Raw genomic sequence first — 121,896 nt, 5'->3', positions numbered from 1 at the left:
CTCAGAAGACAGTGCTGCTGGTATGCCTCGGGGGGCCAGGGTGAGTGCCACGCTCCCCCCAGGCTTCTGCGACTCCTGGCTATCATCCTCCTCCTCCTCCTCCTCCTGCTCCGTGCCCTGGTCAGGGCCCTTTGCCCCTGGGTCAATGACCACCTGGGAGGCATGGACCATCTGGCCCCCCAAGATGCAGTCGAGGGCCTCAAAGTAGGGGAAGGGGTCTGGGTCTGCTCCTGGTTGGGAGCTGCCCCCTGTGGGCCTGGCATAGGCCTGCCTCATCTCCTTTATCTTCATGCGCACCTGCTCCTGGGTGCGCATGTGGCCTTTGGTGGCCAAGCTGTCAGTCATCCATTTGTAGATGACTGCATTCCTGCATCTAGTGTGGAGATCATGGATGTTGGAGGATTCCCCCCAAACCTCAATGAGGTCCTTGATCTCTGCACTGGACCAGGAAGGCCAGCACACCTTTTCTGGCCCCTGACAGGCTCCTGGGAGCTGCCAGAATGCTCCTAGGGAGCGGTGAAGGGCTGGCTGGCACTGGCTGGCTCGCTCATGCTGGCAACTGGGTCAGGGGCAGCGCCTGCAGGCTCTGGACTGGCAGACCTGGAGCTGGCACAGGCCCTGTGGCCAAACAGACTCTACCCTTTTAAGGGCTCTGGGGCTGGAGGGGGGAGCAGAAGGGTTTTCCTGGTTTGGCCCAGAGTGACCACCTGGGAACCCTGGGAAGGGCTGGAGGCCCCCTATTTTGAAATAAGCATCTTCACAGCACTTATTTTGATTTAGCTATTTCGATTTTGGCGTTATTCCTCACAGAATGAGGTTTACCAAATTCAAAATAAGCACTCCACTATTTCAAATTTATTTTGAAATAGTGGTTTGCCTGTGTAGATGCTATTAAAGTTAATTCGAAATAACGGCTGTTATTTGATGTGTAGACATACCCACAGGAACTTTGTGAATTTTTTTCCCATGAATCAGAAATAAACATTAACTAGGCAGAAAAATGCATACTACTCTGCATATAGGAAATTGAACCTTCCAGAGTATACATAAGTAAAGCTCCCTACATAACCACAACAAATATGGTCAGCCCTGTTTTACCTTTTTACATCTCCTTTTTTTTGGCTCTGCCTGTTATAGCTCTCTCTTCTGGCTCTTTGTCATGTACTTGTCTCAAATTGGCCCATTTAGTTCAGCAGAGTCAACGGCTTTAATTAAAATAACTCACTCCATTGTTTTTACTACAATTTGTAGTGAATATAATGGTCAATATCTATTGGTAACTGATTTCCAAATTGTCAGCTCTGAGGTCACATTCCCTGGTGCATTGTGGCTGCATTTCACTGCACTTCTGGCATGATCTGGCTTTAAAGTTAGTGTATCAGCCCCACCAAAATCCATCATTGAAGCCATTGGTATCGTAGAATTAGCAGCATCCCCAATGCCACTCCCCATCCTACCAGCTCTCAAAGCAGGATAAAAGGTGTGAATGATAGAAATGGGGTGTGGTGGAGACATCGCTATGTTGCTATACTCCCTTGCTGAAGTTTTGGCCCATTGACAGCTACTCTACATTTACATTTTCCTCCTGTGGATTTGTTCCCCCCAGAGTCACAGGAGGATTAGTATAGAGCAAAGATGAATATTATTCCACCTTTGTGCACATGCTCCAATTTGTACTTGGTACAGGACAGCTGTAGAATAGATTCTGACCTCTGGTGTTCAAATTAAATCAACTGATCTCTTACATGTGATATATCTGAAGTCAGTGGATATTTTAAGAATGGAAAACCAGAATGCAAAGAATGGAAAACCAGCACACCTCAATGAGTTCTCTGAACAGCAAAGTTGTGTATTTTGCTGGAATCATATCATCCCCCAAAGGCTTTTGGGGAACCAAATTGAAGTCTGATTCTCCCCTGCTGGACACATCATACATCCATTTTCACCTACAAAAAGTGGGTATGAAATGCCACAATTTTGATGTGATAGCATTTTACATCTACTTTGCACATATGTAAGCAGCTACACAAAATGCAAGGCAGGGCTGAAACAGAGCACTGTACAGAGCACATCTCACCAATCTCCATGGATTTTTCTTTTCTTGATCAGAGTCATAAATACAGAATCAAATTTAGTTTTCAAATAAAGAGAAATATTGTAAAAATTTTATGATGCATTCACTTAAAAACTGCCTTTTCCATTGACCAAAATAAAATACTAACTAACCAATCTCTCTGTTTCTTAGGTACTTTTCATAGAAATTCTGAATCTGATCACTATCTAGACAAAAACAACGCTATGTGTACATATTGTGTACAAAAGTACAAATCTACTTTTGTTTTAAATTTTATTAATTGTTATGTAGAGTAAGTTAACACTCACAAAGCTACAATCATTTAGCAGTGAAGATTTTATTTTAAATCAAATAGCTATCAAGAGATATTAAAAATAGAAAACATCTTTAAAACTCATCATCATGTAACATCATAAATAAATCTTCTACTGAAGAAAAAAGCCTCAGGAAAGCCTCAGATGATAAAACTTCTGGAAGTTATGAGAAAAGTACTCATTCAATTCATCTGGTAGTGACTTTTTAGATATAATCCCTGCTAGTTTCCAAAGTGAGATGGGGATAACTGCAAGCAGATTTTGAACAGCCAACAGGTGACTGAAGTTACTGTTACACCCCTCAGTTAAGTTCAACAAGATCGTTTATAAAACTGGACCCAGCTGTTCTCTTATTTTCTTTGGCTCATAAGTAGCTATTACAGCACAGCAGTTGGAGTGTTTTCCCCTGGTAGAGAAGTATAAAGGGATATGAAAGCTACCTTATGGTTCTGAAAGGTATCAGTTTAATGGGGTTTTTTTTTTGGAAGCTACAGTTCAGAGCATGTTATCTTGATGTAATGCCTTAAGGGGTAAGGCTTCTACTGCTTCCCTGGGAGAAGAGTTCTGTATCTTGAGCGATCTTATAGTCAGGGAGCTTACCCTTACTCTTCCTTGTGTATTCTCATTTTAACAATTCTTTTCCTAACCTACAGGTCAGTCAAGCCACTGAGTTCCCATAGGCTTTAATATTTTGTGTTAATTTGTGCATTAATAATGTTGGCGACTTTCAGATCAAAGAGTTCATAGTTGACTTTGTAGTAACTGTAGTTTGTCACTTGCATACACCAGTTCGTTTCTCTGGCTACATAATACCCAGTGGCCAGCCCACTGTTTCTCTGTACTCAGATGCAGTTTCTAGATGTATGCTGACTGGCTAGAAGCCCAAGAGTTTCCTTATACTACTGGTTTATCCATGCTACTACTATGTCTTTGCTTCCTGGTTGGTTGTATGGTGTGTCTCAAATCAATGTAACCTATACTTTCAGAGCCTGTTGGTTAAGAGTCTTACTTCCCAAATGTTTCTGTATTTAATATCTTTGGACTGCTTGGATTCCTAACTACCGTATTTATTTCTTAGGCATGCTAGATGCATTTACCTCCTTTGTCTCACCTTGCAGTCCCATTTGCCCAGTCTCTTACTAGCATTCTTTTATATAGTATTTTTCATACCAAAAGATCCCTTAGCAAATTACAAACTAGTATTTAACCATTACTAAAATGCAGCTGCATCTGGAATAGAACACATTTAAGAAGCAGTTTGTAATAAAACCATTACATAGTGTTCAGTGATCCCATTTCTCATTGCAGTAGTAATTTTGCACTTATTTTTAAGAATGTTTGCTATTCTTTGATCCTGGATAGTCCTTCTACTTCATGTAGAAGAGTGCATAAGGTGACTGACTTCAGCCCAAATGCTGCTAGAGAATATACAGAGTTTGGTTATGTGCTAGGAACCGTCCTCTGTATTGTGTGGTGGCAATTCTCAAGTGTCTTTTGTGTCTGCTTCGTTACTCAAAATGCAAAGGGTAAAACGAGTGTGGAATGTTTACATATGAGGAGAGACGGACTTAATGCAATCATGCTTATAAGGCATTTTGCTATCCATTCTCCCTGTCAGCTTATTCTCTGCTACTGGGCTATAGTAACTAGGCATAGATACATTCTTTTGATAATGTATGATCAGGCTGCCTTGCATTATGTACTATTTACCATGTGCGTGTTTCAAGCCAGCTGTTCGTGGTATTAAACTTTTTTATATAGTCCTTGTACTACTCAAAGGGTCTCCATCTCAGCATGTTCTGTTGAAGTATGTCCTTCCCCTATTGCTGGTTCATTTCACACACTTCCTGATGGTTCATAAGTCCCTTCTAACTGTCTTCTAGTGTGGATGAGGATAGAAAGATCACATTCAGATACTGATTTAAAAGGGCATAACTTGCTGAGAATGTAGCTGTTGAGACTTGGAAACTTTGAGACTTTGCATCAAGGGTGCTTGAAAAGCCAAATATTATAACCCTTGCACTGGTTAGAAATTAACATTTAGCACCCAAGTCAACTTGTGTTATGTCCTTCAGTTAAAATAAGCACATGTAAACAAGTTTAAAGAATACCTACAAAATGTTAATTATGTAGTTATAGGATTATTTTTTATATTAAGAGTTCAGCAGAACTTGCTTTCATTTGCTTAAAATGTTCATCTAAAAACATCTCGCTTTCATCACTTCAGCATCTGAGTGACTATAAGTACACTTACTTTAAAGTGGGGTTTTTTAGTCCTCTTATCTCTTGATTACAGCGAGAGAGTTCAGCAATACTGCTCCTTATGTAATTTTAATCAGTTATGGCTACGCTATAAGTGATTTTTTTTTGAAAGCTGTGTAATAGGTGACAGGCAAGTGTGTGGCTGACAGTTAATCTTTATTTCTGAACATGAGCCAAACCTGAATTTAGTTCTCAAAGCAAAAACACAATCTTAGAATACTAGGACTAGAAGGGACCTTGAGAGGTCACTGAATCCAGTCTCCTGGCCTCATGTCCTTCCCAGTACTCTCTAGACCATCCCTGATAGGCATTTATCTAACCTAATCATAAATATCACCAGAGATGGGGATTCCATAACCTCCCTAGGCAATTTATTCCAGTGTTTAACCACCCTGACAGTTAGGAACTTCTTCCTAATGTCCAGCCTAAACCTCCTTTGCTGCAGTCTTAGCCCATTGTGTCTTGCTCTATCCTCAGAGGCCAGGAAGAACAAGTTTTCTCCTTCCTTGTGACACCCTTTTAGATACATGATAGTGGTTTTCAGGTCCCCTCTCAATCTTCTTTTTCCAAATCAAACACACCCAAGTCTTTCAGTCTTCCTTCATAGGTCATGTTCTCTAGACCTTTAATCATTCTTGTTGCTCTTCTCTGGACCTTCTCCAAATCTTTCTTGAAATGTGGTGCCCAGAACTGGACACTACTCCTCCAAATGAGGCCTAATCAGCGCAGAGTAGAGCAGAAAAAATGACTTCTTATATCTTGCTCACAATACACCCGTTAATGCATCCTAGAATCGTGTGTGTGTGTGTGTGTGTGTGTGTGTGTCAAAAAAGTGTCATGCTGACTCATTTAGCTTGTGATCCACTATAACCCCTGATCCCTTTTTGCCCTACTCCTTCCTAGACAGTCACTACCCATTCTGTATGTGTGAAATGGATTGTTCCTTCCTAAGTGGAGCACTTTGCATTTGTCCTTATTCTACTTAGGACCATTTCTCCAATTTGTCCAGATGATTTTGGATTATGACCCTGTCCTCCAAAACAGTTGCAACCCCTCCCAGCTTGGTATCCTCCGCAAATTCAATAAGCGTACTCTCTGACTATATTTAAATGGTTGATGAAGATATTGAACAGAACCAGTCCCAAAACAGACCTCCGTGGAACCACACTCATTAATGGTTCACAACCCTAGTGGAAAAGTATAACGACTCTCCAAGAATGGTTATCCAGGCAGTTATGCACCTACCTTATCAAAGCCCCATCTAAGTTTTATATTTGCCTAGTTTATTGATAAGAATATCATGCAATAACTTATCAAATGACTTACTAAAGTCTAGATATACCATGTCCACTGCTTCTCCCTTATCCACAAGACTCATTAACCTATCAGATTGGTTTGACATGACTTGTTCTTTACAAATCCATGCTGGCTGTTCCCTATCACCTTATCTTCCAAATGTTTGCAGATTTCCTTAATTACTTGCTCCATTTTTCCTGTCACAAAAGTTATACTTATGGTCTGTTCAGAGAAAATAGCTGTGGTAATATTGCTTGCTGTTAAAGTAAATGGGTAGCCTGTAAGAAGTAACAAGTCACCTTATAGACTAACAGATTTATTGGAGCATAAGCTTTTGTGGGCAAAGACCCACTTGATCAGATGCATGTATCTGACGAAGTGAGTCTTTACCCATGAAAGCTTATGCTCCAATAAATTTGTTGGTCTGAATCTGCATAAACAAGAGATCCTGTGGTAGCTTATAGACTAACACGGCTACCTCTGATACTTGTAAGAAAGCAGTAAGTCTTTCTGAACTTGACAGTACCAAGAATTCACTCTATTTCATAGCATAACATCTAAAGGTAAATCTGAAGGTGGTATTTTAGTAATAATCAGTAATTTTTGATTAATAATGAATGACTGCTTGCAAGGTAACTTTTCACCTCCACTGAGATTAAGTACTTACAAATCCTTTACTATGGGTCCTTGAAATCTATAGGGGTGTGATTAAATAAGACAAGACAGTTTTAAAAGGTATTGTTTGCATTCTTTAACCTGTCACTCTCTTGTAATGTGTAATATTTCACCTGTAACTTGTTATATGATGAAACTTTCAAAGTGCTTGCCTACAAGGTACACCACACTGCACAAGTGTTAATTCCACAGTTTACTAAAGTGGTGCCCATGCTGATGTTGCTGGCATGAATTTTAAATTTGCATTAACATACCCTTTATCAAATAGGCATGGTTCCTTTGTTCAGGGAGGGATAGAGGTGAAGTACAGTCTTGTACATAGGGACTATGCATTTAGTAATTCACTGGGGAATTAAAGTATGCACAGTACAATGACAGGTAGTAGGGACAAGAATAGAATCAAAACTTTCATGACTGCATGGATCCCCCTGCAGGAATAGGTTGCTGCAGTCCCTGAATTGCATTACAGCAGCTGTTGAATATTTTGTTTGATCATCATTCAGTGTGTGGTCCCAGACTGTCTAGTGCATACCAACAAAATCCTGTACTGAATACAGGATTACTAATTTCCTCCTGGGTTTTTCTCTGGTGCTCACTGTAGCATCTGAGGATCTCCCAAACATTAATTAACTTATATTGAAAACCTCTCTGGGAGACAGGGAACAACACTATCATCACTTTACAGATGAGGAAATGAGGTGCACAAAATTGAGGACAACAGAAGTAATTTCAAGAGCCTCAATGGTTAGGTGCCCAACTAGAGGCAAATAAGGCCTGTTCTCTCTTCTCACCCCCCCCCCCCCCCCCCCCAACAAAAAAAGTGCTGAGCTCACAAATCCATCTGCTTCAATTGTAGTTGAGTACTTCTTAAAGGTAGGCCCTAGGGGGTCTCAGTTAATACCTCTGCTTTTTAGGCTTCACTTTAATGAAGGCACACTGAAATTTATTTACAGCTATTAAACAAGCACAGTGAGAGCAGGGAGTGGTGTCAATTTAAAGTGGTTTGTTTTTTTGTTCATTATTCCATCTGTCTCCTCACATCTAGCTTCTACTTATGTTTTCATATTTTTCTTATGACTCAACAGTGGCAATTTATGCTGCCACCTAATCTTATTCTAGACAAACATTAACCCCAACTAACTGACAACATGGAGCTCAGCTAAAAATTCTAGAAGACTTCTGAATATGTTCACTGTGTGGGATCTGTGGCAACCTGCTCTTGGGTAGTAAGGTTCACATAGGTCAAAGTTCCTAACAATTAGCTAATGATTTTGAAATTGATAGCCTCAGACAAGCTGTTCACGGTTACAAGAATGAGACCACAATTACAGCCTACCTGTAGCAAGTTCATATATAGAATCTTTGGTTAACTATAGCAGAAAAATTAGCTAAAGCACTGAAAATAATTCATCAGGAAATTGAAGTCCAGTGTCCTATTTTTATTCCATAATCTATCTTCTCATCAGCTGTTTTCTTCAAGTCTTTGCATCCGCTACTGTCTGAAACTCATTACTCCTTGCCTCAATTTGTTTGTCAAGTTGTTATATAGTTTTAATTAAAACTACCTGTGATGTGTTTGGCTGATCATGTCATCATTATTTTTATCCTTTAATAAAGTGTCTAGAGTCTTCTCCATTTAATTACTATAGAATTCTTGAGCAAAGTCACTTTGAAACTTCTATTTTTATTTGGAAAACTCCATTACAGTGTTTCCTGTTTTAAACCTGGTAACAATGCCTAGCTCATATGACAGTCTAAATTTTAAGGGCTTTTACAAACAGGCTACGTCTACACTGGCATGAATTTCCGGAAATGCTTAAAACGGAATACATTCCGTTTTCAGCTTTTCCGGAAAAGAGCGTCTACACTGGCCACAGATGCTTTTCCGGAAAAGCCCTTTTTCCGGAAAAGCATCTGTGGCCAATGTAGACGCGCTTTTCCGGAAAAGAGCCCCGATCGTCATTTTCGCGATCGGGGCTTTTTTCCGGAAAAGACTACTGGGCTGTCTACACTGGCCCTTTTCCGGAACAGTGTTCCGGAATAAGGACTTATGCCCGAGCGGGAGCAGAATAGTTTTTCCGGAATAGCAGCTGATTTTGTACAGTAGAGCATCGTTGCTATTCCGGAAATTCAAGGGCCAGTGTAGACAGCTCGCAGCTTATTCCGGAAAAGCGGCTGATTTTCCGGAATAAGTGGCCCAGTGTAGACACAGCCACAGAGTATTCATCCCCAACCCCTGGGAGAGTGAGGTAGGATTATTGTGTTGTCTGCCTTGTCACAAATGACAATCCTTCATTAGCAGAGAAGGAATTAAAAGTACTGCCACTCTCTAATGCTGTAGGTCCACAGAGAAGGATTACTTTTGTCTGAGGTTTTTGTTCTTTTGTGTGGGGCTTTTTTTTGGGGGGGGGGGGAGGAAGACAGACAAGTGAGGTATGAGTGACCAGAGTAAGTAAAAATGAAAGAGGTTCAGAGTGGGTAACAATCGTTTGCTAGAGGCATGGAGAGTCTGCTATGCCAGAAGAGACTGAAAGATAGAGACTGTTGTATTTACAGCAGAGAAATTAAACAACTCATGTTTATTCATTGTCATAATTAAACTCATCCAATGATATTTGATGGTAGCAAACTAGAAAAATACAGTAATTTTAACATTGTATAATTAACCTGTAAACTCATTGCCACAGTGGCCCCAGGCATGAAAAGATTTAAAAAAAGAATAAGTCAGTAATAATAACATTAAAGGGGGTGCTGTTATGTTTTTTATATATATATATATATATATAAATAAAACATAACACAAACACTATTAAACACCTTATGCTCCAGGGAATAAAGCCAACCATTAACTCACAGGAGCTTGCATCTTTCTGTGAAGCAGCTGGTCAGTGACAAGATGCCTGGATGCATGGACTTCTTTTCTAATCTGCTGTGGCAATGCTTATGTTCCTAACTGGCCCATAGAGATGCCATACAACATCTGGATTTCAAGACTGGGTAAGTCCAGTGTAAAGCAGTTTGATTAATGGACTTTTTGATTCATTAGCAATTCTGGAGGGGGAGGTGAGAATTCTTGACCCAAATAATGATTTGATTTAGATTTTAAGCATTTTAATTGATTTAAAGAAATTTGAAAAACTTAAATATTTCAAACCAAAAAAATCTTTTTTTCTGCTTAAAAACATCAATGACTTTCAGAATTTTTAACATTTAGCAAAACCTATGAATTGAAGAAATTTCAATTTTGCCAACCTACACTTTTCAGTTTCAGATGTGTTTAAAAAAAAAAAAAATTAGTAACTTATTGCTATCAAATTACTCCAGAGTGATTGATTGTGCTGTGAGAGCAGAACTTGGACCATTACACACGGATTATACTATCCCTGTATATTTTTCTCTCTGCAAATGTAGACCCTGGTTCAGGAATTAACTAAAGCATGGGCTTCAATTTAATCTGAAGACTACAGTTAAGCACATGCATGATTTTAAAATTTTGCTTGAGTGGGGATAATACACGTGTTAAAGTTCGGCACATTTAACTGCTGTTCTGAATATGTATGGTCTCTAGAAATCTTAAATTCAGTATTATAATTGATATTACTGGTGTTGCATGCAATTGTTTTAACAAACAATGATTTCAGTTCCTTCAAATTGTCTGAATTACTCCCACAATACATGTCTTCACATGCTAATCACATAATGATGAGCAGTCTTGGACTCAATATCATTGACTGGAAAATGAGAGCTTTGCAAGAGGAATTGCTTCTACACTGTTTTTTAAAAAAATGTTCTGGTTCAAATATTCTGGAATGTATCCTCAGCTTAATATTAGAGATGACTGTTTACTTCATCACACTCTACTGATTCACATCTGATCACAGCTTGAAACTTCATTTTAAGTGTATGTTCTTTATTAGACTTTTATCAATTCACAATAAATATTGGAAATCATAATTAATATAGTGCTGTAAATCAAATAACTAATCATTGTGATCTCAAACTGATCAATTTAAGACTATACTCTTCTAGGAAGGGAATTTTGGTACTAACATGGAATTATAGTTCCCTATTACAGGCTTTCTCAGTGGTGGGCAGCCTGCAAACCACATGTGGCCATGGGGGTTCTGTGTGGCTCATGAGACATTTTGTTTACCATGGCCCATGTGCCAGATATTAATACAGTTTTTTCACCCACCTAAAATTACAAGCACAAAGTAAGGACATGTGAAGCATGGTGCATGCTTATTGCACACAACATTGTCAGAGCCATGCACATATAATTAATCAGTACACTCTGAAAATTCTAGGTATAAGTGCATTTAGCAAAAATATTCTATTCCTGGAGATGGTCTTGATTACAACAATCTTGTAGCTCGCTTAGATGGAGGGCCATTCATATGTCCCACTCATTAGCCCAGGTTGTCCATTTCTGGTCCTTCTCAATATGAAATGAGTGCTTATTAGTGGCTTTTTTTTTCCAAATCAGACTGCTTATTTTGGTGCCTAGGTACAGAATAAGGACTCAAGGCTTTCAAGAATGGGTACCTAAACCTAGTCAATGTTTGTTCTGGTCCTCGAGGCTTCCTGGTCTTTGAGGCTTCCTCACTGTCATTTAATGAATAATAGTTTAACAGGGAAAAACTTAAAACAAATAATTAGATTAGTAGCACCTTACCATGTAGAGCTTTTGTGGGTTCAACCCACTTCAGATGACTGGAGTCCAGTCAAAAACAGGGCTTTTTGAAAAACTGACATTTTAGATGGGATTGATCAAAAATAAATCCTCTTTCCTATATAGCTCTTTCGAAAAAGGGTCTTGTTTTCAATCAATCCTCATCCATTTCAAAATGCCCTTTTCAAAGAAAAATGTCTGCCATTATGAAAATGAAGCATGGGAAATTTAAATCCTGGCTTAATTTGCAATAACAAAGGATCTACCTTACATCCATTTTTTGAGAAGAGGGATGTAGGTTAGAGACAGCCATACTGAGCAGCCAGATGCCTTTAATCAGGACAGTAGAGGGAGGGAGTGGTCTAGGAATGGCATTGTTAGCAAACGTAATCTACCTATAGATCAGCACAAATTACTTGGGGAAAATTGTGAAGCCTTATTGTCAACAGGCAGCTGACTGTAGTGGATAGATTTAAAGCAATAAAGGGAGAATCTGAAAATTAAATGTGATTCTCTTGCTGTCTGGAACATGTCAAATTAGGGACAGACATGACTTCCTCTTATGCAAGGCACACTCTTATTTTGGAGTTGGAGGCATAGATAAGGGTGGGGATGAGAAGCCTTAGTCTTTAATGATGACTGGGGTAGTTCTTGGGGTTTTTTCCCCCTCATCTACTGCTTATGAGTAAACAAAACCACAACAGTACTTGCAGTTAATATCCACAAAAAATTCACTCAGTGACAGAGGTTTTTAAGAAATCACATTTGCTGTCTTTGATAAAACTGTACTTGTTCAGTGGTTCTCCATCTGTCACCTAAAAATGCTCTGATGCAAACTAACCAGTCAGTGATTCTTAGTCATGCCACTTGATTCTCCTTTCATACATTGAATATTGGTTATTTTCAAGGGTTCTTTCTGAATATATTGACTTACATTTGTTCTTTTCTCCCTAAAACCACTACATGTAATTCATATGCCTTAGCAATTTGAAGACTCTTTTCAGGACTCTTCTTGTATATGCTTTAATTTGTTAGTCTCTCTCCATTTGATTGAAACATTATCTGCATTTGTTTTTTCTTAAACCAAAAAAACCCATGGCACTAACTCTCCAACACTGCTATCTGTCTTCAATTCTATTCTGATGTGCATCTTGTAGTGGTTTTTATTAAATTGCCTATAATGTTCTTTACTTCTAAAGATATTATTTTTTCAACTAGTTTTCTTCTAACAATTAACCACAGGAAAACAAATCGACCTATTCACCTTTGTACTAATATTCTTTGTTTGGTTCCAATGTCCATATCTGAATTACACATTTGAATTACAGATTTGACAGTCTGTGTAAATGTTTAGCCTTTTAATAACTTGCAATCTGGTATGTACAGATGAGGCTGTAGGGGAAAGTCACACCATCTGCACGGTTGAAGGGAAGCTCATGGTAAAACTGAAAAGACCTAATCTCATAAGAATAGCCATATTGGTTCAGCCCAAAGGTCCATCTAGCCCAGTATCCTGTTGGCCGACAGTGGCCAATACCAGATGCCCTGAGGGAGGGATCACAACAGATAATCCTCACATGATCCCTCCCTGTCACCTACCTCCATGTCTTCAGTGCAATGAGACTGGGCTCCAAAGATCTCATTCATTGCATCTTGTCAGTCCTTGAGTTTTCAGGAATTACGTATACACAGTAGATATTACATGTGTGTTAACGTTATAGCAAAACATCTGAGATTGTGTGGTGAGGAACAAAGTGATCGGGCTCTAAGACACATGCATAATGGAGCAGAATTAATGTTGCATTGGCAACTAACATTTTCTGATTTTAGTGCTTAAATATGTGCTAAATAGGTTAAACTTCTGTTTCTTGTTGGGCTATGAATTTGCAGAAGTTAAAAGGATTTCAGAATTATCTGGGAAGCTCAAGAAGAGGTCTGTCCAATAAGAGTGCAAAAACAGTCAAAATCAAACAGTCCTTCAAAATGAATGAAATTGTGCTTGTCTAATATCCCTGTTAAATCTTGAACTTGAATATACACATTTGGCAACCTTGAGAGGCAGGCTGACGATATAGGTCCAAAGAAAAGTGGCCAAGAAAGGTTAGCAATGGAATTGGCCTCAAACATGACATTTGCAAGCCCTATCACTACTCAACCTAGGAAGAAATGTAGAGGACACTAGAAGTGAGCCATGGAATGCGCCATGGACTCTAACAGATCAAAGGAGCTGACAATCAGAGATACTGAGATCATTTGTCACCAACTCTTGTATGGGCCAGAGAACTGGCCATCTAGTCTGCATTATACAACAACTTGGGATATAGGCAGTGGTGGTTGGTGCGCCATCATACATATTGCTCTAACATCTGGCTGACTCTTTCATTTTGGCCATTTGACTGAAGATGGTAGGCAAACACAGATGTGGATGGACCCCAGTAGGTATAGGACTTTGTCAGAAGCAGGAAGGGAAGTGGGACCCTTGATCTGAGGTGATATGATCAGGATGCTATGGACATGGACTACATGGTTTATCCAGAGCAGAGTGATGGGGAATGAACACATGCAGGGAACAAATCTGTCACTTTGGAAAAGCAATCAACTGTCAGGATGGTCCTGGAACCACTTCAGTCACCATAGAACCACTCGTAACTCACCAAAGTCTCAGGAAATGGCAGCTTAGGACTTGAAATGGGATGTCCAGATCTTTCAGGAGTCTGCTGAGACTTTGGCTTGGAATCTTGGTGTGTGCACGCACCTGGCAGGAAATGACACAGATCTATTGTGGAGTGCATGTGGGAGCCACAAAGTACCAGCACTTTACAGGTTGGTTTTTTTATTGCCCACAGTACCCTGATAGTGGAGTCATGACACAGTTGAAGATATTCCAGTAGGGCAAGGTAAAGTTGAATTGGAAGGCCTAGCCCAGCTGTTATGGATTTAGGGCCTTGATCCTGCAGAGGTACTCCCGGATCAGGTGATCTATAAAAACATGGATTGGGTTCTGGGTCCCTTTTGAATACTTTCAAGAAGTGTTGATGTTAACAAGATCTCTGTCCAGTATTTACTAGTTTCACACAGCAGGTACAAGTTTCCTCAAATAGTAGGTGATGAGGTACAATATTTGCTTGTCTGTCCCTCTGGGAGAGAATGATCAGGATTGGTATGTTGGAAGCATCTGCTTCCACAATGAAAATTTGTCATGTCTGGAAAGACCAGTGAAGTGGCAAAGGCAAGCTTGATCTACTTGGATAAATGCTGGGCCATGGGCAACCAGTCAAACTGGGCATTCCTCCAGAGCAGGGAAGTGAAGGGCTCAGCTTGTGTTGGAATTTTGAGATGGAACCTTTAAGTTTGCATGCCTTGAACAGTTCAATTTTTTTTATTCCTTCTGGGCATAGGACAAAACCCAGGAACTCAATTGAGGCCTGATTAAAGGCTTGCTTCAAGTTTACTGTAGAACCCATGTGTTCATATATAGTCTCTTTAGGACTGTGTGGACATGCATGTCAAGGTAGTCTAGATCAGAGGTGGCCAAAAGGGCCTCCATGGTCCAAATGCAGCCCACCAACTGAGTTGATCTGGCCTGCAGAGGCCCTGCCCCATCCCCAGGCCAATCAGGGTTTGGAGGTGGGAGCAGTGCGCTAAGTCTCCGCCCACCCTGCTCCCACTCGCTAAAGAGTGCATGGCGCTTAGAAGCGTTGCATGCTCCTGGCAGGGCAGGAGGAGATCCTGGATACCCTTTGCTGCCAAATAATGCCATCCTGTTTTAAAATGTATACTTACATAATGTAGTAGTATCAATAAAAATTACCTCTGGTTGCATAGTTTGGATTAGCAAATGAAAATACTTATTAATGAGGAACACAAGCAAATATATCTACATCATTTTGTGTGTTTTTGTGCGCGTGCGTACGCACACACACACAGAGATCAGCTACAGGTTTCTTGAATAATAGCATGGAGGGGGGAAATTAAACCAATCAGTTAATATAACAAAACTGGGGGGGGTATAGAATGCAAATGCATTCTGAATGTGTGCAGTAATCACACAGGGGGCAGAGGGGGAAGAGGAGAGGGAGAAGAACTCTAAGCTTTTCACACTAACCCACTGTTTAAGACACCTGCAAAAAGATTATTGTAATGGAATATCACATTAACACTGATTATGATCATCCCCATAATCAAATTTGCCTGCTATTAGAAGGCTATTCAAGCACAATTGGAAAAGCATTCAAACATTAAAGCATGTCTCTTCACTGAAAGTTAGATCATACTCACTTAGAATATGGAGTAATTTGCTCATGTACTGGCACATGTAGAAAATTAAGGAATGTCCCCATTTAAAAATTAATGCTAGAGCTGGCTTAGCTAGATTTTCAGCTATAACATGCTAGGCAATTGGCTACTATGCTTGTGGGGTCAGGGGTAAAATAGCAAACTGACAAAATGGTTTTTACCTATGAAAGCTTATGCCCAAATAAGTGGGTTAGTCTTTAAGGGGACACTGGGCTTCCCATTTTTTCCATCCAGTTTGCTATTTTACCCCTGACCCCACAAGCATAGTAGCCAATTGCCTAGCATGTTATAGCTTAAAATCTAGCTAAGCGAGTTCTAGCATTAAAGTGACACAGGACTCCTTGTTTTTTGCAGATAGTCTAGTTTCAGAAGGACAGCCATATTAGTCTGAGACCTTACCACAGCAGGGCTTGATCCTATAAACATGGCAGACTTGAATCGTCTGCTGGGAGATGTGTATCTGGAAGATTTGTGAGTCAAGCACTATAAGTGTCTCACTTCAGCAAGAGCAAGATCAGGCTGTGAGTGGGAAGAGATTTGGGACATCTTCCAGGTAACTGTAGATGAACAACCTGAGTCTTCTCTACTCCAGGACATTTTAAACCTTAAGTTTAACTGAGTAATTCACAAGATGCTGAAGGCTACTACTTGTCCATGTTGACTTCAAAGTAGTGGGCAGCATCATGCTAGCTTACTCAATCATTGAAAATCATCTTTTAAAGAGAGCAACATTCCCAATTGTAACCAAGTCTATAGTTCCATGAGCTTCATGTACAAATAATACTACGGGATCCATATTGTGGAACATGTAGTGTTCCAGAGATAAAAGAATTACATATAAAACATATATAGTCTTTATTAGCTGAAATTAGGCGAACATCCCGTATCTCATGGATAACTACAAGATTTAAAATAACTAATTTTTGAAAGGTAAGTAATTTATTATTACTGGAAAGTGGTTTACTATAAAATCTTATATCACAGTTGCTAAATAGTTTGGCTATGTCTAGACTACACACTTCTTTCAAAGTGTTTGATCCACTTAGTGCAATCTAGTTGGGTGTTTTTTGTGGGTTTTTTGTTTTGTTTTTTGAATCTTTCAAATTTTTTTTTCTTTTGAAAGTGTCCAGACTGCCTGGACTCTTTAAAAGGAAAATGGCACCTGGAGCCACTTCTGGTAGGGCATGGGGGCAGCATTTACTTCCAGGTGCTGCTGCATGCTCTTTGCAGAGATGCGTGCTTAAAGGGACCCCCTGGACAGCGGTTTCTCTGTTACTGCTTCTGGCTTGCCTACCTTTTAGAGGGCCAGCAAAGCTTGCCCTGCTTCCTTGGATACCACAGCCATGTGTGTAGGCTTTTTTGGGGGTTTTTTTTCTGCTGTTTGTTTGTTTTGCTATGGAGCCGGAGTTGCCCCTGGGCAGGCGATGGTCCCACACAGCCATGCTGCAAATTCTGCTGCATCTACATGAGACCATAATGATGCTCCTGGCCCATTTGGACTCAGACTGGAGATATGAAACCTTCGCACAGGCTTCAGGACCAATGCCCTTGCCTCTAAATTTCTTCTTGGAGAGGTGGTGGTTTTTGGAGGCTTGATACTGCTCATGGAGCAGTGGGACATCCAGCAGAGGCTCCACAACTTCCATATATGGAACGCCACATTCCAGGAGCTGTGTGTCTGGCTTACTCCTGCTCTCCGACAGGACACCCACCTGTGGCCCACCATCTTCCTGCAGAAGCAGATCGCGATTGCCCTGTGAAAGCTGGCAATACCTGACAGTTACCTCTTGGTTTGGCATGGGTAGGTCTACTGTTGGGGGCCATCTTGATAGAGATGAGTCACTTTAGGGGGACTGTCCCTGCTGAGCAGGGGGGACAAAGGGGGACTGTCAGATATGGGGGATGGAGTGGGAGGAAGGTCCTTGACTCACCCAGTGCTGTTGTGGGGGAGGGGGCATCCTGATGACAGGAATTCTGGGGTGGGGGGGGTTCTCCTCCCAAGGTATCAGGCACCCTGTCTAACTCGCTGTTTTTTAATCTATTTGTCTCTTTCTTCAGGTGGTGAGGGCCATCAGTTTGGAGCTGCAGCACAAGCTCATCCATCTGGGAGACCTGGACACCATTGTGGCTAGCTTTGCTGGGCATGACTTCCCTAACTGTGGAGGATCCCTCTGAGACATGCATCCGAAGCCACACACTGCCTCATTGAACAGCCCAATTCATCAACCACAAGGGCTATTTTTCAATGGTGGCCCAGGCCCTGGCTGACTGCCGGGGACCTTTTATGGACATTTGTCAGGTGGTTAGGGAGAGCACATGATGTCCACATCTTCAGGAACAGTTACCTCTACCACAGGCTTCAGGCAGGATCCTTTTTCCACAGCGGGACCTTGTGCTTGGGGATGTGCAGATGCCAATGTGCATCGGGGCCAAGATGGCCTATCCCCTGATGCTGTGGCTCATGAAGCCCTACACCACCCACCTGGATGTGAGCAAGGAGCTATTTAATATGCATCTTAGCCAGGCTCACATGCCCCAGAGGTTCTTCAAGTAACACAATGTGTGAGCTGGACTGTAGCCTGAGCATCACAGGGGCCCCAAAGTGCCAATGGGACCAGATGCTCTCCTGCACTGCCAACCTGCCCATGTGTGTTCTGGGAATGGCTCCTGGCACCATGTGTCTCTCACATGCACAGACAGCATGCAGCTGGCTGTGCAGGCTGAGCATACACATATTGCTTGTGCATCAGCCACTGTGCACCAGCCTCCCCTGTCCTACGTGTGATGCAGCCTCACAGCACTCGCCTGACGTTTCCTTCCCCATGTCTGAGGATGCCTGGGAGGTCTCTGGAGTCTGGGGGACTGGCTCCAGGATAGGGTGACTGTCTCATACTTCTCCAACTCCATATATCACTCTCATCTCTACCTGATGGTGCGTCTTCTGTGGCTGCTCCATGACGTGTTGGGGTAACCCAGACTCCACAAGATACAATGAAGTCTGGGCTTCCCCACTGCCCAGAATGTGGTCCAGGTCCACATAATATGGACAGTACTGTGGCACTGTCCCAGAGCAGGAGCTCTGGTCTCAAGCCTTGGCATACCCCTGACGCAGTTCTTTTACTTCAGCCTGCACCTGGTTCATAGTACTTAGGTGGTGCCCTCTCCTGGCCAATCCCTGGGCCATGCGCCCATAAACATCCACATTCCTGAGACGTGAGTGGAGGGCCTGCAGGGATTCCTCCTCAGACCAGAGCTCAAGGAGACTCTTGATCTCTGGCCCTGATCATGCCAGTGCCCACTGTTTGGTACCCCTGGGTAGGTCTCTTCAGTCTCCCTAGAAGGGCCAGGGGAGTCTTGGGGCTGAGATGTGGCTGTGACTGGAAGAGCCACGTGGTCTTGCTGGTTTCCTGACATAAATGGCTGTCCAGGTGCCTGTACCTGCAAAACATGGATGCGGACAGGAACAATAGAGATGCTAGGCATGTAGATGGAGCATGTACCAGGGCTCTTTCCTGGAGGCCATCTTTCTTTTGAAAAAACGGGCTCCCCCATGTCTCCCCACACCTCTTTTCAAAATCCTTCGAAAAAGGGGGTGTTCCTCGTAAAATGACGTTTACCTCTGTCAACAAAACCACTACATTCTTTCAATTTCATTTTTGAAAGAGCAAGACGGCAGTCTAAACACAGGTACAATTTTTTTGAGAAAAGGCTACTTTTTTCGGAAAAACCCTGTAGTCTAAACACAGCCAAAATGAGGAAAGAGCAAACTAGTCTGTTGTAAACTCAGTGAAATCAGGAGGAGGAATAGGTAGAACAGAATCCCATATTACCCCCATTCACTATGCATGTCGGTGTTTCATCAAATTCAGTCTAGGATAACACTTAAAGACCTGAGGATATGAGTGTGAAACTCCTTGCCTGAATTTTTCAGAGACCCTCAAGTTATTTTACATCTGGGATGTGAGCGCTGCACTAAACTTTCCTTTCCTGTCCCTTGCCTTAATTTTTGCCTCTATGAAACCTTGGCCTTGACGAAAGACTCCTCCTGTATCTAGGAGGACAGTGAGACTCAATTTGTTTTTTGTGTATGGGACCACTTGAAAATTGCTAAGGGTTTCCAAATGTTGTTAGTCCTGTTAGCTAAATATTGTAAAGTGCTTTGGATAAAAGCACTATATAAAAAGAATGTTTTGTTTAAAATTATTTGTGGGCTTTTATTTGTATATCAATAGTGGTTTTTTTTAAAACCTTTCTAACATGATGGATATGACTGAGGAAAGTTCAAGGAAATCAGGTGTAATGTCTGTCAGTGTTAGCCTTATATTCAGCATTCATTCCGCTTTTGTATTTGGATGTGAGGGTTGTAGGTAACAAATTCTCTCTCATAGGTAGGTAATAGAAAATGGCATAAAAAAATGCATTGCTTTGTCTGCAGGTTCTGGTTGTTCTACAGTTGTTTAACTCCAAAACTCCATTAAGAAATGTCTTTTAAATTCTGTTTATTGAAAGCTGCAGCAAGCACAAGTGTCTTATTGGACAAACCAGAGGGTCGTTTACTGAATTCAGTTCTGAAAAGATTACATTTCCAGTTGTGGTGGTGAGTGTCTACTGGAAAGATACTTAAGAGCAACAAAATGTGTGGTGTTTGTTTTTTTTCCATGACAAATCAGTTCTTTTTCAGAGAAAACCTTCCAATATTGGAACCTTAGCTAGAACTATCCATAGGACACCTGGATGGTACTTGCAGACTTCTGGTGGTCCACTGACCACAGTTTGAGAATCTCTGATCTAGGAGAAAAGCAGGACAATAAGGAATCAATACAGAAGCGAAAATTAATTTGGAAACTGTTGCCCTCAATGTGTGATTCTCAGTCTGGACTGGCTGGAATGCAGAAATCCCATATAATTTAAAAAAAAAACATTCAGATGGGGGGGGGGGGGGGGGAATTTTTTAACATTTTTTTTAGACCATTTTTGGTTTGGGGCCAGGCATAGCAAATATCCCAGTGGGTAGGCTATGCAAAACCCTACTTCTGGTCCCTACTTCAGAGCAGAGGATTTTTCTCATACTACTACTCTGCTTGAGGAATATTTGAACCTGCACTGTCACACCCCAGGCCAGTATTCTAACCACTTGGTCATGCGCACATAGGTTTTCTTCCAAAGTGGAATGAAAACATCTCAAATTTCAAAGTTTTGCAAAATAGAATCAGTGTCCTGTAGTCAGTTCTTAGTTAAACAAAAACCAACACACTTAAAATGCCTTCACCTTAGTTTGAACACACATTTAGTTATTTGTTGAGTTGTAAAAAATAAAACTTGTTAGCTTATATTCCCAGACTAGTTGCTCAGCAACTAGTAAAATAGGTAGGGACTGAACCTGGGGCATGGGGCATCATGTACCTCTTCTGCCATCTTCTCCCTAGGGCTAGGGATGACTGCATACCCCATCCTGTAGCTTCTCCCAGGGATGACTCAGGGTGTGTGTGGGGTAATGTGGGGGATTATGGGGGGGGTCCCTGTTCTCTACCTTGTCCCCAGAAGCAGAGATGGAGCAGGGAGGCTGGGAGTTGGGGAGGGGGTTGCACAGACTGATTCCATTAGTCTCAGGCTAGGGTGAGAGGTGCCACTGAGGCAGTCCCTGATGGAGCACTCTGGTCTTCATTCAGGGGGAGCACTCTAGTCTTCATTCAGAGAATGGGAGTGGGGAGCCATGTGGGCTTGGTCCAGGGACTGGGGGCTATGAGGGCAGAGTGGTGCTCCCTGGGCCTGGCCTGGGGAAGTGGGGGTGTGGGGGAGGTGGTCAAATAGGCTGGCTAAAGGGTGAGTGTACTGGGAAACCCAGCAGTGCAGGGAAGGGGTGGGCTTTTGTTCCACCAGGGATTGGTGGGACTGCTGACCAGCAGGGCTTTTCTCGCCTCCCACTCTGCTGCTGTAGCCAAGGGAAGGGGGGCAACTTACCAGGTCCAGTGGCTGTGTATATGGCTAACCCTGTCTCTAGAGGGACAGGCTTATACGCTTCTAAAATATGTAGATAAAAGCAGAACTTCAAATGTCTATTGATTACAAGTAACAAATGAGAATTAAAAGCAGAGTTGTCTGCATTAAAATGCTTAGATTAGCGTTTCATAAGCAATGTAAAGGGACAGACAGTGTTCTTTTCAGAGGTATTAATACCTCTCATGCAAATGTAAGTCCATGGGAACTCCTGCAGCTATGTTTCCATGGCCAAATATTCAGAAAGGGATGACTGCATAGTATCCTCAAATGCATGCCCGAAACTGCATGTGGAAAAACTGTGCTGCTCCTAAGTCATGTCAGTTCACAACTGGGAATTGGTAGCTTAGTGACTGTGTCTATATGGGGGTGGGCAAAAGCCACCCAGTGGGCCACCAAGGGCTTTGATCCAGCCTGTGTTGCTGTTCCAGGCCCTGCCCACTAGTGCTTTGCCTGGAGCAAGAGCCCAGAAAGTCCTTTCAACAGCCCCAGGGAAGGAGCAAGCCCTTTAAATAGAAGCAGAGAAAGGGCTTCTTGTCCCTGGCTCCCAGGAAATGCGCTGCCAGTGAGGCCAGGAGCAATGAGCTCTTCAGGAGTAGGAATTGAAAGAGTTCACAGACCCAGTCTCCAGATGATCTGATTTCTCCCCTGTGGATCCTGGGCTTGGCCCTTTCGACTCCTGATATTTACAGGCTCTGCCCCTTCCAGCCAAGGCCCTGTACCTTCTGGGGTGGCCCACAGCCATTTAAAATATTTTTGAACTTGCTCCCACTCAAATGATTGCCCACCTGCTGGTCTATATGGTTAGTTATTGATTCATTGGTTGCCTGAATAGCTATGAGCATGTATAATTAAACTGCAACTTTGATTAAAATAACTGAGGCAAATTCAGTCCTTTACTCCAAGAGCATGGAGGCTATTTTGGCAGTCGAACCCCAATATGGTAAACAAGGAATTTACCTGGTGTTGCTCAGGTCCTTTACTCATTTAAGTTTGTGCATTTTCCCCTTGCTCCCTGACAGTGATAGAGGGGCACAGCCAGCAGTGTCTCTGTACAAACCTGGAGAGGGGAGCTATGGTGTGTCCCCCCCCCCCCCGTACCCTTTCTAAAGGGCACCTAGAGAGTGGGAGGCTCAGGGCTGCCGAGCTCCCATCTGGCCCCTTTCACCTGCCTGTTGATTCTGTCTTGTATGGTTTTATGAGAAGCAATCCTATTTTCCTGGAACAGACAAACTATTACATTGCTTTAAGTTAAGAAAAGAGAAAGCTATATACCAAATTTGGTAGTCCTAGCTCTTATTGTTTAGGAGGAATTCTGGAACAGACTGACAAACTCTCTTAAACATATTGGCTGCATCTAGACTGGCATGATTTTGTGGAAATACTTTTAACAGAAATTTTTTCCGTTAAGTATTTCTGCAAAAGAGCATCTAGAGTGGCACGGATGCTTTTGCACAAAAAGTGCTTTTGTGCAACAGCCTCCGTGCCCAGTATAGATGCGCTTTTGCGCAAGAAAGCTCTGATGGCCGTTTTAGCCATCCGGCTTTCTTGTGCAAAAAATTAAGGTGCCTGTCTATGCTGGCCCTCTTGCACAAGTATTCTTGCACAAGAGGGCTTATCCCTGAGCGGGAGCATCAAAGTAGTTGTGCAAGAAGCACTGAATTCTTACATTAGAACGTTAGTGCTCTTGCACAAATTCAAGTGGCCAGTGTAGACAGCTGGCAAGTTTATGCGCAAAAGCAACTGCTTTTGCGCAAAATCTTGCCAGTCTAGACGCACCCATTGTATATGTAAAAAGGAAATGCGTCCCCTTGTGTTGTAAACTTCACTTTCTCCATGAGATGCTGAAAGGGCTTTCCAGATATTTCCATGACTTATTTTGAAATGGGTCCTTTTATTTTTTTTTCTTCTTCCTTTCAGGGAAGGAACTTTATATCATCATGGCACCCTGATCTCATTTTAGGAGTCTGGACACTACTTTAAGACATTAAATAATAAAAAGCAATGCAAATTGTGTGGCTCTTAAGTCTGTAAAAAGTTCATTACGTTGTTTTGATTAGTGAATGGTTGAGAAGATGACAAATTTAATTGCTCTGTTCAAAATTGTTTAACTTCTGAAGAATTTTTTTTTTTTTTTGCTCTGTAGCTTGTTCAGAAGCATACAGATCACTTAATAACAATTGGATAGAACACAAAGTTCCCTTGGTATGTTTTTGCACTATTATAGGATCAATTTTGTTATGCAAATACTCACGATTACAAAATTGAGATTAACTTTCCATGAATATTCTGAAATAGCCTTAGTTTCTTTGAGCATTCTTGCTAGCTAAACTCATTTGCTATAATGCAATATTCATGAAAAGCAAACACATCAAAGGCAAGTCATTAAAATTCAATGAATATTTAGTTGACGTGTGTATATTATACTGGAAGTATCCCGCTCCAGTAGCTATGTCTTCATTTTGAGAATAACAGAAAACACAAATGGCACCAAACAAAATATTTCTGAGATCTGTTTTTAAACATGAAGGGTAAATATGTTTTGCTCTGTTTAAAAGAAGGTAGGTAGTTCACCTCATAGATGAAATCCCATCTATTGGGTATATAGTTATCCCAGAATAAGGGGGAGAAGCAAAAGGCGATCCCAAGTGATAATGTGCTTAAGAGCCTGGCTTGCCATAATCTGCCTTTGGAGCTATCAGGTTGAGTGTTAGCTATGTCTTTTCTACAAACTAACTATAATTTGATGGGAAATCATAGTCTGTATTTGATCAAAAGGATTAAAAATGGTCTAATCTGTTTCTTATGCTATGCCATTCTTCTCATTGTAGTATCAGAGGATTGAGTATGGTGTTAAGTAAAGTGACTAATATCGGTCTAATGTGGCTTTTTGTCCTCTTCCATATTCTCCCTGTGGCAGTTTCTGTGCAGTGTCTTGTGGTGTTAGGGCTTTTTGAGTGAGTGTGAGACTTTCTTGCATTTGGATCTGAAGGTGGTGAGATTTGTGACGGTCCTTAGTCCCTATAGTGGGGGAGCACATTACTACCTCTTGCAGCTCCAGCCTGCATTTTGGACTGAAGATCCGGGCATAGTTTGGAGTAGTCTTAACTACATGATAAGCACTAGTCCTTGGTTGGTCCTACTAAAAGGGAGTTGCAAAGATAAACCACCTCTGCACCCCAAGCAAGATCATACCACAAGTAAAACTCAGCAAGACACAAAGATCTGGGCTAATACCTATGTACACACCCCATGGAAACGTCATCTATTGAGCAGGGTTGCCAACCATCAGTAAACTTACAGACAATCTGTAAAGAAATTAGCCGAAATTAGACATGTCCATAAAAAAAATTAGGTGTCCGTAGATGTAGTAAAAGTGCAATAAAATTTCAAAAAACAGCAATTATTCTATAGCAATTAAATTTCTTCTGTGCTGCTTCAGCCATTTTACTGCAGAGCAGCAGAAATTGGACGTTTTAGTTGTCAGTGTTCGGATGTACATCACAAAATGGAAAACTTCCAGGACTAACTAAATGAAAGTGAGTTAAATAGCATATTGTTCTTGTGATGTGTGAATGACAACGATTATTCAAGAAAGATGTGGAGAAATTGGAGAGGGTCTAAAGAAGAGCAACAAGAATGATTAATGGTCTAGAGAACATGACCTATGAAGGAAGGCTGAAAGAATTGGGTTTGTTTAGTTTAGAAAAGAGAAGATTGAGAGGGGACATGATACCTGAAAACTGCTATCTAAAAGGGTGTCATAAGGAGGGGGGGAGAAAACTTGTTCACTTTTGCCTCTGAGGATAGAACAAGAAGCAATGGGCTTAAACTGCAGCAAGGGAGGTTTAGGTTGGATGTTAGGAAAAAGTTCCTAACTGTCAGGGTATTCAGACACTGGAATAAATTGCCCAGGGAGGTTGTCGAATCTCCATATCTGGCGATATTTAAGAGTAGGTTAGATAAATGACTATCAGGGATGGTCTAGATCATATTTGGTCCTGCCATGAGGGCCGGAGACTGGACTCGATGACCTCTCGAGGTGCCTTCCAGTCCTAGTAGTCTATGATTCTATGATTACTTTTCACTTTTGGCCACTTTTTTTCATCTTAATATAGTATAAAAATTGTCAGTGTGAATTTGTCTGTACATTTTTCCCATTTTGTCCGTAAATGGAATTTCTGTGGGTTGGCAACTCTGCTGTTGAGTGAACTACCACCACCTTCTACACATTTACTGGAACAAATCAAAGCATATTTGTTTCATATTTATTTCTGAATCAGGCTTTCATTTTGTTCAATCCTGTGTGTTTTCTGTTCACTCCACACTGACCAACCCTAGAGAATTTGTACCCTTGTGGCAGAAATTTCCATTGTGCATGAGGAGTCTGATCACTGACTTCATCTGGGAACTTTTAGTGATACTTGTGATACTATTGGGAATGCTAGGCATAGGCCACTGAGCTATTCGTGATACAGAGCAAGACAGAGCTCTGTATTCGTGATATAGAGCATGATATTAGAGCTCTCCTCTCTAATCTATGAGGTCATTTAAAACATATGGAATAGGTATTTATAGGTGTTTATAGCTATGAATTAACATGTGTTATTCACAATATCTGCTCTTTTTATCAGGAATGAGACTAAAATAATCTGCAGAACTGTAGCTTGAAATGACAGATTGCAAATTTCATCACGACTGCACTCAATCAACTCATTTTGCACTCGGGGTACAAAGTGACATGCACTTCTTGCTGATTCATTTAATTGTCTCTTTAAATCTAGGTCAGTTTCTAGTTAACAAACTCAAAATTTCCATCCTCTTTTCTACCTTCTTTCCCTTTTTGAGTTTTTTAAAAGCAATATCAAATTCAAATATGGTTAATAAGTTTCTGTTTCTCTTCAGTTTTTGGCAACATACCTTCAATGATAATGGGGGGGGGGGAGGGCGAGGCTTTCTTCTACAAGCCCATGTGAATTGACATAATACTTTTAGTCCTTCCAGCAGTGTTATAGCTCAGTGAGCCTCTAATGACTGAAACATTATTTGCTTGTGAAACATTTCCCACTATTAATGTGTATGTACTATTCTTGCCAGCTCCCAAATCAAGCTACATTTTTTACAGCAATAACCAACTTTTCAATCATTATTTCTTTATCACACATTTTGTCAGCTTGCAACAAGAATCTGGCTTCCAGTTTTCAGTAACTTGAATAGAATTTGGTTCTACTGTATGAAGTGCCTTTAAAGGGCTTGATTTTTTTTTTAAACTTTGCCATCTATAACTTTTGGGTTGGTGGGAGTTAACCACTTTTTTTGGTCCCCGTCCTCCTTCCTCAGAAGTCACAATAGGCTCTTTCCTTGTTCAGGAATATGTATGAGGAAGGAACAGGCGCACACTACAGCATTTGTATACATGAGGTGTGCTCAACAATATTAATTTGTTTTGAGGAAGGGAATGGTTTCTTTCCTGAATATCAATTATATTTTATTTCCCTTTTGAAAAACTCCACAAAACATCTAAACTAATGTAAATGAACTGGATATCAATTTTACACCAATGCATTTTCAGACAAGATATTTACCTTATCTATAGTTCTCAATTTTTTGCCATAAATTTCTTTCATTTAAATATTACTTTTTAGATGCCCGTTGAAATCCATGGGTCTACTATGTGCTATAAATTATGCATGTTGGTAAGGACCTTGCTGAATAAGGGTCTTACTCTAAAATAGACACTCCAAGGAGCCAATTTGAACTTGTAGGGAATTGATATATAATAGTTTGTTTCACTCTCTACCTTGTGACTCTCTAATTGGTCTCAATTAGAGCACGCCATAAAATAGAATTTCAAATGTGTATGGGGAAGAGGGAATTTTATCCTCCATTAGGATAAAAGCTGAAAAGTGAAAGGTATTTTTTGCGAGGAAAAATTCTGAAAAAATCCCTTTTGGGAGAACCAAAATGAAGCTGTTTAGCTTGCCTTTTACTGCCCAGCTACCTAGGGAGTGAGTAGCCTGAGGGGAGATCTATCTGTAATGTTGCTACATGGTAAAACAGGGAGCTGAAAAAACCTGGGTTGACCCCAGACAGGCTGGCAAGCCTCTTTCATGCCTAACTTCTGTCAAGAGTTTTGCTAGAATTGATATTTTCCCATCAATATTGAGGGTGAAAACTGTTTTCTAATAGCACACAGCATAACAGTTGTGTGTGTTCTTATACTCAATAAAAATATTGTTTTAATACTACAATAAGTTCTAATCATTTCCCTGGTATTACAAAAAGTTCAAAAATCAAAACTGAGCTATAAAAGATATGTGGAATATTGTGTGATATCTTTACAAATAGCCCATCAAAAATCCTTTCTCTGGGATACTTATGGGTATGGGTGTTCATATAAAATAATTTCAATAATGTACTCAGAATTCTCCATATTATAAGTAATCTCCACATAATAAACTTGGAGTATATTGAATCTTCTTGTGACTTCAGGAAAAGAAAAGTAAGGAAACTTGGTGATAAGACTGGCCTTATGCCTAATACCCAGATGATAGGGAAACAAATGTACAAAATAATACAGGAGTTCATAGTCTGCCTGGCAGGTGTAGTAGTATGATGGTTGAGCCTGCTCTTAACAAACAGAGCTGGAGTTGGAGCTGCCATATATACCACCATGCCTATAGCCAGTTGGACAAATGAGTGGAGACTGCAAACAGAAGGGAAAAAATTCTCTTTGAGAAATGACAATGGGGAGTTGCGTGGCATTTCTGAAGTTGTGGAATACTTTGTTTCTAGTTGATGTGCTGTGTCCTTCCATCTAGATGAAAAAGTGGATGCACCTGGGATGGTGGCAGGGTAGGGTTGAGTTAAATCTGAACTATTTCAGAATCCATTGGAGTCATCTTTGCCTATGGAATTTTTCAAATATCTCTCTTCCACATCTGCTGTTAAATTGGAATAGGAAGAAATGATTCTTTGCTAGATCCCATGTCTATAACAAAGTTACAAATCCCTGAATGTCCCTAAACTTGAGTATTCTTGATCGATTGCTTCTCTCTATTATTCTGTAGTGACTCAGCCTCTAGAGAGGTGCTTAAAGCAGAGAATCTTTAGTATGAAAGAGGACAGTAGAACTGCAAGGAGAAAATTGGTTGATCTATCATTGATCTATTATGTATCTTACCAAATAATATTCTTTATAAATGAAAAGTGAATTTATTTATTTGATAATTGAAATACACACATTTTAGAGCCCATTGTCGTCTTACAGGCATGGGATGGGATATGAAACATTTCCTGTTTGAACTTTTTGAATTACTTTTTACTGATTCGTCTCCTTGATCTGAGTACTGTCAATTTCCAGAAAAAGAGTATAAAGTAGGGTTATTTATAGACAGTAAAAGTGGCACTTGTGTCTTAGTGATCATATAATTTTAATTTGTGCACAGGAGAAAAAGGCTTCTTTATTATAACCACCACAGAACCATGGACACTGATTCTAATCTCATTCAGGCAGTTTTAGAACATCTTGCTGTTGACCTGTGAACTGACCTAATTTGGATGGGCATGCCAGTAAATCTAGAACAGCGTGATGTGCATTTTACAGGTTACCTGCTCAAAACAAAACCCACACTTTTAAGATGACAATTCCATGAAAAGACACTAGAAAGAATTTCAACATAGGTGGATGGATAGCGCCTTCTATTTTGGAACTTTCTTCTGATTAATGTGTAGACAAAAACAGTGAGGTTCTTGTGCTGAGGTGCATGATAAGAGGAGCTTAAGACACTTCCCCACTTCATGTGGCCTATGCAAGGGTCTGGCATGGTTATCATTCCTATATTCTCACAAAAGCAGGGAGCCTTTTCATAGGTACATGGAACCCCAACAGTGATGAACATGGAACCCTCCTTTCAACATTCATACTCTGGCCATCAGATGGCTTGCACAGGATCTGTACACAAAACAATTTGGGAAGGTGGTGGGCTTTCTTGAGCTACTTACAGGCTGGTGCTTTTCTCTACTGCCCTTACTCAGCCCAATGCCTTACTCCATTACACAACTTGATTCTCAGTTGTAAAACAGTGCTATGTTTCACAGCTTTCAAATCCAGAAGGGACATATGTGATTTCTGACTTCAAAATGCTAAGGCCATGTTAGGCTCAACTAATGAGGAATGTAGTATGTTAATTATTGTAATTCTGACTTAATATATTTTAATTGTGAAATATTGAGGCTTTTGACATCAGGGTCAAATGATCTGTCTTCAGACAGAACTGCACTAATACCAAGAATTGTTTAGATTTGTTTTACATCTTTTTGGTAAGTCTAGTGTGCATAGTTATGTTCCAAGTATTGTATTTCCTTTCCTACTTTTTTTTAATGTTTGAGACAAACATGCATTCTGGGGATTGTCACCTTTAATTTGGGATGTCTGTTATCTTGTATGTAAAACATACTTGGAAAAAAAATAGGTTTAGGCATATCTGCCTTCAATTTCTCTAGTACATTTTAAATGAGAGATAACTACAATTAGAATAGTTATATTTAAAAATACTTTGTATTTACACAACTTTCATGATTCTCAATTGCTTTTTAAAAGACTTAGTTCTCTTGTTTTTTATGCTCTCAAATAAGGCAATAAAATTGTCAAAGTATCTTTTCACTTTAAATTCCTTATTCCTTTTCATTGTCCTATATCTGTTATTTTCTTAAAGTATTTAGTGTTTCAGCAATCTTCTATCCCATCTTTCTCAGTTGCTCTAATATATTAGCATACCTCTGTCTTCCTCCTCATACAAAAATACCAGTAAATGATAGTGTTCTTATTCTCAATATGACCTTTCTTCTAAGCATCACAACTCACTCCTATGCTTGCAAAATTCAAATTTTTTTCTGGCTTAGTGGTATGAACTTTAGCTTTGTCTGCAGGCTGTTTTTCTTCATCATAAGCCTGATGGGCACATTCGTGTCCCCAGTGAAGAGCAAGGCTGCCAGGTCAACAGCAATATGCTGTAAACTCATGAAGCTGAAGAAGCTTACCCCTTCCATCTTGAATGGTTCATTAAAATGATGGTAAAATCTAAGAGCTCTGTGAACTAATGAAATACTGATGAACAAAGTTTTATGTGGTTTGATATTAAACCCCTCCCCCCACATACACTTTGCACACTAGTAGAAAAGCAACATTTATATTTATTATATTCTGATTTACATTTTATAACGTATATCACTAGCCTATTTCTCACCATTTGTTCTTGCACGGCAGCAATTCAGAGGGGCAAAGCTGTGGAGACTATGTTGGATTTAATACCTTAGCAGCTGGGAAGAATATCATCTGCGCTGAAGTTCTACTTATATAGGCTCTGAATCTAAAGTCCCTTGATGTCGCAGGAGTCTTTCTATTAACTCAAATACTTTACTTCTGAACCATCTTATCACAGATGAAAGTTTGCCATTTACTTTCTTTGATTTAGATAGGCTTTTCACATACCTGTTCACTGGAGAATTAATACTCAGCTAGAATGCAGGAAAGACTTTTCTTTTCTCCTCTCTCCTCCCTTGTTTCTCTTTCTCTACCAAAAGTGTGGTAGAGCTGAGAAATAGACATGCTCTAGGCCCTGAAAATCTTCCAATCTCTAAGTTAAGATGCAACAAGACAAAATGGGAGGAGAGGCCTGCAAGCGGAGGGGTCACCCAAAGGAACGGGGGATGGACATGAAGGAGCCACTCCTCCTTTTAACAATTACACTTTTGGCCAGGGCACAGAGAGTGATGCATTTCCCAAGTGCAACCACAAGTCACCTATGGATACTGTTATGTTACTTTAGGTGTATGTGCTTATCTTGAATATTATATGCCCATGTATAATTATTTTATAGAGAGAGAGAGAGAGAGAGAGAGGCAGGGAAAGTTCAAAGGTAAAAATGGCAGGTAGGTGCTCAACTCAATTAGAAAAATTCCAAGATAGATACCTAGCTGCCACTTGTGCTTTTGGAAGAAAAAAATTCTCTCCTTCAGGTAACTTAGTACAGAATGGATGGCCACAATTGGGTAATAAAATGGCAAATTAAATTTAATGTTGATAAATGTAAAGTAATAAACATTGGGAAAAAATAAACTAATAGCTACAACTACTCGAGATCTTAGAGTCATTGTTGATCTCTGAAAACATCCACTCAATGTGCAGCAGCAGTCAAAAAAGCAAACAACATTAGGAATAATTTAAAAAAGGATAGAAAATAAGATGAAGAATATCTTCTTGCCCTTATATAAATCCAAGATATGCCCACATCTTGAATACTGTGTACAGATGTGGTCGTCTCATCTCAAAGATATACTGGCATTAGAAAAGGTTCAAAGAAGGGCAGCTAAAATGATTAGGGTTTTTGAATGGGTCCTATATGAAGAAAGATTAAAAGGACTTAGATTTTTTCATCTTAGAAAAGAGGAGAATAAGGGGGTATATGATAGTATTCTATAAAATCATGACTGTTGTTGAAAAAGCGAATGAGGAAAAATTTACTTGTTCCCATAATATAAGAACTAGGGGATCACCAAATGAAATTAATAGGTGGCAGGTTTTAAACAAACAAAGCAAGTTTTTCTTCCTGCGGTGCACAATCAATCTGTGGAACTCCTTGCCAGAGGATGTTGTGAAGACTAGGACATTAACAGAACTCAAAAAAGAGGTAGAAAAAATCATGGTGGATAGGTCCATCAATGGGTATTAACCAGGATGGGTAGGAATGGTTTCCTTAGACTTTGTTTTTTGGGAAACAGATGACGAGAGGGATCACATGATAATTACCTGTTGTGGACATTCTTGTAGGGCATCTGGCATTGGCCACTGTTGGCAGACAGGATACTGGGCTGGATGGACTTTTGATCTGACCCCATAAGGCCGTTTTTATGTAATTCTGATTTTCCTTTAAATTTATAAGTGGTGGCTGTTCAGGTCCTCTGATGGGTAGAATTTTAGGGAGTATGAACATATGTGAGTTAGGAGGAAGGATCAGATATTAAATGGTTCACATGTAATCTCCTTGGGGATGACAGTGATGTCTCTTCTTGCCAACCTTAGTAAACTCTCAAAAGTCAGCAGAGCCTCAAAGACTCTTGGAAATGTTACTCTGATTTAAAAATGATGGGAATGGGAAAGAGTTACATGAGTTCTCAGCACAAGATATGGCCACTGAAATGTTGCACTCTGACATTACTCAAGATAACATGATGATGGGGAAATATAAAATCCCTCTGTGTCCTTTAACCTATGGTTTAAATGGGGATTTCAGGGCTAGCCATGGGTTAGGGAAGCCCTAGCAGTGCATCTACTAGTTAAGATGAGCACAATAGGCCCTAATTGCTCCTGGAGCATAGTTCCATGGGCCTGAAAGCGGACTGATTTTTTTTTTAACAACTATTTCCTTCCTTCCCACCCAGGGGAAAAAATGAAACAAAACAGGACATGAGCAAGACTACACTGAATTATGTTTTTCCCTTTTATTCTATCCTTCATTTGTACATCTTTCTGTTAAATGATTAAACATTTGCATGGTCTTCTAAAAAACATTTCAGTGTCTGTTATTTAGGAGAAACACTAATATGCTTCCAATTTTTTTGTTTTTCCTATTGTAAAACTCATGTAGAATAATGACAATAGTGATCAGAATATTACCTTTATTTTTTGCCATGGAAGGAATAAACCTTTGTATATCATACAGCCTCTTCAGCCACAGAGTTATAAGCTTATCTTGTATCTGAAATGAGTCATTCCACTCCTTATGGTTTGTGTGCCCTTGTGTATGAGAGAGCAATAAGAATGTGCATGGTTTCTCAAAGTATGCCCTAATCCGTTTTATAAGACTGTAGGTCCCTTGGAATGGAAATATACAGAGGTGTCATACAATGACAATGTCTTGGTGGTATTTTCTTCTAATCCAGACCTTGAAAAACCATACATATAAGATCTGTTTCCCATGTTAGCATTCTGAAAGGCACTACTGTTTCCATGGCATCATGTTATCTCTCAATTTTCTTGCAAGATCTGTAAGAGAAAAACATTAAATACCAGCAGAAAATTGATGTCCTATGCATGCCATGAGATAATCCAAGCTTTCATTGTCCCAGGCCAGAGAGATTTTACACGTAATATTGTTCTTTAATACTGGAAGATCAGAGTACTTCCCAAATTAATCATCACTGAAGCGTAGGATCCTCGTGGATTAAAGATAGCATTTTTGGGGATCCCTAAGAGATAACTGCCCAAAAGTGGTAGGAAGGTAAACTTTAGTCGGGGCCAATGAAGCCAAGTTCTACAGAGCTTTAGGACCAAATTTTCAGAGGTGTACAAGCTGACTCTTTCCACAGGTCAGTAGAGTTTATAGATTTTTTTTTTTCTAGACTTCTGCTGATATGCATAACAGAATTTTCACCCACAATGTGTTTGTACTTACTTTGCACTCACATTGCACACACAAGTGGGTTTTGCAGGTATACATTCCAGGATTTAAGTCTGAAAGTGTAACCTTTTTATGAGTGAGTGACAGAATATATAAAGAAAGGGATCATATTCTAAAAATGCCCATTTCACTGACGTGTTGAAAACCACGTAATTTCATATTGTCTCTGTAGTAAATTTTATGGAACTCATCTGAATTTTGTGTCTTGTAAACCCCTATGTATCAAAAGTAATATTTTGATTTCTCACTTCTTTTTTTTTTTTTTTTTTTTTTTTTTTTTTGGCAATTCAGGTTAGGAAGGAGGATGTTTTGAGGGACACTGATCAGAAGGAGCAAACTATAAGCAAGGAAAACTAACCAAGTGGATATGACTAGCCTGAGACAAAGGATATCTGTGGTCAGTTCCTACTTCAGCCACCTATTTCCTGTGTGGCTTTGGGCAAGTCACTTAATTCACCCTATGACTCTGTAATCAGTAAAAGGAGAATAACAAATGAGGGTTGACTCCTTTGCTGCCTGAAAACATACCACACTCAGTGCTAAGAATGTATAGGGTATAAAAGCAAGAGCTGTTCTTCCTCACTTTCTCAGGAAGAATGGCTCTTGCACAAGAGGGGGTTTTTGCACAAAAAAGCACTGTGTAGATGGCTCTTTTTTGCACAAAAACCTCTTGTGCAAAAATGGCTCCTAACTAATTATTCTAATGAAGCACGGCAACATGATAATCTGTGCTTCATTTGCATAGGCTTTTGCCCAAGAAGGAAGCAGTGTAGACCTAGCTAGGCTTCAGAGCATTCTCAGCACAATTATATTTTGTTAGATCATTGCCACAAGCCTTCTAGCCCAAGTCTGAGTTTTACTGCCATGGGCCGTGTAAATAGACACTTGGTTATGTGTGCACAGCATCAGGGAGTGAACGTCCCAGGTTGGGTAAGTAGATATGAGCTAGTTCTGCTCAAGCTGACTCCCTAAAAATAGTAGTCTAGTGAGCATTGGAAATGCCTCAGGCTAGCAACCCACCTAAATAGCAAGGAGGGTCGGGTAAATTTGCACTCAAGTGGCTAGACCAAGATACTCCTAGTTCCACTGCTATTTTTAGTGCACCTGCTTAAGCAGAGCTAGTGCTGCCTGTCTACCCATGCTGGGATGCATGCTTTCAGCGGAAGTGCACCAGTGGAGACTGTGCCTTCATTTCCTTTCTGCAAAACAGGGATAGCAGGGCTTCCGTACCTTTCAGAAGTGTTGTGTGGGTAAGTAAATACATAACATTGAGGCATTCAGATACTAAATGACTTTCATTAAAATAAGCATATAAAAATGTCCCAGGGCAAACTACATATCAGCTGTACTTAGGTTTGGTGAGTTCTTGACATAGATGCAAGGAGTGGGTTAGAGGCAATGATGACAGTGAGTGAATATAATTTCTAAGCATCATGCTTGCTTGTCGGTCTGTGTATTCTATACATATCCCATACTATTCATAACTTGTGAACATATAGGCATGAAAACCTGCTCTAGGGAATTTACAATTGGATTTTAGATGGGGGTCTTAGAATGTGCAAGGTTAATGCGTGGTGGAATCACAAGAGTTGGAGAGCTGTGGCCAAATAGTTCAAGGATTGGTTGCAGATATGCTTTTCAGTTAAAATCCATATATCTAATCCAGAGGAAAGCAGCAGCAAGCCCTAGGCTAAAAATGTCACAATACCCTGTTCTTGCAGTGAAACAGAATAAGTTACATTTGATCTGAGGTCAGGAATGCCAAGTAATTGGAGGAATAACATAATATGTGGGTACCCTTTAACCAAACTCTTACATTCTAGGCAATCCTCAGAGAATTCTAGTGTTGTGTGGGAAGGGACTGTTTACAGTTCTGATTAGTGCTTAATGATTAAATATCCTGCAGTGGAAAATCTGTGTGGTTCCTCAGTACAAGAGACAGTCATGGCAGAAATCACGGTCTTCAAAAACCTAGTATAGAAGGGTGATAGGCAACAGGAATCTGAGAAACAGCCTTTCAAAAGATCAAACTGACTCTGTGCGACTAGGGATCAGTTGAAGACTGACTCCAACATAAAACGAATAATTAGAAAAATAAATGCACACTCCATTATTCCATATTTTATTTTCTTCTCCTTTGTTTTTAATATCTGCTCTTTCTACTAGAGAGTTTGATACGTTCCCCTAAAGGAATCAGAGCATCATGTCTGCTTAATTGCAAAAAAAAAAAAAAAAAATCTCCCCATCCAAAACATCACTTTATTTGTAGTATTAACATCATAATTGGTTTTTTTGGTCTGCTGGCAGAATGGACTCCATTTTTTCCATTCAGATTGATGTGCAATTATTATGCCTGGTGAAGACTGATACAACATTGGCATTCAACACCTTAGCTTTCTTGAGCTACTCCATTATTAAATCTCCTCTGCTAAGTAGAGGACCTACCTTTTTTGCTTGCTCCTAGTCTATTTACAGAACTTCTTCTTACTGCTTGTTATGAATCCTGCTAGCAGTAAGGCACAAAATGAGTTAATCTTTCTAATTGTGTCCCCTCCGTGCTTATACTATTCTTTGATAGTTCTCTTCTATAGCAGTTTGTCCATATTTCCACTTTTCATCATTTTCCTTTTTGATTTCAGGTAATTAAATAGCTGCTGCTATCACCCAACCCTACTCGTGGTCATCAAGCTTCTAACTTACAGAGCAGATAATTGCATTGGAAGGAGTTACCAAAACAAATGAAGAGCATTGTATACCTTATTTACTCTGCACATGTTGCACACCTTTCTGTTTCCTGCCAGTAAGGTCTAATTCTGAATAAAAGCAAGAAGCCTTTCTACACCCATCCACCCTTTCATTCCCACATACAGACTCTAGAGATGGGAACAAAGTCAAGTAGTTCAGCACCCTGAGTTTAGGCTGTTTAAGATGTGACCACTGGCAGCATAGTAGGTCCATATGGGACTTGCCAGCAGAAATTTAAGTGCTGGGGGAATATTTGAGGCTACAGGATTAGGAGGCAGCTATTCAGAGGGCTTTGAGGATCTCTGTGGTACCTAAACATTGGATTGAGATGCCTAAAGTGGCAGTTAGACAGTGTAAGGCTACTACTGACAGCAGAGCTAGCTGCTTCAAAGAAGTACAAAGAGGTGATTGGGTCCACATCCAATTGACAAAAACTATTTTGGTTCTGGGGGGGAAAGCTTGCCAAAAACCAATTGGAACATAAAAATATGTCCACTCAAAAGGAACATAGCTACCTATTCTGTGTGGTAGAGCTTAGCCACAATTCTTCTGACATTACCTCAGGAAGCTCCAGGCTCAGCTTGTTAGCTTCTGTGAATCCTACCTTAAATTTAAATTTCCCACATAGATGGCACAGTTGCAAAATACCTAGAAGTTGGCAGCTGCCGTGCTTAAGCATGGCAAGGATTACATCCCTTTCTGGATTTAGCAGTTTGTCCTGCAATATAGGAATTTGGTTTTATCATTTAAATTATACAGTTCAAATGTTGACCAATACTAATTAAAAAATGTGCATGTGTAACTCAAGAATTAAAGCTCTGGAGGAAAATTCCTCCCCCCTTCAAAGATTAAATTGAATGTACAACATGAAATTTCATTGCATTTGCTTTCCTAGTTTAGCTCTGTGCACCGTCCATCACACACTTACATGTATATAAACTATCAAAAGTGAATAGTTCCATTGTCTGCATAAAGGTGCACTTATTTAAAAATATTTGAATTCCTGTGCAAACACATTTTAAACCTAGTTTATATTTATTTAAACTGTATAGATTCTTTGCTGAAACCTTACTGGGACCCAAAATTGTGGAAGCTTCTGGGTAAGTAATAAAGTCCTAGAATACTAAGACTGGAAAGGACCTTGAGAGGTCATAGAGTCAAGTTCCCTGCCCTCATGGCAGGACCCAGTACTGTCTAGACCATCTCTGATAGACATTTATCTAACCTACTCTTAAATATCTCCAGAGATGGAGATTCCACAACCTCCCTAGGTAATTTATTCCAGTGTTTAACCACCCTGACAGTTGGGAACTTTTTCCTAATGTCTAGCCTAAACCTCCCTTGCTGCAGTTTAAGCCCATTGCTGCTTGTTCTATCCTCAGAGGCCAGGAAGAACAATTTTTCTCCTGCCTCCTTGTGACCCCCTTTTAGATACCTGAAAACTGCTATCATGTCCCCTCAATCCGCAAACTTAATAAGCGTACTCTCTACACTGATATTTAAATCTTTGATAAAGATATTGAACAGAACCGGTCCCAAAACAGACCCCTTCGGAATCCCACTTGTTATATCTTTCCAGCAGGATTGTGAACTGTTAATAACTACTCTGAGAATGGTTATACAGCCATTTATGAACCCCTCTTATAGTAGCCCCATCTAAGTTATATTTGCCTAGTTTATTGCATGAATATCATGCAAGACCTTATCAAATGCCTTACTAAAGTTTAGCTATACCACATCCACCACTTCTCCCTTATCCACAAGACTCGTTATCCTATCAAAGAAAGCTATCAGATTGGTTTGACATGATTTGTTCTTTACAAATCCATGCTGGCTGTTCCCTATCACCTATTATCTTCCAAGTGTTTGCAGATGATTTTTTTAATTACTTGCTCCATTATCTTTCCTGGCACAGAAGTTAAACTGACTGGTCTGTAGTTTCCTGGGTTGTTTTTATTTCCCTTTTTATAGATAGGCACTATATTTGCCCTTTTCCAGATGAATAACAATATATCAGTGTGTGTTAGTAGTTTTTTTAATAGTTCCTTACCATATCAGGTTTGAGGATTTCATTATTGCTACAGTAAACTTCAGATAATCTGGCACCTTTAGGACCCAGAGGGTGCCGGATTATCAGATATGCCGAACTATCAGAAGGGGGGGCTATGAGGGGCCTGGAGTGGGGTGGGGGATGCTACCCCAGACCCTCTCATAGCCCTCCCTTCTGATAGTCCGGCTCTGTCCCAGGAGTCCCCGATTCAGCTGCTGCTGGTCAGTTTCAGCAGCGGCTGAATTGGGACACCTGCAGCAGAGCAGCTGGGGTGCTGCTGGGTTGGTCCGGTAGCGCTGACCCTTGGCGCCGCGAGACCAACCCGTCAGCACCCCAGCTGCTCTTGGGGATGCCTTGGGCAGAGCAGCTGTGGTGCTGACCGGTTGGTCCCGCAGCGCCGCTCCTCGGCGCTACTGGACCAACCCAGCAGCGCCCTAGCTGCTCTGCCCCAGGTGTCCCCAAGTTAGTCGCTGCTGATACTGATCAGCGGCTGACTCCAGGAAGCTGGGGCAGAGCTGCTCTGCCCCAGGCTTCCTGGAGTCAGCCCTGGTCAGTTTCAGCAGCGGCTGAATCAGGATGCCTGGGACAGAGCAGCTGGGGTGCTGCTGGGTTGGTCTGGTAGCGCCAAACCTCGGGGCTGTGGGGACCACCCAGCAGCACCCCAGCTGCTCTGCCCCAGGTGTACCCAAGTCAGCTGCTGCTGAAACTGACCAGCGGCTGATTCCAGGAAGCTGGGGCAGAACAGCTCTGTCTTGGGCTTCCTGGAGTCAGCCGCTAGTCAATTTCAGCAGCGGCTGAATCCGGGACAGCTGGGGTGCTGCTGGGTTGGTCCCACAGCCCCGAGGGGCAGCGCTACGGGACCTACCCGGCAGCACTCTAGCTGTTCTGCCCCCTGCTTCCCAGATTCAGCGCTGGTCAGTTTTAGCAGCAGCTGAATCGGGGAAGCTGGGGGCAGAGCAGCTCCAATAGTCCGGCTGCCCTGTCAGCCGACGGTCAGGGCAGTATGTGTGTGTGTATGTTTCCGAGAAAAGGTTTAACGTCCGTGCCTTTACTGCTAGGACCGGGGTCCCATTGCAGAGGGTGGCCAGCAGGCCAACAGACGCCCCGTTATATAGGAAGAGCTTATTACATCTTAGATTTCAGCTGCTAGAATTCCATAATTCCTTCGCAGCGGGCAGCCTTGAGGAAAGACTGAAAGATGCCCCAGTGGGTCCTGTCACCTGGGAGTGACACAGATCCAAACGCCCAAGCTCTTCCTATAACTGTCCCTTTAGACCGGCTGAAGTTCTTTTAAATTGTGCTTGGTTCTGTTACAGCAACTGAAGGAGTCAGGTTAAAACTTAAACAGTTACAGGTTTATTTGAGGAAGCTTATAAATCATATGGTTGCAATGGCTATTGCTCTATTTCTTAACTATTAGCAAAATATAGGTCTTAAAAATGGTTACAAAGAAGATAAAGATAGAAAAATAGAAATAATGGTACCAAGTAACAGCTTACTCTTTCTATGTGTACACTTAAGACAGAGGACCACATCCAGGTACCATTTTTACCCCCTTCTGTGCCTCTCGACTCCAGCATGTCAGGCCAGGGCCGGTCCCTCAATTCCTAGGAAAGATGAAAATACGAGGTGGGCGTCCCCATAGAACCTCGGGAGGTCAAACACCTAACCCGACCAGCAGGTAGAGGGTAGAATGACACTCAAAGTGAGTGTGTGCTGGGCCCATCTTTTATAATCATGAGGTCACGTATTTCTCTTTCTTATCTGTCATGCCAATTGATGCTGGTCTGTCTGCTGTGAGACCAGTTCTTACAAGGAAGTTGTGAACTTAATTTACACTTGTAAGAGAGATTTGAAGTGATTAAATTTTGAAGTACTGGGACATTGTTTTCTCAGTGGGAAATTCCTCTTCCTGGGACTGTGTGTTCGAATCAACATAGGTGCCAGCCGCAGCCTCGAGGCCAGCTTATTGACTTAGCTGCTCTCTATCCACATATCTGTGTTTCAGCTTCTCAGGATCAGATGAGCCAGCATAGACTATGCTGATATTATTGCTCCTTCTCTGCCCTGTGCTTCAGAGAGGCAAATAAGATGGATGATATGGAGGCAGGCTGTCTGGCCACATGCCCGGAGCACTTCCGGGTTCCTGATGGTGCCAGACCATCAGGAGTGCCGGACCGTCAGATGCCGGACCATCGGAGTTTTACTGTATTTATTATCTGTTCTTTTGTGCATGTGTGTGGGTGGGAGGGGGGTGATAAGCAGTTTATATTAATGTTTACTCGTTTATTGAAAGCATCTTTCAAAAAGTACTCTTACATATGAAATGTATACAGATACCAGTGTATTTTGACTACAAAAGCTCTTACTATTCAAAACTCAGATTATCTGACATTGAGAGATTCCAAAAAAATTTAAACTTATATTTTTTTCCCAAATTTTCAGATATATCCTCTGTATCACATGAATAATCAGGGTTTATTTCAACAGCCACTGGAGATGGATAAAACTGCAAAATTTGCATTCTATTCTGGGCCTAAATTTTAATCTTGTGATTCTCAGGTCCAGTCTGGACCCAGGTACAGTGTCCCAATATGACTAAGGAATCTGGGAATCATAGCATGGATACATTTGCTTAATGTAGATTTATGGGAGGAGATTTAGGGAGAGTTTAAACATAGATTTAAGGTAATATCTCAACATCAGGGTTAAATATAACAATCAAGGAGTATAAAGATGGATAAATATGAATTCTATGTTGTCTACTTGTGATACCTTTTTCTAGTCCTAGGTATCAAAATGCTCTGTTGTGATGTTGGGCAGGTCACATTGCCTTTGTGTCTGTTTTCCCTCCAACCCTTTGTGGCCTTTCAAGTGAGACTGATAAAGCCTATATGCCCTCTATTTCACTAGGGGGCTTGCATATACCCTCACATGATGGAGTTTTGGGACATAGGCAATGTGGATTTCCATCTTCCCTTCCTGATTCAAAGGTGGGAATTGAATCCATATATCCTACCACTCAGGTGAAGGCTTTTGTCCCCAGTGTGTAGAGTAATTCTTGCTTTCTCTCTTTGGTCCAATGAATATTTATGTATTTATACAAAGTGGAACCACTTCCATAGTAAAGATGGAGAACAACCTACTCCAGTACAGGCAATTTATAACTTTTACCACAGAAAATTTAAATTTTTGCGTAGGCTGTGTTTTCTGTTGGAAAATCAGAAAATTACCAACCAGCTCTACTTCTCTTTATAGAAGCTAACAATTATCTTCCACCCAGAGGGAAGTAAAAGATTTCCTTTTAGAAAATAAAACAAAATGAAGAGACTCACAGGCAACTCCTCATTATAAAACCTAGTTTTTTAAAATGTACTATAACTAATAAATGTCTGCCATCAAATGACAGGATGCTGGTTCATGCAGCCTTCCTAGATATGAAAATTGTCAACTTCTCGTTTACTACCTATACCTGCAGTACACATTACTCTGAAATGCTTAGGGAAGGACTTGTGTGTTCCCTTATGCACCCTACAAAGTTAAAAATTTGTACTTCCAATCAAAACAAATACAACTGTTTTTCAGCAAGGAGCTGTCCAGACACCATTCTTATACATACATTAATTCCGTCCCTTGTAGCAGTGACATGTTTCCTATTCCATATATCTCTTCATCCTATCCCAGCAGCATTGATCACAATCTTTATAGCAAAATTTAAACACCAAATATAAAATACAAAGCCAGTTGGTTGCTCCCATGCATCATCCTGTTTCTATATTGTACATGACTATATCTTTGTTTCAATTAAACACTGTGGCATTTTGAAGGTTTATTTTTATACATCTAAGCAATTTATTTTCATTTTAAGTTCACTAGAGTTTTATTTGTCTGATTACTATATGCATTCTTGCAGACAAATGGAATAACTGGTGATGATTTTCACTGTGCATTGTATGTGCCAGAAAAGTTACAGAACCTGCTCTTTAATCAGAAAGAAACATTGACATGCATAGTGTATGGAAGGGTAACATTACTAGAATGTCAGAGATGCAGTTCCACAGGCAGTTTAAGCATGACTAGTGCTGGAAGCTAATCACACAGATGTCACTACTATAATAGTTCATGGAAAATATATATTTGAGTCTTGTACTTTATAAACCTATATAACCTCAGTTTGTGGACATGGACATCTCTGATTGCTTTAGGGACTGAAAAAGGGAAATGTACCATAGTATTACTAAGAGATTCATGAACAATATTTGTTTGGCTACCTGCACTGAAAAGCTAAGAGGCCAAGGGAATTTCAATGTAGCACAATGTGTCAATTTTCCTTCAGCCAGTGAGCTAAAATCTTAGTGTCACTGGGGATAGCATGGACAGCAGCTCAGGCTAGTTGCCCTAGTATGTGCCCTGAGATCTGGGATAGGTTTCCAGTGTTTGGTTCAAGCCACCACTCATGCTACCTCTAACTAGACTACTATATTTAGCACTCTGGCTTGAGCAAAGTTAACAAGGGTAAAGCTACATAAGCTGGGACTCACATCTCTCACCCCAAATGTAGTCTTACCCAAGAATATAGTATAGTCAGTAAGCCACTGTTGTATAATTACTGACTGTAGGGAATGATTTTTTGGACACACTGGGTGCAGGTGAAAACAAGCCGAGGACTTATTGAACACACAGCGCTTGTGGAGTGCAAACTCTAGGTGTTTAGCCTAGAGAGCACTAACTTAATCAAAACATACCTTAGATTATATAGGTAGCCAATGGACGGAAGAGAAGTGATTTGATAGGTTTAGCAGTGGAAGTGAGATATGCACATAAGCCAATGAACTAGAGAGTTACACAGTATTTTTGACCATTGACAATTAAACATATTATCACTAATACAGGTAGTTAGTTTTAACAAGCTAAATGAGCTAACATAAACAGGATGGAAGTCCCAAAAATGGACATATTTATGTTGTTTTGTGTTGCTGAAATTGTGATGCTTACTGTGAGATGACTTCATCCTTGTGTTGGCACAGTTCTTGGGATTCAAGTTCATTAATTTGAAATCACAGGAGACAGTGAGAGGACCATGCAGCCTGGCTGATACCAGCCAGGCCTTATAAGAGTGAGGCCCCTTTGGAATGTAGTTGCCAGGATGCCAAGGGTCAAGTTAACTGCTGTCTGTGTGCTTTCCAGGCTTGGCTTAACAATTTTGGATTTGAGTTGTTATTTTTCAGCAAGATACCATGGACTGCCTCAGTTTATCCTACAGTGACTCATACAAAACTCCACATATCCTGAGTGAGGGTGTAATTTGCATAATTAATTTAAAATTGCTTTTGGTGTGTAAAACTTTGCTTTTGGCTACTGCTCTTAGATTTTAAGAGGTGGAGTTCTATGTCAAATATAGATGCCTCAGTTTCTTATCCTGTCCCATGCTTACCTCACGTTCTCCTTCCTACCTTATTGGTTGCCTTTTACTCATAAGGAAGATGAAACTATCTGTACATGTACATAAGTAATATTTTTTAAAAATTAGTGTTTAATTTTAAAAAAAAATTTGCCGCCTTTACTTACAGAAATGAGTGGGGGAGGGGATGGAGTTCAGTAACGCTTGCACAGATGCACTGTTCCACTGTTAACTAGACTTGGATCTGTAAAATTCTCACCTAGACATGGTGAATGAAGGAAGAAGAATATTGATGAGGGAAGGGAGGCGAAACAGAAAGCTTTTAAAACACGTGTATTTTAAATAGTTACCCTTCTTAAGCATCATGTGTTTCAGAGGAGACAGGCAATTCTCTACATCCTCTAATTCCTCCAAGGTAAACGAGAGGTATATTGGCAAACAAATATAGGGAAGTTTGTTTTGCTTCTGGTTGTGCACTAGTTGTTTTTCATGTCAATGGAGCAGTTGACCTGTAGACCTCTGATCCTCTAATCAGATCCTTGCTCCTTTAGCCATATCAATAGACTCAATGAAGCCATGTGAGTATAAATCAAATTACAAGATGGGGACCATTATAAGTACTACAGTTGACCAATGTAGACCATTGTTTTAAAAAGCACCCTTCACTTTTTATACCAACACAGCAAAATTCAACTCAAAGATTGGAGTGCATGGAGGACTTGTTAGGCTGAAGTAAGTTTATACTTTTTTCTGATATTCTTTGTCCATCTAATTTTGAAGTCCAATGTTATTTACACTGCAACTTTCAGGCAACTGGTACATGTTTTGCATAGGTCCTATCTCAGTGAAATAAAAACTAACTGCAAAAAATAGAGTTAATCTATTTAAATTGTTCTTTCCTAATCACATGAATACACATTTAAAAAAAATAAGCACAGCAGATACTGTTCTGATAAAAATAACTTTGATTTCAGCAAAGATTTGCTATGCTACAGAAGAACAGTAAATACTGCTACAACAATTGGCAGAATTCTCCCACTGTCTCTCTTTTGAAGGCACCAGTAATTCATTGTGTCACAAAAGCTCAAGGGTTGGAATGTTTGACTTGCTATTCTTTGCTTCCTCAATAATACTGAAACTGTAAATTATAGAACATATCAAAGGGCAGGGCATTTAATGTATTTGTTTAAATTTAGATTTTTATCCAGCATCATAAAAATAATTCAAAGTGACCAGCAGCAACATGGGTTTTTAGATTAGCTTGGAAAGAACTAGTTTAGTTAATGCAGCTTGCATGTCAGAATTCTGGACAATGTTATTTTGCCTGAAAATATTTCCTCATGTTTCCCTGACTATCTCTGAAATGAGACAGGATCTCTTCTTCTGGAAAAGCTCTACATGTTGCTCTAGGACAAATGCTAACACTGAAAAGCTTGCCACTGATCCTTGTCTCTTTACTGCAGGTTTAGTCATAAGAAAATAGGGAAGAAAGAAGCAGTATTAGTGGAATTCTATGTTTAATGATGTAATTGCAGGATTTTATAAATCTCTATGGTTAGTGTCAAAATTCGGATTGGCTATTGCTCTGTAAAACCAATTTTATTTATTTTAAATTTAAATTTAATGTTTTGAATTTTAATTTTGCAATCCTCCTGTATGGAAGACATTAATCTGTGTTGTCAGGGAAGGCTCGCCAAGAAATTAGAAGCAATAGCATTTAAACTTCAAGCTCAGAAAGCTTAAATAATGTTTGTAGTAGTTATGCACATGCAAAAATAAAATTCTCAGCAGTTCATAATGAAAAGGAGGCAGAAAATTATTCTCTAACTTCTGATGATAGCACAAGAAGCAATGGGCTTAAATTGCAACAAGGGAGGTTTAGCTTGTACATTAGGAAAAACTTTCTATAATTACGATGGTTAAGCACTAGAATTAATTACCTATGGAAGTTGTAGAATCTCCTTCTTTGGAGATTTTGTAAGAGCAAGTTAGACCAACATCTGTCAGGGATGGTCTAGATGATGCTTGTTCCTTCCATGAATGCAGGGGACTGGACTTGATGACTTCTTGAGTTCCTTCCACTTCTATGATTGTTATAATAAATCTTTTGTCTTCCAGACAAACCTAAGCCATTCTGTCTCTTCAGAATATGAACAGAATTGGGAAAATCCCCTACAAAACGTTCCATTCTAGGTCATTCTTTTGCACAGAAGATACTTCTGGGGTTTTCGCATTCCTTTCTGCAAACAATTTTCAAAACCATGAATCGTAGAATAAAATAACTGAGAAGGACCTTAAGAGTTCATCAAGTTCAGTCCCCTGCCCTTGCAGCAGGACCAAGCACCATCTAGATAATCCCAGATAGCAGGTTAGAAAAATTTCTATTTAAATATCTCTAATATTGGCTATTTCACAACTTCCCTAGGCAATTTATTCCATTGTTTAATCAGCTTCACAGTAGGAATGTTTGCTAGTGTCCAACCTAAACCTCTCTCGCTGCAATTGCTTTTTGTCCTATCATCAAAGGTCAAGAACAACAATTTTTCTCCCTCCTCTTTGTATTGGGTACTTAAAAACTGCTATCATGTCTTCTCTCTTCTCTTTTCCAAACTAAGACACTCAATTCTTTGAGTCTTCCCTCATAGACTGTTTTTTAGACCTTTAATAATTTCTGTTGCTCTGATCTGGACCTTCTCCAATTTCTCCATGTTTTTCTGAAATCTCGTGCACAGGACTAGACTCCACACTCCAACTGCGACTTCATCAGCACAGAGTAGAGTGGAATAATGACCTCTTGTGTCTTTCTTACAATACTCCTGTTCATGAAATTTCACGAAAATATTTTTAGAAGCATAAAAATCACCAAAATCAATTAACAATATTTTTAGCATTATATGTAGTTGGTGACATTTCTCTCATCTCTTTGCTCAGCCCTGAATTGTAGCATCCTGGAACAAATCTCAATGATAAAGTGTCCTGCTGTAAGTAATTGTCATGGTTGTAGGTCTTTCCTTTAAAACGTTACATTTCCTTGAGAGAGATTGAGAGTCAAAGGAAAAAACAACTTTTGTATGTGAAGGAGAATTTCCTTTTAACTAACTGAAATAGTTGGAAAGTCACTGAAGTTCAAATTTCAGATATTGGATCTTGCAGTAAATCGAGGAGCCAGTGAGACTAGGTGTATTAGAAGTATAACAGCTATCAGTAACTGAAACTATATAGATATTAAGAAGCTGTAAGATAATATACTTCAATGCTTACATGTTGCAAAGACTTTTGAAGATTTTTCCCTAGAGCTCTCAAATCTGGCAGCACTTGAGAAATCTGAGGGCATTGAAAAGGCATTTTCATTTAGCAGAAACTTTTTTGTTCTTGGCACCTACTTACTATGATGAAATGCCCAAGATAGAATAATTGATTGTCATTAGTTTGAGTCTGATAGGTAAGGTGATTGTAGGTTATACATGAAAGCTGTAATGAGAGAGAATGTAGGATTGTTACTTGAGATTGCCAGAAGTAACTGGCTCAAATCTATTTTTAAATAGTTGAAGTGAAACAAAAGCTGTTTTTATTATTATAAATATAAAAATACTGTGCAGCAACAAATGAAAACAGCATTTCCTGCACTTTGCATAGAACTTCCAAGAACAGTCCCAAATTTTAAGACCAATACAATGCAGCAAAAATTGTCTATAGAAAGTCATAAACATTTGGAGTAGGTGGTTGTATTGTGTTAAAATAAATGTTCCTCACATCCAGGCAACTCCATTTACTTGTTAAAGGGGCCATTGGATTATATTTTACAAGGCAGTAATCCTAAATGGAAGAATTGAAATCCAGTTGAGACAATTTTCCTGAATCTGCCATTAATCTTAAATTCCCATATAACTTGATCAAATGAATCCTATCTCTTTAAAGGCAGAGAGTGGGCTGGCTCCAGATTGTCCATGCTTATATTATCAGGTGGTCCCAAACGGGGATGGAGTGAAGGAAAACTTTCTTTAGAAATAAGATGTGAAGGGTATACAGGAAAACAAAGATTAAACTATTTCTTCAATGTAGTGATTCGAGTGGGAAAGTGGCCTGTTAAAAATGACAGGCATTCACCTCTGCAGACATCTGGAATATGTTGCTCTGGGGGGCTTGAGGGCCAATATGAGGGTTCAGATATATTAGAATATTGTGAGAAGTATCCCAGCATGGGGAATCAGGTGTGGGAGGGTTGATGGGGAAAGATGACACCTATCTTCGGACTGGAAGCTGTATCTGACAGATCAGTAGTTACCTTAAAAAAGATGTAAAAGGAGATCTGTCTCTTACTTTGAAGGTTGCAATATGTATTACATAGCTACTTATTTTTTTTAAAATCTGACAATTTGCCTATATTCTTAATGTGTCCTGTTTCAATACCACTCTGATTTTAGGTTTTGTTTGCTGATTATAAGTAGGTTATGAAAAACCCTTCCCAGGTTTCTTAATCCAAAGGAATAGGCTAAGGCAGGGGTTCTCAAACTTCATTGCACCAAGATCCTCTTCTGACAACAAAAATCAGTGCATGATCCCAGGAAGGGGGACTGAAGCCTGAGTCTGTCCAGGGAAAGCTTGAGCTTCAGCCCCATCCAGGGAGCCTGTAACCTGAGCCCCACTGTCCGGGGCTGTGTGGCTTGGGGTTTGGCTCCAAGCTTCAGGAAGTCTAAGGTAGCCCTATTAAAATGGGGTCATAACCCATTTTGGAATCTTCAGTTTGAGAACCACTCGTCTATGGCACTGTTTCTCAAAGTGGTCCACAGATCCACTCTGAGAAAGCAGCTACTGGGCCACTTCAGTTAGTTTATTTACTGACTCCACAGCCATGGAGCCTCATGCAGGATTGAATTGAGCCATGGTGGGCTAGGTACATGCTGTTGGGTGCATGCACAACATCCATTTCCTTCCATGAAAGTGTCACAGATATTAATCTAAGGCTCTAGCTGCTTTCTTTTGTATTCCCTTATTGGGGAATCTTTGAATCAGCTCCATTTGGGGAAATCCCTGATAGGAAACCATGAATGCAACATTGTGGCTGGAAGATGCAGGTCTTGCTGAAGGGCCAGAGCTGCTGGAAGATGCAGGTCTTGCTGAAGGGCCAGAGCTGCTGCAAAGGCACAAGACTTTCATGTGGATGACTATGGTCTCCTGCATATCTCTCAAGGCCCTGAAAATCCCTGAGGATCTATTGGGTTTGGAGACAGGTTAGACAGGGGACTCTATTGGAAGGGGAAGCACCTCTTCCCTCCTGTGATAGGACAGGGTAGAGATCTTCTCAGTGGAATCCCCCAGAGATTTCCTCGATACATATCCTCCTTTGGACATTTATTGAGCAGTGGGAATGATCTGGGTCCCTGTGATACATAAGAAACATCTAATGTAACATTGATATGTTGTTTCACTTAGTAGCTATATCTGGTAGCCAGCTGGTAATCGACATGCATAGGTGAAAGACCTTTAGGGGATTCACTGTGAAGAGTAACATGTGGGGGGCCTCTTTACTGGCCTGGATTTATATTTTGTTTTGTTTGGATTGGGACAGCAACATGAGCTGCCATTCACCTGGAACAATCCCTCAGGCTTTTCAGATATGACATCCACATTTTCACCTTCTCTTGCAACATGCTTTGGCACCAGCACTAACCTGTCGTCCTCATCTGTAACAACATTATCTTCTTGATTTCCGGGCCATTTGATAGTACCTGCTATGCCAGACTCTTAAACGCTTTAACAGTCACAACACTCCGTGAGAAGGCACTATTTCTTTCTTACTGGTGTGAAAATGATGGCATGAGTGTGATTTTATGTAAGCTCTTACAGGAAAATCATTGCCAGAGCTCAGATTAGAGCTCTGGAGTTTATCACCACCACTCAATACTCTACACCACGTTGCATTAATGCTCTTTTGGTCAGTTTGGACCTAATTACAGGTTTGAGGTTAGCCTTGCCAAGTCACAAATCTTAATGGTACCACACCAGTTACAATTTGCTTTCATTATTGTTATGCGCAGATACTCTTAGACTATGGATTATAGTTAGTGGACAAAACCCAAAGGAGAATACAGTCAAAGGCTGTGATCCTGTAGACACTTACTCCAAAGCATAGACACAATGAAGTGAATGGATAAATCGTGGTAATAAGGCCTAGAGTCACAAAAGGACACAGGTTTCTGTAGGCCACCTGACTAGCCAGATCTACATCCCATTTCTGTAATGCTTTGACAAGATTGGTTGATAAATAAGTATAATTAAAGCAATACAGCCCCTGTGTGGTGTGTGATTATCTTGATAATAATGCCAGAATAAGCTGTTGTGGCACAAACACATTTTATCAATAAAAGGTCCACAGAAGAGGGTTTTACTTCTTTAAGGTATCACCTGTTTCTAAGGTGATATAGTTAAAATGGTACAAAAGTTACTTAGAAATGTTCACAATCCTTGTGAGGTTGTCAGAGGAAGATCAGATGTATACAATTATGTAATCAAGTAAACAGTTTTAATTGTTTTAATAATTGCTATATTGATGTACAAAACTATCATAGATTTTTGGTATGTGCCTCTCTATGGGGCCCACTGAGTTAGGGACCAACCCAGCAGCACCCCAGCTGTCCCGGATTCAGCCGCTGCTGAAATTGACTAGCGGCTGACTCCAGGAAGCCCGAGACAGAGCTGCTCTGCCCCAGCTTCCTGGAATCAGCCGCTGGTCAGTTTCAGCAGCACCTGACTTGGAGACACCTGGGACAGAGCAGCTGGGGTGCTGCTGGGTTGGTCCCCGCAGCCCCGAGATTTGGCGCTACCAGACCAACCCAGCAGCACCCCAGCTGCTCTGTCCCAGGCGTCCTGATTCAGCCGCTGCTGAAACTGACCAGGGCTGACTTCAGGAAGCCCGGGGCAGAGCAGCTCTGCCTCTGGCTTTCTGGAGTCAGCTGCTGGTCAGTTTCAGCAGCGGCTGACTTGGAGACACCTGGGGCAGAGCAGCTAGGGTGCTGCTGGGTTGGTCCAGTAGCGCCGAGGAGCGGTGCTGCGGGACCAACCCGTCAGCACCACAGTTGCTCTGCCCCAGGCGTCCCCAAGAGCAGCTGGGGTGCTGATGGGTTGGTCTCACAGCGCCAAGGGTCAGCGCTACCGGACCAACCCAGCAGCGCCCCAGCTGCTCTGCTGCAGGCGTCCCGATTCAGCTGCTGCTGAAACTGACCAGCAGCGGCTGAATCGGGGACTCCTGGGGCAGAGCCGGACTATCAGAAGGGAGGGCTATGAGGGGGTCTGGGGTAGCATCCCCCCACCCCACCCCAGACCCATCATAGCCCCCACTTCTGATAGTCTGGCATATCTGATAATCCGGCACCCCCTGGGGCCTAAAGGTGCCGGATTATCGGAAGTTTACTGTACATGGAAAACAACAACAACAGAAACTTAATTAGCTGGCATATAAGAATCAAAATCCCATGTATCAAGAGTTGTCATGATCTAGACTATATAATAGGACAACAGCCTGGGAGGGAGTTGACTTGGGTTCCTTCTGTATAAGGTTTTGCCACGGACCAGCTGTGTGACTTTAGGCAAGTTACTTTGCTTCTCTGTTCCTTCCCTCTGTGTTTGTCAATTTTGATATTATGCTCTTCCTTATCTGCTTCTTTTAACTATCTAATCTTAAGGTGTTTATAGATTACTAATTCTGCCTATTTGGTTTTCCCTTTTCATATTTTCATACCCTCTGCTCCTTGTTTCTGGCCCCCTTCTCTTTCTTTCCTTCACTCCCTTCCCTCCTCTCCCCTATTTATTTTGGGTGTGGACATCCTATACTCAAAACTCTGGTCATCTGAAGAAGTGGGCTGTGGCCACAGAAGCTCATGATACCATCTATATGTTTTGTTAATCTATAAAGTGCTACTTTGTCGTTTAAGTTTAATCTGTACAGACCATAATAGAGGCCATGACTAAGATTCAGGCTTCAAGTACAAAGATAATAAGTCTGCACCAACGCTGTCAATTTGACCAACCCTGATTTTTGAAGTAACTTTTGATCAAGATCTGGCTCTAGACTTTGCTGGTCTGGCCAATTCTAATTGTGAGTGCAAAAGTCTCAATTCCCTCGAGCATAACTCATGAGACACACTAAATAAATTTCCAAAGTTATTTTCAGCAATCTGAAAGAAAATAGGCCCTGAATCTATATATTAAATGTAGCCAAGTAAGGCAAGATACAGGACTATGTAGCACTTTAAAGAGTAACAAGATGGTTTATTAGATGATGAGCTTTCGTAGGCCAGACCCACTTCCTCAGATCAAATAGTGGAAGAAAATTGTCACAACCAAAGGATACAATTAAAAAAAATGAACACATATGAAAAGGACAAATCACATTTCAGAACAGAGGGAGGATGCGGGGGAGGGGGGAGGAAGGAAGGTATATGTCTGTGAGTTAATGGTATTAGAGGTGATAATTGGGGAAGCTATCTTTGTAATGGGTAAGGTAGTTGGTCTTTGTTCAGCCCCCCGCGGAGAGTATCAAATTTTAGCATGAATGGCAGTTCAGAGGATTCCCTTTCAAGTGCAGATTTGAAAGTCTTCTGAAGTAGGATGCATGTGATTAGGTCATTGATACAGTGTCCTGGACACCACAGTACAAATCAACAATGGAAAATTAGACACCACCCTCTACAGAAAACCCACTGACTCATACAGTTACCTACATGCTTCCAGCTCCCATCCAGCACACACCATACGATCCGTCAGCTATAGCCAAGCCCTTCGATACAACTGCATCTGCTCTAATCCCACTGACAGAGACCAGAAACTTCAGGATCGCTACCAAGCATTTATAAACCTCAACTACCCACCCGGAGAAATAAAAAAGCAAATTGAAAGAGCCAAACGAATACCTAGAAACCATCTACTACAAGACAGACCCAAGAAAACCAACAATGGAACACCACTTGTCATCACCTACAGCTCCCAACTTAAACCTGTCCAACACATTATCAATAAATTACAGCCTATACTGGAACAGGACACTAAACTTCAAGAAGCTCTGGGAGACAGACCCATAGTCTATAGACAACCACCTAACCTCAAGATGATTCTTACCAACAACCACAGGACATACCACACTAATACCAACCCTGGTACTTTCCCTTGCAACAAACCCCGTTGCTAGCTTTGTCCACATATTCACTCTGCTGACACCATTATTGGGCCTAAACAAGTGAGTTATAAGATCAAGAATACATATTCCTGTGCATCCAGAAATATAATCTATGCTATCATGTGCCGAAAGTGTCCATCTGCTATGTACATTGGACAAACGTCTCAGACAGTTCGCCAAAGAATCAATGCCCACAAAACAGACAGACAGGATCATAAAGAAAAAACAGTTTCTTGCCATTTCAACCAGAAAGGACACTGTCTCAATGACCTAATCACATGCATCCTACTTCAGAAGACTTTCAAATCTGCACTTGAAAGGGAATCCTCTGAACTGGCGTTCATGCTAAAATTCAACACTCTCCGTGGGGGGGGGGGGCTGAACAAAGACCCCAACTACCTTACCCATTACAAAGATAGCTTCCCCAATTATCACCTCTAATACCATTAACTCTCAGACATCTACCCTTCCCCAACTCTAATATCATTAACTCTCAGACATTTACCTTCCTTCCCCCCCCCCCCCCCGCATCCCCCTTCTGTTCTGAAATGTGATTTGTCCTTTTCATGTGTGTTCATTTTTTTTAAATTATATCCTTTGGTGTATATGGTTGTGACTATTTTCTTCCACTGTTTGATCTGAGGAAGTGGGTCTGGTCCACGAAAGCTCATCATCTAATAAACTATCTTGTTACTCTTTAAAGTGCTACATAGTCCTGTATTTTGTTTCCGCTACACCAGACTAACACGGCTACATTTCTATCAAGTAAGGCAAGGCATTCAGAAGGAATATACAATATTTCATCTTCAAATGTAAAGTACTGATTGCACAGCTGAACCAGTAATGATCCATGCTCTTGCATAGAATGATGCTGCTTTTGTGCAGACACAAGCTGTGGATGTGGGATATGGTCTTGGCCTTACTTACGATTCTTTTTTCATCTTCACTTCTCTCCAGTAGATATTTAAATAAGGTGATTCTTCAAGGGTTTTTGTGAATAGTCATAGATTTTCTATTTTTGCTGCTAAGTAGAATTGGGTAAAATGGACCCGAACAGATTCTAACTCCAGAATTAAAATCTGTCTCAAGTCAGCTGATTAACTGATCCCTAATGCTCTTTGGGACCTTTACACCAAGGACGTAACCTCATGTGGTCCATTCCTCTTCTTTTAATGTCAGTTAGAGTTAAATATGTTCAGCATTTCACAAGATTGGGCTTCTGCTCAGGCTTACGTGGTGGGGGTAGTGAGGGGGACCTTTTGGGATGAAGTCTTGGTCCTCTTGAAGTCAGCAGTGAAATGCCAATTGATTTCAGTGGGGTCACAATTTTATCCTCTGACACTGGAGACAAAAGTTCTGAATATAAGTAGCCACCCCATTTGCTAAATACCATTGGGGTTAGGGGTAGGGAGATTGTTAACACCAAATAGCTATTTCAGACAGCTACAAGGAAGTCCCAAAGGTCTTTCAGCCTGAAACATATTCATGACGTAAGTCTGGAAATATATAATTTAATAATATAAAGTGGGGGGAGGGTGTAAATAATTCAGTGAAAATCCAAATGATTGGTCAAGTTCTATTTATCACTCCTCAGTCATAAGTTTTTTCCATTCGACAGAATGTTGACCAAGCATAATGAGGCTATTCCATTATGTCCAGTAGCCCAGTGCACTGCAGCGGAGCTGTTCAGTGAGGTCAGGAGCTTAGCACGCCACAGCCGGGTGCTAGGTGTGGCCAGGAGCCTAATGCACAAGGAGCTGGGCTTCCTGGCTTAGCAGGGAAGGGAATGGGGTAGTGGGGTGGCCAGATGGTTGGCAGCTGATCAGGGCTGGTAGCAGGGGAGTCAGATATGACTGACTAGCAAAATCCCTCCTCAGGTCCTGAGAGTGCTAGACCCAGGAGGTCCAACCTGTACAAAGAAAAAACATTCTCCAATCCTATATTTTTCAGAAATTCACTGACAATAACCCTGTGTTTTTTATTTAGTTTTTACTTGTGTCCCATGTGTTCCACAGCAGGAACATTTCTCCATGTAAATAAAGCTGGCGGAGTTGTCAATATAATGAGACATGCAATCAATGCTACCATAGTGTGATTGAGTGAACTGCTGTGCTGTACTGGTGCATAAAGGTTAGGTGAAGCAGATATACTTATTCTCCAGGACAGATGCAAAATAAAACTGAAATTAATTTAATTTAAATGTATTCATTCAAATAAACTGCACCAGTTTAATTTTTTTTGTTACATGAAATAGTGGAAGATATTCAGTTTTATTTTAAAAACCTAAAAGGAGAGTTTAACTAAGGCAGTCTCTTATTCACAAATACTGAAGTTTTTTGCACACGATTTTTAAAGAAGAAACAATGCTTTTCAAATAGATACTGATTCCAGAAAAAGATTGATTAATTTTGCAATTAATACCAGGTATCAGTGAGGACCACCACCAGAAATGACCATATATTCCTTCATCTGTGCTATAGTTTGAACTGTTTAGTTTTTGTATTCAGATATTGCAAGATGATGTTGAAAATAAACTATTTTGTTTTCATAACTTAAAACATTTATTGTAATATCTGTCTCACACTGGTCAACCTTATGTGGCCAGAAATTAGAATCAATGTTTGCATAAATGTGAATATAAAATATTAAATCGCTTATGCAATCACTCTGACTTGGGGTGTATGGGAATCACATTGTGATGGACAGTATTTTCCAGTTCAAAGGGTCAAGAGAAGGAAATGAGCATGAGAGATTCTGGTAGTAAATGGAGCTGGTTTAATGTGCCTCTCTTCCTGGCAAGGTAGGTGGTGCTCAGGAAAGGTTCTTGGTTATCCAGAGGATACTGGCTTCTGCATGAGGAAAAGTGCTGTTCCACATTCCCCTTTCAACTTATCTTTCATGCTATAAATCAGAAGGCAAAAGAGAAGATTTCTTTGATAAAAGAAATAGGATCATATGGGTGGGAAAGACAGAGTAGGTTGGGGGGAATTTTAAGGGATTGTGAGTTTGCAAAAAAGTAGATGAGAAGGTGAAGATGGACAGTGTGTTAGAACTGAAAAGTATCATTAAGTTGTGGTGTTTTTGTGTTTTTTAAATCAGTCATGCATCCCAGAAGGACCACCTTGTATGTGATAACTATAAAATCAATTCTGGGTTTAGATGATTAATCCTTTGATAACAATATTATAACTTCATTGGAATGCATTTTAAATTATTACAAAGGCAATTACAGAATTACCGCATCTGAAAATGTGCTAGTCACTTCAGTAAATATATAGGAAGGCAGTACCTGCCTAACCAGTTTAAAGTCTACTTTAAGTCTTGCTTTGTAAATTGGATACAACAAACAGGAGATGGCATTAATTTATCACCCAGAAGAACAATGAATTATACTGGTTAAAACAGATCTTTTTTTTCTCTGTTCAGCATGTATTTCATTTCTATTACAAATAAGAGAAAAGTAACTATGCAGTCAGTTTCTTAAATTTGTGTATCCTGTTGCATTTCAAAGCTCTGGAATAATTTTTCACATCTAACATTATTTACAATCACTTTGCAAAGTAGATGAATTAGAATAACTAAAAGTTTATATATTTTTTTTTACCTGAAATGTGTTGGATACAATCCAGAGTTAGAACCAACCAAGTCTACTCTGCATCCGTGAAAGTAATTCACCAAGCATGCACAGCGCTAAGACACAGTAGCAGAAATGGAGCATGTTTACAATCGGTCTCTTTAGTGCTGCAATTTCCTAAATCTCCATAGTACATGATGGAAAACAGCACAAGAAAAATAAGCACAATGGTGTGTGGTTCTCCCCCTGCCTCCCAATGCTCTGAAATAGCTTGTAAAAAGTAAGGCTTGAAAGTCTGAAATTACATTAAACTGGCTTCAGCCTGAAACCAAGATCTTCAGAAATAGATTTCCACGATGAAAAACTTGAAAAATAAAGATAACCAAAGAAACAAAGTTTAAAAAAAATCCCAGTTTACTTAAATTAAACTCTATATAACAATCAGTAACATAATCTGACACTGTCTAACTGGGATTTAGTTAGATTGAACCTCTCTCAGCTGACTTTACTCTTCTTCCATTGCAGCTATCTCTGCCTTATCACATGCTTCTATTGGGAATGTTGCAAGCACGTAGTCAAATATCACCAGCAAAGCCTGTCAATATAATAAACTATACTCTGTAGGTTAAATAATTTATTTTTACCTCTCATTATATTCTCAGGATATTTTTCCTTTTCATATATAGGGTCAACTCTTGAGGATCTCCCTCAACCATTAGCCAAGGCAAATTCTTATTTACTTCAGAGATCATTTGGAATGAGTTAGGCCCACCAATGGGGATAGGGGCAAAGAGGGCAATTGCCTCAGGGCTTGGTATTTCAAAGGGGTCTGGAGCTCCTGGTCACTGCCACTGCTGCTATAGTGACAGCTGGCGCTTTGGGTCCCTTGGAAATGCTGCTGGAACGTTGCACTGTGAGGGGCATTCCATGCTGCTTTGAAGGCTGGAAGGGGGGGCCCAGTACTACTCTAAGGGCTGACTACCCAAGGCCCCTGCCCCTTCTGGCGAATGCAGATCCCCCACATTTTGCCCCAGACATGCGGTGGCTCTTGGCCCCACTGGAATGAGTTAAGGACCTGGCTCATGAAAAGTCATAGCAGATGAGAGATTCTTTTTGTACTGTGCTAGGGACATCATACTTTTAAATGTGAGAGGCAAGTTGGGTGAGAGAGTATCTTTTATTTGAGTAACCTTTTTTGGAAAGAGAATGAAAATTGGTCCAGGAAAAAAATCACTTTGTGTCTCATACTCTGGGGTCAACTTGGCTACAGTGATATTGTACTCTTTTATAAATGCCCCATTTTTAACCTGTATTGGAATTTAGATAGTGGATGGGTCCTGAGTTGAAGGATTAAAATGTTTTACTTCTCAAGTATATTGGTTTGAACTCTCATCATGTCAGTATTAACTGAAATCATTGTCATTTGAATGTCACTTTGTTACTAACATGTTTCATGTGGGCAGTCTCAGCCTATATTTTTGAGTACCCACTTAACAACATTGGTGCTAACAATGTTAACAGTCTCACCGAGCAAGCCAATATTTGAATTGGCATGGAGACTTAATGACCCTTTCCTGTCTGGAAGTGTTCTCTGAAAGCCTAAACCATAGTGGGAAGATGAGGAAATCTTGCAGCTGCATAAATCACCCACTGGGGAAAAAGCTTTGGCTGATGTTGGATTATACAATAGTAGGAATTCATAGTATGAGAGGTTGTAATTTGGAAATACCACTGTTGGTCGGATTATAAATTGCTTTTGGCAGGAATAAATGATACCTGAAAAACATGTTCCGAATAGTCTGCTTTCTTAAGTTATGATTCCTAGGAGTGTGGTGATGTGGAACGACTTTTCTAGAGCAAAACTAAACAATTTTTACACATCTTTGTCCTACTGCCTATCATTCCTCAATTTCAGTTAATCTGGCATAATCACAAAATCAATAAAAAGTACAGCATTTTATTCTACTGACCAAAAAGCTTGAAGCAACAAATGTCTGTCAGGACAAAAGGAACAACAGCTGATCAATTTGTTCTTAATTTATCTCTTCAGGGGAAAACGCAGCAGCAAAGAAAGAAAAATGACTGGCCCAGAAAAAGCACATTGGAGAGTTATAGGTAAGTTCTTTATGCAAACCCCTGACTCCTTTTTTTCAAGGCAGCTTCATTTTACCTTCATTGCTTAGTTGACTATTACTATCCGTTGAAAGCTTTTGTTCAACTTTCCAGCTATCTCAGAAACTAAAAAATAAAGTAAGAATGCTTGCAGCAGAAATACTAATTAAAATTATATAAATGATGGAGCCATGGCTTTCTGTAGCATACAGGAGTCCCAACTATTGCACTGGATTTTACATTTTAGAATTCAGATCTGAAAAGTCTCCAATGATTCATGGTTGGGCATGGCTTGGAAGGGACTACCACTGCGGCCTTTGCAGCAATTTGATTGTAACTCTCTTCTTCCCTACCAAGAAGTGTTTTTTATTTTAAAACTAGCATGTTGACTCGTGTTGCTCAGGTCCTGAGGGAAGAGCTCAGGGCAGGAGGGTGAGGGTGCAGGAGTCAGGGATGGGCAGTGTAGAAATGTGGGGGTGGTGCAGGTCTCAGACCAGGAGTCTCGGTGTATGACGGGGCTCAGAGTAGGACTGGGGCCGTGGGGAGCTCCACATGACGTGGCAGCTCCACATGATGGCTGGTTATGGTGGAGGCAGCTTCCTGAGGTTGGCTGAGGGGGCAGGGGCTGTGCTGTGTGGGCAGCGGCTTCCCTAGTCAGCCATTCTCTTACCGGTGTGCCTGTCTCCCATGTGATCATTCTACAGTATAACTCTGCATGTTAACAGACTCATCCCTGCTCATTTTATGGGCAACTAGGGGACTGTGCCCTCTCCTCGCTATTCTCAACAACCCCCCTTCTCTCTGGTTGCTTTCTCTTTCGTGTCCAGAGAGCCTGATGATGTCATTCTATTGCATGGTAGGGAAAACCATTTTTTATATTTAGAGATAGACCATTGTATTCCAGGCACATACCATTGTCCTGGCAAAACCGAACCCTTGCCTTTCATTAAGTTATAAGAGGAAGCTGCATACCAAATTTGGTGATCCCAGAGCTTACCATTTAGGAGGAATTCTTGTACAAACAGACTTATAAATGCATGGACAGAAAGATAGACCTGCAAAATCTGTCTAATATACTGTATATAGTAGAAAAGGGAAAAATTGAGATTATTTTAAAGATCTTGGGTATTAATGGAAAAATGCCACTAGAAAAAGAGTTGGTTTTGTTTTGTTTTGTTTTTTGTTAATCACCCTTGTGACTTGGTCTACAGATTGGTACTCATTGCAAAGCTCTGTCACACACTAAAGTTGCCTTTTCTTTGTTTTCTCCCAGTGTTTTAAGATGTTAACACCTTTTTAATATTTTTAAGGAGCAGTGTATGTAAAGCAAAAGGCATTAAAATTTTAAATTTTGGAACCTTTAAATATTTGTTTTTCCATATATTGATTACTGGTTTGATCTGACTTAGCAAAACTATTAACCCTTATGTTTCATTTAGTATTAATATCTTGCTAAAAATAGGTTTATGGGGGAAAATAGAGTTCTATCAATCTACTGTCATTAATGTTAAGCCAATTTTCATGGTTTCCCCTGATCATCACTGGCAGTCAGCGCACACAGCGGCAGAAGCTGTGTTAAAGAGGTGAAGGAGAAATATTAAGCTTTTTTTTGTCAAGACCATGAAATTCATTAGAAAAATGACACTTTAGGGATTTTCCATTAAAATAATGATTTTTGGTAACCTTCTGAATTTTCACAAATCTGACTTTATATACAATATATGCAGTGTAATAGAATGAGTGTGACCAAGATTTTAAATGACTTAAGTGTTAGTAGTTAATCAAAATGGATGGTTTGCTCTTGATCTTGCTTTATAAAGGAGCAGTAGATTAAAATGCACTGAAATCACTTCACCATGTTCCCCAAGAATGGATTTTCTAAAAAGAAGATATAGACATCTCAGAGTTCAAAAATTATGAATCACAGCCCAAAATACTTCATGAAATTGACCCAAATACGTTTATTAGAAATCATCGTTTTGGTTTGGCTTCATGAATGTTGTATGGGTAGGTGGAGGGAGAGAGACAAGCTTTATTCCCAATCACCTAATGTTTCAGTGTTCACATGATTATACATCATAGTTCAACTGACAGCTTCTGTCAAAACTTCAGTATAAATATCAAGCACAGAAGTGGTCATGCATAGTTTTTCATATGGTACCTGTAATACAGCACCAATTCTCACTTCTACAAGAATTTCAGGAACTTTTTTTATTTAATCTCTAGCATGAAATAACTCTGCCAAACATTTTTTTGTTTTGATCATATAGTCTGCATGTCACACTCGCTTGTTTGAATTCATCAGTCTTCTTCATGGTATTGCCTTTTGAAACTGAGTCAGAACAAACTTGATTAGAGAAGGGTGAATAACTGACAAACAATATGATGAATTTGTCATTCCTGGACATGTGATGTGATCACACAAATTGATTTCCATGACATTCTACATTACTTAAATTTACTGAACATATTTCAAATATAATTTATTCAGTGGCTTTCACTACTTGGATTTCAAAGTAGTGCTAGTTTTGATTCTGCAATATCACATATTATAGTACTGTTTTGCTTTCACCACAGAATAGTGCAAACTTTATATTCAGTTGCCACAAATACTCATGTATACAACTTTAACATTTGTGCTAGTAAATCTCAGTTGCTTAAAAGTTTGTGGAAAGTGAGCAGGACTCAGACAAATCTATTATTTACATATGCATTTATAGCTATTTGTTCCGAGTATTTGCTTGCTTCTGTTTGCTAATGGCCATGTTTGGTAAATCATGATTACCTCAGGGGAGACAACTGCCCCAAATATGTTGAGATCGAGAAACCACCGATCATTGTCATCCTTCTACCCTACTCTTTTATTATTCTTTGACCCATAACCTGATTTGGAAAGTTCGGAGGTGAAAAGGAAAATGTTAGGGGAACAAATTGTACAGAAAAGGGGAGAGAGACTTCTTTTGTTGAACAATTTTCTTTTTCTTGGGTGAAACCTCAAAGTTTATTGTTGAGTGTTTTAAAGCTTAAGCTTTGTGGTAACTGTTACACCTTTAAGATTTGGAGCATTGTGTGACTGTTCAGAGAGACTAGAACATTAGCGGTAGATGCAGCTGGAGTCACCTTTGAGAATATAATGGTGTTAAAAGTGGTTTTGTAATTAGGTACCCACTTAGCTAGCTAACCCAGTTAACTTTTTGGTTTTAATTTCTTCTTGTTGGACAAATTAGCCACTATAGTTAACTTAAAAAAACATATTTGGGCACATGAATTTTGAGATACAACCATTAAAGGGAAGAAAAATAACAATATGTATCTCTCTGTGCTCTCTGAATTCTTGGGTTAAGTTGGGTTAAGTTATCTACTTTTTGGCTACATTGTAAGCTCATATTTCTTTCTGAACGCCTTCAGTAGGTGTTGAGTTCAATTATACCAGGGCTTGGCATCGGCATATACTAATTACCCTTAACAATACTGGGGAAAATCACTGTCATTTAATATATACTTTTCAGAGCCAGCACAAAATTAAAATGTGTATAACAATAACAAAAGGTGGAACAATCACTTCAGAACAGTCAGTTCTGCCTATACATTTTGGAAGCATGAACTCTGGATGCATTCAAGGATTTACAGACCAAAATTCACCCACTTCTTAAATATTTCTGCTTTCATCTTCCTTTCTGCAGCTCTGTTCAGACTACTGATTAGGAGCAAACAAAATGAAAATTGAGCTACTTCTGACAATGACAGGCTGATTAGAATGTTATGGTTTCTGAATTTTTTTATCACCTTATTTTTCATGCATCCAGACACCAACTTTTTTCTTTGACATAAAATATGATGTATAAAGCTTTTTATTATTCCAATGTCATAGCAAGTCCAAAACCCATTCTGTGGGAAAACAGACTTTAAAAAAACTTCTAGACTTCTCAGTTGCTCTTTCCTTGAAAAGGAGTATGACCAAATTCAGCTACTTATGTTAGGACTCAACAAAGGTAGTGTGGCAGGTTGTTGCCCTGCCCTGGCCCTTTAAGGGGGCCAAGATGCTGGAGGGAGGAGAGCCCAGCTGTGGGCAATTAGGAGAGGCTATAAGAACAGCTCCTGGGAGGAGAGTCAGAGACTTGCCTGCTGCTCTGGAGAAAAGAGCAGTTAAGACCTGATGGCTAGGGAAGAAGGAGGCTCCATGGAGGGGGCAGTACTGGGGAGGCTGGGGCAGGAGGAACCCAGGCTACATGGCCTGAGGCCTAGTGCTGCATAGGAGGCAGTCATGAAGGGCTGGGATGACCAATGGAGGCAGCCGTAAAGGGCTAGGTGGCATAGGAGGTGGCCACAGCTAGCAAGGAGGCTGCTGCAGTAGTTGGGGGGAGGGAATTCCCGAAGCAGGGAATCCTCACCCCATAAGTCCAGGAGGCAACTGGGCAGGCAGAGGTGCACCTGTGGCTAGGGAGTAGGGGCCTAGAGATCCTGCGGCATGCCTGGAGGGGGTGTTAAGGGGCTGGCAGGGTGCCTGAGGCCAGGATGGTGCAAGGGGAGTTAGGAGTTCCCATGGAGAAGAACTGGGGGTTCCCGAGTGTCTGGAGGATCCTGGAAGAGAAGCGGACTACAACAACATGGACTATCCCCCGGAAGGGGAGTGCGGAGCAACCAAGGAGTTGTCGCTGCTGGAGGGCAGTGCCCTGAACACACCACCACCCCCAAACGGGGCATCTGAGCAGCCAGCTACTTCTCCCATCCGGCCACCCTGGAGGCAAGAGCTGGGCAAAAAGAAAAAAAAGTGAGTGAACCCGCTACAGTAGAAATAAGTAGATGAAAGGAGGTAAACTTGACACAGTGAAATAGCAGGAGTGAAGTGTTTCCACAGCACATCAGTGGGAAAGGGAATGGTATCAAGGACAGGAAAGTGCTGCTTTAGGCTTGTGCCATAGCTCTGGGGTAGTGGGAGGCATGTGAACTGGAAGAAAAGAGAATATGTGCATATATACAGAACAGAAGTTTGAGAGAACATGCAAGAGACAGTTTGAAAATGGAGGAAGTAGGCTTGAATTCAGGAACTCTCAGCTGACAGGCTCAAAACAAACATGTCACAAATGACCTAGGGGAAAAATGTGGCAGGTGTTTGGTTTGTCTTCCTCTTGACTTTGAAACCGCTTTTTAAAGGCATCCTGCTCTGGTGGAGTCATCCTCAGTCTTATAGCCCTATTGTCAAAAGATTTTGTTTTCATACAATACGATTCAGATCTTGTTTTTCTGCTGAAGACGAATCCCTCCATGTTCAAGAAGGTCAGAAAAAAATTATAGCTAATCTTTTTGTAACCATTGCAAAGTACGTAAATTATGTCCTACCATGATCTGAAAATAAATAAAAAGTATTTGGATGTTGAATCATTGGATGAGTGAGCTACCAATTTCTGATGTTACATGGTATAGGGCCAGAGATTCTCTGGATTTATGTTGATGTAAATTAGATCAGAATTTAACCTGACAGTTAATTTATCCAAAATTAAAGAAGATTTTTAGGGAGAGATTCACTCACATTTTGCAGGGAAGGTGTTTTATGTACTTGATATCTGTTTTAGATTTGGCATTTCCTTAGTGAGCAACTGCTCCCACATATGAGCAAAATAAGTCATTAAACATGCAGCAAGTAAATGGCCCAATATTTGAACTTGCCTGTCAATCATTTATTGTATTACAATTGCAAGAATATAATTGTGCAATAAAAAGGACTATGGGGTAATTGACATGGGTAGTGAAGAAAGTTACTTGACTTCCTTTCCATCACTAGAGAAGTATTCCCTCACAATTGAAGTTCATGTGTTCAAGTTTCATTGCATTAAATATTTTTGCTTGTAGAGTTCTATAGTCTTGTAGTCTTCCTAGCTGGCTGTCCAAAATTTGTCAGTTGGATACAACAATTACTTTGCAAATATATACATGGCTGCTTGTGTGTTACAAGGAGAAATCCACAAGTATGCATGCACTCTATTTTTTTTATGGTCCTTGTTGTAGTGGAAAATATACAACTCCACTTTTAGAAAAGGAACAGATTTAAAGGAGACTTTGGACCCATTGCAATAGAAATAGTTTTAATAAACTGTTCCTCTACATTGTAATTAAATCTTTTAAAATTAATTGTGAGGAGAGCAACAGCTTTAATGCACCCGCTATTTTGAAGTCTATTTCAAAATATTGGGCATGTTATTCTAGGATCCTTGCAACACTCATTCCATGAGATCTAAGGGACTTATTGAATAACACTTTATTTCAAAATTTAGCACCATGTAGACAAAATTAGAAATAAGCTATTTTGAGGTAAAGGTGCCATGGAGATGTGCCTCTAGAAACTAATTTCATTTACTCATTGTGTTAACTGGATGATATCCTGATCCTCATTGATCATGAGCCCCCATCAACAATACTGAGCGGCTATTGTGGGCGACATTGTCATATTTAGTGTTCAGATTTGAGACAAATAATTTTATTTGTTACTGGCTTAAACTGAGAGAATAATAGAATCCTTTTTGAGAACATGTGGGGTTAGCACACTTTGTGATTTCATAACCTACACACATATTGGAATGACTTATTCAAGAAGGCTCACTGTAAATTCCAGTACTCAAAATTCATAGAATCATAGAGCTGGAAGAGACCTCAGGAGGTCATCAAGTCCAGCCCCCTGCTCAAGGCAGGACCAATCCCAACTAAAGCAACCCAGCCAGGGCTTTGTCAAGCCGAGACTTAAAAACCTCTAGGGATGGAGATTCCACCACCTCCCTAGGTAACTCATTCCAGTGCTTCACCACCCTCCTAGTGAAACAGTTTTTTTCCTAATATTCAATCTAGACCTCCCCCACTGTAACTTGAGACCATTGCTCCTTATTCTGCCTTCCATCACTACTGTGAACAGCATTTCTCCATTCTCTTTGGAATCTCTCTTGAGGAAGTTGAAGGCTGCTATCAAATCCCCCTCATTCTTCTTTTCTGCAGACTAAACAAACTCAAATCCCTCAGTCTCTCTGTATAAGTCATGTGCTCCAGCCCCCTAATCATTTTGATTGCCCTCCGCTGGACCCTCTCCAATCCATCTATATGTTTTCTATAGTGGGGGCCCCAGAACGGGACACAATACTCCAGATGTGTGTAGCCAGACACAAACCCCATCTTGTTTTTCCACGAGCCCCATCTTGTTTTTCCCCCCCCAGAGAGCAAGAGAAAGGCAGTCAGCCTTTGATGCCCTGGGAACACAGGTTTGCTGCCTGTCCCTGACTCTACCATAAACAGAAACCAGACAGTAAATGGGCTAGCTGACGACCCGGGGCCTCCCGTCGCCCTGATGGCTAGTACCAGTAATTGACACGCCTGCACTGTCCCAGGAGAGGAATCTTCGCCCATCACATACCAGAGGTGCCCATTGTCTGCATTTTCCCAGGTGTAAATTATGCTTTGCACCCTTCGTGAGAAACTTGGCATTCAAAGCCATTTTTCCTAATTGGCCACTTGAAACCAGGAAGAAGCCTACATGACCCAAGGGGTATAAAAAGAGGTTCAGCCGCCCACCCCATTTGAGCTCCAATCATCTATACCTGCTGGCAGGTATTGATTGTCTCCCGAGGTCTGTGGGACGCCCAACCTCGCCCTACTTCTTCCCGAGGGATTGAGAGAAAGACGCTGGCCACGCCAAGTCTGGAACGCAGGGGTGAGAATATATACCTGCTATGTGTCTATTTTGCATGCATTTAATAAGAGCTCAGAGAACCAAAAAGGTTTCATGGTACCTGTAAGTGACTTCTTAGTGTAATTTCTGTCCTGTCCTTTGTAGTGGCTGTGTTATCTGTAACACAGCAGTAGCATTTAACAACTAAGTTTACCCTGTAACAATAAAATAGTAACTGTTTAAGCTTTAACCTGACTCCTTCAGTTGCTGTAACAGAACCAAGCACAATTTAAAAGAACTTCAGCCGGTCATAAGGGACTCACTGCCCTGACCGTCGGCTGACAATGTGACCTCACCAGAACCAAATAAAGGGGAATAATCACTTCTCTGGATCTGCTGGCAATACTCCTCCTAATGTACCCTAATATGCCATTAGCCTTCTTGGCTACAAGGGCACACTGTTGACTTGTATCCAGATTCTCATCCACTGTAATCCCCAAATCCTTTTCTGCCAAACTGCTGCTTAGCCAGTCGGTCCTCAGCCTGTAACAATGCTTGGGATACTTCCGTCCCAAGTGCAGGACTCTACACTTGTCCTTGTTGAACCTCATCAGATTTCTTTTGGCCCAATCCTCTAATCTGTCCAGGTCACTCCAGACCTTATCCCTGCCATCCAGTGTATCTACCTCTCCCCCTAGCTTAGTGTCATCTGCAAACTTGCTGAGAGTGCAATCCATCCCCTCATCCAGGTCCTTAATAAAGATGTTGAACAAAACCAGTCCTAGAACAGATCCTTGGGGCACTCGGCTAGAAACCGACGGCCAACCTGATATTGAGCCGTTGATCACTACCCATTGGGCCCGACAGTCTAGCCAGCTTTCTATCCATCTCACAGTTCATTTATCCAATCCATATTCCCTTAACTTGCTGGCAATAGTATTATGGGAGACGGTATCAAAAGCTTTGCTAAAGTCAAAGTATAACACATGCATGGAGTTTCCCCTATCCACAGAGCCAGTTACCTCCTCACAGAATCTAATCAGATTCATCAGGCATGACTTGCCATGTGTGAATCCATGTTGACTATTCCTGATCACTTCCCCTCTTCCAAGTGCTTCAAAATGGATTCCTTGAGGATCTCCTCCATGATTTTTCCAGGGACTGAGGTAAAGCTGACTGGTCTGTAGTTCCCTGGATTGTCCTTCTTCACTTTTTAAAGATGGGCACTACATTTGCCTTTTTCCCAGTCATCCAGGATCTCTCCTGATCACCACGATTTTTCAAAGATAATGGCCAGAGGCTCCACAATGACATTTGCCAGTTCCCTCAGTACCCTCAGATGCATTAAATCAGGGCCCATGGATCTGTGTATGTTTAGCTTTTCTAAATAGTTCCTAACTTGTTCTTTTTCCCACCAAGGGCTGTACATCTCCTTCCCATACTGTGTTGCGTAGTGTATTTTTTCTGGGAACTGACCTTGTCTGTGAAGACAGGCAAAGAAAGCATTGAGTACTTCAGCTTTTCCCCCATCGTCTGTCACTAGGTTACCTCTCTCATCCAGTAAGGACCCCACACCCTCTCTGATCACCCTCTTATTGCTAACATGCCTGTAGAAACCTCTCTTGTTACCCTTCACATTCCTTGCTAGCTGCAATTCTAATTGCACTTTTGCCTTCCTGATAACTCCCCTGCATTCTCGAGCAATACATTTGTACTCCTCCCTAGTCGTCTGTTTTATAGGCAATTGCATATATATTATCTGGAAGACAGGATTTAAGCTGACATATGAGATGAGAGCTGGAAGTGGAAAGTTTTATAGAAGGTAATATGGAATATACTTGTATAAATACTAGGTATAGATAAAATATCTTGCCGCTTAGATTCCCTTGGGACTTTTAAGTTAGTGCATTTTAATAAATCTTCTGGGAAGGATACAGAATTCAGAATATTTGTGTCTTCAAACAAACTGAGAGGTTTAAATATGGTTTCCTCCTTTTCAGCTGGGTATTAAAAGGAACATTGAGCAATTTTCTGTAGAAGCATGAATGAGTAAAAATATTATAATCAAATATAGTTGTTTTTAAGTAGAAATACTGACAATTATGAGCTGAACACAAACTTTTACAAAACTATGTGATACAGTATGCTCATGAGCTACCTACTAATAGAAAGAACCCAACTTTGATGTTAATTTGAAGGTTAGAGAAGTTAAAGCAGCTAAATAGGAATGGAAATATGAGGTTTGCTCTGCAACACATATTCAAGTTGCATAGAACTGAATGATGGAATTAATCCCACTGAAATCATTTTTTCAAGATATATTAAACACACCTTTACTGTAATGACTGAGCACGATTGTCAACAGATGCCATTCCTGATGAAGTAGCATTATTGTTATCTTATACAAAAAAATCCTTATAGGACAGCTAGTGTGGTGTTTAGTGTGGTACAAAACTGGTCCATGAATGAGTATGTAAAAGAGATGGTGTGATCTTAATATGGAAATGGTGATCATGATGATACGTGTTCAATATCTGGACATGTTCAGCATGAATGAGGAATGGAATTTTCAAAGCTCAGAGTGCAATTGGTTTAAGTGCACTTCTTTAAAAAAATAAATGTCTACTAAGTACATATTTGGTTCAAAGTCCAGGAGTTGGGAGTGCTGATGCTAAGCATGTGTGGCCATTAACAATGAGTGCTAAACCGAGATTTTTTTTTCAAAAGGACTCATTGATACTGTGTATTCCTTAAGATGTAGTGTTCTGTGTTGCACTCTAATTATTTAGAGATATTGTTTAAATTTGCTGTCAGTGAGGTTAATAAAAATACAATCTTCAACAAATCTTTCAGGTTGTAAATAAAGAAATGTCCTAACAAATTATGCAACAGAACAGGAGGTGTCTGAGAATATGCACATGCAGCAAGCAAATTAAACCAATTCAGTCTATTTTGGTGTCAGTTTTTCTAATGAGATTAGATGTGAGCTTTGCAGCTATTCATGTAATTTGTCAGTTCAGGAAGAAAGGAGCCTATTTTCATAATTTTTTCAGAGCTAAGCCTGTTGTGTTTTACTTTTTTTCATTTATGGAAGATCACAGATTTCACTTGCTTCATCACTGATATGGACAACTGACAAGGAATCACTAAGAAGTAAAATACTGGGGATCAGCACAAATATAAGATTATTCGGGAATTCATTTATTAAGTGTGATAAGGGAAGACTACTACAACATCAGATCATTGTGTATCTTGTATATGTAAGATGTTACAGAAAAAATACTTGTGAATAATTGAAAATATTTTGGGACACTTTCTTGTACCTCACTACCTTTTAAAACTCAAGTACCTTACTTACCAGAAATCCCAAGGGTGGCCTAGAAAAAACAACAATAGCCCCATGTTTCCAGTGTGTGTAGGGAGGGAGGGTTGATCCGACCAGCGGAGAATGAAACCCTTTGACCACTAATTGCCCATCCTGGTTTACTGTATAAAAAACAAAAAAGTGGGCATGGGAATGGTATTGCTCTATCTAAGATTATGTGTTAATTTCTAATTACCACCTTTAGGGTTGACAGGTTTTTTGTCCCTGAATCAGGCTCCGTATTCACTTAGCATGTGCCTAGAATACATTCCTCTTTCAAAAGAGGCTGCACCCTCTTTCTGTGGTTGGGAACTCAGATGTGCACAGTTGCAAGTTGCAAGTTTTTCCGCAAAAGCAGTTGCAACACTCACAGTATAGTGATCAGCAGAAGTGAAGGTTAGCAGATTTCTGTGGTTGAGACACAGGTCTCACCAGACACATAGTTTATTTAGAACTTTCCTGAAAAGGGGAACTTATGTCTGGGATCTTTCACCCACATAGGATAGTAGGGAAATTACCCTCAGATTCAGCACATGTATCATTAAATAAAAAGTCCCATAATAATTGGTCCTGAGCTGAGTAATCAGGACATAGGATGTGATAGATGGCCACAAATGCCCATGGTAACAAATTGACAGATATGATAAGAAGTTGAGCAGTGATACATTGACCTATAGGAAAAAGACATTAGAAACATCCCCTACTGAATATGCATCAAACATGTCAGTGCCATATATTATAAAAGTGGTGCCCTACGGGCAATAGGGAAAAGAAGATATAGTCCTTGGAATGGCCAGAATGATGGCCCCATGGTGATGATGGAGAAGATGAAGGTAATGAGAAAGATGATGTGCTAACACCTAACATTGACCTAGAAAGAATGCAGTAAGTATAGGTATGGAAATATGAATGTACATTCCCTATCTTATGTAACTGGGATGTTTGTGACAGTGCTGGCTGTATTAATAAACACCAATTGCACCCCCTCCTCTCTCCACTGTGGAATATCAGAGTTAATTCGGATTCCATTAGGAGTCTAGTTGCAAGCTGCTGAGCTGATTTCACCATGGGCTGATGGTGCACTAGCACTGAGGCTCCTCTACTATATGCTGAAGAGCTGAAATCTGTGTGTGCTGAGGGGAGCCTGGTGCTATATTGCTGAAGAGCTGAAATCTATCATGAGCTGAAATCACTATTGCTGTGGGGAGCCTGACACTATACTGCTGAGCTACTAGCAGAACAGTTTGCGGGGGCAACTGCCAAGTGCAGACGGCCAGCAGAGCGGTTTACGGGAACGACCAGAAAGCATAGGCGGCCAGCAGAGCGGTTTGCAGGGATGACCAGCGGGTGGAGCCAGCCAGCAGAGCAGCTGACAGGGATGACTTGCAGGCAGCCGGTAGGAGCGGCAGCAGGCAGCCAGTGGAGCAGGTGCAGGAGCAACCAGTTGGTGGCCAGGGGCATGGACTGAGACGGCTGGTGGAGCAGGGCAGTTCCTGGGATGGCTGAGGCGGCTCACGGGACAGCAGGTGGATTGTGGCAGAGTGATTCGCGTTGGTGGTGGCAGCAGAACCCTATGGAGAGGTGGAGCCATCGACAGATCATGTAAGGTGTATCAACCCCCACCCCACTCCAGGTTGGGATGGTAAAACCCTGCTGGGTGAACTTTTGAACCCTGGGGCTGCACTGACCCAGGGCAGAGACTTTTGAGGACTTTGGGTGATTCGTGGCTGGGGGGTGGGCCTTTGCTCATGTTTGGTCTATGAATCCGAGTTGTGGTGTTTTCCCAATTTACTGCTGAGGTCGGTTACCTCATGTTATGAAAGATTTGCTGCTATACCGAGGCTCTGTGCTTGCGAGAGGGGAAGAATTGCCTCTTCGAGGCGCCCAGCGGTGTGTATAAGATTTCCCAGGTCACTGGGTGGGGGCTCGAGCTGGTGTTGTATTACCTGTTGGAAGGAGACCCCTAGATACTGAACCCGGCCCTTGCTGCTATTTACTCGGCCTGGCAGAAGGGTTGCATAAATTATCAAGAACAAAAAAGGTAAACCCTAATATTTTCCCCTTTTAGTAGATCACCTTCAAGTTCTGACTGATAGCATACATGATTTGATGCAGAACTCTGTTTCCCTCCTCCCTCTCCCCCACACTTATATACCAGGGAACATCACTGCTGCCAGAAAGTGAAGGGGATGCTTTTGCATATTTTATTATGATGAACTTAGCAAAGTGTTAGAAATCATATTCATATGTTTTAAAAGCTTAAAATTATCCTACAAAAGACAGAGGGGCAAAATTGATATTTGTTATGGTCTATAACTCAGTTCTGAGAGCGCACTTATATGGAAAAAATTATGCAGAATACAGTGAAAATCTGTATGTACATGGGATACTTTTTCAAGTTTCACTTTCTGTAGCAGCTTTGATTCTATTATGTAAGTATTTCTATAGATAACCTTTAAAGCATATAGACAAATATTTTGCAGCCAAGAGAGTGTCTGACTATAACTGAATCAGGTCAGAACTGTCCACTCTTCCCACAAATGTAATCAAAACATTGGCATGCTTCTTCTTCTTCCCCCACAATCAGCAATGAAGAGATCCACTCCGGATTAACACTCTCACCTCATCCTGCCTTTTTGGCCCTAACTGATTCCCATCCTGCATTGCCTCAGTCACTTCCAATACTTGCACAAGCAAACTTATATTTATCCTACATCACTTTTTTTGTCCCTAACACAGTTAAATATAGTGTAATAAAGATATTTTAAAAGCTCTTGGTTCTTTCACTTTCACTTAATTTATTCAAAAGCTAACTACCACTTTTAGCTTCACCATGTAATTAAATGCCAATATAAATAGGTCTAAAAGATCACGTTCAGTAAAATAAAAATGCTGATAACCAGACTCTTACTGTGGTAAACTTCAGCTTTTGTCTAGAATGTCTCTTGTTGTCTTGTTTAATTGTCAATAACATACAAATATTTCATGGATTTCATTCTCAAGTGCAATTTCATGTGCAGCAAAGTAAATGTACATTTCAAATTCTTCTGTGTTCAAAGATGAAGTAGTCTCATGTTAATTAAATTGTATTTTGAAGACTGCTAATGTAAACACTGTCAGGAAAAACAAAATTTGTTTTGGTTTCATCTTCTGCAAATTATGCTTCCAGAAGAGCTAAAATTCATCACTGTAAACTAGATTTTGTTGTTGTCGTCGTCGTCGTCGTCGTCGTCGTCATGGATGTTCCAATAAACCTCTTCTATCCAAACCAGACTTGGCAGCTTTGAAAAGATCTGGCTATAATGGTCACCCAAAACTCAAGAGTCAAAACTAAAAAAAAAAAAAAAAAAAAAGCAGCATGACTGGTTCCACTTGGACTATGTAGTTAACCCTTCCCTGAAACCAATGAATTGTTTTGTGACTGTATTTTAGACTGTATTTGAGTACTGATTTCCCCCTCCCCCCCCCTCCAAATACCCTGTGCATTGAAATAAATGGTCTCCATTTAAACATTTGCTGGAGATTGGAGTACAAAGCATGTTTATAATATTGACTCAAATATCAACTTAAATCAGAGCTATTCAGTTGTCAATGATGCTCAAAATCTATAACATTTCAGAAAAATGTGGTGTCTACTAAATCCTTTTGTTTTTGAGAACATATTTGATGTAACTGCATTACTGAAAGGAGAAAGGACACAAATGCCTAATAATAGTCCAAAACTAAAGCTGTGTGAATGGATTACAGGTATTACTCTTGAACTACAGGTGGTAAAAGACATGAGCAGTCAGGGATGATCAGTGTTCTCTCTAAGGTGCTCACCTGTGCAGCTGTGCACAAAAAATTCTAAACCTGCCCACCTCCTTCAGACCCATGCAGCAGCACTCACCTTCCTGCTGGACCTGAAAGATGAGTGGCATGCTCTACTATGGCCGGGGTCACATGTTGGGTGGGTTGCTGCACTGGGAGTGAGAGCTGCAGCAGCACGGTGGGTGGACTGGTGGCTGTTGCCGGGATACTTAGGCCCCAATTCTGCCTGCACAGACTTTTGTGCTCACACAATGATACTGATGTCCCTTTGCATGTTGGGACCTTCCTTGATCATAGTTAGGATGAAAAATTTTCACCTTTTTCGTACTCATTTGGAATTACCCACTGCCAGAGACAGGCTGCCAGACCATTCATTCACTTCTGCCTCTAAAGAGGAAAATATCTGCGTTTTGCTGAGTTTTATTTAAACAAAATGAAGGCAGAATAAAGAAAATGTAGGGTTTTTTTCTGAAACTGAGGGGAGAAATGAGTGTTTAGAATTCACAATATTTTTAAAAAAAACTGAGGTTGTAACGTGCCTGCATACCTAGATAGGTAACTTAAATATTACATTTTGCCATGCCAACTATTTAAACATTATGATCTCCCTGATATTCTCTTACCAGCATTCTACTATATATAAAAAGTATATAGGAGTTTCTCATGACCATTCCAGGCTGGGACCTATTTTGGCAACAGGATCCACCAGTGCAGATCCTCATTTCTAGCAGCTGAGGTGGAAGTGTGAATACCAAAACAGGGAAAGTTGCCTTTTTAGTAAGAACCATTCTGAATCCCTATCCCATCCTAATTTGATTTGTGTTGCATTTGCAAATGAATTGCGGCTCTGCAGTTTCTCTTTGTAGTCTGGATTTAAAGGTGTGTGGGGTTCTCGTTTTTGTGTTTTTGTGGTTTTTTTTGTTTTTTGTTTTTTTTTAGAAGGATGGCTACTTTTAAATGTGAGAGTCCAGGGAGGTCAAAGTGTTCTATTGCTTTATGTATGTTACCTTTCTTGATGTACGATTTGTGGCCATTTATCCTTTGGTGCAGAGACTATCCTATTTGGTCAATATACATGGCCTCGGAGCATTGCTGACACATGAGGGCATATATTACATTGGTAGATGTGCAGGTCAGTGAGCCCCTGATGGTGTGGCTTATGTGGTTAGATCCTGTGATGGTGTCTCTTGTATAAATATGTGAACAGAGTTGGAAAAGGGGTTTGTAGGGATTGGTTCCTGGGTTAGTGTTTCTGTGGTGTGCTGTGTGGCTGCTGATGAGTATTTGTTTCCGGTTAGGAGGGTTGGCTGTAGATGACGATTAGCCTGTCTGTCAAGGCCTTTGAGAGTGAGGAATCCTTTTTCTAAGATAGGTTGTAGATTTTCAATGATGCGCTGGAGGGGTTTTAGCTGGAGGCAGTGGGTGATAACCAGAAGTGTTCTGTTGTTTAGGCCTGAACAGCTTTACTATATTCTAGAAAGCCAGTCAGGTCTTGACTGCCAATTTTTCCTAGCCTGTACTGAAAACTTAAAATTAATTCACAAATCTGAGCTAAAATTATGGGATAGATTCTATTGTACTAACATTTTGTGATCTGTTTGTATGCTATTTCAGTCTTAAAAAAGCTTAGTCTTGTGAGAACAGATGCTTTTGTAATTTTTGTAGCCATATGCGAAACAGAACATAAACAAACAAAACAAATGTCCTTTTCAGTTCTGGATATGGTTTGGGAGTCATAGCAAAGGGGAAATTCTGTGCCAAGGGACTGGAATCATTTTCTTCATCCCCCTCCCCATAATCTTAAAAAGAGTTCAGCTGAAAGATGGTTCCAGTTTTGGCATGTCATTGCAGCTCAATGTTCATGTTTTCTGCAGCATAGAAGAAGGCATAGTACCATAACAATTAGTCCAGAAATGGTGAATACATCGGTTTCAACGTTCCTATCGGGAAATGCCCCTGCTAGTATTTCAAGTCTTGTATATAGATCTGATCTAGGATATTCATTGCCATCTGTTAGTGGCATTTTGCCCATTCAATAAGATAGAATTTTAGTTTTTAGTATAACAAAGATGCCAGTCAAACATGTATTAAGAAAAAACATCTGGAGAATACAGAAAGTGACAAGACAGGTTTCCTGCATGAACTTCCGCAGGGTAAAAAAATTACTGAAGCTATCTCACATCAGTTGACACCTACAGACATTATACTATTAGCTAAATCCTTTACCTTGTGTTGTTCCTTGCTGCTTCAGTTCTGGGAACACTGCCCAAAAAGGAAAAAAAAAGTAGGTGTAGTTAGTTAACCCTACACAAGGATAGGCACAAGTAGAAAAGATATTTGAAAATTATTTTTATAGTATTCTGGTGTAAAGTAACCTGGCTTGAACACAGTCAGCTGAGGGATTAAAACAAAATTCACAAAGGGTATGTCTACACTACCCCACTAATTCGAACTAGCAGGGTAGAGTAGACATACCCTCATACACTTTCAACTGGAATAAACCACCCTGAACATAAACTCACAGCCCAGGGATTCCCATTTAAGGGCTTATAGGGAGTAAAGAGATAACACCCAATCTTGAGAGCACTCTGAAAGGGAAAACAATAAGGGAAAGTTTTTCGTTACTCTGGGTCCCTTTTTATATTCTCCACTTTTTACAGGCATAAACAACGTTGTGTTGACAATCCTATGTGTTCTTGTTACAATATAGATACTGTAAGGTTAAGAAGGAAATGACTGAGAATTCATCTTTCTACCAATAAATCTCAGTGGAGTGGGGGAGAACTTACTTTTAAGAATCACAAAAATGCAGATCCCATTCATGAATGCACAGCCCTTTATATACTCTGTCATCAAAACAGTGAAATACATGTTGTGTGTTCAAGTTTTTTGTGAAATCCTTATGCTTTCTTTCAAACCTACATGATGAAAGAAATGTTTCAAGGAAAAAACCCATGACTTTGGGCTTTTCAAGCGAATAAAAATAATCTATATAGTGCCTTCTAAATGTGTTCTCGGTATGTTTACAAGCATTGACTGATCAAGTCATACAATACTTATTTTAAATACAATTCAGGAGGACAAACTGAGAGATTAAATGACTTGACCATGATAAACAAGAATACATTAACTATATGACTCAAATACACTTTTTTTGCCTCCATAATCTGTGCTTCTTTTCACTGTTCCGCCGCTTCGTTTTCCTATGCCAGGTAGCCTCGTCTACATGCCTCTGTCGCCAGAGGCATGTAGTCTAGACATACTCTTAGAAAACAGAATTGTACAACAGTGTAGGGAGTTCATTTGATATTGTAGAGTATATGAACATTAATTAAGGCAGAATGAATGATCACTTAAGTTGGACAAGCCTACATTAATGCAGAACATTATTTTGGAAGATACACTAAAAATAAAAAAAGAAATAAACTGTCAGCTATAAAACATTGTCTTCTGTAGAGCTTCATTATGAAAGTTTATTTTTTTTCCTGTAGGATTTAGATGAGTGACATAAAAAGAAAAATTGTCCTAAACATTTGAATAACTTTTTATATATACATTAATCTTTGCAAATATACTGTTAATTACTTTTGTTCATCATTTCCTACCCACATTAGAATTAATAAATTGTTATGCAAATACACTGCAGGAGAAAATGCAGCTGCAATTTTTTTTATTGGTTGTTTATCTCACTTATGGAAATCTACAATAAGAATGACCTAAGTCACTAATATGGGAATGTTAAATACTTGTACATTCCTTCCCATAGTGCTGGAATGATTTTTGCACAATACAAGGATTGTGGTAGCAGACAAGAAACTTCATATTACCATTCTTAATCCTAATGAGGTTACTGAGTACTTGCTATGATCCAGGACTCCTTGGTGCAAAGCAGCTGAGAGCATAAGGTCTATATAGAAGTTTATAGAGATTCATAGAATCTGGTATCTACATAATAGTAGCTGTCTTCTGAGAACCAGTAGCTTAGTGGTCATCATAATGATTGTAGGATGGATGGGTATTAAGGAATTACTAGGGGGCTGTGCCCTCTGCTTGGTACACTCCTCTACACCCCCCCACCCCTCTTTCTGGCTCCTTTTGCTTTGCTGAGAGAGCCTGTTGACATCATCAGCATCTTTTTGTCGCCCAGCAGGAACATTCTGTCATTTGTCAGGAAAAACTTTTTTTAGTATAGCTGACTCTCTACTGAAAACTCTGTTCTTAAGGTATCTGAGTTGACAGGTGACCCAAAGGTGATAAATGGGTTCTATTCAGGTAGTGGGAAGTAGCCACTACCTCTCTGACTGGCTATATAAATATGTCTAAGTGCTGTGTGTTTAAGCAAAGTCTTAAGGGAAGCTGGTTACCTGAGGTGTATTGCTCCTTTGAGAGCAATGGATCTGTGACTGGGGCTGGTAACGCAAGGGGATGTTTGGAAGGCTTGAGGAGTGTTCCTATCATGAACAAGTATAGCTCTGGAGGGGAGCACTTGTGTTTCCTGTGGCCAGTGGAGTGAGGGAGCTAATACAGGCAAAGCTTCATTACACTGGGTAGCAGTATGGCAGCAAGGTATCTTTCAATCTTGTGTACCCCTGTGAAACATAATATTTACCCCCATTTAATTTTATATATTAAGACCAGGAGATGTTATGATCTACTCTGACCTCCTGTATTCTGACCTCCTGTATAACAAGTCCCTGGAGCTAGAGCTAGTAAAAAAAAATTCAGAAAAATATAATAATTTAATAGTTTTATTGACCACTTTTGATGAAATAGTCTATCTATATTCTGGTAGTTGGTTTTCTTCTGTTCAGGAAGTCAAGTCCTCAGGTGTTCCACAGATTCAAATCTGGAGCAGAACTTTTCACCTTAAATCACTCAGAGCAGGTAAGAGCATGGATTTGAACTTTGGTCTCTACATTTCAGTCCAGTAACCCATCACCAAGCCATGGAATCAGGCACAGACAAATAATTGTTTCAATGAAATTCCCAAATAAAAATTCTCAGGCATCAATTCCCCACATGTTGACACAATTCTTTTTGCAAAAAAAAAGTTCAAAAGGTTTTGTTTTTAACACTGAAATCTTGAACATTGTTTCAAAAAGGAAATTGCTGTCATCCTCTAGTCATCTCAGTCTAGTTCCCCTCTGCACAATTTCTGCGTCATGCCTTTTGTTTGAGCTATTGCATAATTTTATTTAAAAAATATATTGATGGGCTTAAAGCTCATGGAAATTTTGTGTGTCCAACTCACAGAATCAAATACTATTTGAATAGCTTATGCCATCACTATATAAGATACTAGCAGATGTACTTGGTGTTGCACAGTTCTTTAATTGAAGGAGTGGTTTGTTCGGGAGGAGGTGTTTTTTAAATAGATAAATATATATGTGTTATTTCAATAATTGCATTTTTTTAAAATGAAGGCTGGGCTGAGAACTTGGGGGTAAGAAGAGATAGGGGTGGGTGGCTTAGGGCAGAGGGTTGAGAGATGTGCAGAGGCTCAAGGCAGATGTTGGGGGCGGGCGGGGATGCTTAGGATAGAGGGCTTGGAGGTGGGGGTGCTTACTGGGGTCATCTGTGGCAGCAAGGAAGGTACTGGCTCCTCTGGCAGTGACTCCTCCCAAGAGGCTGGGGCTGTGGCTCCTCCTGGGAGCGGGGGGATACAGGTCTGCATGCTTGTCAGGTGGGGGTTGGATTCTACAGGCTGGACCCAGCCTTCAGTTGTCCTCCCTGGTCTGCAGCCTGTCTGGGGGGCGGGCAGTCCCCAGCCTGCTGCTGCTATGTGTGGGCCTTGCTTGGGACAGTGCCCCTGCCCTATTCTTCAGCCTGTTTGGTAGAGGGGCATCACACTGTGGGATGACCCCAGCTTCGAGTTGGCCTCCTTTTCTGCAGCTGGTCTTGGTGGGGGGAGTGTTTCAGAGACTACTCTCAGCCTCCAGTGACCCCCCCCCCCCCTCCATCCTACAGCCTGTTTGGGAAGGCACTCCAGGGAGCTGGCCAAGCTTTGTGGCATTGCCCCTGGCCTTCAGGGTGCCCTCTCAGTTTACAGGCTGTCTGGGGGGGGGGTGCTTGATTCTGGGGGCTACTCCCCCTTCAGTGGCCCCCCTGAAGGCTGTGGTGGGGATGAGGATCTGAGGGCTGCTCCTTTCTCCAGTGACCTTCTTGCAGCCTGAAGGCTCTCTGGGGAGGGCAGTCTCTGGGGAGAGCAGAATCTGGAAACTGATCCTTTTTCATTCCTCTCCCCATTTGCTGCAACCTGCAGGCTATCTGGGTGGCAAGCTCTGGTGGTAGCCTCCCTCCAGTGGCCCCCCATGGTCTGCAGGTTGTCAGGAGAGGTGAGTGAGACTCTAGGGGCTGTCCTTGCCCTTCGGTGGCCTCCCATGGCCTGCAGGCTGTCTGAGAGGGGCGAGGCTTCGGGATCTGCTTCTCTATGTCCTGCAGGCTTTTGGGGGGGGGCAAAGCTCTAGGGGCATCTTCCTCTCCAGAAGCCCCCCTCCAACAGACCTTCTGTAGCCTGCAGACTCTCCATGGGGGTGAGGATCTGGGAGCTGCCCCCCGCCCTCCAGTGGCCCATCTCAAGACCTTCAGGCTTTCCAAAGGGCAAGGGACAGATTCTGAGTTTGTGGCAGCGGGTCTCCTTACCGGTATGTTGGCAGGCAAAATGGCAGAGTCCCAGCCCTGCTGCCCTCTTCATGTTGCAGCTGCCCTGAGTGGCCACTCTTGGTATCATGTCCCTCCGTTCTCTGCCCTCTCCCTTTCCATGTTATGTTATGGAAAATAGTCCCATTCCCAGCACTTCCTATTTTTCAGGCTCAACCAAACCCTGACTTTGGTTTAAGTTAGGGTAAGAGGAAGCTGCAGACCAGATTTGGCTTTTACGATTTAGGAGAAATTCTTGTACAAACTGACTAACAGATGCACAGACAGATGGACTCATTCTAAAATATGAGACAGAAAGAGAGAATTCTGTGCAGAAGGTATATTTCAAAAATAGAAGACAAAATACTGTTGTTACCAACTCCTGTATAATTTTGCAACCATATGTAGTTTTCAGCATAACAAGAAAATAGAGTGTATTCTATTTCCATCAGATCAGGTAAAATAATTAGAAAGTAACTGATATTTTATAATCTATTTTAGTTATACTTTGCTTCTCTTAATATAACATTTAACATAACATATTGTGCTCATCCATGCAACCTATTGATTCATGTAATCTCTTTGAGAATGGTATATTTCATTATTACATGAAGAAATAGGCCATAAAGTTGAATCGTTTATTTGCACAGCTTCAAATGTTCTGAAGCCAATTTTACTTTCATGTCATTAACGATTCATTTCATGTGAGACAAGTAAATGAGCAAAATTTCTTTTTGGAGATAGAAGTTAAGGGCATCCAAACAGATAGCAGAATATTTCCAATAACTGTCAAAAGAATGTAGTTTTATATTTCCATTAACCCTGTAAGTGACTCCTCTTTTAATATAGTGGCAGGCAGTATAAAACCATTCCTGTAGGTATGAGTAAAACATCACTAGTTCAGTAGTTTTAACTAAACCTTCACCTATATCATATGGCACAAATTCCTTGTAGATATATTAAGTAAAATAAAGATGGTTTATGATATCTATGAAGTTTACTTGTACTAATTTAAACCAGGATGTTAAAACATAGGCTACGTCTAGACTGGCATGATTTTCCGCAAATTCTTTTAACGGAAAAGTTTTTCTGTTAAAAGCATTTGCGGAAAAGCGCATCTAGATTGGCACGGACACTTTTGCGCAAAAGCACTTTTTGCGGAAAAACGCCCATGCCAATCTAGACGCGGTTTTGCGCAAGAAAGCCCCGATCGCCATTTTTGCCATCGGGGCTTTTTTGCGCAAAACAGTTTTTAGCTGTCTACACTGGCCCTCTTGCACAAAAGCATTTGCACAAGAGGGCTTTTTCCTGAGTGGGAGCAGCATAGTATTTGGGAAAGAACACTGGCAATCTTACATTAGATCGTCAGTGTTCTTGTGCAAATTCAAGCGGCCAGTGTAGACAGCTGGCAAGTTTTTCCCGCAAAAGCAACTGCTTTTGTGGGAAAAACTTGCCAGTCTAGATGCAGCTATTAAGTAAAAGAGCACATCACAATAGATCTTATCACAGAATACATAATGATAAATATGTTCTAAATTCTATTGACGCAGTTTGGAAGGAAAATGTAACCGTGTATCCTTAATACAGATCTTATGAATTTGCCAATAAAGTCTTACCCAAATAAACAGTTAACAGTTTGACTAATAGTAACCATAGAATTTAGAAAGTGAGAATCTCAGCCAAAGTTGGTATTTGTAGATATATCACATCAGTAATGTGTAACATTTTCAGAGAATGCGTCTTTTTACCCCCTTGTTTTCTTTTTACTGTTTGTTTAGGTAGGTTAAGAAAATCATAATTCATTATGCAGTTTTTAATATGAAGTTCAACCAAGGATGTCAAATGAAGAAAATCACATTTATTAATGCTTCTGCTTAATGGCATACTGTCTGATGGACTGTTCATATAACCTCACTGACAGACTGCTGGTGAGGGCACACCTTACTGCTGACTATTCATTTAATCTGAGTAACCATGAAAATTCTTACTATTCCCACTTACGTCATACAGGCAGCATGTACCCATACAATCATTTGTACTTTGACATTGACTAAAATACTTACACCTCCATCAGTCTTATTGTATTGATATTCTCAAATATATATGCCATAACTACATCTGAACTATATTCTGTTGCATGATTTTAGTGAAATAGAAAATATAAGTCTCAAAAGAAACGGATTGCTGGTGTCATAATGTATAACGAGTGCATTCTGCCTCAAATTGCAGAAATTCTTAACTGGCTTGCAAGATTGGTTTCATTCATGTGCAAAATTACTTGTGGAGAACTTATTAATTTTTGGTAGTGTTAGGTATATGACATATTTAGGGAAACATTAACAAAACTGATAAATGATCAGACAAATGTGATAGCAATCCTTCACAGCCATTCATCTCTTGCAATAAAATATTTAGGATAAGGAGAACAAATCCCAAAAAGTATATTGTAATCATTAGCAACATAATGTGAGAGTCTCTGAAATGAGGAGAAATGATTAGCAGATATTTGGCTAGTTCAATTACTTCCTGATCCAGCCAATCAAAACTCCTTTCAGATAATCAGAATATTGTAAGATTGGCACAGACAGGGGAGTCTTGCTCTATCAAGAAGAAAAGTTAGGAAAGTTGAGGCATCTGACTGCTGCACCAGAGCATTGATAAAGATAGAGGAGTACCTTTACTTGCACTATAGATTTACAACCAGTGACACAGCCTCCATTGGCTGGGAACAATGATCTTCAGCCAATGGGAGCTGCAATTGGCTGTACCTGTGGGGCCAATTTGAAGCTGGGAGCTCTGGAGCATAGGGTAGGAGCCTCCACAGCTTGCACTATAATGGCAGTTGGCTCTCAGCTATAGAGCTTCCTTGTTCTTATCTCTCACTGTAAGTGGTTTAAGAGCCACTACATGAGACAGTGAACTACACCCACCAGGTGTGTGGGTTACACAGGTAAATATAGCAGTGATGGGGCAAGAGAGGGGGGTTATTGTGGCTAACCCTGTTAGACCAGACCTGGCCCATGGGCTAGCATTTCCCCACCCTGTTTTAGAAAAAAAATCCAATCTTGATGTCTAAAATTGCCAATGATAAAGAAGCCAACATGATCATTGGTAAATTTCTTCAGTGTTTAATTACCCTCATTGTTAAAACAATCATGAACTTGTCTAGCTTGAACAAATTGTCGTTGGATCATGTTATCTTTTTCAACTAGACTGAAGAGCCCACGAATATTTGTTCTGCTTGCAGGTAATAATAGATAATAACCAAGTTACTACTTAACATTCTCTTTAAGATACATAGATTACACTCCTGGGCTACGTCTACACTGGCCCCTTTTCCGGAAGGGGCATGTAAATTCACTAGTCGTCGTAGGGAAATCCGCGGGGGATTTAAATATCCCCCGCGGCATTTAAATAAAAATGTCCGCCGCTTTTTTCCGGCTTTTAAAAAAGCCGGAAAAGAGCGTCTAGACTGGCCCCGATCCTCCGGAAAAAGTGCCCTTTTCCGGAGGCTCTTATTCTTACTTCAAAGTAGGAATAAGATCCTCCGGAAAAGGGCACTTTTTCCGGAGGATCGGGGCCAGTCTAGACGCTCTTTTCCGGCTTTTTTAAAAGCCGGAAAAAAGCGGCGGACATTTTTATTTAAATGCCGCGGGGGATATTTAAATCCCCCGCGGATTTCCCTACGATGACTAGTGAAATTTACATGCCCCTTCCGGAAAAGGGGCCAGTGTAGACGTAGCCCTGGAGTTTCATGGTAAGGTTTGTTTTCTTCTCCTTTAATTGTTTTTGTGGCTCTTCTGTCAGTCCTCTCAAATTTATTTCTATTCTTCCTGAATTTGTGGGTACCAGAATCAGACACATTATTCCAGTAGCAGTACTGAGTACAAAGGTAAACTAATCTCTCTACTCCTACTCAAAACTGCCCTGTGCATACATCTCAGGATTGCATTAGCTCTTCTGCATGCTCTCACTGGGAGTTCAACTGATTACCCACCAGAGTCCCCAAATCTTTTTCAGTGTTACTACTTCTCAAGCTAGAGCTTCTTATAAGTATGGCCTACTTTCATCATTCTTATTGTGCAGGTATGCATTTAGCCATGTTAAAATATATATTGTTTGCTTAACTAAGATTACAAACAATTGAAATTGCTCTATATCAGTTGCCCGACTTATTATTCATTTACCCCACCTCCAGATTGTTGTCCTCTGCAGTCTTTCAGTTATTCTACATTTTCTTTTGGGTCACTAATAAAAATGTTAAACAGCATAGGGCCAAAACTGGTTGTTTCGGGAAATCATTCAAAACACACCCACTTGATAATAGTGATCATTTCCCATACAGAATTACATTTTGAGATCTATTGATTAGCAAGTCATTTAGTCTATTTAGTGTGTGCCATTTTAATTTTATATCTTTCTAGATTTTAATAAAATGTTGTGTAGAACCAAAGTCAAAAGCCTTCTAGAAGTTTATTGCATCAACATATAAACCAAACTTTTATTTTCATCAAGAAAAGGTATGCTGTTAGTTTGATTGGAATCTATGGATGATTGGAATCTATGGAAAATAGATCCTTACTGATTGGGAGTAATTATATTATTATATGTGAACTGTTCTTATCTTGCCCAGGATCAATATCTGACAGGTAAAGACGGCTGCTCCATTTTAATACTAAACTGAATTTTGTTGAGGGATTTACAAGGAGGCTTCACTTGACTGAACAGCCATGGAAACCAGAAACAAATGATCAAACCACAGGGGCAGCTTTACTCTGGAATGCACCGCTCCTGAACATGATGAAAATATTATAAAGGAAAGACTCCAAGAAAAGGGTGATCAGAAGGAGTTGGAAGATGTCGATAAGGAGCAGCTGAAGTCCCCCTGGTTGTCATCAAGCCATTGGACCTAAAGAGAATGCATGAATAGGAGCTGAAAAGCCTTGAGGGTCAGAAAAGAGAAACTGAAAACCCACAGGGTATAGTCAAAGGGACCTGGGTGGCAAAGTCAAAGAGATCAGCTGCAGAAGGATGCAGGTGGTATCAACAAGGAACAGCTGGGTTGACAAACAAGAACCTGGAGCGTGTTGAGACAGGAGCAGATGGCAGACTTAAGGGCATGACCAATCAGAAAGAGCTTGGAGTAGTGCTATTGATGAACTCTTAACAAACGAGCTTATGCAATTTGCCTCATTTGCATTCTATATATATTAAAGTCTCCTTCTTTACCAAGACACTGCAAAGAACTACAGAACATTTTTAAGGCAAGCAACCATGGTAATAAATAATGAAGTCCTTCAAGTGTTTTATTGAGAATTTGTAGATTTGTCTGAACTTTTCATGTCCTGTTGGAAAGTTGTACTAAGTTTAATCTTTGAATCAAGGCTAAACAAATTGCCTCTATTCTTTATGGCATTTTTTTAATCCTTGCTTTTCAGCTTTTTGCTATTAGTGGGTGGATATTGTCTTAGCACTACACCATAGGATGCAAAGTTAAAGAAATTTCTGACTAATTCTGTGGCCATGTTCCACATGTATAAGCTGAAATCATATGCTTTTTAATATTGTACCTCATGGCTTTTAATGGTCCTGGCCCTTTTGTGCTAATGAAGTTTTCTAACAAATTCTGGAGCTAAAACATCACAATAAGTTCCATAAAAGACTGAAGGTTCACAAAGGAAAGCCAGGGATTGGGGGTGGGGGAGGCTATTATCCATTCAATTAGTCCCCTTGCATTCATAAGGCCTCTTTGATCTCATCTTACATATATAGTAGTTTCTACAATTGTGGATACAAAGAACAGGTCTTAAAATGGCTGTATATTTTTATATTCTTGTAAAAATGGAGGCTGTGTTGTATTCTGTTTAAAAAAAATAGACCTTGGATTATTTTGTCAGATATTCTGTCATATGAGGTTAATGAATAAAAATGTTCTGATGTTTAAATTCTCAGATTAGATACTTTTTCGCTTAAATTCAATCTGAATGCATCAGAGTGGACAAACAGAATGCAAAAACAGCACTCTTGTACTGTTAGAATTCTTAAATGCATGCCTGTCTTCAAGGAATGTTTTTATTTGAGGAAAATTGTATGGTAACACAATGTGCTAGGGATTTATGGATTTTTTTTCCCTCTAAAACTTAATATTGTTTTTCAGATTGATAAATCCGTCTAGCCTCCCCCAAAATTCTGATTGTTCATAGCATCCTCTTTTTAAATCTCCAATACTTTCTTTTATTAAGTACTGTGAAATCTCTGCCTGAAATGCACTATATAGGAATCAATTATTAATATTGGTGTTTAATTTGTTCCATTCTTTCTTGGAAAAGGGGAGTGAAATATAGATGAGTTCTTCCATAAGGAAACACTTTTAGCTCTTTTAGGGTCATCAGATTAGAGTACTAGATTTAAGTTTAAAAAAAGTCACCAAAACTTCTAATTTTATTCCAGTGGGTAAATATTTTCAAACAAATAATTGGAAACACAATTAAAGGATTCTCTCTGCTAGAGGTCAGAAGATGCTAAGATTTGCATTTTTATTTTCTGAGATGATATTGCTTGGTTCTTCTCACATTTAATGTTACCCTGTTCAATTACAATGAAGTTATTCCTGTTCTCATCAGTGTGAAAGCAAAATGAGGCCTATAATCTAGTTTAATTTAGATCAGACAACTGGACTACAATATACAGTAATTATTTTAAAGTACTATAGCTGTATTATTAAAGTAGCTATGTAGTTTAGCTACAGTATATGACTCTCAACCTGCCCTGGTGCTGGCTAGAATAGAAAATGGAAGATGAAGACTACTTATATATATTAGAATGAGTTCTAAAACAGTGTATGAGAGGATCATTGACAAATGCTGCTTTTGTTTTATTTAAATGTGGGTTTTAATCCACACCCCTTCTGTGTATGTCAGATGTTGGGGATTGTTGCATAGGAAAAATCATTCTCCAACTCCTGGACTCACCCACTTTTTTCTCTGCAACTTATTAGCAGGCTGATCATCATCGAAGTTAATGGGAGTTGTGCCATTACTTCAGGGGTAGCACAATGGGCCCCATATTTTGCAAAGGGGACTTGTGTGTACTATGTGACCTCTTCCCCCAATAAGCCCTGTTCCCAGTTTTATATGATTTTGACTCCCCTCCATATAATTGAGAAGAGTGGAACATAGAGAAGAGATCAGAATTTTGTCTAACTAAAAACTCTGTGAATAAATTGAGATGGAAAGAACCTTGTAAAAGATAATATAGATAATCTCCCTGAATCACAGCATAATTAATATTTCTAAATTAGTAATAGATGGCTATCCTATACAGAAATGAAGCCTTGAGCATCTCCACTAAAAATGATTCCAGAGTCTCCCTGGGTAGCTTTTTCCTCAGTTTGCTTTCCTAATATTTAGTCTAATTTTTCCCAACTGGATTTTATTCTCTGACTTCTTCACAAGCAGGGCAACATTTTCAGCATAGAATGGTCTGATGAATTTTCATTCCAATACATAGTGACACGTCCTAATAACCATTCAGTAGCTCAGTATAATTGTGTCAAGGCAAAACCACATCACAGCCTCACACCTGAGGTTGTAAAAGGTGCTATGAAGATCTCCATCAGATTTAGCAGAACATCTGGAATGCCAGCACCTTTCAGTATAGTCCCAGGTGCTGACTTGTCAATCAAATAATCGAAATCTACTTTGAGTTGCTGTATGCCAAATGAAGCAGGCAGTTACATTTTTGGTGCAGCTCATCCCATGCCATTATTATAACATGCAGGTTCTAATAATCAACCAACCAGTGAAACCTGAATGTTGTAGAAAATGTCAGTTAAGGAGTAGGGCAGCAACATCTTCGTGCTGAGAAAAAGTACAGGGTGAATCAAACATGTACTACTTGTATTGCTATATGGTCAGAAATCTGGATCCACTAATAGGCAGACTTGAAGTGGCTACAAGCATTCCAAAGTGCTATTAACACTGAATCCTGAGCATAAAATTTTCTTACTTTAATCACTCATCATGTTCAAAGAGTTCATAGCATGTTTTTTAGCTATATCATGAGGATGGACAAAAGCAACCCACTAGTTCATGCTCAATCTCTTTTATTGAACAAAAGGGTGAACCTGACTCTGTCTGGTGCCACCTGCTGGGATGCCCCAGCATTCCCTGGCTTTGCAGGATTAAGCCAAATCAGAACTTCACTTCAAGATGCCTACTGTGATTTAAGCTCTGGCCACTGTGAGTGTGTGTATTGATGATGGAGTCTTCTACTTTTATGAATTCATAGATATGTATTCATAATGTTCTATAAATTATGATTTCTTATTACCATTGTACATGACACACATTCACCATTGCAATAAGCTGAAGGTTGTGAGGACATCTGATTTTTTTTCCAATTTATCTCTGATGAAAGCACTAGAATTCTTTCTATGGTACTTGATGAAAATGGATGTATACAGTTAAAATGACTGCTTTTATTAGACCCAAGTAGCAGACTAATGGAGACCATATAGTAAGCAGCACAGATGAAAATCAGTTGTCAGAAAAGAGTAAATGAGATTTGACATCAGATGCTAATTAACTTTGCCAATGTCACATTTTCAAGGGTAATCCAAATAATGTGAGAAGAGAGTAAGTTAACTTTTAAAGCAGTGGCAAATTTGAAAGCTTTCACTGTGCTCATCTTTTTTTTGAAATAATATTCAATTCCTTATCTAAAGAATGAAAGAGGAGTGACTAATGGGTCCGCTGAGAACACACGAAATAATATAGCAAACAAAAAACGAACCAGGAAAATGTAAAGGTATGGAGGGGCTAACTCAATCCATTCTAGAATAATATGGATGTTTCTGAGGAATTATTTTGCCCATATTCTAGACATTACTTTAATTGTGAATAATCACAATATTTTCATCACTGAATTTTTCCATGACCAGTGTCTTAGATCCTTGTGAAATTAAAGAAATGTATCTGTTAATATCATTTTCAACATACAGAACACAAAAGGACATCACTATTAGGTGTTGGAGTTTTTGGCCATTAATTAAAAATATAATGGAATAAATATAAAGGACAGTGCAATGCCAAATGTATTTCTCAGCACAAACAAACAATTATATAGAACTCAAATCTCATCTGCTCCTATCAAATGCTATTTTCTCTCAAATAAAAACTTTTACTCCTGTTTTCCAACACTAGCTCTCCCCCAGATGTTGGCCTGTATAGAAGATAGACTCTGTGGAGTCATCAGTAATATCTGTGTTATTTTATGCCAGTAGTGGGGTGTAAATGGGTCCTTCACTTGAAATGTTTGTCTTTTAGATAGAGAGGTCAGCTGGAGCAATTATGCTGATGTAAATGTAAAGCATGACATAGGGAGAAAGGGGTTGTTTTAAGTATTCGTGTTCCAAGTCTGATATTTGTAACCAATTAGACTACTTGAGGCTAGCTATGCTAATCAGTTAGCTTGTAGACAGGCTCTGCTACAAGTCCTGCTATCAGACTATTGCTGCTTTAAGCCCTCGTTGCTGGTACCTAGAAACCAACAGGCAGCCAACAATGATGCCAAATCACTGGAGTTATATAACACAAACATCTACCTGCTTATGAGGTAAAAGTTGAATCTAGAACTCTCAAAACCAAAGCAGATCTCTTTAGCTCAAGAGACTGAAGAAAACTTGTAGCAGTGGTAGATAGACTTTTGTCCTCTAGTGAACCAATCTCTAGAGAAGAAACAGAACACACACTTTGTCATTGTGTTGCTTGTTTTCACATTGACACAAAAGATTTAACAGAAGGCTGCATTTTGAACCAATTTCGATGCAGACAAGACTGCAACAAACTCTGTGTGGGCACAAAAATCAACTGTGTGGTTTTTTTTTTAAACCCTCTCCTTGTGTTAACTTTGGTACTGACTGAAAGTAGTTGTTTGCCACTTCGCCACTACTACCATGCTCTTCCTGTGATATTACTTTTGATCCACTTTCCACGTAGTGTGTGCGTCACTCTGCAGAACCTAGCCCAGATCAAAGACAGCACAGAAGGAGAGACCTCATAGTGAGACAAAGCACAGGCACAGGATTCTTATTGTTTTCATGAAGTGTCCTTTCAGAAGGAATCAAAAGATAATAGAAACCTCTCATTTTTACAGCCTGCTTCAGCAACATGAATTTTACACCACTACTTGGTTTTAGGAGTGCCTTTGAACATTGTCTGTATTGTCAGTGAAGACTGACCCCTGTTGATAGGTTACATTCTTTTTTTGGGGGGGGGGGAGGGAGAGGGGACATTATCAAAAATGAATTCCTAACAGGAGTATTATACTGTGGTATGTATGTTATATTATTTTGGTTGTTTAATTATTGCATTCTCTTTTGGAAACCTTTGTTCTAACCAAAATCACAAACATGATTTTTTTTAAAAGTCTGAGAAATTGGTGGATGTTTATGTACCAAAGTACCATTTCCACCAATAAATAATTCTTATGCAGACTTTCAGCTGGTAACACAGTACGTCTAGACTACATGCCTCTGTCATCAGAGGCATGTAGATTAGGCTACCAGGCATAGGAAAACGAAGCGGTGATTTAAATAATCGCCACTTCATTTAAACTTACATGGCTGCCGCGTGGAGCTGACAAACAGCTGATCAGCTGTTTGCCGGCTCAGCGAGGTAGTCTGGACACGCGGGTGTCAACATCATAGGCATTTGTCGACCACCCAGGTATGCCTCCTGGGATGACCGAGGCATGTAGTCTAGACGTACCCACAGTCTTACTCAACAGACTGAGCAGCCACGCTCCATTTCACTCATTGTCAAAAGATTCTTGTTTAGAATCTCTGAGCTTTAATAGGTCTAATGGACTCAGTTTCCCACTACTGTTTTCTCTTTCAAACCCAGTCTCTGAAGCTGAATATTTCACTTGTCAGTCCCTGATTTCTTCATCTTCCACTGCAGGATCCCCTATGTCTATGGAGCATATAGACTGAAGCCTCTATTACTTAAAGCACTGCAATGTATCACCCATTTGAAGTGGCATACATTTTCTTTCATGCTACTCTGGAATAATATATTCACATTACCACAGTCCAGTATGACCTCCCTCAATATCACTTCAAGTGGAAACAATGTCTTAAAATAGGCTGTGACAAAGGAAGCAGAATTACACATCATGTCACAGCAGCTGTTAAAGGAACACATCACAGCTGCAACGTATGTCACTTTTATTTTTTTAATGATAGTATGCCAACCATGCATTAAAATAAGACTATAGCTGACAAGCTCCTAGAGATGCCTTCAGGTCTTAACACTGGTATTCACAGTCTTATTCTAAGGTCTGATATTCAGTTATTCTCCTTTGCATTCAGAAAAGGCATGTTTTAAATGCTAGGGGAAATTAACCAGGAGAATGTTTTATTGACAATTAAGTTAACCTTAGGATGTGAGAAATATCATTGGCTATATCAAGGCTGAGCATGAGGTATTTATCAACAGATAGAGATACGGGGTGAAGGCTAACAAAAGCTCAAGGGAAATATATTGGATCCCTTCCATGAATCCCTCTTGCTTGCTCATGTGCAACATGAAAGAAATAGAGCAGGTGGCTTAGCATGTCCACTATCACTGGTAGCAGTATTAGTAACTGTCCAGTTTGCTGGAAGCAGTGTGTTAATTTGACTAGCCATCCAATGTCCCAAAAATAACCCAACATAATTGTAACAACTATTTTTCAATGTATGCTCATTTCTAGTACAGCTGGTTCCCCCAGTTCAATAGAGCACAAAGATCCCATACTGAGCCATATGGATTTTTTTTTTAAAAGGCAGAGTAGACGTATTGTTCCCCTCCAGTCTCTGATGCAGAAAGCACTGTTTACCAGAAATAAAATTCTCCAGATGTACAAGGGCATCCCCATAGTCTGCAAGGTGAGGGAGAAAAGGAACCTTGGAATCCTAGGGTAAGTCTACACAGCAGTGTTATTTTGGAATAATTGAAGTTATTCTGAAATAACAAAGGGTGTATCTACACTGAAAGCCATTATTTTAAAATAGAGGTGAGCTGGAGGACTTCTTATTCTGACTCCTATAACCCTCATTTTATGAGTAGAGAAGTTGAAAGAAGAGTGTTCTTCCTTCGACTTCCTGCTGTGTAGAAAGCATCAAAAGCCAAATCAAGCTATTTTGACTTCAGCTACCAACTAACATAGCTCTAGTTGCATAGCTTAATTTGACTTTTTCCCTGCTGTGTAGATGTACCCTTAGCCAATGGCTACACTGCACAGTTATTTCAGAATAAGCTATTCCAGAATAGTTGTTCCAAAATAGCTTATTTCGAAATAGCACGTCTACACTACAGGGAAACCTCAAAATTAGTCTCAAGCAGGATTCCCTAATGTAGTCATGCTATCTCGATTTAAAGCCCCAGAAGGAATAAATTTGAATTGCCCTGGTGAAGGGACTATTTTGAAATAGCAGAAGTGGAGCATATACACATGCCTTATTTTGAAATAGCTATTTCAAAATGGGCATTATTCTTCATAGAATGAGGTAATTCTTCATAGAATGAGGTTTACAGAAGTTGAAATACGCAGTCTGTTATTTTGAAATTATTTTGAAATAACAGAATTGCTGTGTAGAAACTCACATAGTTACTTTGGAATAATGACCGTTATTCCAAAATAACCTTGCTGAGTAGATACACCCTTAGTGATCTAGACTGCCAGGAGCCGTGTAGTTCCTTAAGGTACAAATGGACCATCTGCCTAGCATGTGGCTGGCATCCACAAGTTTTGTTGTTGTTGTTGTTGTTGTTGTTACTGGAAACAGCAATCCCTGACTAGACAATGCCAGAATAGCTTCACCTATGATCTCTCCTGCATGAAAATCATACCTCATAGTTCAGCCAAACACAGAGTGGACCTGACTTTCAGCCTGGGAGTGGACACTGGAGTGATGATAAACATTCTGCTCCACTGGTTTGACCACTAGCTTATTCAGGTAAGGAGCATGACTTTCCCTTCATCATACTAGAGAAGTGAACAAAGTTGATTTGATAGTGAAAGCTCCTGAACATGTCTAGCTTTCAGCATGTGTTAGAAAAACAGAGTACCCAGTCACAAGTCAATGTATACTAATACATGGACAGAAAAATATTACTTGGGGATCGAAGTCATCAAGACCTCATGCCCCCCCCCCCCGCCCTAACCAAGAACTCCACTAATACTAATTACAACAATTAAGTATATAAAGAGAAGTAAAATACCAGTGTATAAGACCTGCTTCTGTTAATCAGTGTCAGTCTTCTTCCAGGAATACATCACTATTATAAAGGAAGACAAGGGAATCATCTACTCCTTCACCAGCAAAACCAATAGAACTAATCCCCTGTATTAAACCCCGACTGCATAATCCAAATGGTAGAGTGGGCCTCAGATTATGAAGAATTCTCATTCCGCTTTATAGAAGGAATAAACAGACATTGAATTTAAGGATAACCCCACTGTTTTGTACCAATGGGTATTCATCCCATTCCTATCCTATTTTATTCCTGACAAGGAAGCATAAGAAGCCCCGAAAAACAATTTAGCCAGGCACCTGTGAAAATGGATCCATGGCCCTGCTTGCTGCTAAACACTGCAGAATAACCAGGCCTATTGCTAACAGAAATCTTGAATGCTTCCATCACACAAATGAACCTGACAACCTCAGCCAACAGGGAAGAGGAAGGCCCTAAGGGTTCCAGATTACTGCTAAATGCCATTTTCATTCTGCTGAATGTGTCTGGAAAGGACACCTGTGTGTCCAAAGCCTTTATAAAAACCTCTTGACAAATTAGCTATTTGGGATAAAGTAACTATTTCATGCTCTGCCTATTTCATGGGCAGCTTCTTGGAAACTGAATTATATGTTGAGAGAAAAATAAAATGTTGGAGCCACAGACTACTGGGAAAAGGGAAGAAAAAACAATATACTTTTTTGCATGCAGTGTATGTAAACATATATACAAGGAGGCATGTTGAGTCATGAGTAGATCTAGTGTGCTTAGCTGAATGCTCAATTCAGGCTCTTTGATCAGATTTCTGGAAATGTCTACTTCATGCTGAGCATGTTCTATTTAACGTATGTATTTATATAATTACTCCTACTTTCTTCTACTTCCCTGTATTCGTCATTTCCCTTTTGGACTTGTCTACAATAGAAAGTTGCTCTGCTTTAACTGTAGTGGGTAGTTAAATCAGTACACCCTGTCCTTTGTAAGTGCACTTAATTCTAAAAAGGTGTTTTATATCTGTACAGCTATTCACATACAGGGAGGGGAATAGCTGAATGTACAGGCACTCTGTATATTGATATAACTAGTGCTCTTACTGATAGAACTATTTACATACACATTCACACCTCAGTGACATAATTATACTGCCACAAAACTAAATTGTAGATAAAGACATTATGTTAAAAGAAATGGCTCTTTTCTCCTTTCCCCCTCCCCTTTAGTCAAATGAGTAATTACGCCTGCCTTGGCATCCCACACTTCTAGCCTTCTGTTGGTGGCTTTACACAGAAGTGTTAGTGTAGCACAAGAAAGTCTTTTATTAAACGGAATAAATAACAGTTCTTATGGTGCCAATTACTTGTCATTAAAAGGAAATTTACTCTTTGATTTTTTTTCACAGTAATTATTATTTTCAAATGGTATCAGATGAATCCCTAGACTGTCCCCTCCAAATAGCATACTGCTACTTCAGACTGTCATACTTGATAAAGCCTTAAAAGACATTTTAGGACTAAACATTTTTTTTAAAACTCCAATTTACTCATTCAAAATGTCAATTTCACAGCTCACTAGTTATTCCAATATGTATAGTCCTTGTGTGCACTATGTATGTAAACAACTATTGATTAAAAAAAAAGATTTCAGAGTTGCTTTAGCCCACTTTTCCAGATGCTTTCTTGGTTTGATAATGAATGTACAACACAAATGGCTAGAGGAGAATTGATCAGCAGGCAGGAAATAGTTGCATGAACCTTGAAGTTAAAGCAGCTTATGAGGAAACAGTCAAGGTGTTTCATTTTTTTAAACATCTTTTTCATTTCTCTGTGTAATAACTCCTTATTGGACACTTGGAAGTGAATCTCTTTCCTTCCCAGTGTTTTCATTTTAAGTTCCATGAAGACTTTCCTCTGTTTTTTGCAGGATTGCTGATGACTCACTAGCACTGAAGTGTCCCATCTCTCATAGAAGCGAAATCCTTTGAAACCCTAATCCAACAAAACACTAAAGCTGTGTCTAAACTACATCCATTTTCTTGAAAAGGGGATGTAAATTAGACATTTAGCTATTGCAAGTGAAGCCGGGATTTAAATTTCCTGTGCTTCGTTTGCATAATGGCGGCCACGTTTTTTTTTAAATAGGGCTTTTTCTGTTAAAAAGTGGCAGTCTAGACATAGCCTTAGTGGTGCAACCTTTCATGTAGGGAGTGGGAAGAAGATCCCCTGCCTCACTTCTGCACAAACCAGCAAAATTGTCAGAGCACACAAGTCCATTGTGGGATGATACAATGTTCTCCCTTGTGAACCAGGAGACCTAGAAGGGATTGGGTTCTCTCTGGGAAAGAATACAGGCAGTCCCTGACTTACGCGGATCCGACTTGCATCGGATCCACAGTTACGAACAGGGCTTTTCTCGCCCCGGAGCACTGGAGCGGTGGGACGCCCAGATGCGCTGCAGTCCCTCTGCCCCCGTCCTCTGGGGCGAGAAAAGCTGCTCCGGGTCTCCCTGGTCTGCTGGGGGGGGAAACCCCCCCAGCAGACCAGGGAGACGGGGAGCAAAGCCTTGGAGCACGCGCCTGGGCTGTCCCGCTGCGGGCGTGCTCCAAGGCTTTGTTCCCCGTCTCCCTGTTCAGCAGACCAGAGAGACGGAGCAAAGCTGTAGAGGACGCGGGCGGTCTGCCACCCGCGTCTCCCGGGTCTGCTGGGGGGGGGAAGGGTGCAGCTAGTGGCCCCTTGTCCTCCCCCCCCCCCCCGCAGCAGACTAAGCTTTTTTTTGCCTACGCCTGGGGTAGAGCAGCTGGGGCGCTGCCAGGTTGGTCCCGCAGCGCCGCTCCTCGGCACCCCAGCTGCTCTGCCCCAGGCATCCTGATTCAGCCGCTGCTGGTCAGTTTCAGCAGTGGCTGAATCAGGACTCCTGGAGCAGAGCAGATGGGGTGCTGCTGGGATGCTCCGAGGAGCGGCGCTACTGGAGTAACCCAGCAGCACCCCAGCTGCTCTGCCCCAGGTGTCCCCAAGTCATCCGCTGCTGAAACTGACCAGGGGCTGACAACAGGAAGCCCGAGGCAGAGTTGCTCTGCCCTGGGCTTCCTGGAATCAGCCACTGATTAGTTTCAGCAGCAGCTGACTTGGGGACGCCTGGGTTTCTTAAGTTGAATCCGTATGTAAGTCAGAACTGGCGTTCAGATTCAGCCGCTGTTGAAACTGATCAGTTTCAGCAGTGGCTGACGCCAGTTCCGACTTACAGATTCAACTTAAGAACAAACCTACAGTCCCTATCTTGTACATAACCCGGGGACTGCCTGTACTCCAAATAACTCCATTATTTGTGACTTTCTGCAATTTGCACAGTTGGTCCTGTAGTTTCACCTTGGCAAGCCATCAACCAAAATAGAACCATGGGACAACCTACAAGCACATGACAGGGACCCCTTAAAAGACATTAGTGTGGACATGCATGCCCCACATTGAAGGTATTTGGTATCTTTCCTTGGCTTACTAGGCAGCAATGGATTTGAGTGACATTTCAAAATATTTCACAAATGCTTGCTAAAATGATTTGACATTCTCAGACCTGGTGGAGGTGAGAGAATTTAAAAAAAATGCTAGTAATTAAGACATCCTTCTGAGATTGACTGTTTATTTGAAGGAATTTTGTCATTACTTAGTGCAAAAGCATAAGCTCGTTTAAAATTTCATGTCAACTACTGATAATTTTCAAATAATTTCAAAAGTAATTTAATGCATATTAATGGAAAGGAAAACTATTTATAACAACATGAACAAAATAGTATCTTTCACCCTTTACACTTGTCTGTGAAGGAGCCCAAAGTCCAACAGGTCCAAGTAATTCTATAAGAGGCATACTCAAGTGATGAGCTCAGTACAGGTATCAAGAAATAGGACACAGTACGTTTACAATGTACTGGATTCCTAGTCCATAGAATTTACTAATCTATATCTTGCCATTACAGCTGGTCAGAAGACTTATGTTAAAAGTGAAACTTCACAAAAAACAGATTTATTTCTACTATATCAGCCATCCTTCTAACTGATTCTCTAGATGATTCTCTAAGGGTATGTCTACACTACAGCGCTATTTCAAGTTAACTTAATTTGAAATAGTTAATTCGAATTAAGCTTATTCGAAATAACACATACACACAAAAGCTATTTCAAAATAGTGTTTTGCTATTTCAAAATAGCATGTCCACACTGAGTGGACCCTGAACCAAAGTTAAGGCTGGCCAGAACCAGTGCCGGCAGGGCATCAGGTTAGGACTTAGTGTGTAGGACTACTGCCTGAGGGTAACTGGGCTCCATGCTTAAAGGGACACCCTAGACACACAGTTCTCAGGATTCCCCGCTTGCTTGTCTACCTCGATGAGGGACAGCAAAGCAGTCCTGTCTTGGAGTGCTCTGAGTGCTTGCACTTGGGACTCCACAGCACTCAGCCACATGAAGTCAGAGCTGCCTCTGGGCATGCCGGTGTGTCTCGTGGGGTTGTTGCCATCTGCCCGGCTGCATTTGCTGCAGGCTGCCATCTGGAGGTTCCATTGGGAGGCTGTCAGAATCCAGGAGGCCCTGCGGGAGAGCATCCACCCCGAGGAGCCCTCAGAGCCACCCCGGTCCTCCCCACCGGGGGCTCATGCCCCATTCCCCCCTCACATTCTTCCACTTACCCCTCTCTAGCCCCCCCTTCCTGATGTCAAATAAAATACACGTATGTTCAAAAATAGAAACTGAGTTTATTGAACAAAACTGAGGGGGGGGGAGGAATGAACCTCTGGGGAGACTGGGAAAAGGAGATGAGAGAGGGGAGGGGGAAACCTGGGAGGAGGGAGATGGGAGGGGGAAAAAGGAGGAGGGGAAGCTCAGGGCCCAGAGTTGGGGGGGTCTCACTGGACCAACTTGATTTTCATGCAAACGTGCTCCTGGGTTCACATGTCACCTTTGGTGGCCAGGCTGGCAGCTATCCTGCCATAGACGGCTGCATTCCTCCATCTAGTGCATGGATGTTGGGGGCATCCCCCCCAAACCTGAATAAGGTCCATGATCTCCACTCTGGACCAGGAAGGTGCCCATCTACTCCAGCACCTGTCAGGCTCCTGGGAGCTGGCATATGGCTCCTGGGGAGCGGTGGAGGGATGGCTGCCAGTGGCTTGCTGGCTCATGTTTTGAGGACACTGGGTCAGGGTGCTCAGGGCGCAGGTGCTTTTGCGCAAAAACTTGCCAGCTGTCTACACTGGCCACTTGAATTTGCGCAAGAGCACTGACTTTGTAATGTACAAAATCAGTGCTTCTTGCGCAAATACTTTCATGCTCCTGCTCGGGAAAAAGCCCTCTTGCACAAGAATACTTGCTCAAGAGGGCCAGTGTAGAGAGGGAAGAATTGTTTTGCACAAAAAAGCCCTGATGGCTAAAATGGCGATCGGGGCTTTCTTGTGCAAAATTGCGTCTAGCCTGGCCACAGATTCTTTTGCACAAAAGAACTTTTTGTGCAAAAGCATCAGTGCCAATCTAGACGCGCTTTTGAGGAAATACTTTTAACGGAAAAACTTTTCCGTTAAAAGTATTTCCGCAAAATCATGCCAGTCTAGAGGCAGCCTCTAAGGTTTGAAATAATGCAATAATTTATATATGTGGTGTAGTACGCATCTGAATAATCATCCATTTATTGATCTTAAAATATACTGTATGGACATTGAGCTCATTATGTGAGTCCATTTAGACCGGAAGTATTTCTCGTGTTTGAAAAATGTTACATTATGTCATGTAAAGATAATGCAAAACTACTACAAAATTTGATTAAACTACCAATTTTGTAAAGTCTCAGGCTGTGTCCAGACTCGGGTTTTTTCGAAAAAAGTAGCCTTTTTTCGAAAAAATGTTACCTGCATCTAGACTACAGCCGCGTTCTTTCAAAATTAAATTGAAAGAACGCGGCTTTTCTTTTGACGGTGGTAAACCTAATTTCACGAGGAAGAATGCCTTTTTTCGAAAGTGCTCTTTCGAAAAAAGGCGTTCTTGAATACAAACAGGGGTTTTTCGAAAGAGAGCATCCAGATTGCCTGGGTGCTCTCTTTCAAAAAAGCGGCTTGCTTTTTCAAAAGTTCCGAAAAAGCGGCTTGCTTTTTCGAACGTTCCGCTTGCAGTCTAGATGCTCTTTTTCGAAAGAGGCTTTTTCGAATGTATCTTTCGAAAAAGGCTTGCAGTCTAGACATAGCCTCAGAGAGGTAGCTGTGTTAGTCTGTAGCTGCAAAAACAATGAGGCATCCTTGGCATCTTAGCCCTGGTCTACATTAAGGAGTTATTTTGAAATAATAAGCTGAGCATCCATACTACCAAGCCCATTATTTTGAGATAACAGGCTGGTCATTTAAAAATCTGTACTCCTCAAGGAATAATGCTTATTTCAAAATAATTATTTCAAAATAGCATAGTGTGGATGCTCCACTGCGCTATTTCAAAATAACTACTCCCCAGAGTCATGCAGCGAAACTACCCCCCAGTGCTTTTTGGGGCCTCTACTTTGAGGTGGCATATCTACAATAACGGAGCCTGCCTCAGTCTAATTTTGAGGCTTCCGTGTAGTGGGGACATGCTATTTTGATTTTGTTATTTCAGGACCAGTATTTCAAATTTAGTTGTTGTGAAATAATTTCCTAGTGTAGACATGCTCTAAGAGACTAACAGAATTATTATGGTATAAGCTCCAGTAGGTAAAACACACTTCATCAGATGAATTAGAGTGGAATTTACAGGTGTGTGTGTGCGTGTGTGTGTGTGTGTGTGTGTGTGTGTACATTCAACACAAGAAAGAGAGAATGTGTAAATGAGGTTAATCAAGTCAGGGTGGAAGTGACTCCTACATAGCAGTTGATTCGAAAATGTGGACTCAGAGAGGGAAAATTCCTTTGTAATGTGTTAACCAGTTAAGATCCTTATTCAATTAGTTAGCTAATTGATATAATCTCTTTCTGCAAGTGATTGATAGTCCATTACAAGTTGGTTACGGTTTCTGGAAAAAAATATTGTGGGTAAAGTGTGGAAATGGGCTAGCTGGAAATAATTTCATATAAAAAAACCCCCATTTTCCAGACAGGAAAAATGTCAAAGTATTAAGGCTGCATAGAAATCTATTAATTAATTAAAGTTGCTACTGCTATTAGTTCTATGTTTCTCTTTGAACCCTTGGCTACAGTAATATATAACTAGAGCTAAATGAATTATTCATTATGGATAATATTTTTTAACCAAATTGCTTGAGCATTTAGACTTGTACAAGAGGAACTCTCTTTTCAGTCAGATCACATATAGCTCTGTATATAGCAAAGTATTTAAATGTCTGTTTAAATGTCTGAGTAATCCCATTTTCAGTGGAAATATTCTTGCCTAAAGTTAGGTTCATGTTGCTGAAACGAAACACAGAATACCTTTACACTTTGATTAAGTATTTTAAATGTAAATAGGCAAGTATTGCAGAGGTTAAGATTGAGACATAGAAACATAATCACCACCTTTATTATTACACTTCATTTTTAAGTGGAAAGAGAGATATTGAGGCCTTCAGTGACTTTCACAGCAGGCTAGAGCTTTTTTTAACACAGTTGTTTTAATTATCTCTCAAACTTATATTTCCTAGTTATGCTGTAGAGAGACATGGGACAATCCTTCAGTATTTATGTGTTTTGGTTTCACACTGTAACTGAGAATTGATAGGGCATAACTTTAATGATAAATTGGTTGCTTTTAGATAAAGAATCAATATACATAGATACATTGCTACAATAATGCTCCCAGAACACACTTGAGTGCTAACGAGTTCAAACTGAAACCTCAAGAACTGTTAGTTTATCTTCATTTGAACAGCCTCACAACAATGTGGAGTTCTTTCCTGCATTTAAGGATGTCAAATGACTTCCACTCTAATCCTTAAAATGAGAGCTGGTGAAATTTTCATTCATGGCATTTTCCTCTAACTTATTGTGAACTTTTGGATTTATGTTAAATGATTTGTGAATGCTATCATTCTTGGTATCCGAGAAATGCAAATTCTATAATCAACATACAATTTGTGCTATCTTAGCAAATGTTATTAAAGTCTACATGATATTGTTACCATTCCTTCATTTATTGATGTACTCAATGAACAAAGTATTACTTGTGAATTTAAAAACCAAGTGCAAAGTCTGAAACTGTTTATTGATGGCCACTATTTGGTAGTCAAATGTGAAAAACTGGGTATGTCAAATTTTATGCCTAGGGATGACTGATGCCTGCAATAGTACAGAGTGCAGGGAAGTGCAGAGGAAAAAAGAGGGGGAATATGGGGCACCTCATTTAGCAATTAAAATGTTGACAGAGGTACCGGGGGGCGATGCACCTTCCCAAGTGCTACCCGAGTCACATATGTTAATAATGTAGTCCAGCAATGCATTTAAGCACTAGCAAATATTTCTATTGAGTCACCAAGGAGAGGTCTTACTCTCTAAGAAGTTGTGGACTTCAGTTGTTTTAAATAAACAATTCTGGTGACTGATGAAATAAAGTCTGAAGGATTTCACCTATTGTTCTATATTTCCTCCATCTTTTTGTCTCTGTTTGACTCCAACTCTATTTTTCTTATAGAAATCAACCCAAAAAGCTTATCTGACAGAATTAATTTTTAAATCAGTGCTACATTTTTTTTAGAAGACAAAAAAATCTGGTGCCTTTTTGCATCAACAGTTCATGTCTTACAGCAGAAAATATAGTTTCAATCTCTTGGGCAAAAAGGGGTGTACACAAGGGTTTAAAAAAGTACATTGGAATTTGTAAAAAGTGCACTGATCTTTCAGAAGTGTGGTTACTAGTATCATCACATGACCTGTGGAATTTTAAATACATACTTAAAAGTTTCCAATGATACTGCCTAATCAACAATGACATTTTGAATTTTTTGTGCTGAGTTGCCTGAGAATGTCGTGGTTTTCAGGTGGTGATTTTCATTTGAGAAGATGTCAATTCTGGCACAAAAGGAATGGCAAACAAATATCAGAAAAGAAAGGTGAAACAGAACTGGGGAATACCACATTTTTTTCCTTCATGAATACTGAACCCTGTAATGAGGATGTACTCCCTAGCAACTTGATACCAACAAGACTATTCTGCAACATCTGTAATTGGCTAACTGATTTCTACAGATTTTTTTTTTTAAGCAATGGGCTTGTAAATCCTACTTCTGGTTTGGTTGTGATAGAAATATTAGCCTATCTCCTTCTATGCACTTGTCAACCACTTCCAATTGCTTTACAAGGAATAATAGAATGTTAGAACTGGAGGGATCTAGCTACATTTTATCTAGATAATTTTGTTTGTCCACAGCCAATTCATAGTTTGGGTTCTCCATTTCTATATGGAGAGCTCTCTAAGTTAGATACACCAGTTGTAGTTCACTGTTAGAAGTTGTATGGTCTTTCATTGTTTTTCCTGTTGTTTGTGTATCCAAAACTAAAGTCAGGGTCACTTGGGTTTTGTCCATGTAAAAGAGATGCATGTACGAAGTTCTCACAAATCAAATCCACATCTGTCTGAACTATCTCTAATTAAGAGTGCTCTCAACTAAGTACTTAAGGAGAATATCAGAACTAATATTATAATATGCTTTTGTTCTCTGATGTATATGTGGATAAGGAAAATTTGTTTATAAATGGAGTACATTAAAAGAATAAAATGATTGCATCTCACAATTTATGGTGAGGAAATATGGGCTTGACTGTGGAGTTACCACAAATTCTGAGTATGGTGTAATGTATAGTTGTGCTGCCTCAAGAACTGGCTTAGGAATAAATTCTGACTCATGGGTATGGCCAGGGGTGAAAGTTAACTTATATTTCTTACACATACTGTCGTATTACAACTGCCTTCCCACTTGGGGGAGGACTTGTGGGGGGAGGTTTGGCGATACAACAGTACATGTAAGAAATGTAAGTGTGGGAGGGAGGGATGCTCATTGGAGGATTCAGGTGTGGGGGTGCGGGAGTTATGGCAGGGGGCTTGGGACAGGGATGTGGGAGTCAAGGTAGGAGTGTATGAGGGGCTCAGGGCGAGGAGTATGAGGAGGGGCTGTGGGTCAGGGGAGTCAGGGCAGGGAACTGTGGATGCAGGGATGAGTGTGGGGGTACAGAGCACCATTCCAGGAAAGGGGGAGAGAACTGCAGCTACATTCATCCTGTCAGTATGGTGTTTGCTGTGACCTGGGAGTGAGGTCAACGTGCTGCAAAGCCAACTGCATTCCTCTCACTCCCGGTTGCCTAGGGGAGGAGGAAAGGAATATAGCAGATTCTGCAGCACTTTGCCCTTGCTCGCCACTCACAGCAAACAGGAAAAAAAACCCACACACAGAGCAACCAGTAAGTGCAGCTGCAGCCTCTTGATCTCCCCAAATGGTGACAGGGAAGAGGAGGATCAGGGCTCAGGCAGTCCCAGATGGGGTAGGGGGCTCCTGCCCCTCTACCTTACGTTGGTGGGTACCCCCAACCAGCCACTCTAACCTGCCTTGGCTGCCTGCTTCTTGTGTGGCAGCTTACCAGGAGTCAGGGTGGGAAAGCCCTGCCCCTCTCTCTGTAGCTGAATGCTCCAGCTGGCCAGTTTCTTGCCAGAGCGCCGCACCAGGACACATCAGCTTACTTTCACCTTTAGGTATGGCCAAGTTTCCTGCAGACCCATAAAGTTTATTTAAAGTCACCAGTTCTGTGCTGTTGTTTGGCTCTAAACTACTCCTCAATGTCCTCTACGAGCCCAGTAAACAGTGGAAATGTAGATAATGCTGCTAGATGTATTGATTTCCTGTGGTTTAGCAAACTTTCTGCTTCAGCACCTGTCAGGTCCCAAGCATGCTGGACTAGAGAAGTTCAACCAGTAATAGCAGCTCTACAGAGGAAGTGCTTTCCTCTGGGCTATGACTTGCTATAATACCTGTACAGGTGCCTTAGGCAAGTAACCTTACTTTATGAAAGCAGTGAAAATATGGATTGTCACTATGCACAGATACTAGAGTGATGTACATAGATTGTACTTTTAGATATATTACCTTTGCCTATGAGTCTCAGATAAATTTTGTAACAGTAAACCATGTTGATTATTTTTTTAAAGAAAATGATCATTTAGATTTTTCAGTCCATGAAGTTTCTTCTCTCCAGACTGATTTCTCTAATGAAACCTTAATTTGGGAGACAAAGGTGGCTTCCAGGCCAGCCTTTTTTGCTCTTGGAAGTCCTTTTATATTTTTTCTTTCTGCAGAGGATAGAACTGGTTGGCTGACATGATAAATATTACTTAGAACAAGAAATATCAGGTTGTGTTGCTGCAAACCCTTTTTCTCATTTGTATTAATTCTTTTAACCACGTGAAGTCAATTAGTACAAATTGTTACTTTGACTTTCATACTGCAGGTTTCTAGATGAATGATAAAAGTCCAGTGAGTATACATAAGCATTTAGATTTTGCTTTACCCTTTAGCTTTCATTCCTTCTCTGTTTACTTCTCTTTTATATTTCTTCTGGTCTCTGTGGATTTCAGAATCAATTTATTGGAAAATTATACAGCTATGGGGGGTGTGTGTGTGTGTGTGTGTGTGTGTGTGCGCGCGCACACATACTAGAAACTAATTGAAACAAACACAGTTAGCATGTTAGCAAACCAGGAAATTATATTTGTAGAGATCCTGTAAATTGCATCTTCCTTTTAGTTGGCAGCATGTATATGAATGCAGAATCAATCTAAAAAAAAGAATAAATGTTTTTAAAATATAAGGCATAAGGAAGGAATGTTTTTCTTTTTCTGTGCCATATTGTCACGGTGACAATTAAAGTGTCATATTAATGAAAGTTGTGCAACAAGAAATGAGCAACCAATTTTCTGGTAAATAATTAAAGAAACACAAAATTGTTGTAAAAGTAGTCCACTTCTACAATAATTATTTCATCTGAAACAAAAATGCAGATCTTTCTCAATGAATGTTAAAAGAAAACTACTTGCATAAGTCTTCATTATTGTCACACAGGTAGTAGCTTCAGTCACTCATTTATATGAGGTAAAATTTTATCACAAACTTCATTTTGACTGGTGCTACAGCCAGTCTTAGGATGAAAAAGAAACTTTAGCCCTTTTATGAATTTCAGTCCTCCCTGAATAACCTCCCTCTGGGGGGTGGGAAGAACTTCCAGTTAGAGCTGCTACTGGAAGAAAGTGGATCTCTCCTCCTCCTTTGTTACTTTAGCCTTGAGGAACAGAAAGGATTTTTCAGATTTGATAAGGAGTAAAGGGAGCAGCCAACTTTGCACAGGACAGGAGGAAAAGCAGAGAGCGCCCAGCACCTCTTCCTCTTCCCCCCTACTCTGAACAAGGAATCACCCCTATTCCATCTGGGCAATGAAAGGCTTGTGAAGGGCAGAGAATGGTAAAGAAACTACTGCAATTGTGCCCCAGGCATGGGGGCAGGTGAAGAACACTTGGAGGTGCAGGGGAAATGGAGGAATAGAGGTGACCCTGGAGGCTATCAGGGCATAACTAAATGCTGTGCTGAGGGTCAGGTAGATGTCAAGAACAGGGTTGATGCGTATTTGGGGATGCATAATTAACTGCTGGTTGAGGGATGAGCAAATATAAGGCTGGGGGACATAGGGGTTGTGTCTAGGCTGGCAAGTTTTTCCGCAAAAGCAATTGCTTTTGCGGAAAAACTTGCCAGCTGTCTACACTGTCCATTTGAATTTCCGCAAGAACACTGATGATCTAATGTAAGAAATCAGTGCTTCTTGCAGAAATACTATGCTGCTCCCATTCAGGCAAAAGTCCTTTTGTGCAAAAGCTTTTGCGCAAAAGGGCCAGTGTAGAGAGCTCAGATTTGTTTTGTGCAAAAAAGCCCCGATCGTGAAAATGGCGATCGGGGCTTTCTTGCGCAAAACCGTGTCTAGATTGGCATGGACACTTTTCCGCAAGAAGTGCTTTTGCAGAAAAGCGTCCGTGCCAATCTAGACACTCTTTCCACAAATGCTTTTAACAGAAAATTTTCAGTTAAAAGCAGTTGTGGAAAATCATGCCAGTCTAGACGTAGCCATTGTATTTTAGCATTTGAAAAGAAGCTCTGCACCATCAGGCAGGGAATCAGGGCTCCTTCAGTGAGAGCTGGAATCTCCTTAATGAATCCTTTTGGGAGACTTTAACTGTCATACAGTGGGAGTCGACAGGGGAAATTTGAAAATCAAAGTGTAGACTGAAAAAGCACGTAATCATTTAAAAAAAAACTTGTCATGTTTTTGGGTCTGATTCAAGCATTCTGAACTTTTGGACCTGCCAATGCTAGTAAACTGACTTAGATTGGCCATGTTCTCCTGAAACTGACTTATTAGGTCATTGAACTCAAAAGCTGAGATGCTCAGATAAAAATTATGATTTGATCTATCAACCCTTACTAGATAGAGCACTATCGCTAACATTTATAGATTACTCATAACCAAATGAACTACTTGTCTGAATAAGTATGAGAGTAGGTTATGTTTAAATTTTGATTTTTAATAAAAATAGTGGGTTAAACTATAGTAATTGTAGGGACCTGATTTGGCTTCCTCATAAACATACTCTCATGCTCAGGTACTCTTAAGCAGAGGACTAATACAAGGTCTATGGACTTAAATGTTCTAAAATTAGGATTTTAGTGATGGACAGGCCTGGTATGACCTGCCTCAATATGGGGCATATGTGAACAAAGCTACGTTTTCATTTCCGAAGATTGACCGTCCATTTGTTCTTCACTTATGCTCAGTGTACTGGCTATTCCCCACTTAAAGAGTATCTTTCAAAGAAATAAATAGGCCAAAGTGGGACATCCAGGTGTTACCCGCACAAATTTCTCTATCCCTTCCACACTTTAGGGATACCCATCCTTACCCAATTCCTAGGGCCCAGGGTGTAACTTCCTGCAGGTTTACAGAATCTTTTGCTACTGAAAGAGCCTTACACAGTGATATACTTATTCTCTATTTACTGGCAATTCCTAGGCAAACAGAATACACATGCTGAGCATACAGTGTCATACTCACCAATCCTGGTAAAGGCAGGCAGACTTCTCCTGTTGACCAGACAAGGTCAGTCTCTCTGGATCATAGCTGCTGCACATCATGGTTGTGCAGAGGAGTTCTGGCAGCTCTAGTCTTAGGCTATGTCTTGGAGGTGAGTTTTTCTTCTAGGTCTTCCCTCCTTCTTCTTCTTGGTATTCCTTTCTTCCTTTCCCATTTCCTTCTTCTCTTTTCTTTTCCCCTTTTCCTCCTCCTTCCTGCTTTCTTGGACCCCATAGGGAAACTTGAGTCCTGCTTAACTATGCCTTAACCAATTATTTGAGTATAATTTTACTAACCAAACATAACATACTGTAACAGAATTACCTAACCATTCATCCCCCACCACCTTAGTTGGTTTACACGTAGCAAAATCAATTATCCAGAAGAAAGAAACAGTTAAAACCCAGACAGAGATCACCCAGCTAAACAATAGGAAAGTGAGGTCAGTAATCATAGAATGGGGATTCCACAACCACAACTATTGGTAAACAGTTTCTTGCCAGACAAAACACTGTTAACTAAGTTTTCTCTACCCATCTTGATATCTGTATCTTTATCTGGTGACAGTGGGTGCTATTAGGACAGGATCCTTCTCTCAGCCTAGTGTGACACTATTTTAATGCAATTTAGATGGAATGTGAGTATGTGACCCCAGGCTTTACAGCTAATGGCTGCTGCTCTTCAGTCTGGCTGCAGAGGCAGGATTTAATTTAGGCCTTCCAATATGGCTGCAGAAAAACCATATTGTTACACAGGTATAATCTCACAATTGGACATCAGCATTTATAACCAGCACTTCCAGGCCTGAAGAATGATGTAAAAACATGAGGTCTCACTAGCATAAAGGATGCCCAGATGAATTGTGTTCTTCGTTTGGTGTAGCAAAGGTAGTCCTTTGGATCAGAATTGATTGTGATTCCCAAAGTATGGAATTATTCTTTAATTTAATCTTTGTTGCTAAAATAACTTTGGAAGTTTATTCTCATGATAAAATTTGTGACATAATCATGTAAAATGGAACCTTACAAAATGTATTTGCTAAAATGAGAAATTTTGTTTCACTATAGTATTGGAGTAACTGGTATTTTTTAAATGTTTAAGGCTTCCTAGCAAAAGCACATAAGGGTTTGATATATTACAGAGAACAATAAAATGCTGTGAAATAAATTAATCTCCATAGTGGTAATACCATCAGCCTCATCTCCAGAAAACTCTCTACTCGGTGTTTATAAAAAGAGAGATTTATTTTAGAAGGCATGATTCTTATTGTTTGTGGATGCTATGCTATTTTGCTATGTACTTTAACTATAGTACTCCTGCATTTCAGGAGTGAATTGAATTATTACACACATCTAGAAGTCACCAAACCTCTACATGGCTAAGCAGGAAAAGCCCCCCTAATCACTCTCTAAAATCCATGAATTTAATTAAATTGCCCTGTATTTTTTATTAGGTTCTTCATCAGCACACACTCTATAAAATGTACCCTGTTGTTAAAAGATGAATCCTTACTTCAGATAACAGTAGAAAGCTTTATCAATTGTCTCTCTTAAATAAAAAGGAAGATAATTTGCACAGCTTGAGATTCTTAATCTTTTCCCACACAGCAGTAAATAGCAATATTTTAGATTTATGCAGGATTGTTAAAAGGGTGATAGACTACCTGTTCTCATGACCTGCTGATGTCACTTTGGGACACCTCAGAAAATCACATACTTTGCTTTCTTCTTTCCAAGAGTTAAGTTTATAAATATAGAATTAATTATGGTAAATATAAAATGTCATTCCTCCTAATTTGTCTGTATATGTGGGGGAGGAGGGAGAGAGAAAAAAAGAGAGAAAATCAGGTAAAAATTATTTCTTCTCATGGTATAATACATACTTTATTTTGAGTTAGAGTAACTCATGAGTCACTTCACTCCAGAGTTTGTGACTGAATATTATATTCCATGAAAATTTTTTGTTTCATTATTTGTTTAAAAATGGTCAAAAGAAAAGAGCATTGCCAGTATATAACTGCTAAGTAGTCTGCTCTGCATTCTTTTCACAAACAAAATTCCTTGAGCTAATGATGCCCAAGAAATGCAAGATCAGGCATGTAAGGAAGTTGAATTTACGTATCCTGGAATCATTATTGCTGAAGCACTTTGAAATCTGTCACATACCAAGAGTGATTATTATTTTTTGTTTTTATTATGGTGATAATTTGGGGACTCTATGTACAGTTTATTAATTCAGTCTGATACAGTGGATTTCCTGTATTTATCAAATTACACTAACCTGACAAAGTGCAGATTATATTTGCTGCAGTTTTTCATCTTGGACTGTGGTTCCAAGAAGTGGTGACACAGGGTTAACACAGAGCCATTAAACTGGGATAGTCTTTGTGGAGGAAAAATCAAATAACTCCAATTGTGTCTAAGGGGGGACACTGGAGGAAATCAAAACTCTCTAAAAGAAAACTGCTGTAAGGGTTAAAAGTTTTCCAGACCTTTCTCCCTGTATCAGAGTGAAATCATCTTAACTCTAATCTTAACTCTCAAGTTCATGGATAGTCCTAGTCTGTCACAATTTGTCATGTAAACCCTTATCTTTGTCACAGTTTGCCTTGTAGACTCCTCCACTCAAGTTCTCATGTGCCTTTGTTCTGTAAAACTTACTTCTAGCACTCCTGGTGTGAACAGAAAGGTCTCAGAGTACTTCTGCTGAGACTTTGATATGTTAAGGAAAACAATCAACAACTAAACTGTTTGAGCATACTGTATTAAGGATCCCTGAACCTGTCTCAGGGCTGCTGCTGCTGCTGCTGCTGCTGCTGCTGCTGCTGCTGCTGCTCACTCTGGTAGCTGTCAGCATGCGTGCATGCATAATAAAGTTTTCCTTCGAGATTTCTCTCCTGCCTCACTGTTTTGACCTCCAGCCTTGGACCCTTTTGGGCGCTCTGTACCCCAGGGGAGTGAGATTTCCCCGACATCTTCAAATGGAAGTCCCCTTGGACAAAGTAAGTAGGTGGTTAAAGAGTTAGTTTTGCCAGATGGCCTTAGCAATGGATTACCTGATGAAACTGATCACGGGTCACATGACTAAAAGGGCAGGCATGACTAGTCTCTTGCATGAATCTAGCTCTCTCTCTGAGGAGCTTGCTGTAGGACCCTGATGAGACAGGGGAGGACCCTACATAATTGAACACAGATTCGCTCACCCTTTCTTTGGGGGTCTGAGGGTATGTCTACACTACCCCATTAGTTCGAACTAGCAGGGGTAATGTAGTCATCCGCAACTGCAAATGAAGCCCGGGATTTGAATTTCCCGTGCTTCATTTGCATGAAGCCGGCCGGTGCCATTTTTAAATTCTGGCTAGTTCGAACCCCGTGCCGCGTGACTACACGCAGCACGGAGTAGCTAGTTCGGATTAGGCTTCTAATCCAAACTAGCTATACTCCTCGTGGAATGAGGAAATTGTACTATGGCAACTCAGATCTCAGAAGCAGGTGCTAGAATGAGAGTTTGTACCCCAAGGATGTACCTAGGGAGCCTCTCTCCATGAATCATCACTTTGTAGTGGTAGAGAGGTTTGTGTGTTCCAGTGACCCCTGAGAGCAATGCTGCTTGGCGTCATATACTCCCTTAGGGTTTCCCATGGCAAAACGGTTAAGGGAAAGGTTTCAGATAAAGTGTGATCCAAGAAGTTCTTAATGGCAGAGCCCATGGAGGATTACTGCACAATGGAGTTGAAACAGTTGTGTAACATTACAGAGGCTGTGAAGGTGGGGCTACAGTAGATGGAGGATCTTCAATCGTAGTGTCTATGCCATTGTTTTCAAGCCCTCTCTCAGGGACAATGTAGTGGCTGTTGTGCACTAATCTCCCCACTGGAAAAGAAGTCCTGCACAGGCATCTTCCAGTTTTGGGGGAAATAACATCTGCACAAGTCAAAAGTCTGGTGGCAATTGACAAGTGGCAACAGGAACAGGACAGTGAGATCCAGAAGTTCCTAATCACAGACCAACAGACAGGTGGTGGGCATGTGATTCAGTCATCTTGCTCAAGTACTGAGACAGGTTGAGCATCTCAGCTGCTGCTCCCATGACTGAGCAGTCCTCTTTATGACCCACATGAGGAGGGGGCTAGAAAAAGGGCCCTAAAAATAATCTTGCCACTTTTCCTCCTGTCTGGATAGCCACATCCAGCTATCACCACCCCAGCGGTCATGGATTGTATGTATCCTGATGGACAACTCAGACTGTGACCAACCAGAATGATGTACAGCTATCATTGCTCATGAATTGAATTGGTTGAACATCGATATTGCTGCCTTGTCTGAAACTAGAAGAGCTGATGAAAGACAAGTGAAAGAGGAGAAAGAAGGATATACCTACTTCTGGAAGGGAAAATCTTTAGATTAACCTCAATTATATGGAGTAGGCTTTGCTATTAAGAACAAGCTCATAAAGTGCCTTTTTGAGCTGCCAGTAGGCATCAATGAACAACTTATGACACTCTGAAGCTCACCAAAAACCAACAAGTAACTATGGAGACAATGACCATCTGTCAGCAACTTCACTGGACTGGTCACATTGTTCAGATGCCAGATGCCACCTCCCTAAACAGCTGAAAGAAGTATACCATTCCGTTGGAAGACAACTGAAGGGCTGTGTCTACATTGGCCCCTATTCCGTAATAGGGATGCTAATGTAGCACTTTGGAATAGGCAAATCTGTGGGGGATTTAAATATCCCCCGTGGCATTTGCATTAACATGGCTGCCGCTTTTTTCCGGCTTGTAGATAAGCCGGAGAAAAGCGCCAGTCTGGACGCGATCCTCCGGAAAAGAGCTTATTTTCCGGAGGATCGCGTCCAGACTGGCGCTTTTCTCCGGCTTATCTACAAGCCGGAAAAAAGCGGCAGCCATGTTAATGCAAATGCCGCGCGGGATATATAAATCCCCCGCGGATTTGCCTATTCCAAAGTGCTACATTAGCATCCCTATTATGGAATAGGGGCCAATGTAGACACAGCCAAGTAGTATAAGGACTTGCTAAAGGATAACTTAAAGAAGTGCAACAAATTCTAATGTTGGGTTTTGGCTAAAATGGATTGGCTGCAAGTAGTTTCTCCAGAATTTATTATAAATGCTTGTTCTTCTTGACTACTTTGGCCAAGTGTCTGTTGAATTTTTCTATACTAGACCATTCACAGAGCCTTATCATTTGTGAATCTAACTTTTCACTGCTTAAAACAAGTGTTATGACTGTGATGTCTTTATTGAAAAGGCATTATCAGTGTTTTGATTAACTATGCACCTTGTTTAAACTGAAAGTTAATTCATTTTCTTTTGCCCATTTTAATAAAAATATATTATGCTATATGTACTCCAAACTTCGATAGGATTTCTATCTGAAATGAGGAATAAAAAAGATATGAGTTAGTCTATGAACTTTGGATGTGAGGGAGGCTTTAAATGGGCAAACGCTTGACAAATACAATTAATTATCAAGTGCTTGTTTCTTGGAGAAGGAAGCTTAGAAGACAGGGACTTTGGAATTCCATGTGCACTTGGACACACAAATGATCTCCTGAGTACCTGGATCTTAGTTTTGCTTTTCTTTGAATTCAAGTCAACACTTTCCGGATCATCAGTCATCTTCTGTTGTTTTTTTTAAGTCAGATTCAGGTATCCATTTTTTACAATGCTAAACCTTGTTTGTGCATTTTGATATGGCTAAGTGTAGATTTTTTTTTTCTTCAGCAGTGAAGAATTGTCACGGGTTTCTGGAACTGGCTTTCCTGGCTTCCATTTACACAGAGGGTATGCAGGATAGTTGCCTATGTGTTTTGCCTTTGAAGGTAATTGAAAATGCAAAACAGTCCACCAAAAATGTACAGAATGTTTATATTCTGAAACACAGCCTTCTGCCTTGGCCTCTGAAAAAAGACAGAAAGGGTGAGAGCAAGTCACTAGTTAGCAGTCTCAAACTTCAGAATTAGTTTAGAGGAACAGGAGCCAGGGAGTTGTTGGGAAAGTGTTTTGGGGGAAGTGTGTTTTGAAAATTAAGAGTACAGGAATCTTCACTTCATCAAGAAAAAATAAGACAAGACTTTCATTTCTCCTTGTCCCTGACTTACAATACCCAACAGAGGGAAATCAGTTTGAGAGAATTTTTTTTCTCCAGTGTCTTGGAGTCAGAAGGAGGTTAGGTAGGGCATTATATTCTCCCTCTTGCCCAAGGATCTAAGGTAATGGAACCAGTAAGAGATGGGATCCGTAGGAGGGAAACTACACTCAAAGACTTCTTTCATCTTCAGCTTTCACTCTACTTGAAAAGCAGCACACGCAGAGCAAGCTGCAGGTTGCTGCTGACATCAGCAACAGAAAAGAACTGGTATGTGCCTGAAATGGAAAGGTTGAAGTTCTGCCTCTAACTGCAAGATTAACGGTATTAAAATACATTTGAAATTAGGCAAAACCGTCTGTAATAACTGGTTTAGCAATCAATTAACTTTCCATTAAGACTAAATTACAAATACATTTTTTGTATTTTGAACATTTTGTTTGCAAGCACTAAGTACTTTCATGCCTGTCATATTCCATAGTAACTTGCACTTCCACCAGTAGTGAATTATTTTATATTTCATTTCTCTTTGTTTATAGAATTTTGTGTCCCAGTACTTGAGATAAGCCTCTTGTCTCAATGACTTAAGATTAGATTTAACTTCTGACCTGATGCAACATGGATGTAACTTGTGTTCTAAGGAAGATACAAAGAACATTCAAGTTCAAGGTATATTTAAACCTACATTCGTGCAGATTTGTTGCGACAAGCATGCTTCAAATACAGAGTAATTAAGGAAAGCAGCACAATGAAAACCCTACAGGCATTTACTGTTGCTCACAGAGTTTACTGGCTTTCATTATCTGATTTTAATGTATTTTCAGTATATTTTATGAACCAGCAATAACTTCAGAAAAAACTGAAATCTTTCCATTTGCTTGACTACAGAGATATTTGGGATGCAATTAGGCATGCTACATTAATAGTGTAATGGGCTGAAAACAGGCAGGTTTATTTATAAAAAATAATTTCTGGCAATAATATATTTCTGATCCACTTTCATGTCTCTTCTATAGTTTTCTAATGATATCTGCAAATGTTACAATAATATGACATATACATGATAGGTGTGTTCCTGTGATGATTTCAGCTTCATTACAGAAGTTCAAAATAGGGATTGTCTCTTAATGCCACTGCTGTGCAGCCTCTTGTTCCATCTGTTACAAGTTAGAGTGTTTTAAAATGAAAAATGATCAGTTTGAATAATAAGCATCATGTGTGTAACGCTTAAGGCATACTGGATTGGACAAATGTGCTTGTGTTTCTTCCATCCCTGGAACTCTTGTGCAGGAATGTAAAACGGGAAGGCCACCAACCATGTCAACAATGCATACCATCCATCCCAGGGGAAGTGTATATGGGTATGATAGGCTTCCATGGGACAGCCAGCCAACCATGTAGGTGGAATGAGAGGAGCAGAGTTGTCCATACATAGAACATCCTGTCTCAAACGGCATACACATGAGAAACTGGGAAGTTATTGCTCTCCTAATGAAGGCAGGCAAAAGTCTGGGAAGGGAAAAATGTAAGATGTAGCGAAACATTTAGACCTAAGAAAAGGTGTATGGAGTGAATGGGAAGTACTCAGGGTCATGGGGACAACTTTTTTCCATTCTGTTACTACTCAAACTATGTCTTTTGATATTGGTTCATGGGAAGATGTTTAGATACAAACATTTCTGACCTTGTTTTACGTTGTTTTCTGCATGCGTGCACCTCTCACATCGATATTTTAAAAATGTTCCCTGTAAATCTGAACTAATATGATTAATAGCAAAGCATGAAAACCAAAAGAGAAACACACAGATGTTCAACTTACTAAGCATTTATGTAAACAACTTTTTGTTTCCTCTCTAATTTTGCATTAGCTCTTGGCTCTCTCTCAAAGCCATCCTTTCTGAACCTTCTCTAAACTGCTACTTAAGAACTTTTGGCTTCCCATCTGTTCCTCAAATATCTTATATTCCTCCTTTACTATTACAGCTGCCTCTGGGCCCATTCACTCATGCCTGCTGTTAAACTTGTTTCTTATGTTGTTGACTGATATTAATTCTGAAGTACTTGGATGAAAGGCATTATAGAAGTGAAAAAATAATTGCAATCTAGGCCCATCAATGGGGTGGGGGTAGGGAGAAGGAAAAGAGGTAATTGCCCTGGGAGACCCAATGATTCAAAGGGATCCAGGGCTCATTGCCACTGCTACTGTGGCAGCGGCAGCAGTTGGTGCTCTAGGTCCTTTAAATGGCCACTGGAGTGCTGTTCTTCATGTTCAGTGAGCAGGGGGAGGGAAGGAGTGGGGCCCAGCTCCATGTTCCGGATGGCACTGCGTGCTGACTACCCTGGTCCTGCCTGTTCTGTCCTCGGCCCACCTTGTCTGGAGACTCGCAAAAGCTGTTGGCCCTGCTGTTGCCATCATAATAGCTTGCACCTATATAAAAAAAACCTTTAGAATTGTTAATAAATGTATCCTCATGACATACTTTGAAAAGCACGCAAGACATATTACCCATGTTTTACAGATAATATTGCTTTGTCATTATAGAGTGTAGTTGATACCAATGTCTCTTAAAGCCTGTTATATCAAGAATTAATTTTACTCCCCTTCCCCTAGACCCAGCCTACAAAATGACTAACATTAGGCCTTATTCGCATACATTTTTTGAAACTGACACATTTTTTGAACTAACAATTTTTGAATTCCATACACTTCCTAGTATGGATGTAATAATATTGATGCAAAGGTATTTTCCCGGTATTGCTTATTCCTCTAAATTTATAGAAATAAGCAATATCAACAGAAGCACCTTTATATCAGGCCAGCTGTACACATATTAGGGCAATTCTGCTGCTTTATCTGTGCAACTTCATTGTGTTAACAATGCCTTAGAATCTCTTCTTTTGTGGGTCATTTGGGACAAAAGATTGGTGAGGGGGAACATTAAAGAAAACAGAATGTTTTTGTCATTGTGTGTCAATAACTGACTACCAAAGAAAATAGAAACCTGATACCCTTTCAACAGAATAAATGAACCGCATTCAAGTCCCATGAATAATATAACTGAAAATTGCATTCCTGTACTGTTTGGGAAAGGGATATAAAATCAATTTAAAACTATGGGAGCTCTGGAGAGTGCTCTATAAAATGTTGCTGAGATGTAGTACAATTCTGAGGGCAAAATTTAATCTCTGGTGTAGTTCTATAGCCATGAAATGTGAATGACAATTGAGAATAATTTAAAAGCACTGTATTAGATGCTTAAAATGTTAGGAACAAATAATTATAATAATGGTATTGGTCCATTACTAGTTGGAAAGAGTAGAATTATCAATAATACAGAAAGGCAAAAGTGTTGAATACATATTTGTGTTTGGAAATAAATCAGATATTATGTTATTATTTGATAACAACACTCCATTCCGCTATCATGTTAATGTTGATTTTCAATAAGTTTTAGGACACTAGGGCTATGTCTAGACTGCAGGCTTCTTTCGAAAGAGGCTCTTTCGAAAGCATCTTTCGAAAGAGGCTCTTTCGAAAGCATCTTTCGAAAGAGCCTCTTTCGAAAGAGAGCGTCTAGACTGCACGGAGAAATTTCGAAAAAGCGGCTTGCTTTTTCGAAAGAAAGCATCCAGTGAGCCTGGATGCTCTCTTTCGAAGACGCCCTATTTACATTCAAGAACGCCTTCTTTCGAAAGAGGAACTTTCGAAAGAAGGCGTTCTTCCTCGTAAATTGAGGTTTACCGCCATCGAAAGAAAAGCCGCGTTCTTTCGAATTAATTTCGAAAGAACGTGGCTTGAGTCTGGACGCAGGGGAAGTTTTTTCGGGAAAAGGCTACTTTTCCCGAAAAAAACCCTGAGTCTGGACACAGCCTTGAAAAGTTTCAGAAGACTGGAAGAAAGGAACCACCATGCCAGTTTTTAGAAAGGGTAAATAGAATCTCCCAGAGAACCTTAGACCTGTCAGCTTCCCATCAATTCCAGGAAATAGAGCAGAGCACAATTCAATACATTAATTGATCACTGACAAATTAAAGGAAAGCAATATAAATAATGCAAATCAACAAAGGTTTATGGAAAATAGATTCTGTCAAATTAACTTGGTGTGATTACAAGTTTGGTTGATAAGAGTAATAACATTGATTAAATATACTGAATGTTTGACTTGGAACCGAACAATATTGTGGTTCAAAATAAAGGAAGATTTATATTTTACATAAAATATAAAAGCTAGCTATGGAAAAGCTCTCAAAATGTATTTGGAAATAGGGACTTGACATTGAAAAAGTATCTTTTAGAGGGGGCCTGCAGAGATTAGTTCTTGGCCCTGTACTATTGAATATTTTGGTCAGTGATCAGTAAGAAAATATAAAATCATTACTGATAAAGTTTGCAGATGACACGCATATTGGGGAAAGTAGTGAAGAGGAAAGTTCACTGAAACTGAGGGATCTCTAGCAGTTGGTACACTGCACACCAGGAAACAATGTGTTTTAGCACCACTAAATATAACATAGACATCTAAGAACAAAGAATGTAGGTCATACTTCTGAAAAAGCTTTTTGGAGGGGGTGGAGGAGGGAGAGAGAATGTGAATATCAGCTCCAAGTGATGAGATGTGGCAAAAAGAGTTTTTGCAAACCTGAGATTTATAAATATGGAAATCTTGAATAGAAGCAGAGAGGTTATTTTACCTCTGTATTTGGCATTGGTGTGACTGTAGCTGTAATCCTGTGTCTCTTTGTGATGGCCACAATTCAAGAAGGAAGCTGATTAAACTGAAGAAGAGCCACAAGAAAGGATTAGAAAACCTGTCCTTCAGTATTAGATGGAGCTTTTTGAGTCTATCTAAATTAAACAAGGGAAAGTCAGCGATGACTTGATTACAGCCTATAAATATCTATGTGGACAATAAATGTTTGATAATGGGATCTTCAGTCTAGCAGAGAAAGGTACAACATGAACCGAAGTCTAAAAGTTGAAGCTAGACCAATTCAGATTGAGAATAAGGCTTAGATTTTTAACAGTGAGGATAATTAACAATTGGAACAATTTATGAAGAGATGTAGTGGATTTTCCATCTCTAAACATTTTAAAAACAAGATTAAATGATTTTCTAAAAAGATATTCTCCAACAATTACTTGGGGGAGGTTGAAGCAAAATGCAGGACAATGTAGCACTTTAAAGACTAACAAGATGGTTTATTAGATGATGAGCTTTCGTGGGCCAGACCCACTTCCTCAGATCTATGTCCTGTGTTTTACAACCGGTCAGATTAGAAGATCAAATGATCCCTTCTGGCCTTGGAATCTAAGAACAACATTGAATCACTGAATCTGGATCTCATTTCTTTTGAAGTTTTTCAAGTGAGCACATGCATCTCCAAAGCTACTAGTTTGATTTTAATGTTTACATAAATAAGCGAGTTCTGTGTAGATCCACTTGAAAGAAACAATCATAACAGAATTTCCTACACAAATATGTTCCCCATGCCTTCAAATCATGAGTAATTTAATCAGCAAAGGAAAACGGCATGATATTTAGAAAATGTTTAAACAAACATTTCTGGCCTCTGTTTTCCAGCTGCTGCAATTTTCTCCATGAAATAGAAAATTATATACTGCTTAAAGTACCGCATGACACAGATTGAAGGCATATCCTTGTTCTCGGGTGGTGATATCAGTTAATCATACGATTTCTGGCTAAAATATGTTCCCATAATAATTGATGGTTGTTAATTATGCTGGAGAATAGCTGTGTAGATTGGCGGCATTAATATTTCTAGTTAGTTTTCCTTGAGGACAATCTTAGTAGTTTCTGTAACAACTCAGAACCCACCATCCATTTATTCTGCAAGGGTTTGATGCAGCAGTCTCTAATTATATAAAATGCCCACTGGAGTCCATGGGGTTTTTGCCTGAATAAGGACCATAAGATTAGTCCTTAAGGCTATTAGTCTGTTAAATTACTGTTAAGTTAATTTAAACAATTTTCTAAGGATTGTACCCTGCTAAATATTAGTGTTATAATGTGATAAAACCAGGAGCAACTATTTTTGATAAATGTCACTCCCATCATAAATTTGTGTTTGATTCATATTTTGTGGCCAATAAAAGACTACATTTATTGAATCTGTCCAAAGGTTCAATCTGAAACATTTTTTTAAAATATTATTTTTTCCAATTTTCTCTGGATTTTCACTATAAGTGTATTGCTTTTCATTACTCTTACCCCATAACACTGCTCCAGCTTTGTCTCTGAAATGCCTAACCTCTGGCCAGTGTATCTAACTTGACAGCTCCTTTTAGAGTTATTGCCACCAACCAGCATCAATATATTCAGCTGTAGGGGTTGCTATACGTGCCAAATTATCTGTTCCATTTTCAAAACAATTGAATGCATTCCACCTTCATAGCCCAAGGCCTGAGAATAAGTGTGTCTCTGAAAAATCCAACCTCTTACATAGCAGCTAAACATGTCAGGTATAGAAGAGAACTCAGTAATTACCTTATTAAAATGTGCCAAAATGAATGTAAAATGATGCAAGAATAACGTGTGTAGTGATTTTTTCTGTTTTAAAACACGTTAAAACTTAAAACAATGAATGCTCATGTAGATTGTATCATGAGCTTTTCATCTGAAGAAGTGAAAGCTCATGATACCATCAAATTTTTTTTGTTGGTCTCTAAGGTGCTGCAGGACCATTTGTTGTTTTTTTAAGATTTTTAAGTTAGAGATTAACTACCCCTCTGACACTTTTAAAATGTGTACTCCAGTCTATTATTTATATGAAGTACACACATTCCAAACACCACGTATATGTATATATTAGCAAATTTACTCATGCTACAATTTAAGTGAAACAGGTTTCCTTAACAGAGTTGTGTTTTTTATATACAAAGAGCACACATTTACTTTCATCCAGAATTATCTCTTTTTTATAGGGGGAGAATAACTAAACAATAAAGAATAAAAGTAAAGCAGAGTGCCTAATAAGCTGTATTTGAGCATACAGCAGCAATCTCTGCAGCTTTCCATTTAGAGGTGCAGTGCACAGAAAGTAAATCACAAGAAGACAGGAGCAACACACAGCAGTCAAAACTAAACACAATTTACATTGAATCAACTTTTCTAGTTCCCTACAGTAAAGAAAATTGAATAATTAGTTTTCTCCAGTAGCTAACTGACATCTTCTAAGTACTCATAGCTGTGAAACAAATATTTTTAAGGCTATGCCTAGACTGCAGAGTTAATACTCTGCCACGTCCAGGGAATGTGTCTGGTTTTTCGGAACAGTTTCTGAAAAAGCAGGTGTGCTCTTTCAGCATCCCTGAATTCCTCATAAAATGTTCCGAAAAAGGAAGTATTTCTGACATTTGGCCCCATATAAATGGGCCAAATGTCAGAAGAGCCTCTTCCAAAAAAAACAAGTGGAAAAAGACACACAAACTGAAGTTCACAATTTCCATTTCTTTTTCTGAAAAAAACCCAGCAGTGTAGACATAGCCTAAGAGTGTCGGCCAGATCCTCAGAAGATATAGACTGGTCTGATTCCAGTGACATCATGGGAGCTGTGCCAGTTTAAACCAACTGAGGCTCTGACCCAGGTGAGAATCACTTTGTTTTATTTTTCCCATCTGCTATTTTAGATTGATTAATTTATTTTGTCAAATGAGGAAACAATTAGATGTAAAACAAAGCGTCAAAATAAACTTACAAAAAGTAAGAGCCCAGCCTTATAAAGACATGCCCAATATCTATAAAGCAAACACATTACAAATAGGCGGTCTCTACGGGTCTGATTCAATGAACGTTGAGAAAAGGGGAGTATGTCTACTGATTCCTTTGACT

The 121,896-nt window shown here is 40.1% G+C and overlaps 1 long non-coding RNA gene across 5 annotated transcripts; it reads left to right on the top strand.

Moving 5' to 3' along the window:
* Positions 1-2,723: 2,723 nt before the first annotated feature.
* Positions 2,724-87,160, top strand: LOC149524530 (uncharacterized). 5 transcript variants are annotated; one of them, XR_016349424.1, is made up of 5 exons: positions 2,774-2,844; positions 9,500-9,618; positions 59,040-59,104; positions 78,738-78,810; positions 85,199-87,160. It is a non-coding gene; the product is annotated as an uncharacterized LOC149524530 (long non-coding RNA). The 5 variants fall into 5 exon arrangements; XR_016349422.1 differs by lacking the exon at positions 78,738-78,810 and having other exon boundaries at positions 2,724-2,844; positions 9,503-9,618; positions 85,199-87,159; XR_016349423.1 differs by lacking the exon at positions 9,500-9,618 and having other exon boundaries at positions 2,754-2,844; positions 85,199-87,159.
* Positions 87,161-121,896: the final 34,736 nt, after the last annotated feature.

The sequence above is a fragment of the Pelodiscus sinensis genome, chromosome 4 (genome assembly GCF_052426305.1).
Source record: "Pelodiscus sinensis isolate ZL-2025 chromosome 4, ASM5242630v1, whole genome shotgun sequence".
Taxonomy (NCBI): domain Eukaryota; kingdom Metazoa; phylum Chordata; order Testudines; family Trionychidae; genus Pelodiscus; species Pelodiscus sinensis.
Note: the sequence above shows the minus strand (reverse complement) of the source record. Positions and strands in the feature narration are given on the sequence as shown.